Genomic DNA, 144,179 nt, shown 5'->3' with positions numbered 1-144,179 from the left:
TGGGAGTGATAGTATTAAAGCTTGCTTTAACTTTATTGGAGTAAGTGTGTTTAAAATTGATACAGGCTAAATACATCTATATAGAGTAGCTAAAGAACTGTATGATTATGTCAGTAGACATGTTAATTGATCAAAACAAATGATGATAGTTTCAACAAGATATTGCTCCTGTCTTCACAGTATGTACAAAACATACAGTAAGAGAAATAAGTATCCAAAGGAAACATTTTATTGTGAAAAATTAATTTGATTTTAAATAGCAAAAAATAAATTTATGTTCATTAATGGTTGCTAGAATTTAAAAACTTCCAAAGGAGTGTTAATGACTTCTTAAGGAGTGTTAACGACTTTCTAAAGAATGTTAAAACCTCAAAGAAATATTATCTGAACATGTTATTTTGTAAAAAACAACGTGTTCAGATAATTAATATTTCGAAATATTACTTATCTGAACATGTTGTTTTGAACACGTAGTTTTGAAGTTGATTATTAAAAGTTTTTAATCAATAGTTATAGAAATATTGTTTAATAATAAGAAACTTTTAATAATTGAGTGATATTTTTCAAATTCATTTTTAACATTGATATCATCAAGTATGGGAGTTCAAATCAAGGACTGGTTACAAGCTCAGCGCAATTTGGTTATTGACTTGTTAAAGCAAGGTAAAACACTAAGATGGATAAATAAAGCAATTGGATTGGCATTAGAAATAATCAGTGATCTGCAGGCTTGTTTAGCTGAAAGTTTTTTTTACGGCTTGGCTCAGGCTCTGAAGAAATGACTGGCTCTGGCTTGGCCGCCGTTTCCAAGGACTTTATGAACAAAAATTGCAAATTTTGGAATATTTTTTTTATCACATTTGCCTATCCAAACCCAGACCAATTACAGCAATTAATTTTTAATAATCTTTCATATTTACAAGGTGATTGTATTACTATCACTATTTTACCACCACATATTACATTTAAAAAGAAAAATATTTTTTGGTAAATATACATTTATTTCTATATATTATTAACCCAAAACTAAAGCTCAAACAAATCAATTGTATTCGTTGTTTGTCTTTGGAAATAACAAATCATCAATAAGATCCGATGTCATATGATTTCTGTGGCCTGTCATCAGAAATTTAAGTGCTGAAAATACTTGTTCTACACTAACTTGATGATTGAATAACAGAAGGGAAAAACTGTATTCCTTCCAGAGCTTTTTTACAGATAAAAGTATCTTTTTTATTCAAAAGGTTGTGCACTAATTTCAGAAGACTTTGAAGTCCGTCTTAAAATTTTTGTTCCTCTATCCCTATACTTTGAATAGCTTCTTGACTTGATTCCTGGATTTTTTGTTTTCTTGCCAGCTCAATCCTCATGAAAATTTTCTTGTTTGAAGCCAAATCTTCTACTTTGTCATCTGAGCTCTCTGTAGAAAAAGTTTCACCAGCTTCCTCTAAATAATCCAAACTTTTGCTTATATTTTTTTGAACATAGTGCATCCTCAGCTAACTAAATTATAAAGATTAGAAATAATACTTTTTTGTTTTTATTTAGCATTAAAAAAAACTCTGAAATAAAAATTATTAAAAGTATTTTTAACTTGTAATAAAAGAAATAAAATAAAAAATATGTTTATCTAAGACACTACTGAAAATATTGATGAGAATAAATACCAGGCTTTGTCAGGAAGCGGGTGCGATCAAACTCTAATCCTGACCACAAATATTATATTTAGTTGTGACAACATGACCTTGGTTTTTAGATAATTTGAGAACAATCAAATTTATGTATGTCTTCATGTAAGTTTTTTGAAGTTTATTTTATAATAAAATGTTTTGTTCAGATACTTATATATCTGACTGTAGATGAATGAAAACAAAGCAGACTTATTTCCCTAGCCATTTCAATCACATGATTGAATTCAATCAAATTTATTTCAAAATCTAAATCAAGTCATTAAATTTCATAAATATTTTTCTTATACTAGATCATTAATCAACCAACATGTTTAGAGCTTCTGGACATGATAAAATTAAGCTATTAAGCTGGAGTCCTCTTAGGACTCTGCATCCCTGTTTCTTAATATACTGTATATACTTATTTTTTTTTTGTTTGATCAATAAATTTAATATTATTAAATTAGCCAGAATGTGTTATAAACAAGATGTTGCTTTTTACCTCAGTAAAAGAGTTGTGCTTCAAATAAAACTTCCCATGCTTTTGTATGACAGCTGTTCTACTTTTCACTTCATGTGTTGCACTAAAATTGAAATAAAATTGCACTGAATTTATATGGAAATATCAAGATGTAACAATTTAAAAAAATGGACACTGGAAGACTCAACTATTTCAGATTTAGGTTTACATGATACTTATATATTCACTAACATAAATATTTAATATGATGATCTTATATAATAATGCTGAAATTAATAGGGCCCACTTGTATGTGTTTGACTCATGGAAACGCTAGGATGTTAACACTAAATACAGTACACTTAACCACTGAGAAACTGAAATATGTGTCACAACATAAAACAAACTTTTCTATAAACTTTTTATACCAATTGTGGTTAATCAAAAATTCTCAAGTGAGTACTTTACATAACACTTTACATAAGCATAAGTTTACTTTACATAACACTTTACATAAACATAACTACTGCTGTAGCAACTACTATAGCATATGTAATATACAAATGTAAAAATCAATATGTAGTATGCTAATGTAAAAAATTCCACTTATTAACATTATGTACAAACATCTGTAAATGTAAGTATCAGTAGATTAGGTTGAGTTTTCAGGTCGTACATGTAAAGATGGTGTACAATGTATGTATAATAAAAGATTATAACTTTTTTTTGCCTAAACTGTTTTTTTTTTGCATTAAAAAAGCAACAAGATAGAAGAAACTAAAAAAAGTTTTTATGCTTAACAGTAGACTTGAAGCCAATCCAATCCTATGTATCCAAGCAAAAAATAAACCATTTTATAAACTTTTTATACCAGTTATAACCACTTTCCAACCGGATACTCTAAATAAATTCAACTATATTACATAGCAGAATTGCATAACAATTTATAAAAAATTTCTTAAAAACCACAACATTTTCTCAACAAAATAAACTGCAAGTATAAAGATTACATTTAAATAAATTTCTATTAATAATAAAAAAATTTTATTATTAATAGAAATGTACTATGCAAATGTAAACAACAATGTGTAATATCTAAATATAAAAAACCACTTATAACTTTATGAAAAAACATCAGTAAGTGTAAACGCCAATACTGTCATTATACAATAATTGTTGTAGGTAAGTTGAGTATGAAACTAGGTATGTAATTATTTCTCAACTTAATTAAACAAAAAAAATTACTTGTTTGACTATATCTGGAATTATGACAACAAAAAACCAAACATACATCTAAACAAAGTTCACAAAAGAGTAAAGAAACAAATCAAAACAAAAACATAAAAAAAAAAAGCACAAACTGAAACAGGTGCTAATGGTTCTGAGTGTAAGAAAAAAAAAATCACTAAATAACTAACTAAAAAATTATTATTAAAAAATACTATTATATACTTACTAATAAAAAATTGTAATTTGCAAAACCATAAAAACAAATTAAGAAATCAAATTCAAATATCAGGATATTTTTATTCATTCAACTTGACATAAGAGTCAAATGCAGAGATAACAAAAACTGGAAACAAAAAAAATTTCCACGTAATAACATTTCTACCTTGTAAGTTAGTGTACAGAAAAAATATAAAGAAATATACAAAATATAAGTATACAGAAAAAAAAAGTAAAAAGAACTTTTTAATGTCGAAAATCCCATTACTCTTATGCTCTACACATTTTTTATTCATAACAAAGCCTGTTAACCGTTTTTTCAAAATCAACTTCAAGAAAAACTAGAAGTAATAGAAGATTTGAGTACCAATCCATTTGGATAACATACTTTTTTTAAACATGAAAATATAAAAAAAGATTTATGAAATTACATTAAATTAGCAAGTCATCAAAAAATTAAAAATATCTAGCTGTTACCTAGTAACTATAGCAATTATTACCTTGTAACTGAGCAACTGACTTGATGATTTTTGGTATCAAGTTCAACAATCATTCTATTTTTTGACAGCTGCTCCTGAATAAGAAGAACTTTTTCAGAGCCACGAACAACAAAATATCCACCTGTAAATAAAATGTTTTTGTTAACTAAATATCTTAGATTCACTTTATTTCTTAAAAACTTTTATTTTAAAAGCCAAATTTAAAGTAAAGAAACCAACCTGGATCAATAGGACATTCATTTAATTTGGCTAACTCTATTTCACTTTTGCCTGCAAGTACGCAGTTTGAGCTACGCAGCATGATTGGCATTCTAAAAAAGTCTTCTTTTGATAAAACAATTATATAAAGTATGAACTTCATAAATAATAGGTAAACACACCAAGTAAATTATTTTAATATAAATGCATAAAATATTGATACATGCGATACATTGTTAATATTAAAGGAGACAAAACATTGATAAAGAAATACAACTTTAGATGGTTCAAATTAGATGCCCTGTGAAAATTATGATCAACTTTATCTGAAAAGACCAAATCATTATATAGAGCTTCTGAGTACATTTAGAGGTTGTTTTTTTTTAAATTTAATTTTGTCTTGTGCAATTTAGAAACTCAATTTTTTTTTCTTTTAATTTAATTTAACCAACATCTCATTGCTCTAGAGGACAATACAGTCATTTTTATTATTTCCCAAAAATATAAAAAAAATAATATTAAAGAGTAAATTAAAAATTTTTTTTTAATTTGTTTACTACAGTATTATATTTTTGACACATTTTTTACATTGACATTTTTTACATTGATATTTTTTACAAAATTTTTTTAAAGTTTTTCAGATTATTAAGAGCGCTCACGTCTTAAAAGAGAAGCTTAGTACCCAGTACTAGTTCAATCACCATGCCCTTGGTCAAACTATAATTATGGTTCATAGTTTGAATATATAGTATATATTCAAACTATAAACTATAGATACAAAAATATACCACATACATAATATAATTTGCCTGTCACGCAAATATATTTGTCTGTCACAAAAATATATTATGTGGTGTCTAGTTTATAGTTCGAATGTCCTCTTGAATTGATAATGGTGTTTTGGAAGATTGTTTTAAATTTAATACATTTGGTGATATCAAAGGTTATGTAATCCATCAACTAATTTAGATATTCTTCTGAGTCTTTTTTCAAATTGTTGTTTGCCTGTAAGTAGACAAGAGACAAATCCATAGTATTCTGGTCTAACTGTGCCTAAAATAGTTTTTTAAAATAAAATTAATTTAGTTAAGAGAAATATCTTTTTGTTAGTCCTATCATTTGCACTGCTATATTGCATGAAGGTATTTTAAGAGAATAGTAAGTTATAAATGTACTGAAAACTCAGGGAAACCTGTGCATAAAGGAATTGTTTACTTTAATCAAAGAGGACAAGTTGATCTTGTTGATTTTCAATGTTTACCTGATAGTGATTTTAAAATTATCTTTCACTATCAAGAACATTTAACAAAATATAGTACTTTGCGTCTTCTAATGCTAAAGAAAGCATCTGAAGTTGCCATAGAACTATATGTTTTTCTAGACTTTATGGCACCAATATTTTACAACCAGATAATGGAAGGGAATTTACAAGCTTAGTTATTCGAAAATTAGGGATGTTGTGGGAAAAGTTACTATTAGTTAATGGCAGACCACGTGAATCCATGCAATCAATGCTTTTTCTAAAGTTGAATGAAGTAACTCAACTTTAAAAAAAGCATTGATTGCATCGATGAGAGACAATAAAACAACTAAATGGAGTTTTGGATTACGCATTGTTCAATGGGGAATTAATACTAAATATCACGAAGCTATTAAAATGATCCATAGAGTGTTTTGTTTGGTCAGAAACCTATAATGACATTATCTTCATTAATTCCTCAGGAATTTTTAATGAAAATTAACAACAGAGTTTTTGAAGAAGATATAGATTTTTTGTTAGAAGGGAAAGAACAAACTAATAAATCTGGACAAAATCAGGACATACCAGTATTTAACATTAGTAGTAAAGATGCTGTTTTACACGAGGAAATGACTTGTGAAAAAAATATATTGCAAGATGACATACCAATACTTATATACCACAAAGTATAAATAACAAACTAACTGTATTAAATTCAATTAAGATTTGGAAAGTCTTGGAAGTGAGATAAATAGTACGTGTATTATTAGTAACAATGTTGTTTATTCTGATAATACAGATCTTGAGAGCGACTCAATGCCAGTACTGCGGCTTTTATCCACCTAGCAATTAAAAAGAGAGAATTGGCAGCTCATAATTTGCGGATTCAGGCAAACAAAATGGTTGAAAGATCAAATAAAAAGTTAGATCCTCTGTAAATAGGTAATAATGTACTTATTGTCAATTGGCAGTTTGATTGTGGGCATGGAGATCCAGCTAATTTAATAGAGGTGATAATTGAAGAAAGAGGTGAAAAATACAAAGTTGGTACAAAACATGGAACATTAAATTCTTTTTTGGAACGTAATAGTATTTAATCCACCAAATATTATCAGTTAACTATCAATGATGTCCTCAAAGAAGAAAGGCTTTGCGAATGTGGCTGCATCAAAAAATGATGTAAATGTTTAAAAACAATTTGGTACGCAACTCATATTGTCACTTAGGAAGAATTTGCAAAAATACTTCTTTTTAAAATGTATATTGTAAATTTTTACCGATAAAAAAACTTGATATATGTACTGAGTCTCAATATCTTTGAAATGCAATATTTCATTTGTGATTTGTGTCCAAAAAATTAAATTAATTTTTTAACAATAAAAAAACCATTGAATTAAATCTTTCAGAGAAAAACTGAGAAATAGCTGTAATGCTTTATTAAGTTTAATACAAATTAAATTTTTTTTTGTGCAACTTTCTTTCAACCCTAAAATCTAAATAATGAACCTCGTCAACCAGATTAGTTTTTTTCATCAAACAAGACCGCTGTTCAGTTTCTGATTGAACTCAGTAGCTCCACAGATGGTAAAATAATCTTCCGGGTTCGCATGACTTTGCTAAGGTTCTGTGTATTTTGGGAATTCAACAACAACAATGCTGAATTCATGAAATACGCAAATTCAGAGCAACATATATAAATGGAAAAAATTGAAAACAAGACTTTTTTTGTTTTATTTTGCATTTTTAAAATAATTAACAAAGTTAATATTAAATATTTAATAACTTTCAAGCCAACACATAACACTAAAAAAAAAGTTTAATCACTTACCTTCCAATTGGTAAACTGTTTCTTACAACTCTCTATAGATAGATAGATATATATATATATATAAATATATATATATATATATATATATATATATATATATATATATATATATATATATATATATATATATATATATATATATATATATATATATATATATATATATATATATATATATATATATAGATAGATAGATAGATAGATAGATAGATAGATAGATAGATAGATAGATAGATAGATAGATAGATAGATAGATAAATAGATAGATATATCAAGCCTTCCTGGGAAGCATGTGCAGTTGCACGCCTCATTCATGATTAAAGTAATTTCTTTAGACAAACTGACCAGGGCAGTTTGTATCTTTTAACTTATAATGCATTTCAATAATTCGCGGTAAAAAGTTAAACTTGACTTCTAAGAAGAAAAACTTTAAAAACTTAAAAAAAAAAGGAAGCAAAATTGTAAAGAAATATCAACTTAAGTTAAATAAACTTGAAAATTTAATAATTTAATAAAGTAAATAAAAACTTTTTTTTCATAACACTACTATACAACTTTTGTATTCCTTTTTTTAAGCCATTTTTAAAAAAACATTATCTTTTATAGCAATTTAAAAACAATTGAAAGTTTTGATATGCAATTTATTCACAATTTTTATCAGTCCATATAATTAGAAAAAATAATTTGCTATGTACGCTAGAACTATAAGAAATTTTGTTAAATTTTTTTCTTACTTATTCATTTATTACGTTTATTCATTTATTCGTTATTACATCTTTTAAAAAAGTTATTTTATGTTTTTACGCTTTTAAAAAATGTTTGTTATATTTGAAGTTTTTTCTCAATACTTATATAAAAGGAAAATTAGAAAATAAATTGTTATTTATTGTAAAAAATAATATTTGATTAATAAATTTTGTTAATGACGGAATAAGTTAAATAAAAGAATAACATTTTTTAATAAATATTATTCTTTTATTTAACTTTATTTAATTAATAAATGTATTCACCGCATTTGATGCATGTCTGAAATTATTTATTTTATATTGCCCAATTTCCAATGTTAATACGAATTACTAGAGATAATGAATCTGTTTAATGCTCTGTTTAAAAAAATGTATTTAAAAACTTAAAAAAATTTTAAATAGTCTCCTAAAAATTTTGTTAACAAATTCAGTAAATTAACAATGCACTAGTCCACAAAATTTTGCAGCATCATTTAATTTTTTTACATAAAAAAAATTTGTTAAAAAAAATAATTTTTTTTACAAATAAATAGCAATTAGTTTTCTCACTTTGCATTGATAAAAATACTCTATAAATTGCGCTTCTAGCGCAATTTATAGAGTATTTCCTTTATATACTGACTAAAAAAAGTTGTGAAAAAATTGTATATAAAAAAAATCTTTTTATTTTTGTTATGTTTTTATCTAATTTTTTTCCTTGACTTGTATAAATTTTGGTAGTGGAAAAGAACAAGCGCCCTAAAAACAAGAAAACAAAACGAATAAAATATTTAGGTATATTTTTTTTTTGACAACAATTTTCTTTTTTATTTATTAAATTTATTTTAGCTTAGTTTATTTACATTTCTATTTTGTATAGTCTCTGGTTCTTTTCTTCAAGTATTGTTGTTTTATTCTCTAGTTTCTTATAGTTTTATTTTGCTGCAAATTCTTTAAACGCTTACTATATAAAAAACGTGGTCAAGTTGTCTAAAAAAATTACTTTAGGCTTAACAAACAAGGCATGCGACCACACGCGCTTACCGGAAGGCTTGATATATATATTATATATACATATATTATATATACATATATATATATTTATATATATATATATACACACATATATATACATATATGCATATATATAACAAACCTGATTTCCTCTTGTGTACTCTATATCAACAGTGATTGGAGCAGAATAAGTAAGATCACGCAATCGGCACTAGGAATAAATTAATATTAATGTTATTGATTTCACAGGCATAAAAACTGGACTAAATTTAATTACTTTTGAAACACAGATCTTGAGTATGAATTCAATCAAAATGTTTTCGCTTAATTTGACATGAATAATTACTATAATCTATGTAATATAAATAAATAAATACTATAATCTGTATATAAAAACATATAGTATTTATACAAATAGTTATGTATTTAAAGATCTACCCCTAAAACACAGTTTTTTCTTCACTGCTTGATTCTAAGGGTTTAGGTTGAATTTCAAAAGACATGAGGTTTTCTTTCAGATTCTATTAATATGTATATGTACAAGTTAAAATGTAATAAAAACTTTATTACTCTCTTCGTATTAGACCATCACAGGTGACACTAGTTTGAGACTATGTACACGAAGGATTCAGTTTTGATATAAATGCATTTCCAACTTGACTTTGCTGCCGTTGCAAAAATGTTTTCTATGCCAAAATTGTTATTATATTTTATAAATTTTTGTTAATTTATTAATTTTTCTCAGAATAAAAAAACAATTTAATATAGAGTCATGGAAGAAAACATGCTTCTTGCTACTGTACTAGTACAATTAGCTCATCAGATGAATTGAACACTTTTACCTTCTTAAGTTCAGATTACTATCAGTACCAAGATGCAGGATATCCTTATAAGACTATGAAATTAATTAAAGGGTAAGCAATAAAATAAATAAATAATAAATATATAAATATATAATAAAATATATAAATGAATAAGCAATAAAATAAATAAATAAAATATATAAATAATACAAAATATATAAATAAATAAGCAATAAAAAAAATAAATAAATAAATAAAAAAAAAAAAATATAAATATATATAAATAAATAAAATATATATAAATATATATATAAATAAAATAAAGAAAAAAATAAATTAAGGAGTAAACAGATTCTATCTGTTGACCAGCCTCGCACCCCCTTCTTCATCTATTACGCTGGCACAGATGTAATTTTAACACATTATTTTCAGTTTAGGATGTTAAATGCTGGATCTTCTTGACTTAATGCATGGGTTTTGCTTGTGTCTCTATTTTTATGACAAGGCAACTCATTCTATTATCTCCTAATGAGGGTACAGCTCTAATACTCAGTTTTATGGTTCTGTGACTGGCCGGTAGTCAAGTTTCCCAAACTCTGTGGTAGCTCTCAGAGAGGCTAATTCCATCAACTGCTGAAAAAATATCAAAGTATTAACAGTGCCATGTTGCGCATGGATGGTTTCCCTGATTTGACTTTTGGTGTGCATTGCTGAGGCCACATTCGGAGTCATTTCTTATGGCTTAGGGTTTATTAATAGTAATAGCAATTGCTTGGGCTATTAGACAGTGTTCTGAGTACTATCTATGTTTTGAGTCAAGTTCTTCATCAAATTTTAAAATGAATAAAGTACCAAACCCTATAAAACACAAAAAACCAGCACAATCACCAAGTTCTCTAAACCAATCATTCATTAATATTTGTGACCTTCGAAGTAACTTCTCTTCTGTTGAATCTAATCTCTTGCAAAGTTCACCAGACCTACTTGCTCAAAGAGCAAGACCTAATTAGAGCAAGACTCAAATTAGTCTCACAAGACCTACTTGCTCTGTGAGCAAGTAAGTTTTGTGAGACTAATTTGAGTTCAGCTGTCTCATCTTGCGATCTTAGTGTTGATGGTTATCTTTCTTTAATTCGTAAAGACTCCAATAATCACATGCTTGGCCAAGGCATTTACATTCGTAAGAACTCACCCATTTGTTGTGAAACTAGGTTTCAGACAAATGGGTAAATGGTTACAACTATTCTTTCATGTGCTTTTATTTAGCACCACTTCACTCTATCGACTTTCTCCTTATTCTATATCGCTCTCCTTCATCTCAAGACTGCACTCTTTTTGATGTTATTTCTGATCATACTGACCAAGCCCTCTCTCTTTATCGATCAGCCTTTATTGTTGTTGTCGGTGACTTTAATGCTCATTACACTGAATGGCTTGGCTCTAGTGAAAGTGATTCTGCAGGCATTAAAGCCCACAACTTTTGCCTTTCTCAATCCCTAACTCAAATAGTCAACTTTCCAACTCACTTTCCAGACAACCCGAATCTTTTACCTTCTCTACTCAACTTATGTCTTGTTTCTAATCCTAGTCAGTGCTCAGTTTCTCCATTCACCCTTTGGTGCTTCTGATCACGGTTAAACCTCTCTAAAACTATTTTTTCATTCTTCTTCATCATCAGAATCCCCCTATCATCATACCTCTTACAACTACCTTAAAGCTGACTAGGACTCTTTCCGTAATTTTCTTCATGATGGCTCTTGGGTAGAAAGATTTTGGCTTCCTGCTGACAAATGTGCTTCTTACATAACTTCATAGATTCAGGCTGGCATGGAATCTTTTGTTCCCTCTCGATGATTCCAGGTCAAGCCTCACTCTCCTCCATGGTTTTCCTCACACTGTGCTGCTGCGAATGCCAATCAAAACCATTACTTCCATATCTATCAGCAAAACAATTCTCTAGAAAACAGCAGTCTTCTTATTACTGCTACAAACCATTGTAAAAAGGTTTTGTCTAATCCCAAAGCCCGCTATTCTCAGGTCATGAAATCTCATATTTCATCATAGAAATTAGGCTGTCGTGATTTCTGGAAAATTTTCAATAGTATCAATAATAAGGACAAATCTTGAATTCCACCTTTTTTGTATGGTTCACCTTGTTACCTCACCTAAAGACAAAGCTGAATTGTTTACTAAAAACTTTTCATCAGTATCATCTCTTGATTCCACTAGTTACGTTCAACCTGATATAGCTGTTAAACAGGTTGATCCGTTGCTTGACATTCGTATCACTCCAACTTCTGTATCTAAAGTGATTTCCTGCTTAGACTCTTCTACAGCTTGTGGCCCAGACAACATACCTGTTATTGTCTTGCAGAAATGTTTTCCAGAGCTGTTGTCTATACTCTCAAAACTATTCAACAAGTGCTTATCAGAGTTTTGTTTTCCAGCCTGCTGGAAAGCGGCATCTGTTATCCCTATTTTCAAAAATTCTAAAGAGCGATCTGATTCGTATAATTACCATTCTATTAGTCTTCTTCCTATCATAAGCAAGGTCTTTGAATCTTCAATTAACAAACATTTAATTTCTTATCTTGAATCTAATAACTTACTTTCTGACAATCAATATGGATTTCGATCTTCTTGTTTTACAGCTGATTTGCTAACAGTAATAACCTATAGGTTTTATGGTGCATTAGATAAAGGTGGAGAGGTTAAGGCCATGGCTCTTGACATTTCAAAAGCTTTTGATAAAGTTTGGCATGCTGGTCTTCTCCATAAGCTTTCTTCTTGTGGTGTATCTGGCAACATCTTTAAGATTATTGAATCCATCCTTTCCAATCGTAGTATTAAAGTTGTCCTCGATGGACAGCACTTTTCCTCTTATCCTGTAACTTCAGGAGTTCCTCAGGGTTCTATCCTTGGCCCTATACTCTTTTTAATTTACATTAACAATCTACCAGATATTCTCACATCTTATGTGGCATTGCTAGCTGATGATACTACCATTTATTCTTGTCATGATAAGAAGCCAACACTCTCTGATTGCTTGGGGGGACATTTAAGCTTGAAAAGGATCTCATTTCTGCTACAGTTTGGGGTTCACAGTGGCTGGTGAACTTTAATACGAATAAAACTAAATTTTTTTCAGCCAATCATTATTGCAATAGTTTAGATCTTCCTATATTTATGAACAGTGATATACTCGATGAGTCATCCACTCTTCATCTTCTAGGATTAACTCTTATTTTTGATCTGTCTTGGAAACCATATATCAAATCTTTCTTACATACGCTTTCTTACTTCAGATTCTATTCTCAATCTCTATAAATCTCAAATCCGGCCTTGTATCGAATACTGTTGCTATATCTGAGACGGATCTTTTAATGAGGCCCTTTATTTTTTAGACAAGGTGCAAAAACGCATTGTAAACATAGTTGGACCTGCTCTTGCAGCCAACCTCCAACCATTATCACATCGTAATGTTGCTTCTTTTTCTCTTTTCTACAAATAATAATGGGCACTGCTCTAAAGAGCTAGCATACCCTGTGCCATCTACTTAAATTCATTCTCTTGTTACTCGCCATTCAATTAAGTCGCATCATTTTTATGTGACTGTTCTAAAGTGCTCCAAAAACTCTTATTCATCTAGTTTTTTTCCTTGAACATCAGTTCTTTAGAATTTGCTTCCTTCATCTTGCTTTTCTGAGTCATATTATTTGCAATCCTTTAAATCGCCTGTCAATCGTTATCTTGCTCTACAATCTTTATCTTTTCTCTTCCAGTAACTTCCAACTTTAATTAGTGGTTGCTTGCAGCCTTTTCGGAAGAGAAGTAAAAGAAAAAATATATATATATATTTAATAATATTATTAACCCATGTTTGCTTTAGGAAGATCCCAGAAAATTTATTTTTCACTATCCCTCCACCAGAACTTCACATGTATGAGCATGTTGTAACAAAAATTGTTGACACTCTTATTTTCAATGAGGGCCTGAAATCCTTTTTTATGGGTATAATGGTATAATGGTGGCAGATTGGATGGACCCAGCTGTGGTAACATTCTTAAATTATTGGATGAAATGATGCTGGTAACACCAATTCAGTTATATCCCTGCATCAAAACCCTGCAAAAGCTTAGTACAGGTAATCATGTAGATATATACAAACCTCTTCGAATTTTCTCATAGCAAACATGTGGGACTGTACATAAAAATTTAACACAAAAGATTGAAGCGCTATGCTGTCGAAGAGACTAAAAAACACCATGCATTGAAGCTTAAAAAAGTGGCTTTCGCTTACAGCTCTATGAGAATTTAAACTAATTAAACACATGCATGTTTTCACTAATTTATATAATATATATGATCTTACTGTTTAACTTAATATAATTGTTTTATACATAATTTATTTTGCTTTGAAACCTGTAATGTATAGAATAGACCCAAAACAATAATTCTAATAGCACATTAGCCACAAAGTTATCAAATCATTAAAGGTATTATATATTAAATTAACTACATTTTGAAGACAAAGACAACGGATGGTCAAGTGGGTTTTTATGATATTTGTAATAAGAGATAGCTAAAATAATAAAGATGTTATAGTTTTTAAATGCTATTTTCTGAGTTTCAAAAAATATAAATTTTGATTGAGATGGAACGTTTAGGATTTTATTTTCAACACATTCCAGCTCGTACCTATATATATTAATAGAATCTGAAGAAAAAACTCATGTCTTTTGAAGTTCAGCCTTATTATACTGTTTTATAATTGATAAAACAGTATAATAAGGTTGGTATATTTAGGTATACTTATTATACTGTTTTATAATTGATATTGCTTAATAAAATTGAGGTTTATTACATATTGTTTTCTGGCTTTCAAAATTTCATAGATAACTTGTTTGCACCATTCTTTGTATAATAATTTTAATATTTTGTCACTCCAGTTTAAAATACAATTTATGTATGTTAAAATTGTTTTATTTCTTTTATTACTAAATTATATTAAACAATATCAATAATAAAACAGTATAATAAATATAGAAAAATCTGTGTTTTGGAGGCAGATCTTTAAATACATAACATGTTTATTAATGAAATGTAATAAAATGGATATAAAGTTTTTGTTTAATGTTAGTTTTAACCTAAATCAATGAAAAAAATTCTTTCATACCAGAATTTTCATAATATAATATAATAGAAAGCTGAAAAAGTTTAAAAACTAGTGAAATTAATGGTAATTAATTTCACTTTGATAGCATATGTGTTATTAAGTTTTTCTAGGTAAATTATTCTTTCTGATGAATGCCTTCATCAGAAGAAATAAATATAAAAGCAATGGTTTTAATACCACACTGTTTTTTAGCACTTGTTATTTATACACTTAAATATGCAATGGCGTCATAAACAAAAAAATTGTGTTTTCCATTTTTTTTCTATAGTTCTCATTACTGTTGACTTTTATTTTTCTCCTTGTGTTGGTCTTCATTACTCCTAATTTAAAATATGTAGACAAACTTTAGTAATAAGATCTAAAGCGTGTCTATAGTTTCATTAACTCTAGATAATTTTTATTTCTTGTTGTTTAGGACAAACTCTTGAAGTAAGTGGAAAACATTTTTTTACTATTGTACATTGCATCTGCAATACTTTAATTCTGCAATATAGTCTCTGTAATCTGCTATGGTTTTATGATTTTAATGATTCGGGCAATTAATTTATTTAGCACTTTATATGTATCAGTGTGTGCATATGTGTGTGAGGAAGGGGGGGAGGGAGTCATGATAAGATATGAGGTATCTTTATTATGACATGTCAAATTTTGATTCATAATTACTTAACGGAATATTTTTTGACAGCAACTTTTAATAAATATGAGTTTGTATTGAACAATTTAAGAAGGAGTAATAAGTTATAATAAAATATGCATATTAAGTAATAAATATTATTACATACTTAAAATATATATATGAATGTTTTACCTCATGTGGTGCTACAGGACGAGAAACATTAAAAGATTCTTCTACATCTGGAGCACCAACATGAACATCTAAATACCTAAAGAAAATTAATCAATTTTGTTAGTGGTTGGAAATAAAATATCCAATTCAACTTCAAACTAAATTTAAAAAAAAAACAGTTCAAAACTTTAGAAGACCTTGACCCTCTTAGGTGTAAATAAAGATAAGACCCTCTCGGGTGTAAACAAAGCAGTTACAACATTTAAAAATAACATTAAAAAATCAAAAAATTAATACATTACTGTTGTTATTATTACTACTTACTTAAGGTACCAAACAGGATCAGCATCTGTTTGAACTCTTTCGTTAGCTTTTACTATGTCTTTTATCTTAAAATTTCCATTAACATTTTGTGCAAAATATTACATGTATAAAATCTTAAAAACATATTTGCATTCATACTATTGTTATTACAGTTATTATTTTTATTGTTGCACGTATAACTTTAACAATACTAACCTCTGTATTAATAAAGTAGTTAAAAGAATCTATGTGCTGTTTTACAAGTCCTTTCACCTATAAATAATATAATAAAAAAGAAATATAATAATAATAAAATAATATAACAAAAAATAATAAACAAGATGTATAAACTAAAATAACTAAAAAAGCGAGTTAATAAAATTATAATTTAAAAAAAACCTTCAAAAAAGCTGGAACCAACTTCCACTTGTCCTATAAAGTATGAAAGGTGTTGAAATTGTTACTAATTATTTGGCATAAAACTATATTAAAATCTACTAAGGTTTTGAAATGCTTTTATTTGTAAAAAAAATATAGGAAAGAACTTTTTCTTTTTTTAAAGTTTTTCTTTGAAACGCTTTGAACTTTTTTAACTTTTTAACATACGTACATATACAAATTAAAATTCTAAAAAAAAATTAAAAATTCATCAATAAACAATGCACTTTACTTTTTTTTTTTTTAATCAACCAAATATAATTACTGTAAAATCATACAGATTAAATAAAGGCTATCAAATGTGCAGATAATATCAATAATGGTGATCCTAAAAAATTCTACACAGTGTCTATAAAATAAGTAATAAAAAAGGCAAATAATTATGTTTCTAGTATTGGTGGAGTTACTGGTGACAAGGTTGCCACTATGTGGTAGATGCATTTTCAAATATTAATTATGTTTCAATTAATGATGATCAGCAAAGATTATATTTTGAACAAAAAAGTGCAATCTTCATTGCTAGACACACATAATGGAGTTATCATTTTAGATGTTACTAATGCCTCACAATAATGCTGATGATTTTCAGTTTGGTTTCAAGCAAAATCACTCCACAACATCTTGTACATATTTAAAAAAGACAGCTGATTGTTATATTTCTAGAGGAAGCCATTATTTCACATGCTTTATAGATTTCAACAAAGCTTTCGATAGCATTAATTATTGGAAGCTGTTTTCTAAATTAGTTAATCAAGATATAGCCAAGAATGTGGTCTTTCTACTTGCAATTTAGTACAAAAATCAAACTATGAGTGTCAGATGACAAAAAGCAAACTCTGATAGCTTTAATATAAGCAATATTGAACAGCAATGTGGAATTCTTTCACCTTTCTTGTTCCAATTTTATATACAATTTTATATACAAAATTATATAACTGATTTTTAATATTATGAATTTGCATATTTAATGTAACCTAGATGTCATTTTTTTTGAACCTTTTGGCATATGCGGTGTAGTGGTAGAGCGCTCACTTCATAAGAGGTTTTGAGTTTGATCCCTACCACATCCCTTGTAGTACTGCACTCAAATTTTTTCTCTGTGCAGCGACCTTGTTCGTCAAAGTTCGTGTTTCGGATTTATAGAGTTGTGAGAGGGTTATAACCACAATTGAGTAGCCTCCTTATCTGAAGTGACTTTCTCGGTTTTGGGGAGGTGAATTGTGAATTAGTTTTTGTGGATAAAATAAATTATCTAGATCATATAACTGAAAATAATTAAACTCAGTATGCTGATATAAATAGAGAGATTATATGTTTATAAACACATACAAATATTTTCAACTGACAATTTAAGAGATGCCCAGTTAGGCTATGACAAGTATTCAAGAGTTCAAGATGATTTAAGATATTCAAGAGTATTCAAGATGAGCTGATACTTTATTGCTAAACTGCAGACCCTTAAAATCAGCTTATTACCTGCACTAGTAACAATGCAGCTGTGCATGTATTAAACAGAACTATTAAATGATTTTGTTAATTTTAACTTTGAAATTTGTACTTCTACTTGTTGAATAAATTAATAAATCAAAATAAAATGAATTAAAAAATACATATATATATTTTTTTTATTTATTCACCTTATCAAGGCCAAGACGACCACTACAGTCGAGGAGGCTACTTTTTGTGGTTACAACCTTTTCTCAACTCTATAGCTCAGAAACACAAACCTTGACGAACAAGGTTGCCGCGCGGAGAAACAAGTTGAGCGCGGTATTACCAGGGAGGTGGCAGGAGTCGAACTCGGAACTTCTCCCTTATGAGGCAAGCGCTCTACCACTACACCACTACCGCGCTATGATATTTATGTATATATGTTATGATATATATGTTATGATATGCTATGATGTATACGCATTATGATATATATGATATATATGTTTTTATAAATACATACAAGATAAATTTTGAAAAAATAAAAAGTTTTTTCCTATAAGTTTTTTGCAAATAAAAGCATTTCAAAATCTTAGTAGATTTAAAAAATTTTATGCCAGATAAATGCCGTAGTGGTGATATCATGTGCAGTGTAGTGGTAGAGCCCTCGATTCTTAAAGGAGAAGTTCCAAGTTTGATCCCCACCACCTCCCTAATAGTACCGCGCTCAAATTGATTCTCTGTGCAGCATCCTTGTTCTTTAATGTTTGTGTTTTGGAGTTATAGTGTTAAGATAACCACAATTAAAGTAGCCTCCTCAACTGTAGTAGCCTACTCAGCCTTAGGGAGGTGAACTAACATTAAAAATATATATATATAATATATATATATATATATGCGCTAAATAAAGTATAAGGTAATAAAGAGAGAAATTGCTTTTAAAGATTGTATGCTATAAAAGACGTTTATTTAAATTATTGTAGATATTATATTGTTAAAAAGTGTATTTTTTTACAATGAATATAAATGTTTTCAAAATAATTTGTACAATTAATATTATAAACAACAACGAAAATGACTTTTTTAATTAACTTTTTGATGAATCCATAAATTTAATAGTCGAAAACATAACACAGTTTGTTGTTTTTTTAGCTATGCTATTTAAACTTTCTAATAAAATTTGTTTACACTAAGCTAAACGCTTTTAAATAAAGTTTTAAAACACCATTAAATAAATTATCATAGAATATTATAAAAAACTTTTATTTATTTCAAAAGTATTTTTTTATGATGAGTTCAATGTAATTTTTTTAAATTTTAATTAAATTATTTTTTTAATGCTTTAACATTTTTTTTAAACAATTTGTATTCTCAATTTTATAAACAACGACGACTACAAAAGCATTTCAATAAACTTTTTTTAAAAATAGTTTTTGAATAATTTAAAAAAAGTTAGTTTTTTATTAAAGGATAATTGGATGTAAGTTTTTTTTTTATTTTATGTAAGTTTTATTTTTATTTTAAAAGAATTTGCCTAATATTATAAAAACTTTAAAAAAGATCAAAGTCTTATAGTTCATCATGTTAGTTTGAAAAGGTCATTACAGTTACTACTGTATTAGGAGAATTTAAAAATAATCTTTTTTATTTTTTTGCAACCTTTAATTAGAATTTATATTATTATTTTTTTATTTGTTTATGTATTCTTTTTTTGATTGATATATAAAAATAAATAAATAAATAAAAAGTAATCATATAATTATATTTATTTAGATATTAAAAAACAGAAAAAATGATTTAATTGCTATTCTCCTAATATAATAAAAATCAGTTCAACCAACGCTAATATACATATATATATATATATATATATATATATATATATATATATATATATATATATATATATATATATATATATATATATATATATATATATATATATATATATATATATGTATATATAAAATATAATATAATATAAAAACAAGACTTATATCAGATCTTGCAGCTCTACAAGTTAAAAAAAAGGTGACTTCAATGTCTTCCATTGACTTATGTTTGATATTTTTCTCCATAATGCTATGATCTTTACTAAAACTGAAGAAGAAAATGGTTTCTGACAGACCAACATTCAGAAAAACAATATATCATTTGGCAAAACAAAGAAAATATAAAGAATCAATATCACTTTTAAACGTAGCATTTAAAATAAAAGAAAAAAAAAGAACACAAGATTAGATATCTAGAAAATTCTGAGTCTGACCTGGTCACATTAAGTTCTACATCAAGCAACAGTGATCATTTGGAATCTGAAGGAAAATTTATCTCAAAACAGAAACTTTGTAGATCACTACAAAGAAAGGATCTAGTCAACATTTAAGTAAGCCAAGGTTAGTGCTTTAGATATTATTCAATCAAGTCTTTCATTTATGTCTCTTTGTTGATCAACTACAAGATATCTTGGGAAAGCAAATTTTAAATAGAATTAAATAGTATATAAATCAGATGCACAACAATGCAGGATTTATACATGAAGATTTATAACAAATTATATATATATATATATATATATATATATATATATATATATATATATATATATATATATATACACATATATATATATATCTTTATTCATATATATATATATATAAATATATACATATATATACATATATATATATATATATATTGCATCTCTTTATCGAGCTCAACACTCTCTTCCTCCGGATTCAATTCTTTATCTCTATAAATCTCAAATCCGTCCTTGTATTGAATACTGTTGCCATATCTTAGGCGGATCTTTTAAAGAGCCCCTTTCTCTTTTAGACAAGGTGCAAAAATGCATTGTAAACATAGTTAGACCTGCTCTTGCTGTCATCCTCCAACCATTATCACATCTTCATAATGTTGCTTCTCTTACTTTTTTCTACAAATACTATAATAGGCACTGCTCTAAAGAGCTAGTCTCTCTTGTGCTATCTACTAAAAGTCCTTCTTGTGTTAATCGTCATTCAATTAACTCTCATTGTTTTTCTGTGGCTGTTCCTAAGTGCTCCAAAAACTCTTATTTGTCTGGTTTTTTCCTCAAACATCCGTTCTTTGGAATTTGCCTTCATCTTGCTTTCCTGATTTATATAATTTTTCAATCTTTGAAAAAAATTTGCTCTAGATTGTTTTATTAGAGAAACAGCATAAAAGAGGAAGGAATGCCTGATGATGATGATGATCATCATCATCAACATGAAACGATGATCATCATGTCATGATGATGATAATCATTATCACCATCAGATGTTAGCCTTCCTCTTTTATGCTGTATCTCGAATAAAAACAATCTAGATTAATTTTTTATCTTAACTAGAGCTCATTCATACAACAAGCAAGAAACTCTCTTCAAGTTTTCTTACTTCTACCACTACCATTTTCTACTGAAGCTGCTCTCTCTCTACATGCTGATACCGTTTCTCTTTTTTTCTTTTTTTTTTACTTTTTTGCTTCCAAGCAACCACTATAAGAGTTGGAAGTTACTGGAAGAGAAAAAATAAAGTTTGTAGAGCAATATAACAATTGACAGACGACCTAAATGATTGCAAACTATACAAATCAGGAAAGCAAGATGAAAACGAATTACAAAGAACTGATGATTGAGGAAAAAAACTAGACAAATAAGAGTTTTTAAAGCACTTAATAACAGCCACAGAAAAAGGATGAGACTTGATTGAATGACGAGTAACAAAAGAACGACTTTTAGTAGATGGCACAAGAGACGCTAGCTCTTTAGAGCAGTGCTCATTATAGTATTTGTAGAAAAGAAAAAGAGAAGCAATATTATGAAGATGTGATAATGGTTGGAGGATGACTGCAAGAGCAGGTCCAACTATGTTTACAATGCATTTTTGCACCTAGTCTAAAAGAGAAAGGGCATCATTAAAAGATCCGCCTCAGATATGGCAACAGTATTCAATACAAGGACGGATTTGAGATTTATAGAGATAAAAAATAGAATTTGGAGGAAGAAAGTGTCAAGCTCAATAAAGAGATGCAACCTTAGCAGATGCTAATTTTGCAATGGATTAGATAAACAGTTTCCAAGAAAGATCAGAAGCAAGAGTTAATCCTAAAAGATGAAGAGTAGATAACTCATCAAGGACATTACTGTTCATAAATATAAGAAGATCTAAATTATTGCGATAATGACTGGCTGAAAAAAATTGAGATTCATCTGAATTAAAGTTCACCAGCCACTGTGACCCCTATGCTATTACAGAAGTGAGATCCTTTTCAAGCTCAGATGCCCCCTCCAAGCAATCAGAGAGTGTTGGCTTCTTATCATGACAAGAATAGATGGTAGTATCATCAGCGAACAATGCCACCTTAGATGTGAGAATATCGTTAATGTAAATTAAAAAGAGTATAGGGCCAAGAATTGAACCTTGAGGAATCCGTGAAGTTACAGAATAAGAAGAAGAGTGCTGTCCATCAAGGACAACTTTTATAGTATAATTGGAAAGGAAGAACTCAATAATCTTAAATATGTTACCAGATACACTGTAAGAAGAAAGCTTATGGAGAAGACCAGCATGCCAAACTTTAACAAAAGCTTTTGAAATGTCAAGAGCCATAGCCTTAACCTCTCCACCTCTATCTAATGCACGATGAAACCTAACGGCTATTACTGTTAGCAAATCAGCTGTAGAACAAGAAGATTGAAATCCATATTGATGATAAGAAAGTAAGTAATTAGACTCAAGATAAGAGATTAAGTCTATGTTAATTAAAGATTCAAAAACCTTGCTTATAATAGGAAGACGGCTAATGGGACGGTAGTTAGACAAGTCCGATTGCTCTCCAGAACTTTTGAAAATAGGGATAACAGATGCCGCTTTCCAGCAGGCTGGTAAACAAGACTCTAATAAGCCCTTGTTGAATAGTTTTGAAAGTATGGATGACAGCTCGGGAGAACACCTCTGCAACACTACAACAGGTAGTTGACTGGACCACAAGCTGTAGAAAAGTCTAAGCAAGAAATCACTTTTGATGTAGAAGCTGGAGTGATACGAATGTCAAGCAATGGATCAACCCGCTTGATGGCTATATCAGGTAGAACACAACTAGTTGAATCAAGAGATATTGAATCAAGATGATATTGATAAAAAGTACTTAGCAAACAATTCAGCTTTGTCTATAGGTGAGGTGACAAAGTCTGAACCATACAAGAGAGGTGGAATAACAGATTTGCCCTTATTATTGATAGTGTTAAAGATTCTGCAGAAGTCACTAGAGCCTAATTTTTGTAATGAAATATGACCTGAGAATAGCGAGCTTTGGCGTTTTGACAAAACCTTTTTACAATGGTTTCTAGCAATAGTAAACAGATGTCTGTTTTCTGGAGAATTGTTTTGCTTATAGATATGGAAGTAATGGTTTCGATTGGAAATTGCAAAAGCACAATGCGAAGAAAACCATGGAGAAGAGTGAGGCTTGACCTGGAATTGTCGAGAGGGAATAAAAGATTCCATGCCAGCCTGAATCTATGAAGTTATGTAAGAAGCACATTTGTCAGCAGGAAGCCAAAATCTTTCTACCCAAGAGACATCATGAAGAAAATTACGGAAAGAGTCCTAGTCAGCTTTAAGGTAGTTGTAAGAGATATGATGATAGGGGGATTCTGGTGATGAAGAAGAATGAGAAAATAGTTTTAGAGAGATTTAACCGTGATCAGAATTACCTAAGGGTGAATGTGGAGAAACTAAGCACTGACTAGAATCAGAAACAAGACATAGGTTGAGTAGAGAACATAGATCATCCAGGTCATAAAAATCCAGTAAATTGTTTGGGTAAAATATGCAGGAAAAATCTGGAATATATTTTCCCTTATTTTACTCTTAATTTTGCTTTTAGCTGAGTTGTTCAAGTTGTTTCAAACTTTTTTTAATTGTTGTATGCGCGAAAAAGCCTTAAAAACAAATATATTACAAAAATATTTACCTAAACTTTTATGTATGGAAAGCATTTTGGATATGCAGAAAAACTAAAAGTCAAAGAAAAATCTGGATTTCCGGAATTATCCGGAAAAAGATATTCCCTGAGAGAAGGTAAATGATTCGAGTTGTCTGGAAAGCGAGTTGGAAAGTTGGCTATTTGAGTTATAAATTGAAAAAGCAAAAGTTAAAGGCCTTAACGCCAGCAGAGTCAATGACACTAGAGCCAAGCCATTCAGTGTGATGAGCATTTAAGTTACCAACAATAACAATATTGGCTGATGGATAAAGAGAGAGGGCTTGGTCAATTTAATCAGAAATAACATCAAAAAGAGTGCAGTCTTGAGATGAAGGAGAGCGATATAGAACAAAGAGAAAGACGATAGAGTGAGGTGGTGCTAAACGAAAGCACATGAAAGAATAGTCTGTGGATTCAAACCTAGTTTCACAACAAATGGGTGAATTCTTACAAATGTAAATGCCCAGGCCAAGCAAGTGACTATTGGAGTCTTTGCGAATTAAAGGAAGATAACCATCAACACTAAGATCCCAAGATGAGACAGCTGAACTCAAATTAGTTTCACAAAGAGCAAGTAGGTCTGGTAAACTTTGCAAGAGATAAGAATCAACAGCAGAAAAGTTTCTTCGAAGACCATGAACATCAGTGAATGATAGGTTTAGAAAACTTGGTGATGACAATGGTCTTATGCATTTTATAGTTTTTGGTACTTTGGTAATTTTAAATTTTTGAAAAAACTTAACTCAAAGCATAGATAGTACTCAGTACATTATTTTATATTCCAAGCAATTCCCTAATTACTATTAATAAACCCTAAGCTGTAACAAAGCGCTTCAAATGTGGCCTTAGCAGTGCACACCAAAAGTACAAACAAGGACACCATCCATGCGCAACATGGCACTGTTAGTACTCTGATATTTTTAGCTGCTGATGGAATCAGCCTCTCTGAGAGCTACCATAGAGTTCGGGAAACCTGACTACCAGCCAGCCTCAGAACCAAAAAAATGAGTTTTAGAGCTGTACCCTCATTAGGAGATAATAGAATAAGTTGCCTCGTCATAAAAACAGAGACACAAGCAAAACCTATGCATTGAGTCAAGAAGATCTAGCGTTTAACATCCTAAACTGGAAACAATGTATTAAAAATACATCTGCGCCAGCCTAATAGATGAAGATAGGATGCGAAACTGGTCAATAGATAGAATCTGTTTACCCCTTAAGTCTTTGCCTAGGAGGCCTTCTATAAGACAGTAGGCGGATATGTTTAACATCTAGTCAAGATGAGCATTTTTATCGAGACACCATCTCTAGCCTTTACTTAACCAAGAACTCCAAGGCGAGTGAGTTTTTAAGTCGGAGTTAACTTCTCCTTGCCTTTGCCTAAAAAACCTTATACTACAAAGCAGAAATTACCTTAAATTTTACCTATCAAAACCTAAATTACTTTAAGTTGTTCGATACAATATTTTTTCTGTCTAAGATCATGGCTCCTTTTCTTGTCTTGCTAGAGTCACACCACAAATCCATCTGATCATCTACTCTTTTGGCAAATACTACACCATATAAATACTAAAGTTTATATAACATTGAAAGGATATTGTATGCCAGCATCTAAATAAATAGCAAACATATATTTATATCCATAATATGTATGCATAAAGTGCATCTTGGAAGCTTTTATTCCTTCTGGAATAAAAGTTTAGTAGCTTTAAATACTTCTCTTCAATTTTAAGTCAAGCCTCATTCTACTCCACATTTTTCATTGTATGCCAGTATTTAATAAATGTTAAATGTAAGCATAAAATTATAATATGATTTTATGCTTATTTTTATTTATGTAAGCATAAAACTATTCTGAAGCATCTTTGAGAGGTTTTATAGGGAAAACAAAAAGAAATTAAAATAGCGCTTAATTCTTTTTATAAATACTTAACTTATCAAAGGTTAAAAACATAAATAATTGAAAAGTATCAAAAAGGGAAAATCTTTTTTATTGATAAAGTAAATAAAGAACTCAATCTGAAAAAAAAAAGTATTATTTTGTGAAATAAAAATAGCATTCAAAAAGCATGCTTTGATTAAATAATACTTAAAATTGTGTTTCTTAAATTTGTTGTGTTAATATGTAGCATTGTCAATTTTTTTTTGTAAATTTTAATTTTAATTTTTGTTATTTTTATGGCTTTTGTGGTACCTCAAGTTTTCTGATAATTTCAGAAGACTTTACTTCAAATATGAACGTTAGTGACTCATTTGGTCATTTGGTATATTATAATATTGGTTTTGTAAAATGCTATATATAAAGAGCAAGAAAGAAAGCTAAGTTTGTTTTGTACCAATAGTTGTATCCTAAAAATGTACTTATGGAATATCCTTTAACTATTTTGGAAATTTAATAAATATTTCAAAATTGCATAATTCCCATATAATTCTTAAATAGAATTAAATGATTTTGTGGCAATGTTTGCAAAATGTTATCTCTTGTTATGGAGTTTGATTTAGCCAGTTTCACCAATCTTTTGCTCTCTTTTACTTATATTCAAAAAAATAGATAGGTTTATTTAGCTAAAAGTATTCATTTATATTATAAACCTAAAATACGCAAACTTGCACTTTTTCTCTGATTCATATACTGAAACAAATGGCCACACTCTTCCTGTCACTTCAATAACACAAGTCAGCTCAAATTGGGGGGCAAATTTTTGCAAAGCATCCTTATTTGATATTTAATCATAATTTTATTTGATATTTGATATTTAAGTAAAAACATATAAATATTTGGAGTTTTCTTGGTGTCTAGAAGTTATCTCAAAGACCAAAAAATGCTGGATTCGCCCCTAATCTATACAGACTTTGATCCTATTGTTCTACTGCTGAATTTTTATAACAAACTGTTATAACAAAAGATTCTGTCATACATTAGATAAGATTTAACTTGTGTTAATCATTTTCTTACTACTGATTTTGTTCTCTACCTCTAATAATATCATATTCTTCCTGGTATTGAAAACTGTTGTCCAATTTGGTCCAATTTTTTAAGTTAATTTTCTGTTAACTCCCAACGTAATTAGTGTTTCCTTGCAGCCTTGTTAGATTTGAATTTTTTTTTTTTTAATAAAAACTTCAACAAGAAAAAATAATAATAACAACCTTGTGTTTGACATACATGCTTTGCTGATAACCACATAGCATATATGCCATTTGAATGTTAATCAGCTGTTACATTGTAGTTAGAACCTTGGACTAAATAGAAAGTAACACAAGCATGTTCAATTAAACCCAGTGTTTTTTGATTAAATTACTAAGTTTTAATAAAAATTAAGTACAAAAGTAAAAATTTTGGCTTTTGTAACACCTTTTAACTTATTTTTGTAAGTTAATATTTCAAAATATAAGATATATTATTTTTTAATTTACTTTATCTCAAAGGTTTTCCCTTTACCAAAACGGGTGGATACAAAGTTTTTCATTGGGTGCAAAGTTTTTTTTTTTGATTCTGCCTTCAAATTAAGCATTTTAATTTTTATAAGTTTGACTTTCTTAAGCGCGATCTTGAGATTTTTGGGTTTCATTTACGTATTTGCTCAAGCTTTTATTTTGAAGTCTATTTTGATAAAGTCAGACTTCAAAGTTCAAGTCGAACTTCACTTAAGTTCACTTGCATTCCACCTTAAACTCTACTCTAACAAAAATCAATTACCAGCATATTAACTATTTTATGTGTGTGTGTGTATATATAAACATATAAAACAGCTTATGTCTATATATATATATATATATATATATATATATATATATATATATATATATATATATATATATATATATATATATATATATATATATATATATATATATATATATATATATATATATATATTATATATATATATATATATATATAAATATATATATATATATATATATATATATATATATATACAAATGTCTGTTTAAATGAGCACTGTGTTATCACACTGAAATACTCTGCTGCCGGGGGCTTCAATATATATATCACTATCATATAGCCTGCTGCCTCAAAGGAGTGTCGCTACATCAACTGAGGAGTGTCGCTACATCAACTGAGGGTTTGGGATGGGGCTGGAACTTTTCATTACTCTTTATTTTTTTCTTATTTTTATAAAAAAGCTGTATTCTATGATGTAAAACTAGTAAGCATTTGCTGATCTATATATGGTATAGTAGATAAATATTTGTGTGTATGTGTGTTTGTGTGTGTGTGTGCTTTAGAGTGTAAAAATAAAAAAAGCTTTACAAACAAAAAGTCTTCCTAATTTGTAATAAACAACTCATACCTCAACTCTTTTGATGGGAGATGCATCTTCCATATGTGAACTTATGGTCATTTGTGATGAATATTCCTAAACTTAAAAAATAACAATGCAGAAAGTAACATTTAAAACGGTCATTATGATTTTAAATGGTCAATTTTTGTTTTAGAACTTTCAATACTTAATGTTTGATGTCTTGAAAATTGTAAATCAAAAACTGACAATATTTGTATATTATATTAAATTGACTGCTATTAAATTTTTTATTCGTATTTTCAAATTACTATTTTTTCAAAAATTTATAGATATCTTATCTATGCATTTAAAAAAAATTCAAGCGAAATTCATCTGCATTTAAAATGATAAATGATAGCACGTATAATGACTCGTTTATAGATAATGAAAACTAAAACAGATATTGGAGTAAACTCATGGCTTTATTTTGAAAGTAGTTGCATTTGTAAAGAAAATGCAATTGGTTATGGATATGCATAATGCATAATCATGTTCAGATTAGAAGCACACAGTACATTTAAGACAACAGATCACAAGCAGTAATCAAATCTTTTTGAAGAGTTTTTTTTCGGAAGGTTTTAATGATTAATTTTTTAAAAAAGAAATCAAATTTAGGATTTTATTTTTTACGACTTTAGTAATACTATAACTAAAGTCCTAAAAAATGAAATCCTAAATCTGATTTCTTTTTTTTTTAAATTCATAAAATCATAAAAATTCAAAAAATTATTTCGAAAAAGTTATATGAAATCATTAAAATTTCTAATGATTTAATTTTTGAAATTTTTTATATAACAATGATTTTATTTTCCTAATTATATCAACTATTTTTAAAATAGTATTTTAGAATTAACATTAAAAGATATCAGAATTTTAAACAGCAACTTTTGTATTTTTTTAAACTTTAAGACGGCCTTTTTAACGAAGCATGCTTTTTTAAAAATTTCAGTTTTATGAAAACAATTTCCACATATTATTAGTACTCACACAAGGGGAGGGGGAGGTAGAACGTTTATTAATTTTTTGAAAATTTTTTCACCTACCTTTAGCTTATTAAGTCCCCCCCCCCCTTCCCTCCCCTTCTTTATTATTTTTTATTTGTTATCAACAAAAAAATTCTCAAATCTAAATCTCATAACCAAAAATAAAAATTCAATGAAAAATCGGACTTTAAAAATCCTTAACCTTGTAAATCGAGATTAGTCGAAATTGAGCTTTTGGTTTATTTTTCACCAAAGTATAAAACTTATATCAGCATATTAAATCATATTGAAATTTTGATTAGACAGCTGTTAGAAAATGCGGCTGCAACATTGCTAAAATTAAATAGTTTTATGTGTGTTCTTTTTGTAGACAGGAATATAAAGTTGAGTCATCAGCAAAAAGAGCTACTTTAGATGTAAGGTTGTCGGGAAGATTGTTAATGTAGGTAAGAAGCAAAACAGGACCAAGGATAGAACCTTGAGGTACCCCAGAAGTTACCGGAAATAAAGAAGAGTGATGGCCTTCGATAATGACTTAAATATGGCCGTTAGAAAAATCGATTTGATAATCTCAAAAACTTTGCCAGATACGCAATATGAAACAAGCTTATGGGTAAGACCAGCATGCCAAATTTTGTCAAAAAGCCTTAGATATGTCAAGGGCAATAGCCCTTGTCTCTCCGTCTCCATTTAATTCACAATAAAATTTTTCAGTCACAGCAGTTAACAAGTCAGCCGTAGAGCAACAGGATCGAAAACCGTATTGATTGTCTGACAGTAAGTTATTTGATTCAAGATGGGATGTGAATTATTTGTTTATCAAAGACTCAAAGTCCTTGCTAATAACAGAAAAAAAACTGATCGCACGATAATTGGAGGAGTCAGAATGTTCACCAGAGTTTTTAAAAACTGGAAATACAGATACCATTTTCCAGCAAGCAGGAAAACAAGATTCAGTCAAGCACTTATTAAATACTTTAGAGAGAACTGAAGAGAGTTCTGAAGAACAATTGTAAGATTATAATAGGAAAGTTGTGTAAATTTGGTGTAAATTTAGTGTAAACTCGTTTAAGCACTTATTAAATAGTTTAGAGAGAACTGAATAGAATTTTGAAGAACAATTTTGTAAGACTATGACAGGAATGTTGTCTGGACTACAAGCCGTAGAAGAGTTTAAACGAGATATGACTTTAGCAACGGAAGCTGGAGTAATTTAAATGTTTAACAATAAGTTAACCTGTTTAATTGGAATGGAAGGAAGAGAAATTTTGTCAGATTTGAGAGCCAAATTAGAAGAAAAGTTCTTTACAAATAGTTCTGCTTTATCCTTGGGACAGGTAGTAAGATCAGTTCCATCAATGATATATGGAATTTAACCTACCTTTGTTAACAACGCTCTAAAGACTCTAGAGCTACTCTCTAGAGGCTAACCTTTGAAATAAAATAGGAGATTTAATGAACTGAAAAAAATGGAGTTTAGCTTCTGACAGCATCTTTTTACACCGATTTCTTGTCATAGACAGCCGTTAGTTCTCAAGAGAGTTGTTCTTTTGAAAAAGATGAAAAAAAGATTCCGGTTAGATATCGCAGCTCCACAAGAGGGTGAAGACCATAGAGTAGAATGAGGCTTGACTTGGAACCGACGAGAAGAAATTAAAGCTTCCCTTCATGCATGAATCCAGAAGGTTGCGTAGGAGGCACATTTTTCAACTGAGAGGAATCAGCCCAAGAACATCCACAAAAAAATCACATCCCCACATCAGCCCACAAAGAAACCACATACCCACATCAGCCCAAGGACATCCATAAAGAAAATCACTTAAAGAATCCCAGTCAGCTTTAGGGTAGTATACAACCCTAAAGCTGAATGGGTTTCTTTTAACTCTAGTATATAGTACTTATGTTATATATACTATACTTACTATAGTAAGTAGTGCGATGTTAAGGTTAAAAAAGAAGTACGAGATGAAAGATTTAAAGAGATCATTGCATGGTCAGAACAACCTAAAGGAGAAAAAGAAGAAACTGAACACAGGCTAGGATCAGAGACCAGACATAAAGCCAGGTAAATGATTAGGGTTGATTGGAAAACAAATTACAAAGTTAACTATCTTAGTAAAAGATTGAGAAATAAAGAAGTTATGGGCTTCAGTATTAGCAGAGTCAGTGGCGTTAGAACCAAGCCATTTGGTGTGATGAGCATTAACGTCACCAATAACAACAGTATTGGCAGAGGGGCAAAGAAAGAGGACATGGTCAATTTGATCAGAATTTACATCTAAAAAAGTTCAGTCTTGGGAAGAAGGAGAACAATAAAGAACAAAGAGAAAGGTGATAGAGTGAAGAGGTGCTAAGCAGAAGCACATAAAAGAATGGTCAAATGATTCGAACCTAATTTCACGACAAATAGGTGAATTGATACGTATGTGTACACCTAGCCAGGCATGTGACTATTGGAGTTTTTGCAAATCAAAGGATAGTACCCATCAACACCAAGAACAGAAGAAGGAATAGCAGAATTCAAATTAGTCTCACTATAAGGCTAGTGAATTTTGCAACAGGTAAAATTTAACTGATGGAAAGTTGCTTTGCAGACCCCAAATATTAGTAAAAAATATATTAAGGCAGTTAGGTGGTGGAGGTGGTTTTTATGTTTAATATTTTGGGTTATTTTGGCATGATTTAAGTTTAAAGAGAACTTGACTCATTCATAGAACGAGCATTGCCTTTTAAGCAATGAGCTATGCAGTTTTCTCAGTCCTATTAATTAACCCTAAGTTGTAACATATGACAATGCTTTGACAATGCGCACGAAAAGCATTAACAGACACACCTTCCATGCGCAACATAGCACTGTCATTACTCTAATATTTTGCAGCTGTTGATGGAATCATCTTCTCTAAGAACTGCCACAGAGTTCAGAAAACATTACTTTCAGCTGGCCTAAGAACCATCAAACTGAATTTTAGACTGTAACCTTATAAGGAGATAACAGGAAGAGTTGCATAATTGTTATCAATGAGGCAAAACCTAAAATCTTTGAGAAGAATCAAGAAGATCCAGCATTAATCATCTTAGGCAGGAAACAATGTAACACAGGTTTACATTTACCCCAGCCTAATAGATAAAGAAGGGATTTGTGGCTGGTCAACAAAATTATTCAGCTTACCCCAAAAGTCTTTGCGTTGGAGACCACCTACAAGAAATTAGCTGGATGCAGTTAACATTTACCTAAGATGAGTATTTTTATAGAGACACCATCTCTAGCCTTTACTCCACCAAGACCCCTAAGGATAGGGATTTTTAAGTTGATGCTTGTTTCTCCCAGCCTTTGCCTAAAAACCACACTCCACAAGGCAGCAGAGCATAGAGCAGATAGTACTAGGTTACATAATGCCAGTAGCAGGTTGATCTTGATTATCCTAAACCTTACCTGACCTGGAGTAATTAAAAGGAGTTACATCCTACAAAAAAGTACCTTAAAACATTGGGCATAATATTTTGGAAACGCATGAGGGAAAATATTACACCTAACAAAATACTAGAGATGAGCGTAAGTTTTATAGTTGGTGAGTCTAGTTAGTTAATGAGTTCACTTTGCATAAAAACAGATTTAAGCATTTAAACAGGGCATTCAAACGTTTAAACAAAACACATACATGCATAAAGTAACTTAGGAGTAAGCAAACACCGCGCCAAATGTTCAGGCAGAATACAAACATACATAAATAAAAAAACATACATATAAAAAATTGCTAATTTTTACTAATAGCTAAGAAAAAAAGAAATCGTAAACTAATGTTTTTTTTTTATTCAATTTTAAATTTATACTAATATGTATAGGTTTTGTTTGTTTTTTTATTATCTTTTTCATTTTAAGCTAATTTTTTTGGTTAAATATATCAAAAAATGTCTTTATTTATTAAAAGTTTCAGAATATAAAATAAAGGTTTGCTGATAAATTTTTGTTTAAAACTACTATATTGCTTGATATTCCATCAAAACCCGAAGTTGTTTTTTAAAAATGAGAAAGCATTCACAACTTTCTTTTACCTTTAACTCGTTGTCAAATAAACTATTATTAGAAAAATTTAAATAGGTGAATTAATTGGAGGTACAATTTTACTAACTAAATTTAGAGCAACATTAGTAAAGTAATTGTTAAACATTTTTTATTTGTGCAGAGCGGTGAATAATAATATCATTAATAGTAATATTCAGAGGGAGCTTTTATTACGACCCATTATGTTATCAATTACACTTCTTATTTTTTTAATACCAAATTTACATTTAGTTAATTTTTTACTATAAAATTTTTTTTATATATATATTTGAATAACATCGATAAAAGTATTTATAGTTTTTGTATAAAAAGTTTATGTTTTTGTTTCGAACATTTTGATAGAGTTTTGTTCATCAGGGATCCACAAATGTGTTCGTTCTTTATAATTTTTTTAGTTATTGGTATGTAACGTTGATAGATAACGTTTTTAAAAAATAATTATCTTAGGATTAGTAGTTAAAATTATTTCAAGGTTATTCATTTTAATGTAAATAGGTAAGTTTGCTATACGTCTATGGTTGTCTCTCATCCGCCAGGATTCAGGTCAGGTCCGCTAATGCTGTCTCTCTTTACCATGCTCTCCAATTTCTTACTCCTGGTTCCATTCTCTACCTCTAAAAATCTCTTTTGTTCCTGCATGGAATACTGTTGTCATATTTGGGCTGGTTCTTCTAATGATGCTCCTGCTCTTTTAGACAAGGTCCAAAAATGCATTGTAAACGTAGTTGGACCGCTTTAACTGCTAAGCTTGATCCTCCTTCCTATCGTTGTAAAGTTGCATCTCTTTCTCTTTTCTAAAAGTACTATCATGGTGGCTCAAAAGAGCTACCCTCTCTAGTTCCATAAACTAAAACTGTCCCTGCATGTTCTAAAAACCTTTATTTGTCTAGTTTTTTTTACCGCACTTCAACCCTATGGAACTCTCTCCCATCTTCATGTTTCCTGACTCATACAACCTACTTAAAAAACTTTTGAGTCTTCAGTCAGCCGTTTCCTTGCTCTACAACTCTATTCTTTTTTTTCCTAGTAACTACCAACTTAATAGTGGTTGCTTGCAGCCTTGTTGGGAGTGAATCAGAATAAAAAATAAAAATAAAAATAAAAAAGTTGTCACATATGCCTGTCTTAAAAAGTCCTATTTCAAATAATGTTTCTAGAAAGTGATTTAGAAGAATATTGTAAACCGCAACTGCTCAAATTACAGTTACCCAAGGTATCAATACATTTAGGGTAATTATAGTTACCCTAAATGTATTAATACCTTTTGAACATTATTTGTATTAACGTTTTTTGTTTTTGTTATCAACATCTTTGCTTCCAACAAGGCTGCAAGCAATCTCTATTAGAGTTGGAAGTTACTGGAAGAGAAAAGATGAAGTTTGTAGAGCAAGATAACTATTTATAGACGACTTAAAAGATTGCAAATTATATGAATCAGGAAAGCAAGATGAAGGAAGCGAATTCCAAAGAATCGATGTTTAAGGAAAAAAACTAGATAAGAGAATTTAAAAGATACTAGAATTTAACTAACACTCTATTTTCTGGATTTTTTAATAATTTTTGTCATTATTTTAGCAATTTTAAAAAACGTCATCTTAAAAATTGAAGAAAAAATACCAAGTTCAAAAGCACTTTTGAGTTCACCATTCTACCCCTGTGTTTTGCGACAGAGCATAGCACTGAACTAGACTTGGAACTGTGATTACATATTACTAAAATAAGTTTTATTTTAAAATTTTTAGATAACCTAATTTTTTTTATTTAAAGGTGTTCCTCCAATAAAAGATACCCGAATGTTGCGAAATCTGCCCAAAAAGACAAGAAGGAGAATCGTGTGGTGGATCAATCAAGGGTGTTTGTGATGATCATCTTTTTTGTAAAATAAGCAGCCAACGTTTAAAAGATGAGATATGCGGTAAATTTAAAAATTCTAATTTAAAACAGAAGTTATTGATATATTTGTGGGTTTAAAAAAAAGGAGGAAATTTAAATTTAGGATACGGTAGTAAATTTTGGATTATTATGCTAACACCTACAACATTTATATCCGCAATTATATTAATTTATATTTAGAATTTGATTTTTTTTATATTTATTTTGTTTTTGGTTTGTAATATTGTAATTACAGTTGCTCAGATTTTTAGCTGTAATATTACACTGGTTCATGCGAAGGGTACTTCTAAAAATGGTTTTTTAATTATGACGAAAAGATATGCTAACAATTTGTCTATGGCGGATGCCTTGGAAACAATAACAGATATGACACTAAAATGTCTTCTGAAAAGTCGTGTGCAAAAAAAAAGTGGCTAAAATATTTAATCACACGAACCTTGAGTCATTAACAGCAATTCGTCTGACTTTTCAATATACAAACAATTTGGAATTTTTGATATTATATGGGTTCATATAAACGAAGACAAAACATTTTTCATACAAAAAATAGTTTAATGTTTACATAAGCATATCTTTATTTATGTAAGCATATATTAGTTATTTATAAATTTTTTTTTTTTTTTTTTTTTGCAAACATACTTTTTAAGTATGCTTTGAATATATTTATGATTAAAGTAAAGCTAAAAACAATTTGATACAATACGCTATTTAAACAATAGATTATAGTGCAGTCAATTGGTGCAAACATTGTGCTATTTAGCGTAAAAGCATAAAACGTGGTGGACATGTGGATACGGTTGAAACATTCATTTTAAGACTCAGACCCACTTTTAAAATAATCACCATTGGTCTCCATGGAAACCAACGCTGTCCATAGCAACAAAACTTTAATTTTTCAAAATCGAATAATTTATATACCAATCAAAACTCAATAAAAATGAAGCAAAAAGTACAGACACTAAATGGAAAAAGTTAACTGATAACAAGTAACGTGGCTTTAAAACCTAATTAATCCAGAGTGTAAAAGTATTGCGTGCGTAAGTACGTAAAAAAGTATTGCGTACGTATTGCGTGCAAAAATAGATTACAAATATTTTAAATAAAAAAATTACAATGTAAAAAACTTTGTAAATGTTTTATTTATTTAAAGTATAAAATTAGTTTTTTTTATATAAAAAAAAAACTTTAATAACAATCAAGTCTAAAAAATTTACTGCCTTAAAATCATACATAATTGTGTAGCTCCTCAATTTAAACAGTTTGAAAGCCTGGGCGAGTCACTAATTACGATACTATTTGATTATATAGATAGAAATATTCTAATGCATAGTTTATTCAGCATGATGTAAAATTTCATAAGTTGTGCAATAATAAATTTAGAGATATAAAATTAGAAAGGGCTGAAAAACAAATACAAGGGGAGAAGGGTAAAAATGATCATACGTTAATTCTGACAAACAAATTGATGCCCAGGTTTTTGCTAAATTGAAATAGTATATTATACAAGAAATGAAGTATAATGATAATAGTGTCTTTAAATTGCATTTTAAAATATTTTTAAGTGTCTTTTAAATTAGTTGACTTTTCTTAATTATAAAAGGATCAGTGAATTTGATGGAAACATTTCTGAAAGGATCCATACCACAAAACTAAAGCAGAGGTTGTTAATACATATAGAAAATCTAAGGGAGTATGGTTTCAAGAAGTTTTCCTACTTTACATTTGACGAAAATGTTTTTAAGAAAATGTTGGAAATGCTTTCAATAAGAGATAAATCTTTCATATTGTCTGAACTAAAATCTTGCGGAAAGGTATTCTCGATAACAAAGAGAAAACAAGATAATCCCATAGCAATATATGTAGGCCTAATGGTTTATATGAAAACTCGTATAAACCATTATGCCAACATATATTGGTTTATACAAAAAAGACCCTTGTTAACAAGTGTCATTTTTGCGAGTTTAAGACATTAATATCCCAAGTTTATAAAGTTTATCAATTGATAAACTTTATAAACTTGGGATATCAAGTCTTATAACAGGTTTATGAAATTATCCACATAAATGGGTAATTAAGTTTTAAACTTCTTCCCAGTATAAAAAATGGTTTACTCAATGCTTTCGAATCTTAATGTTTTCACAACAGCTGCTTTGGATAATATAGACCACAATCTAAGTTCCACAACAGCTGAAGACTCCTTTCATGAAACAGAATATCATTATTCCAACATCAAGTATCAGAGAAAGTTGGATTAGATCTTGAAATTTCTATTTAAAGTTTTAAAAAAAAAAACAATCAAACCTTCCTGATTTATACACTGAGATTCTTCCAGTTTAATTTTAAAGAAAGAAGACCAGAAATGGAAACCTATTCCTACGCCAGTTTAAACAATTTCTTTTAGAAATTCACGCCCAAAAAACTTTGAAAAAACGTAAGACTATGTTTGGTAAGCATTCAATGCATCACAGATTAATGCCGTCAAAGAAATTGACCTTTCGGAGTTGCTCCCGTTATTCCGTGAATCTTCCAAATCTGCTGCCATGATCAAATAAAGAATAGATGCGAAAAGCAATTAGAGTATGGTCGATAAAAGTGGTAAATAAGGTTAATTTTATTAAGATTTTTAGGGCAAAAAATATTTCACCGTTTTTTCCGAACCAGAATAAAGGTGTGTATGGAGTCTATATTCAATCCAATAAGACAAAATAACCTACCTTTTTTAGTTACTTTAATACAAAAAGAAAATGAAAAGATAAATCATAAATATTGTTTTTACAACTGTAAGTTTTCTGCCAGATCCGAGATGGCAACTTTCAAGAGAATTTTTCTTATAAAAGCCACACCTTTTCACATTCTCTTTCAAAAGATGGACTGCTACGTAGTTTAGTCAAAACTTTTAACTTGTTTCAATGGTTTGCACAGTCCACTTAAAGATAAACCCATAGCTATATGTATGATTATTGATGGAGCTGTTATATAGCAGTTGCTGATTTGTATAGCAGTTATTTATTGCACTGAATACATTTTTCTATTTTTAGGTTTAAGACTTTATTTCACAGCACAATCTTGTAAATTGTTTCGGCCCAAAAAAACAATTTTTACTTCTATTTCGCGCAATGACAGGTTGTAATCGAGTTTCATTTTTTGCTGGAAAAAAAACTTTCCTGGAAAACTTAGGGAAAATTTCTCTTTTGCGCGTTGCAATCGATTTTCAATTGCCCCTCAAAAGATGATATCATCAGTATTTTCAACTAATTTAAAAAGTTTCTTTTGCTACTATATGACCCTACATTTTTTTACTGTAGTGTAAATAAGTGCAGAAAAGACTTAATTTAAAAAATAGGAAGTTTACCAGACGCCATCCCCTCTACAAAAGACGCAACACACCTGCACATCTCCAGAGCAGTTGACCAGGCTTCGTATTACTGGACACAATTATTATATAAAAGCCCTTTATTGCCTAACACATGTGAGTGGGGTTTGATAATGGAAGACAATATTAACGAAATTGTTTGGCCGACGATTCCGAAAGCTTCCAAAATGTGCAGTAAACCTACACGATATGGTTGTAAAATAAAGAAAGGCTGCAGAGGTCTTTTTAAATGTGTGAAAACATTACTTCTATATACTGCACTTTTCAAATGTTGTGGTGATTGTGAGTGTTGACTTCATATTTTACAAAATTTTTAAATAACGGGTTTAAAAAGTTTATCTAAGATTTCAGAAGGTAACTTTGATATATAACATTGTGTTTTTGATATTTATTAAAAATCAAAATTAAGTATTTAGGTATTTTTCAAAAAAATATTTATAACTTTTATTACTCGTTACCTATTTATTTTTAACATATAGTCTTTTAATATTTTTTTGCAGTATTTTTGATGAGCATAAATGTCAGTTTTTTTTCCAGTTTTCCATGGTAACTGGATTTAAAATCCAGTTACCATGGAGACAAGTTTCTATACTTCTCGTTTATACAAAGCTACTACATATTAGCAACCAGACAATCTCTAATGGCCTTATTATAAAAGGACAAAAATAGACTTCGACAAAGCACTAATTGCAACAATTTTAATTACAACTATCAAAAATGAATTGTCTATAAAAAATGTTTGTCTTTCTAGACAATCATTTTAAAAACGGACACTAAATGAACAATCTCGATTTTTTAATGAGGTATAGAAGATCTATTTAATGTATAATTTGGACTTATAACGAGTAATTAAATTTTTACTGCAGCATCGTTTCAAAAACTGAAAACGAGCACAAAATTAAAAATACAATTTTTCTAACAGAAGTTCATTTTTTAATTTTTTGTCCAGCGTGTGCTGTTGATTAAAAAGTTAATGTCTATTTAAAAACCTCAAAATGGACTATTTTGTGCTCAATTGAAGTTCATTAATTACTCAGTTCAGTTGTTTTTCAATTCTCAGTGAATGTGCGTGAAAATTTATTTTTAAAATGCTCTCTCCAGTTTGGGATTACTTCAAAAAAGTTGAAGGTAAGTTTATCATTTAAAAAATTTTCCTTAGTCACTAAAATCTTTATCACCTTCAATAAAATTATTTTAAAAATATGTGATCAAGGAGTTGTCCTTTATAAAATGTGGATTAGTAAGTAGAAGATTCCAATAGGTGTTAAAATTTATTTAGGTTTGTGAATAAAACAATAGTGAAAAAGAAAAATGTTTTTTACTTTCATTTTATTGAACGCAAGTTTTAAACAATAATTAATCATGGGCAATGATCGTCATTTGGAGTTTTGATGTCATTTCAATATTTTTTTAATATTATAAATTTACTACATAACAATCTTCAAATAATACGGTAATGAAAGATCAAAATGATATTTAGCTTATCAAAATGCCAAACGCAGGCATTATTATTGAAGAGTTTTATTTTTAAATTTGTCACCATAAAAGTCATTTTTACCATGAAATAAAATTCAAATATAATGTATCGTATATTTTCTTTTTTGTTTCTAAGGGATTTTTTGGGTAATTTAGATTTTATTGGCAAAAATCAATATTTCTGGTTTTATGAAATCAAGTAAATTTAGACAAAACCATAGACACCAAATAGACAAAAAATTATGCTTTGTAGACTTATGAAGTGAAAATTATTTTTTAACTGAGCAATCTTAGGACACCATCAAAAATTTGATAGACACAACAAGGACAAAAAATTAAACATTTGTTGTGTCCATTACAACATACAGAATTGTCTATGTCTGTGTTGTAAGTCTATCCATAGACTAGTCTGGTTACTAGTACATATACGTTAATGTTGCATGGGCGAGTACTCATAGATCCAAACTAACCACACTATATCGAAAACAAAAACATGCTGCAAGAATAGTTTTTAATAAGAATAGACTCTCGCATTATGAGCCACTTTTAAAAAATTTGAAAGCATTAAATGTATATCAAATCGATATATTCCAAAATTTGTTATTTATGCTCAAATATAAACTTAGACTTGTTCCTTCTTATTTTTCAAAGAATTTTTTCCAAAATAGCAAAAATAGATACCATACCAGACGAACGGGAAACTTCAACGTACCTTTTAAAAAAACTAATCTCTTGCACTTTTCCATTTCGTACCGTGGTCCTTATCTATATAACAAATTAATATCAAAAAATACTCAACTGGAAAAATCGAATAACTTAAATACTCTGAAAACGTTATTAAAAGATCTCATTTTAAACACTAACAACTTTATTAATTTTTATTAACCCCAAAACATTTAAAACTATGTATAAAACTGACTTTGTTCCGAAACCAATGTTAAACTCTAATAACTCAAAAAACTCTAAATAACTCAAAAACAACAGCAGTAACAAAAATACAAAAACAAATAATAGGCAAACAAATAATATTTATCAACACTTGAACGATTATATTTTATCTATTTAGCAAATCGTGTACCTATTTATATTTATGCGTATTGAAATAAAATTAAAAAATTAAAAACTTCTTTTTGTCTGCATTCTTTTTTTTTTTGCATTTTGGATTTTTATTCTCTTTCTGCCGAAAACCGATAACATTTTTTTTTTTTTTTTTAATATAAACTTATTTTAAATAAAAGTTTCCAAAAATATTAGTAACGCATAGCGGTTTCTTGATGACAAGACCGTCGGTCTTCTGCAAGTTTTCCGCGTTCTTTGAAGTAATTTCTAATACTTAACAATGTTTTAAAATACAAGATATAAAGTTTTGTTAATGAAAAACCATTGTTGAGTTATAAGATATTTAAATTCTCTAGAAATAAATTTGGAGTTCTCCAAGGTTTCATTCTTGCTCTTCTTTAATTTTTAATTTATATTATCAATCTTCCACAATTCCTAAAAAACTCAGTGCAATGTTTGCTGATAACTCAAATTCGATTATTCATTAGCATCATTCAAAGACCTCTTTACATTAATTTACAAACTAAATACATTAATTAGTTGTAACCGATTAATTTATGATTGCACATTCTAACATCTAGTACAAAATCTGTAAAAAAACACGCAACAAGATTAATTTATAAAAAAAATAAAATCACTAATGCCAATCCTTTACATAAAAACTTAAACACATTGGATATCTATCAAATTAAATCTACTAAAAAATTTTATTTTGCTCCAATATAAGCTTGGACTAGTTCCAACTTATTTTACTAATAACTTTTTCAAATTGATACCAACAGATATATCATATGAGGAACAGGTAACTAAGGTAAAAAAACAAGTTTTAGAGATTTTCAATTTTATACCGTGGCCCTTTTCCCGTAGCTTCTATTTGTATGACAAAACAACACTTCAGAAAATATAGAAGTTACTAAATTGGATAATTTTATTGCCCTGAAGAAAAAACTAAAAGATGTCATTGTTAACAAAACCAATTTTATCGATATGTATTAAATGTAAAAGATAAATAATACCGATAACAAATAAAATCAAAAAATCAAAACAAAAAATAAAATAATTATAAAAATTAATAAAGATAACAACTATTCATAGTAAAACATTAGTAAAACAGTAGACCTCAAATAAATAATGCTATTTTTATATATTTCCTTTTTAATTTTTTAGTTTATTTTGTATTTTAAAGGTTTTCGATGAAAAGACTTCTCTTAGTCTTCTGCAAGTTTCCTTACAACTGCATAATTTTATTTTAATTTTAAAAAATGTGAAGGCTCCAGGGGAAAAACGATGAGATTCCAAATTTGTCTGAAAAATTGTGCTAGTGCCATCTTGTAGCATTTTTTGTCGCCTTTCAGAATATCGTTTTGCGAAAGGGAAAACACAATGGCAATCCTACAAAAAACGTGTTTTAAATTTGCCCATCCCTTTACAGCGTGGCGACATTGTCTCTCTTTAGTTTTTTTTACTGTACATTATTGCTTAAATTATATTAATTAAACGTTAATAATCATTCAATCATTTATTATAGATAATTTTGCAATGGATAGTGATTACCACCGGACCAGCTCTGGTAAAGAAAGTCTTTATGACGTTAGCGAATGTAAGTTAACAAGAAAAAGGGTAAAACATGTACGTGTTACTAATGTTATGAAGAAACTACAAACGGCTTTGCATGAAAGTGGTGAAAATTTTGGCTGCAAATGCTTAAATTGTTTTTCCGTGGTATGTGAAGATGAAAGAAAGCGACTTCTACGTGAGTACAGTAGCTTAGACTCCTATGATCTGCAGAGTCCTATTTGTGTGGCTTAATTATCGTGAAAGAAGCGCAACGTCGCCGCTCAAAAAATCCGGATACTGCAACCAAATTCAACGCAAGTTATGAGTACAGAGTACGAATAAAAAAGTATGAAACTTTTGCAGATGTACATGTGTGTTACAAAGCTTTTCTTTCAATCCACGGAATTACAGCTCGCCGTGTTCAAACGCTGCAAAGTGCTCTTGTTACTACAGGTAAATACTCAACTGATGGTCGAGGAAAACATCCAAATCATCCTCATAAAATTAAGGAAGACACAGTAACTCTAATGTTCAACTTTAATAAATCTTTGCGTAGACGTAAGTCTCATTATTCGCCTAAAGATTTGGATCGTATTTGTTTGCCAGAAGACCTACATGTTTTGGATTTATCTACAGGGTTTAATGAAAAACATCCGGACAACAATGTGTCTTATGAAACATTTCGCGAACATTTCCAAACGAAGCACAACATTGCATTTGGCCATCCAAGGAAAGATACGTGCAGTACATGTGACAGTTTTATATCCGATGAAACAAGCTTACAAGCTAAAATCAAAAGTGCTAGTGACGCGGAGAAAACTAAATTCACAAAGGAAATGGAAAAAGCAAAAATAGAAAACACACTGCACAAGAAAAAAGCTAATAAGTAATAAGTTCATACACTGCTTACAAAATCAAAGCTGACTTTGTAAGCAGTGTATGAAATCAAGTAGTGTTGAAGCTATCACAATGGATTTTGAGAAGAACTTGCCAACTCCAAATGTTACAAGTAATGATGTCTACTATCGCCGGCAGTTAAATTTTATCTCATTTAACATTCATGTTTTCACAACTGATGAAGCTTATTCTACACATAAAATGAAAGTGTTGCCAAAAAAGGATCAGATGATGTGTGCTCATTCCTCGACCATTTTATCAACAACAATCTTGTTCCATCAGTTAAGACGCTTGTAATTTTTTTGACTCTTGTGCAGGGCAGAACAAAAACTATACCATTATGAGATACTTGCATTATATTGTTAACGACGTGAAAAGATTGGACTGTGTATTGGTTTTCTTTCCGATCCGTGGCCATTCATACTTGGAATGCGATAGAGATATGGTCTGTATCAATCAAAAAGCGCACGCTGAAGTACTTGAAGGTTGGAGGGATGAAATCCGCAGTGCTAGACTAAAGCCATCACCTTATGAAGTTATAAAGTGTGAGACGGAGTTTTTTAAAGCATGGGACGAGTTTTTAAAATCTTTGTACAAAACCAAGTGCCTATTTCCAACGCGTACTATTCGCACCTTGAAGATTTATAGCAAATCTCCTAATGAGCTGTTCTATCGTGCACCATTTAACGATTTATTTTCTTCCAGTAATATAAATTTGGAACCGCCAATGCCTGGCAAAAATAAGAACGTCCGTTCACCTCAACACAGTGCAGTTAAAAATCTGTACAATGGATCTCTCCCAATTCCTGAAGCAAAATATAAGGATCTCATATTTTTGAAGAAAATTAATTATTGATTCAGACGCTAAACGGTTTTATGATGGGGTAACCACAACTGCAGCAGTGAAAGATAGCGAAGATGATATCTATCTTGACTATTTAGAAGAAGACTAATCTTATTTTTCAAAAATCTAGTCAATCAAGAATGATAGAATCGGAATTCAAATTTTGTCTTATTATTAAGTAACTGTTATTTGATTATTATTATTATTATTTTTTTTTTTATGTTGACATCGAAGTAACATTAAAGCGCAATGTAACGATGAAATAAATTAATTGTGATTGATTTAATTATTAAATTTTAGTTCTTTCGTTTTTATTTCGTTAATCTTATATCGTTAATCTTATATCGTTAATTTTATATCGTTAATCTTATATCGTTAATCTTATATCGTTAATCTTATATCGTTAATCTTATATCGTTAATCTTATATCGTTAATCTTATATCGTTAATCTTATATCGTTAATCTTATATCGTTAATCTTATATCGTTAATCTTATATCGTTAATCTTATATCGTTAATCTTATATCGTTAATCTTATTTCGTTAATCTTTGCAAATTTTTTAGAAAGTTACAATAAGAACAATAATACTAAAGTCAAAAAAATTTTTGTGAAAATTATGACAACGATGCAAAAAATTGAGAAAATCCAGTGGAAAAACAATGAGACTCCACGCACAGCTTCAAACTTTATTGATTAAAAGAAATTTAAGAATGATAAATACATGTTATTAGCTTTTAAAACGTATTAGTGGACTTTAGTCTACAAAGTCTATATCTCGGAATAGTTATTATATACGCACTTAATATACGCTCACGTTTTTATCAGTTGTGAAAGTTTCTTTGGCTCATATTCCAAAATGAGATTTTTGGTTATCTTATCGTTTTTCCCCAGGACCCTTGATGTATTTTCAACGGCAATGACAAACGTATTTATATTTTTCGTATATTTAATAAATGCATGGGATAATAGCCAGTTATATATTTTATAAATCACCCACTGTTTATAATACAAAGTAAATTATTATAAAGTTACATTTTTGAGAGGAAATAAGTTTATCTTGAAATATTTACTTCAAGAATATCTTTGAAGATTTTCCTTCGATCCATTGAGTTCCAGCACTCAATTGCATAGTAAGCTTAAAAGATCCTTTTTAGGAATTGTACTTTTTTAAGACAATAATTTTTAGTCTTTTTCATTTTGCATTAAGTTCTTTAGATTAGCTCATTTCAATTGCATAAATACATGACATCATCTAAAAATGGTGCCCATCGGTTTGATTTTTGAACAGCGAATTTACAACATCTAAGGTTTGATTGCTCATTATGCAAATAAATAAGCTTAACTTGTTTTGCTGAACAATTGTTGATACATTTAGGATGAAAATCAAAGAATGAGTATAGTTTTTGCTGTGTTTGGAAACATTGAAGAGTTACTTAAGTGCTTTCTTTCCTACTAAATTAAGTATTTACATTAATACGTCTTTAAAATCAACTTCAAAACCATCGTAAGTGCCGGAACCACCAATGTTTTATAAACCTGGACAATAGAGCTTGGATGAGCAAAACGGATTCCAGACTGAATAAGAGTTTGGATTACTGCCTTGAACTTTGATATTCTATGATCAATATTTGAACAATTAAGTGAGACAAAAGAAGTGCTTTTAGTACCCAATATAAAACGTAGATGATTAAGTTAAAAATCCAGTTTTATTTGTTGGTGGTCGACTGTTATGGCGCAGTTTGTAATTTGTTTTTTTCCAGTGAATAAAAACTTGGTCTTGTCAGCATTCAACTTTAGACAGTTTACCTTTGAGTATATATTACAAGCTGCTATAAGCTTTTTAGCTTCAGACTGGGTAGAACTAAGAAGTATGATGTTATCAGCATATGCTGACAACACCTGTGTAGTTTCCATATATTGATGGCCAAATGATTATTACATCTGTCCACAATATCTGAGTTGTCCAAGATCATCTGTATTCTTACTCCAACAACATCTGCCCAATATTATCTTGAAATTCAATTACCCCTAGCAAATTCTTAAGGAAGATGTAAATACATCTTGTAATTTTCTCCAAGTTCAATAACATCAGGAAAAATTTTCTCCAGATGTAACTACATCTGAAAAAATACCATATATGAAACTAAAAAAATACCATATATGAAACAACATCTGGTTAAAATAATGCACTTATATAAATAAATATATATATATATATATATATATATCTTTTTTTTTTTTCCTTTCAGATGTAACTACATTTAAAAAAACCATTTATGAAACTACATCTGGTCAGTATTGTGCATTATAATTTAATGATTACATAAAATCCTGTATTCTTAACATAATTGAAAAGATATAACTAGCTCTATCTACAGTTGCACAGATGTTGTTATACTTAGATAATCGGAAAGATGTAGCTATATACTTTTTCCACAGATGTTATTAGAAATCAATAAAATTTTAGATGTTGTCGGACAGATGTAATTAAACCTCAGTGTATTTACAGATGTTGTTGGACAGATGTTAATAGACATAGCAAAAATTGATGTTGTTACCTTGACCCCAGAAGTACTGCTTTCATTGTACAATTATGATATAGGACCAATAATATAAAGCAGTAATTTTTTATTGTTGCATAATTTCTCAAATATCCCAGCTACAGCTGTCAAATGCTTTTTCAGCATCTAAGGAACAGAGATAGACAGGTGAGTTGTTGTAGTTGTAGTGTTTAATTATATCATTTATAACAAATTTGGCATGAAAGGTTGAGCTATTTTTTGTAAAACAGAATTGAAGAGGACGAGTTTCTTTTATCTCTGGACAGATTATTAAAAAAAGATATTCTATTAGCTTTGTAAAGATTGGAATGATGCTAATACCACGGTAGTTATTTGGATCAGTTTATGGTTTTTTATAAGGTTTAGCAAGAGGTAATAATGTGGTGTAGATATCGATTTGTAATAATGTGATGTAGACATCGAAAAATAAGTGATGTAGATATCGATTTTGGAACCTGAGCGTAATTAAAAATAAAGTTAAAAAATTTTTTCAGCTATTCTGTTAGGGCTTTGCTTTGCGCATGTTTTAAATGTTCTGCAGAGATTCTAAACGTATCTTTGGCCTCGTTTAATTTAAAGCCGTTTGAATATTTTTGTCTGATATTATTACTAAATTAAATTTAATACAAACATTAACTTGAAAATTCGATGCGGTATGCGTCGTTGCTTTGGTGTTTAAACGTTTTTTGAAACTATTGGCAAATTATCTAGTAATTGATTCCTTGTCCTTTTTATTATTTATAGTAAATAGTTTTGAGTTAGTATCAGACTTTATTTTTCTGAAGATATTCCAAAAATTTTTTGGGTTGGTAATTTTTAGCTTCTCGATTTTTATTTATTGTTTATAAAGGTTATAGTTTTGAGCTTTTTTGACAGCGTTGCGGAAATATTTTCGTGCCATTCGATATCGATTAAAAATGAGGAAGCTTAAACCTTTTTTGAAACCCTTCTCCCGCCATTTTTTAAAATGAAATGTTAGAACTTTTTTGCTCCTGCTAAACTCGGGAATCCACCCAGATTTTGAATATAAAAGTTTGTTTTTTCAAGAACAAATGTTGAATGAAATGAAATGAAACAAATGAGCCTCAGATTTACTTTCTGTAATAAAAGAATAGATTTCAATAAGTTCTCCGTCATAATTGTTATTCGTAAGGTAAAAACTTTTAAAATTGTTATTTAAACACTTATTATCTAATTGTATAAAAATTTGATTATTCCAGACAAAATTAATTAGGAATGTTATGATTGTCTATAATTTTGTTAATATTTTCTTGGAGAGATTGCCCGCTAAGTCCAATGGCAATTGATATTAGCAAATAATCACTTATATTATGAGATAAAAAAAGGGCTACAATACACTTGCAATACTGAAGAGAATTATTCCTTTAGAGAGCTATGGGATCAATGTAAAATACGTTTAATAGTGTATGATGTTGATATTTTGTTTAGGGTCAGAACCTTTAATTACGTCCACTAGTTCAAAATCGTTTTTATAAATTCTGATAAAGTCCTGACGTAGTTATTTTTTGTGAAGTTCGACCTTTCTAATAAACTATATATTCTGCGAGGAAATGATTGAAAATCACCAAGTACATTATTACTCTACTACCAAAATTACTTCGTTATTACTCTCATGGTTATTAATATAACCTTTAATTATATTTAATTGATTTGTGTATTCATCCAAAGATGTTCGATTATTTTGCGATGAAGGGAGATAAATACCAATAATCAGGGGCGGAAGCAGGTTATATACCTGCTTCCGCCCCTGATTATTTACTTCTTCAAAAAAAATTGCCATGCGCCGTGTTGTAAGTGACTTAACTATGCCCGCTGTGCAAACAAAACAAAAAAAAAGAGGGGGAAGGGAGGAGAGAGAGGGTAAGTAACAATTTTTACGATTGCAGAGAGAAACCCATATCTTAGTTTTACTTATCTTAATGCGAACACGCTTCAAAACTAAGTTAACTAGTTAAAAGGTTGTTTTAGCATTTTAACTAATACGATTAAATATGGTAAAAATTAAATATGGTAAAACATAAAAATCAAATAAGAAAATAGCCTCAGGGCTGCCGAGAGGAAAAGGCAAATGGGGCATATGTGCCCCGGACGCCAAGATATTAGGGGCGCCAGAAGATGAAAAACAAAAAAAATAATAATAAGATTTTAATTTTTAAAAAGTAAAAAAATTGTTTTTATTGATGGGGTATAAAATAACTTTACGTGGTGATGTGGATATTAACTTACTATGTTTATATTACCAAAAAATTATAGTTTTTAATAGTTTTTTTTTTTAATGATTTATTAAAGAAAAAAATTGTAAAAAAAAAAAAACTATAATATAACCATAAGGTTTTGTCTCAGAGAACCGCTGCATTGTGAGGCGAAAAGCTCAAAAAGTAGCTGTAAGTGGACTTTTTTAATGCACCATTCTCATCAATGTTTTTTTTATAATTTAGAAAACATATCAAATGATAAGAAAAAAATATTTATTTGGTTCTCTCATGTCTGGTGTCCTACTCAGAGAAGTATTTTTCCTATTTGGTAAAAGGTAAAAAAAGTTCGCTAAGATTCTTGCACTTTTTTACTTTTTAATTTTGCTTTTTTTTTTTTTTTACTAGTTTAGATTTGTTTAATTTTTTTTTAATCAAAAAGCCTTATTTAGGCATTCTTTTATCTTTTTCAAAAGCAAAAAGCTTAAAATTTTGAAGATTGCTTCGGCCTAATGAGTAATTAAAATATCAGGCGAAAATATAAATTTTCCGATAAATATTGTTTTTGAAATTATAATATCTCCAAAGTTCCGCAGAGTTCTACCCTAAAATAGATTTCTTAACCTATCCTTGGTACATTATGCCACCTACATTTCACAAGATTCTTGAGCATAGATTTTTTATTAGCTGAGCATTTGGATCTTCCTATTGGAGCCTATTCTGAAGCTCAGGAAGCACAAAATAAGGCCATAAGAAATGCAAGACTCAATCGCACATGCAAAATATCTAGAATTAATGTGATGCGGAACCAGTTCCATTATCTACTAATAAGCAGCGATCCTGTGATCTCTTTAATTGTTTTCAGATAACCCAAGACATTTGCAGGTCCTAACTTTGATCCTGATGTACAGAATCTCCTAAGAAGAGATGAATAGTTGTTTTTTTCTTCATAAATGTATTTTTAAAATATCTTTTTAAAAATATCTTTTTAAATTTTAACTTTTGTAAAAATTCACCTATCAGGATATAAAAATCAGCGGGATTACATACTAATGCATAAAAAATAAGGTAAATATTTTAACACTGAGCAAATATTTTTGCAATGATTTCTAGACTCTTAGATTTCCAGAAAAAGTGCACCAAAAAATTAAAAGAGGACGGAAGGGGACTATGGGGGATCCACAACTTGAAAATTTTGAAATTACCAATTTTTTATGTTTATTGCTGAAATAGGATAATTATTCGATAAAATTGTTCATTAATTTACAAAATATTAGTTTTTGCCGCTTTTTAGTCACTTCGCTTCTCTGTGTCCTGTTAAAGAAATTAGGTTGTTTAGAACCAAGTTTAAAAAAGTTGATATGTTTACACTTTCTTGCCAAACTCAGCATATAATTATTAAAAAATGACCTGTTTAAAACTACAACTGATCAAAGGTTACTCAGAACGTCTGCACTTTTTTAAAAACCGCGTTGCAAGCCGCTGGATTGCAAGCGCAGCATGTAATAAATGTAACTACACTAAACTCCTTTAAAATTAATTTTATGTTCCTGTTACGGCTGCAGCTAAGTCAATTGTCAGTATATGAAAACCTGGTGTTGTTTTTTTTTATCAATAATAAACTTTTTATAAGTTTCATTGATTACTGTTATAAAACTAATTGTGAAACGACCACGGGAAATTACTGCAGCTCTAAAGCCATTGCTTTAGCTTAAACCAAAATATCGTCCCATAATAAGCAGATGACTTGGCTTGGCAATGAAATATAATGTTTTGTAAAGCAAACGATGATAGCAAAATCACAATAAACTAGGATAAGCTGTTTTTTTTTCCATGAGTTTCCTAAACATAAGCTTGAAGTGAATATCTTTAATGTAGCGCGTTGTCATTTCATTAAACAAATTCAATTTAAAAGCAAGTTTGTAAAAACTGTTTCGTTAAGATTCTCATTCAATTCGTTAAAAGATCAAGAACCGGTAAAAGGTAAAACTTGAAGCAGAAAACGGCTTTATGGAAGATATTTCGCATCTTAATAGTTTGAAGTAGTCTTCATTTTTTACGCCAGTATCGGTCGCAGAAAGTAAACGACCTTTAAGTAAATTAAAATTGATTTTAAAAAAATGATTGTAGGGCCACTATAAAACTTTAGGTTTAGGAAAGTCTATCGGACATACATTTTAAAGGTTAATTGGTATTACTTGGTTGTAAAATGACATTATAATATTAATAATAAATTTTTGCTAGTAAAAATAAAAAAAATAAAAAAAGGGGAGTGTTTTCAATATGAATTTCAAAGAATTTGTTTTTTTTTGTAATCTTTTCAAAACATTTTCAATCAAATTTTAAGCCATGCTTTGGTGTTAAAATTAAAAGAGCGCTTTATGTTGTACTTATCATGATTTAACAATACTTTTTTGAGAATACTTAAATCCTGATACGACGGCGTACATTTGCAACTATTCAAATAACTTTATTTTTAAATGAATCAGATTACTACTTTTAGTAGTGAGAAACCAATTAACTTTTCGACTTTTCTCATTCCCTTCAAAGTACGATTTACATTAGGAAGTTTTGAACAATAATTTTTTCTCCTCTGAAAAACTTAGTTTTTACTGTAAACTTTTTTCAAAGTTACAATTGCTAACAAAAATAAAAAAAATTGGTAGTCTAATATTAGGCGGGTGATAAACGTCATAATGTCAATATTAATAACTATTTTTTTTACCCCGTTGCGTAACCTGACGCGGTTTAGAGCCGCCTCTGAATAATGATATTCTTAGTATTGAGCAGCCGTGGCGCAGTGGTAGTGCACTTGCCTCAGAAACAAAGAATCCGTGAATTCAACCCCACCTCTGAACAAGTTTATGATAGCGGTTAGGAAGCAGGCGTGAACTCGCAATTAAATGCTCATACGTGGTGCTCTGTGATATGACCATAAACTCTTCTTGGGGCACCTAAATAAAATAATAATAATGATAGATAATATAAAACAGTAATATATTCTTCGTAAAGAAAAATGAAATTTCGATACAAAAATGTTTCAAAATTTCATTTTTCTCTACAAAGATGATCATATTTTTTTAATAAACCTTATTAAAAATAATGCTTTTTATTATTATTATTATTATTATTATTATTATTATTATTATTATTGTTATTATTATTTTATCTAGGTGCCCAAGAAGAGATTACGGTCTTATCACAGTGCATCATGTATGAGCATTTAATTGGGAGTTCACGCCTGCTTCCTAACCGATGTTGCAAAACTTGCCCAGAGGTGGGGTTGGAACCACGGATTTTTTGTTTCTGAGGCAAGTGCGCTACCACTGCGCCACGGCTGCTCAATACTAACAATATCATTATTCAGAGGCGATTCTAAACCGCGTCAGGTGATGCATCGGGTAAAAAAATAGGTATTAATACTGATATTATATTGATTATACGGAAACATTAAAATGTTTCCGTACAAGAAACGCATTTCTACCAAATGGTCGACCATGCTTGTGTTTATTTGCAAGGTAGAAGTATGAAGAGTGAGTATTTTTACAAATATTTTTTATAATGGAATATTCTAATTTTTATGACCAATGTTCGCATATAAAAGTTATATTATGAGAAGTTATCAATGATTCAGTTCAATGTTTGACTTAAGTCCATTGCAGTTACATAACTTAAATGTTATAGGAAGTTTGTCTTTCATTAATGCGCTGTCTGAATCCATTCATATTTATGGAAAGCTTCCTGGTTTCCATTGGTTCAAGACTTAGGGCAATGTTTGAATATAAGCGCTTTTTTTGAAATATTTTCACTAATATATTGTTATTTCATAGAGCAGGGTTAAATTTTTTTTTTTTTTTGTCAGAAATGTTTATTGAAACTATATAATATCTGTTTTACTGAGTTTAAATTAACTGATATGGATGTGACGCCTATTTCTGTTTTTTATATTTATAACACCTCCAGCAAAAAGTTGAAACTAACGAATTATTTTTTTGCCAGCAGCTGTTTTTTTTTTGTAATTTTAGTAACGAAAACAGGCTGGGCAATTTTATGAATTTTTTTCTCATTGATTAAAAAAAAAACATTTAAAATACATTTTTTTCCCCTCCCTTTCTAAAGATAAAACAACTCGTCTTGCTCGTAGCTTATTACATTATAAATCAGAGTTTTTAAATTATTTAAACCCACTGTCAAGCGCGCATGCACATGACAGTGGGTTTAAATAATTTAAAAAGTACTGATGAAAAAAAACTTGAATATTTTTTGAATTAGAGAATAATTTCATGCAAAGCTGGTGAGTAACGTACTGTTGTTACAATTATACCTTTAATAAGTAATCTTTTATTTCCATTATTTTTATTATTTTATGAAAAATAAGTCATAGGCACTTCTAACTTTTAAATAATAAGTAATGTAGCATGTTAAACCCAATTAAATTTTGTAGTTTTTTGTATTTAATATAAATTTTTATTTACATATGCACATATGGAAAAGGTGGATTTCCGAGTCCGTGAAAAAGAGAGAAAGCGGAGGCTTTATTAAAATGGGGAATATGACATAGAGGGAAATTGGTGAACCTGTAGACTTGACTCAAAAGACAGTCTACTCAATAAAGCAGATGATAGATTTTAGTTTAACCTCATTTCCACAATGAGGTTAAACTGAAATCTAGCCTCTTGGGATCATCAGGGAGAAAGAAAATCATCACTCCACGTACCAAAAGAATCTTTATATCCAAATGCCAGAAAAATTGTAAATTAACCAGCAAACAGTTGCAGATATGAACAATATTACAAAAAGTTTCAGCAAGCTGCATTCGCCGCCACCTTATCAAGGCTGGCTTCACTTTCCACCGACCACGAAAGAAACCATTGCTTAATGAGAAGTTGAAGACTTACCGTTTACAGTGGGCAGTCCAGCACAAGGGTTGGAGTGAAAGAGACTAGAAACAGGTAACCAAATTAGTTTTTAATGGAGTAGAACTCCTTTAGATACAATTTTTGCTTATAGAGTTTAAACTAATAAATTTAGAATGATTAGACAATGAATATCTTGTTAAAGTAACCTTCTGCAATTGCTTATGGTGGAAATCACCATTCTACTACCATTTTACACAGCTTCTTGTTTCTTTTTCCTTTTGGGCAAGTTTCAAAACTTTTGTTTTCTTATTTTTTTATGTTTATGTTTTAGATTGTCTTCAGTCAACATTCTACTTGATAACAAGTGTCAGTACGCTCAACGTTGTTCAGGTGAGGAGTACTTTGCCGACTGTCTGATGAAAACTGTAATACATTATTGATAATGTGGTCTAAGGTCTCTCTCTATGATGATAATGTGGTCTAAGGTCTCTCTCTATGATGTTGAAAGGCTGTATATAGTGGAACACAAAATGAGACAGCTAAAGTATATCAAGGTGTTGGAAAAAAAACCTGCTACCTGAGCTATCAATTGCTTTCCAATAAGTGGAGCAATATTCAAATAAAACGGTGCACTTTGTCACACAGTCGATTCTATCAAGCAGTATCTGCAGCGCAACAATGTTACAGTGTTGGATTAGCCAATCTCATCACCTGAAATAAATTCTATTGAAAATTTATGAATGGTTGTTAAGTGCAGAATTTTTTTTTTTTCTGACATTGTCACCTCCAACAAGCCAACATCAAGTCAAATTTCCAAAAATGCGTCCTGTAATTTGTCGTTTACATTAATAAGCTAACGGGGGTGTGACAAAAGTTCTGGCCACTGTACCTATAAGCGAAGATATAAGGACTTCGATGCTAATTACGAGTTTCTATTTGTGTTTGTGTTTATCCCATTGAGATTGAGTGATGACTGTAATGTTATTATTCGGCTAAATTATCGGTCATTGTCAATGCTTTATTGGCAACCAATTAAATTCATTATTTCAAAAGAAACAGGAATTTATTAAAATATAAACTAACAAAGTTTTGAAAGTAATATCTGAACTTCTTTCAACACTGTGTACTGTTGGTGAATTTAAATTTATTGTGAAACACAATCTATTACTTAAGATGACTGACGGAATAGTATACAATGCTTTAACCGATGCGTGCTCTACACAAAAATGTTATGTATGTGGTGCTACTCTAAATATGATGAATGAAAAATTAAAACGTATGGTTAATAAAAAAGAAAATTACAATTTTTGTTTCTCCGCCTTGCATGCTTTAATAAGCACTTTTGAATGCTTGCTACACATTAGTTGCTGGACATAAAAAAGAAGCAAGTCAGAAGCAATGAGAATAAATATCGTATCAGACAAAAATCGGAGGAGTTTAAACAAAAGTAAAAAAACAAATGGGACTTATTGTAGACAGATCGAAACCTCGTTATGCCAATATAAATAATGGTAACATAGCTTGCAAGTTTTATCTAAATCCAGAAAAAAGTGGAGAGATTACAGGGTTAGACGTTAGGTTAATTAAAAATTTAGTGGAAAACTCACAAGAAACACAAAATAAAGATTGTAGGAGATTTTAAAAACATCATACTAGGAAAAAGTCACGTATTTCGACAAATATGGATTTGCTGAATATACCCGTAATAACATCTGACCCTGTTAACAATTCACTTAGAAAACTGCCTGCAAAATAAAGCAAAAAGTTGACAGTAGACGTTTTGAATTTGATTGTTCCAACTCTAAGAATAAAAATTTGTAGTTTATCCGAATGATTAATGTTTCAAATGATGAGTCTTCTGAAGATTTAAGTGATGAGTGTTTGGAGAATACAAATGATGAGTTTTCTGAGAACTAAAAATATAATTTATTATATAATATTATGTACCCTTGCTTCTTAAATATGTTTTTTATTGTTCCCTTTTTATTATTTTGTACATTTTTTCATTATAAGAGTGGTTTCTGCAATGAGGGAGGATGGGAGGAGGTTGTAGCCGAGGGGGGTTGGTATTCAGTCTTTTATCTATATTATTGTTAAATATATTACATTGGATCAAAGATGGATTTGCATATAAAAAAACAGTTGACGTTTGCGATGGTTTTACATACGTTAGCCCAATGTATGTGTGCTAGCTGGGTTAAAATATAAAATAGAAAAGATGGTGCAGCTTAAGGACAGAAAATCTTTCTTTCTTAGCTCCACCATTTAAAAAAACTTGTTTTCTTCACTTCAGCCTATTACACATAAAGCAAATTAGAGATTGTTTTGGATCAGTTCTTCTTATAATTAGGTTTTACTAATATTTCTTAAGTTGGAACATATTTATTTTCGGCGAAAATAAACACTTTTTTTGTGACGCATTTTCGAAGTTGCGTTACGATTATTTTGGTGTAGCTAAATTTTTTTTACTGTAAAGTTCTTGATAAGATTATTTATAAAAAAAAGTAATAAAATAGTGACAGCCCATATTTTTTTAATTGGTTATTTGAGATATATATGTCTCAAATAACCAATTAAATAAAATAATTATAAATCTTTTTCTTGATTATATATAATCAAGAAAAAGTATTCCCATTTCTATCTCATTTTCACATGTAATTATGAAAAAGTATTCCCACGTGACGCAGCGGTTGCATTATCTTTTATAATTTATATCTAGTAAAATTTAACTATTTATAATTTAATTTATATTTCATAATAACATAGACAAAATTATAATTCATTCGTTTTTGTACAACTATATATAACAATAATAATAATATATTTTCACAAATTTAGAATGCTAAAATCTGAAATAAGAACAATATCAATATCTGAAACAAGAACCATAAACAAATTTAAGTTGGAAAAAAAAATAAGAATAAAATAAGTATAAAAAAATAAGAAAAAGTACACAAAAAAAAAAAAAAATAGTCATAAAAAGTAAGAAAATATAGTTAGCAGTGTTTTAAAAAAAAGGCTTTTTACAACGATTAAAAAAAACATTTTAAAGTATTATATTGGCAGGGTTAAACAGTAATAAAGATACAGGGTTAAACAGTAATAAATAACTCTTAGTAAAAGAGTGCGCAGTCCTCAGAAAAGATAACTCTTAGGAAAAGAGTGAGTAGTCCTCAAAAAAGATAACTCTTAGTAAAAAAGTTCGTATTCCTCAGAAAAGATAAAACTTATAAATTGAATTTAAAAACATAAAAAGAAGAAGGTATATTAAAATTTTGCGAAAATATCTTTTTTTAAAAGATTTAGTACACGGTAATCAATATCGTTAATTTAATAATATTTAAATTTTTGAAGTAAAATTCAAAATACATCGAAGATTCAAAGTAAAATTTAAATTATCTCAAAATGCTGTATGAAATGCTTTTGATAGTTTAGTAAAAATACCCGGTGTGAATTGAGAATATTCAAAAGAATTTGAGGTTCTACGTGCAAAATTATAAAGATTGCATGTTGAATATAATTGAAGACCTAAGATCAAGAACGTCCTAAGTCCAAAATAATCGAAAATTGAGATAATGTGTAATAATGTTGATAGACATGTTACGCATTTTGCCTTATAATAATTTTTCATGAATAATAATTATCTAATTAGCACTAATATAATATAATTATTTATTGCCTAATAATTAATAATTATTATTAATGTTGGAAGCAGTGAAATTAGCACTTTAAGAACAATAACGTCCAATGTGCACGAAACACTAACATAAACAAAACATCTACAAAACGCATTCATTAGCTCAGATTAAAATATAACAAAGCGTTACACTTCTGTTGTTATATAAAGTAATGTGTTTTTATTAATTAAATTTATTGAATTTTAAGTAAATAAGTATCATAGTGGCTACAAAGCTACAGCACAATAGCTATCGTTTACACAAATCATTCAAAGCCAGTATGTAATGCAAATATTATTAACCAATCAGATTTTAGTAATAATTACTAAAACCTGATTGGTTAATAATATTTGCGTTACAAACAACAGGTTAAAATTATTATTAATTATTACAACAGCTTAAAATTAATTTTTATTTTTCTCATAGACTTTATAAACAACAGCTTTTTAATACCATTATTTTTTGCAGCGTCATTGTTTTTGGTTAATGAAAATGGATATTACAAGCAGTGATTCTGATAGTAGTGTGTCTGCTGTTACTGGAAAACGGACAAGGAATGAACCGTTGTGGACACGCAATATAATCAAACGTGCTAAAGCTGAAGGTAAGGAATTTATTTCTTGGAATAAAAGTTTGGTACCTATGAGGACTACAGGGGTTGACTACCGTTGCCGACATATATGCTTTTCTAAATTCAGCAATAAGGAGAAGAAAGCTATTTTAACATCTTTTAATACCATCGGTGAAAGAAATGGACAGGAAAATTATCTAATTGCGCTTATAAAACCTGCTGAAGTAAAGAGAAGGCGACCTAGAACAGGCAGTAGGAGTGTCAAGCGGGCTACAAGTTACAAGTATACTGTTAAATGTAGAAATAAGGAAGCAGATGTTTGTCGCTCTGCGTTTATTGCCTTCCATGGAGTAACAGAACGACGTGTTAAAAGAATTTCTAATTTGGCAAGTCACCTATTAGTTCCTAAAGATGGCAGGGGACGGCATGGAAATCAGCGAAAAGTGCCACCAAATTCTGTGGCAAATGTTCATTCCAACATATCTTTGTTTCCATATAAAGTAGTTCATTACAGTAACAAAAGTAAAAGACGTTATTTATCTTGCGAGCTAAACATCAGAAAGATGTACACCTTGTACCTCGAATCTTTTGAACCAGATGCTTATGTGCTAGTTAAAGATGGTAATGATGTTGAAAAGGTAAATGCGCGCATAAAATATCATTTTTACTGGCACTATGTTAAAAAACATTTTAATTACGGTTTTGGTAGAACAAAGACGGTTGTATGCAGTTGGTGTTCTTAGCTAAAAGTCAGCATTGCTAATGAAAAGAATGTGGCACTTTGTAACAATGCAAAAGTCTTCTTGTTCACAAGCGAAAAGCCAACCGGTTTTATTCACATGACCCAGTAGGCACGCAACGTTTTATTCACGTTTCAATCACGTGTATTTTAGGTGACTTCGTCCAGGTTACTATTTTACGTGAAAGTCACGTGAAAGTTACGTGCCAAAATATCTCGTCTTTCGGAACTTTTTTTATTTTAAAAAAAAACTGGCATAAGAAATGTGAAATAATATTTTTTATTATATTAATTATTTTTTTATAGTATAGTTTTTGTATTCATTATATTAGTTATAATTATTTACTTCTATGATAATATAATTAATTTTTATTGTAGTATTATCATAATTAAAAAAAAAAAATTGGTCTATATAATATCTTTTAACGCGATGCATTTAAGTTGTAATATCTAATATCTAAATTATATCAAATTAAGTTAAATAAATTAGTACCCTATTTGCCGTCCCTATTTGCCACACAAATAAGATTAAACTCAAATACAAGGTATGCTTTTTTTCTACTTTATGATATAATATTTTAGACTGGCGAATTTGTCCATTTTCCTTACTTAATTTAGTACGAAATAAGTTATGTTATAACGAATTTAATATCAAATTAAGTAAGCTACATGGAGAAATTATAAGTTCTAGCAGAACTTATTCTTGATTCTTGAGCAATAATAATGTCTCTAGAACTTCTGCATTATTACTCAAGAGTCTTTTAGATAAAAACCCAAAATAGATTTTCTTTCTTTATTTGGTTTTTATCAACAAGGTTAAAGAATTTATCCAAGATAATATCAATAAATAAATGTGTTATGTTATTTATTATTGATATATGTATATATTATTATTAAATACTTTATCTTTTTATAATATATGACATCTTGATCTCGTGCTTTACTTGTTAAAAAGGGTTAATACTTATTTATTTCTTTTTTTTATATTATTTGAATATTATATGATTATATATATTCGAGTTATATGAAATTATTATTATATATATTATATGACTTTTATTGTTATTATGTACAATATAAAACAGGTTATTAACGCGGATTTGTTCGATGTTTTCCCCACAAAAAGATAATTATGATGCTATTGTATTTGAAACTGCATTTTACTTATCTTTCAATGTTGACGACCTTCCAATATGTAAAGCAAGTTTCTCTCAAGTATAGCATTGCTTTTTTAAAAATTGTTTAATGATTTAGATCAAAGAAATAGCAACACCAGAAAATCTTGTTGCCAAAACAGTTGGTGACTCACCATGTAAGATTTGTCTTAAAAATTTGTGATTTAAGATGATTATTTAATATTAATATTATTATTTAAGTTTTTATTTGTTTCTTTTGAGCTAAATTTGGTGTTGTGAGCTATTATTGGAGAAAATATTGACTTATTCATTAGATAAAGTTTGATGCCTGCTCTTACCCCATTTCCTTCTTCATGTTTCAATCATGTATATTTTAGGTGACCTTGTCCAGGTGACAATTTTACTTGATTAAAACGTGAATGTTACGTTGCCAAAATATTGTGTATTTTGGAACTTTTTTTATTCATAATAAAAACCTGTGATTAGAAACTTGGAAAGATATTCTTTATTTACTATTTTTTTATAATTTAGTTTCAGGGATTATCTTATTCGGGATATTCCCGGAATACCAGATATTTTTCTGAAATTTATCTTTTTCCAAATATCCGAAAAGTTTTCTATACATACAACTTATATTACAAGTTCCATACATACAACTTATATTACAACATATAACAAGTATATATTATTCATCTATTTGTTTTTATGTTGTTTTAGTCATCATTCGTACAAAAATTAAGAAAATTTTTTAAAAAATTGAGAAACAACTTGGCTGAATGCAAAATTAAGGGGAAAATGAGGGGGGAAATATTCTGAATTTTTTCAGGATATTTTCCGTAAATTTTTTCCGGATATTTTAAATATAATGATTACATGAAATATGTAGTTTATATATTCATTATTGTAATTACTTTTTATTTTACTTTTACAATAATGTAATTATTTTGCATTGTAATTTTATAATAATTAGTTTAAAAAGTAGGGCGTAAGATATCTTATAACTTCGCAATGCATTTTTGACAAAAATAAAATGTCACATATATAATATTTTATCCAAACATATTATCTTATAACTAAGTTTTATCAATTTAGGTTTAATAAATATATTATAAAGCTTAGTTCAAAATTGTGTAATGTTATGGCAGATAATTATCATATTGCAATACGCAAAAGATCAAACCCTACTACGAGGTATACTTTTTTTTCTACCATATTGTATATTATTTTAGACTGTCAAATTTGTCAATGTAATTAATTTGATAATAAATAAGTTATTATAACTTATTTAATATTAAATTTATTAGGCTACATGACAAATGATAAGTTCTGCATAAAATATTATTGACTAGGAAGACCCAATGGTATTGTTATGTTATTGCCTAGGAATATCATTCTGTAGTAAGACCCAATAACCTTTTAACTTTTAAAGTTTGACTTTAAATTTCACTTTACCCTCTCTTTGTCTACTATTGTGATCGCACTCTGTAGTAAGAATTTGATTTAATTCATATCTTGTTGGAGAATGCAACTTGATTCTGAGTTGAATTTTCAGCACTCTGTATTTATTGGTGACCTAATTTGACAATACTTTATCATACATATTTTCAGTATTATACTTAATATATTATATATAATTAGGGGTAGATGAGGCTCCTTAGCCGTGGTGAATGTTTCCACAGCAAAAGGCGCCTCAAGGTGAAAATCTGACCATGGATAAGGAAAATCATGATATAAAATCCCCACTATAATGCTTTGTGGTTATGTGATAACTATTACATTTATATAAATTGTTTTAACTTTTGTGTGCATTCTAAAATGACATTTAATGCTGTTCAAAACTTTGTAGATTACTCATTTAAAGCAACTTTGTGGGCTGTCACCTTTGCATCTAGTGAGTTAATGTATGAACAAGTTAATGCAGAAACAGATGCAAATATAAGAAGATGGAAAACAAAGAAAACAAATTATCATGTTATCACAGTACACAGATGTTATCACATAAGGTGAGTACAGGTCTTTTTCTAATCACGCCTATCAGTTATTAACTTTATATAGATATAGATATAGATAAATCTATAGATAGATATTAGATATAGATATATATATAGATAAAAAAAAAATTTTTAAACTTGTATTTTTTATTATGTACTTCTTTTTTTTTAATCATCTGTCGACTTTTTTGTTACATCTTTTTTTATTAAATACTTATTTACTTTTTTAGCAATCAGAGTATAAAATTAGAAGGCAAATGACTTTTATTTTTTTACACTGTATGTAGTAATGTTTTCTTAAAATTATTTAATGATTTAGATAAAAGAAAACAAATAACACACTAGAAAATCTTGTTGCCAAAAGTAGTTAGCAACTCTCAAAGTAAGATTTGTTTTAAAAGTTTGTGATTTAAGATAATTATTAAATAATCATATTATTATTTAAGATTTTATTCGTTTCTTTTCAGCTAAATCTGATTCATTAGATGAAGTTTGATGCGTGCTCTTATAGAAGAAAATATCGACTGATTCGTTAGATTATGTTTGAAGCGTGCTTTTATGGGAGAATAGATATATAAGTTTGAAGCGTGCTCTTCGTAAGTTGCAGATCTACGACTTCGTACTTATTACTTATTGGATATAAGGAGGATATTTTAACAAAAGCTTTTATTACAAATTAAAAATTTTTATGTCAAGAACTAATATACTGACTAATAAAACCATGTATTTTAATACGTATTAAAGTATTTCCTCGACGATGAGTTTTTTTTCTTTACACGAATCCAAACACTTATAATTGTAATTATAAAGCATAGTTATTGCTTAAATATTACGTGCCAAAATTAACATAAAAAGCACGTCTTTTAGACAGTTTAAGGGGACCAAAAAGTCACCTAAATATCACGTGCCAAAAGTAACGTGAAAAACACGTCCATAAATCACGTGAATTGGTCATTTCATGAGGACCAAAAAGTCACCTAAATATCACGTGCCAAAAGTAACGTGAAAAACACGTCCATAAATCACGTGAATTGGTCATTTCATGGGGACCAAAAAGTCACCTAATTGTCACGTGCCAAAATAACGTGAAATTCACGTTTTTGTCACGTCGCTGTGCCTACTGGGATATTTAGAAATTATGTTTTTGGTTGTTTGTTTTTTTTTGTGATTAGAATGTTGCAATTAAAGTTGCATAGATTTTTGTTTGTAATAATTTAATTAAATTCAACTTTTCAAAACTATTTTTAAGCAACCAAAAATTTTTTTTAATCGATTGTTTAATAATTAATTTAGTGCATAATAATCCCGATTGCCTAAGTCAAGCATTCTAACTCATTTATATTTCTCTTTTATTCACAGCCATATTAACAATGCAAATATTGCATGGGCTAGTACCAACAAAAGCAAACTTGAATCTCTTCATCGTCATCATAAGCACATAACACGTTTAATAAACTCTAGTAAACGTTTTACCCATGCGAAACCTCTATTAAGAAAAATGAATGCGCTAAATTTATATATCAACTTAATGTTTATAAGGTACTAAGTTTTACTTTTTATGTAAAATAAATTCTTCCCCGGTTTCTTTTCATAATTTGTATTTGTCAAAAGATAAAAATAAATACATTCTACGCAATAATTTTATTAAGCAGCCACATTTTTAGACAAATTATAGTAAGTTTTGCATTGCTTTTCCAGACCATTTTTATGGAACAAAATACTTTAAAAAAATTTTTCTTAAGTTTAAATTGAACAATGTAACTACAACTCATCACAACGAAAACTTAAGGAACTAATTTTTACAATTGATGGTTTGGTAATATACTTTTAATATATATATATATATATATATATATATATATATATATATATATATATATATATATATATATATATATATATATATATATATATATATATATATATATATATATATATATATATATATATATATATATATATATATATATATATATATATATATATATATATATATATATATATATATATATACAGTGTCTCAAAAAATTATCCGACCAAATATTTTTTTAAATATTTTTCCTAAAAAAAGTGCTGTATTTTCATAAATTTAGATTTTTTTGGTAAACTCAAGATTAATAAAAATAAAACAACATGTTTTTAAATAGACTTTATTTATTTTAATGTAAAATATAAATCACAAAATTTTTAGTCTTAAAATAAAGGAACTTAGGTTGTTTTTTTATTGTCAAAAAAATATTCGACCAAACACATTATTTGATTCAAAATTAATTATTATATAACAAAACAACTATTTAATACTTTGTTGGGCCTCCCTTTGCTTGGATTACAGCTTCTAGACGTCTAGACATTGATTAGACTAAAAATTTTGTTTGTACCAATTGAATCTTTTTGCAGGCTTCTACAATTGCCATTTTGAGGTTATCTATTTTGGAGAATGACCAATCTCCAATATTTCGATCTAAAATTTCCCACAAATGTTAAATGGGAATAAGGTCCAGTATTGTGCGGACCATTCCAAGACCTCAACATTATTTTCAGCAAGCCACTCCTTGGTTTTAGTGGCAGTATGCATGGGATCATTATCTTGCTGAAATATAAATCCCAGATCCTAGCCGAAGTTTTCGAGCAGATGACTTCAAATTTTACTTTAATATGTTTCTGTATTGCACCTTATCCAATATAGTATCAATAAATTGGAGTGTTCCGTTACCCTTCCAAACCAATGAACCCCATACCATCACGTTACCGCCACCATAATTGAGAGTATCTCTCACACAGCCTAATTTGTAGGCTTCTCCGGCTTTACTGTAATAAAAATTTTCAAAAAACTATTTCGACTTGTGTGTAACAAACCATATTTGAGTAAGAAACACATGAAAAGAAGATTGGAGTTTGCTAACAAGTTCAAAAACCTGCCATTAATCTTCAGGAAAAAAATCCTGTGAGGCGACGAATCGAAATTTAAGTTAAAGTCATCTGATGGAGCCCAAAAAGTTTTTGGGCTCCATCAAATGAAAATCCGGAGATTCCATCAGAGAAAAGCCGGAGAGGACTACAAAATAGACTGTGCGAGAGGAACTCTCAATAATGGTGGCGGTAACGTGATGGTATGGGGTTCAATGGTTTGGAAGGGTATCAGGACACTCCAATTTATTGATACTATATTGGATAAGGTGCAATACAGAAACATATTAAAGTAAAATTTGAAGTCATCTGCTCGAAAACTTCGGCTAGGATCTGGGATTTATATTTCAGCAAGATAATGATCCCATGCATACTGCCACTAAAACCAAGGAGTGGCTTGCTGAAAATAATGTTGAGGTCTTGGAATGGTCCGCACAATACTGGACATTATTCCCATTTAACATTTGTGGGAAATTTTAGATCGAAATATTAGAGATCGGTTATTTTCCAAAAAAGATAACCTCAAAGTTGCAATTGTAGAAGCCTGCAAAAAGATTCAACTGGTACAAACAAAATTTTTAGTCTAATCAATGTCTAGACGTCTAGAAGCTGTAATCCAAGCAAAGGGAGGCCCAACAAAGTATTAAAATAGTTGTTTTGTTATAAAATAATTAATTTTGAATCAAATAATGTGTTTGGTCGAATATTTTTTTGACAATAAAAAAACAACCTAAGTTCCTTTATTTTAAGACTAAAAATTTTGTGATTTATATTTTACATTAAAATAAATAAAGTCTATTTAAAAACATGTTGTTTTATTTTTATTAATATTGAGTTTACCAAAAAAAATCTAAGTTTATGAAAATACAGCACTTTTTTTTGGAAAAATATTTAAAAAAACTGTTTGGTCGGATAATTTTTTGAGACACTGTATATATATATATATATATATATATATATATATATATATATATATATATATATATATATATATATATATATATATATATATATATATATATATATATATGATATATATATATATATATATATATATATATATATATATATATATATATATATATATATATATATATATATATATATATATAAAAGTTTGAACAATAAAATTTTCCGTACATTTTGTTAATTTTTAAATTAAAATTAGTTAAAATTAAATTAGCATCTTGCTGGACCACCATCAGCTTCAATAACTGCTCTACAACGATTTTTCATTTATGAGACGAGTTTAGACGTAATTTCTTGATTAATTGATGACCAAACATCTAAAACCAATTCTTTGAGCTCGTTTTTATTCTTTGGAGCTCGATCTTTCATTCTTTTTTCCACCACCGACCATAAATGTTCTATAGGGTTCAAATCGGGCGGTTGTGCAACCCAATCCAACACGTTAATGCCATTTGCAGCAAGATATCTGGTTACAGATCCAGCTTTGTGCTTTGGATCGTTGTCATGTTGGAATATAAATTCCGTTCCAAGTCCTAATTTTCCTGCCGAAGCCACCAAATTCCGTTCTAATATGGATCTATATAAGTGTTGATCCATTTTCTCATCAATAAATTCAATTTTGCCTACACCGGACGCACTTATGCAGCCCCAAACCATAACATTTCCACCACAATACTTAAATGCTGCCTTTAAACACTTCATATTATATTCTTCTCCGACTCTTCTATAAACTTTTGCACCACCATCAGCTTCATATAAATTAAATTTACTCTCGTCTGACCAAATTATCATATTCCAGAATGTATCATCCTTTAGAACATGTTCCTTTGCCCACTGCAACCGTTTTCTCTTGTTCACTATGCTGTTGAATGGTTTTCTCCAAAGCGTCCGTGCAAAAATATTCATGCAGTCTGTTCCTAATTGTTTGTGGCGATAATTTAATATTTAATTCATTTTCCAGCTCTTTTGATACTTTTACGGCATTTTTTCTTCTATTCTGCTCGATTTTCCCAGCTATGCACCTGTCAACTCTTGGCGTTTTTGATCTTTTTCTGCCTCGTACACCATTATTTGCCACTGATTTTGTTTTTAAATACTTTTCCAATATATATTGAACAGAGCTTGGTGGTATTTTCAACATTTTTGCAACTTTTCTAATTGATAATCCATTTTCCCTATCAAAAATTACTCGTTTACGTAAGTCAATACTATATTCTTTTCTTTTTCCTTCCATCATAGCCACGTAGTTAAGAAAAGGTTTATTTTTATTTATTATAGTATTATTTAACCTAAAAGTACAAGATATTAATATAAAAATCATTTATACACAAAATTTTACCTTTTAAATCAAATGTGCGGACAATTTTTTGGTTTTAAAACTTTTAAATAAGTTAATTATAATTTAAATTGTCGGGAGAAAATTAAAGATGGTGTATCGTTTTTATTTGTTTTCTTGCGCGCTATCTATTGGTTTAATTTATTTTTTTCTATCATTTAAAGTTTTAGAGCTTTTTTCAAAAAACTTATTTTTCATTAATGTACGGACAATTATTTTGCCCACTATATATATATATATATATATATATATATATATATATATATATATATATATATATATATATATATATATATATATATATATATATATATATATATATATATATATATACATATATTTATTAAAAATTTTTATATATACTAAGATTTTTATGTAATTTTTTTTTTTTTGGATATATAGTATATACATCAGATTTAAATAATTTCAACAAACTGTAAAAAAAAAAATTGTAATTATCTTGCTAATCTTTTACGAAAAATTATCACGTTTACGTAAGCGGTCCTCGATGACAAGACCTAATGGTCTTCTACGAGTCCCCGCGTTCTTTTATTTTTTATCGATCTAATTTTGTAAATTTTTTTATTGTCATTTACTTTTTATTCTTATCTTGTAATCTTGTAAACTTTATATTTTATAGCGTCATGTTTAAAATGTAATAAGGAACAAAAAAAAAAAAAAGAAAAAAAAAAAGTCCTGGTCTGTGCAAAAGGTACATCAAAAATGGTTTTTTAATTAATAAGAAAAGATTTATCAACAATATGTCTATGGAGGATGTCGTGGAAATAATAACAGATATGACACTAAAATGTCTTGCGAAAAGTCATGTGCAAATAAAAGTTACTAAAATATTTTATCACACTAATTTTGGCTCATTCACAGAAAGTCGTATGTGTTTTCGTGCTGTTGAAGCCGGATTGTTTTCTCGACGCCCTGCAAAGAAACCGCTGATTTCACTAAAAAACCAAAAGAAAAGACTCTTGTTTGCTACATCTCATATTGACTGGAATGTGCAGAAATGGCGAACTGTCCTGTTCAGTGACGAATCGAAGTTCAACATCATTGGGAGCGATGGCATTTGCCGTGTAAGTCGACCGGCCGGAAAACGCCTCGATTTACGTGACTGCCATAAGACCGTGAAGCATGGCGGAGGCAAAGTTTTGGTCTGGGGGTGTTTTTCTGCTAACGGCCTAAGTCTAATACATCGAAACGATGGAATAATGGACCGTTTCATGTATAAAAATATCCTGATGTTATGTTACCTCATGCTGAATGGAATATGCCAATAAAATGGGTTTTTCAGCAAGACAACGATCCGAAACACACTGCAAAAGTAGTCAAGCAGTGGTTTCAAGACAACCATCTATCGGTGATGGATTGGCCGCCTCAATCTCCGGATCTCAACCCTATCAAGAACCTGTGGGAGATCGTCAACCGCAGAATTAATCGTGAAGGTGTTCGAAATAAGGATCAACTGTTTGAACAAATCCAAAAGGCCTGGGCAGCGATTCCACAAAGTTTCAATGATCACCTGATCGAATCTATGCCTTGAAGATGCAAGGCTGTGATCGACAACAAAGGATTCGCCACGAAATATTGATAGCGAAATAAAGCTTGGTCAACATTTTTTCGAGTTGCACTTGTTTTGTCTAGAAGGAAATCAACTTTTTTTACTACTTTTGATTAATTTATTAATTTTCGTGTACAAATAATGACCTTTGTGATGAATAAAACTTGAAGAACTTTGTCTCTAAACAGTTACATAGTTATTTCTCTAAATTGAAAAAATGCAGCACTTTTATATAAAGAAACTAAATTAGCATTATTTGGTTGCACTCGTTTTGTCCGATACTGTATATATATATATTAAATGGTAACATCTTGTATGAGATTTGGAATAATTTAATGTATGAACATCATTAAATACGAGTTCTATCAATACTAATTTCTTACTAATTTAAGAAATTTAAAATCATATTTTTTAATTTAAATAATATTTGAACATATTTTATTGTGAATAATTCAATAATGCAAATAATGCGATTAGAACATTTATATTCATTATTATTATATTTATTATTGTATTTAAAAAGTTCTGTACAAGATAAACCTGCAGTTAGGCGGCGTTAAATAAATTTATTTTTGAATTATTTGCACTGTCGTCTGTGGAGCTTAAAAAACTTCCAGAATGTTTATGAAAAGCCAAGTAAGTAAATTTCAAAATAGTTTTTTTTATGTTGGAACTCGCGGAGGAAAAAAAATCAGTTATGCTGCTGACCTAGCTTAAAAATCTATACTATCTTCATTTACCAAAGGGTCTATTTCGCAATCTTTATCATCAAGTGAACAAATCAAAATTTTCAATCATAAATTTTAAGAAATTTGTTTTTACTTAGTGTATGTTTTATTAAATTCTAAGCATTTTATAAATAAATGTATATTTATAGCAGTGTAAATAAATTTGCATCGAAAAAATTCATCATTCAAGGTAGTAGTGATTGCGGTATTTAGAGCGAGTGGGAATCTGTTGGGGTTTCTGCTATTGGTGCGAGATAATTTAGTAGTTATCAGATGGTTTGTGTCAGCAAAGATCTTTTTAAGAATATTAATACAGGTTTTGTCTAGTAACTCTTCAATGTCAAAACAAATATTGAAACGGCTCGAGTTGGTTGTATCAACTCCGATGATGTGTAAGACATTTTTGTGGAAATGTTTTATCTCTTTTTTTGCTGCAAGACTAAAAGGAAAGTCTATGAAAATGATTGAAGAGGTTTGAAAAAGTGGAAGAGAGATACTTATAAAGATTGGAAGAGTTGCTCCAACTGACGATCAATGCTTATGGTCAACTTGTTGTACGGTATCAGACAAACGCAACCACAAGATTTTTAATTTAAGAGATTTATCAGTCAAATAGAAATTTCTGCATCAAAAGAATAATCTCATGCTCTAGAAAAGTTTTACAGTTACAAAAAAAATGTTTTTTTAAATGGAAAGGAAGATGAAATTAAAAATCAGTGTTGAAAGATGGATCAGTGTTGAGAGATTTTGCGTAATTTTATTAATTTTTCTCAGAATAAAAAAACAATTTGTGCGGCTGTGGCGCAGTGGTTAGAGCGCTTGCTTTATAAGCAAGAGATCCAGGTTCGAAACGAGCCTTGGACATATTTTCGCGTCATGGTAAGGAAGGAGGCGTGAACTTTCTGGTTAAATGCACATCCGCGGTGCTCTGTGACAAGACCGTTAGGTCTTCTTGGGGCACCTAAATAATAGTATAAAAAAAATAATTTATTATAGAGTCATGGAAGAAAACATGCTTCTTGCTACTGTACTGGTACAATTAGCTCATCAGGTGAATTGAACACTTTTACCTTCTTAAGTTCAGATTACTATCAGTACCAAGATGCAGGATATCCTTATAAGACTATGGAATTATTTAATAATTTTATGAACCCATGTTCGCTTGAGGAAGATTCCAGAAAATTTATTCTTGACACTCCCTCCACCGGAACTTCACATGTATGAGCATGTTGTAACAAAAATTGTTGATACTTATTGTCAATAAGGGTCTGAAATCCTTTTTTATGGGTATAATGTTATAATGGTGGGGGATTGGATAGACCCAGCTGTGGTAACGTTCTCAAATTATTGGATGAAATGATGCTGAAACACCAATTCTGTTATATCCCTGCATCAAAACCCTGCAAAAGTTTAGTACATGTAACAACCATGTATATATATATACAAACTTCTTTGACTTTTCTCCGAGCAAACATGCAGGGCTGTACATAAAAATTTACCATTCATGAGATTTGTTAGATTTAATTAAAATTGGTCAACTAGCCCCGCTCTTCCCTAATAAAGTTATCATCCTTGATTGCGATATAATTTAGCTTTTTAAATAAATTTTTTATTGGTGTGGAGGTATGGAAAGTTATTTAATAAGCTGTTCGATTTATTTTATTTGCAAATTTTTTATAAAAGATAGAAATTAGAAATTATTAACGGCAAATTAATTAATCTGCCAATTATATTAAAACAGCAAAAAGAAAAAAAAAACTTGATTCTTTTTTTCTTTTCTTGCATTGCGTTGCCATGCGACGAAAAGTGCAATTTTTTATATTAGGCAAAAGCGTGAAATCGTTTATTTAGAATTAGACGATAAGAAAAGGAGATAATTGGAAAAAGAAATTCAAGTAAAGAACATTTTTTTTGCAGAAATTTTCAGTTAGTTAGTAATTATTTTTGTTTTAATATTGTGTTTTTAATATTGTATTTTTTGTTTTAGTATTGTGTATAATGTTATGAAGGTGAAATGGCAATGTTTTATACTGTGCATTTAAATATTTGTTTTATTCTGAGCTATACAAACCTGCAGTGGCGGACAGGTCCAGGGTGTTGGAGTGCAATTGCATTCTGGGCTCCCTCCCTTATAACAAAGTGGACATCTTTGGTCTACAGATGCAATGACTTAAAAATTTAACAGTATGCTAGTTAATCATCTGTTTGTCTGTATATTTTAATTCATACTAATTTTGTTACTATTTATTTTTCTCATTATCTTATTTATTCATAGCTAACTGTATTCACTTTATTTAAAATTTATTAATTTATTAATAATATATTTTTTGTTTTTATTATTAAATATTTATTACTATATGTTTTTATAATTAACATATTTATTATTATATATATTTATGATTATCATTATATAGTTTTATTTGTTACTGTATAGATTTTTTAGGATAATATCATAATAAATATTATTTAATATTGATTTGTATTATTTTAGTTTAAATATTAGTATTTTATCATTCTGTCTTTCTAATTTAACAATATTATAAATTATTGTTTATTCATTGAAAGATAATCTACTATTATATTATTAACTAATATACTATTTAATCGTTGTTAAATGTATATATATAAATATAATCTATGTTAGTTAGTTGAATGTTGTTATATGTTATTTACCTATTTGTTATTATACCTAGTATTTTAATATTTACTATTAATAAATTATCGCTAAGTATAAAACTTTATTAAATTATTATAAACATTTATTATAACATTAACTTTAGTTTTTTTCTTATTAAAACATATATTTAAATTGATTAACCAAAATTACGTAAATATAATAGCAATATTTATTTATTAATATTATATTGACTTTGTCTTATTATCTTAATTGTTTAGCTTAATATTTATTAATTTATTTTGAATACTTTGTATTATAATTAGTTTAGTATTTGATTCTTTTATATAGTTACCTTTAAATCTTATACATAACAATACATTAACTTTACCACTTTACTCATTCAATAAACTCTATTATTGAAAGTTTTCCTTGCATTGTATGCCACAAAAATGTTGCTAAAAATCACAAATCTATTCAGTGTGACAAATGTAATTGCTGGGTACACATCAAATGCAATAACATTAGTAGCAAACAGTATTCTGATTTAATTTCTGATCCACAGACCTGGTTCTGTATTATTTGTGATCCTCAACCTAGTTCAATCAAAACACTTAATTTAAATGTTTCAACTAATTCCCCCTAATTTAAGTTATTTGTTTAAATGTCTAAACAAAGTAAACAATTGTGTCTTAGATTGTAAGTACTACAATGTTGATGATTTTAATGCCTTAGATCTTAACCTAAACCCATTAAATTTCTTACACTTAAATATTTCCTCACTTTCTTTTCATATAGATGAGTTCAAATCTTTAATTATTTCCTTTAAATTTCCTCCCTGTGTTATTGCTGTGTCTGAGACAAGGCTGAAACAACATGTATCACCCTTCGGTAATGTAGAAATTGAAAATTGTGTGATAGAACATACACCAACTGAGTCCAGTTGTGGCGGTGCCCTACTTTACATTAGTTCTACTTCTATATATAATAAGAGAGATGACCTTTTATTGTACAAAGCACATGAACTTGAATCAGTTTTTATAAAAATAATAGATCCTAAAGGAAAAAATACAATCGTTGGTTGTATCTACCGTCACCCTTGCATGTCAATTCATGATTTTAATAAAAAAAATTTTCTTAATTTTTTGGAAAAACTTACAAAAGAAAATAAAAATGTTATGCTTATGGGTGACTTCAACATTAATCTTTTTAATTATGAAAACTCGCCTGAAATATCATTTTTCATTAATAATATGTGTTCAAATGCTTTTTTTCCTTACATTTCATTGCCAACGAGAGTCAATGTAAATTCAAAAACTCTAATTGATAATATTTTCATTAATTTTCACTCTAACAACATTATATCAGGTAACCTAATAATTTCCATCTCAGACCATTTAGCACAATTTGTTCAAATCCCAAGTTTTCACTCCAAATATACAACAAAAAAGATATACAGAAGGTGTATACGAAGGTTCAACAATGATGCTTTTCTAGATAATGTTAAGAGTATTCCTTGGTCCCAATTAATAAAAGAAGAAGACGACCCTAATCAATCTGTTAATTATTCATGCAAAATTTTGAAAATATTCTTAATATACATGCGCCATTAAAATCTCTTACAAAAAAACAAATTAAATCTAAAAGTAAGCCGTGGATAACTCAAGGCATTTTGAAGTCAATTAAAATAAAAGAAAAACTGTACAGAAAATTTCTCAATCATTCGTCAACTATAATAAAAGAAAGAACATTTAATTTATTTAAAGCATACAGAAATAAAATCAGTAATTTATTAAAAATAAGTAAAAAAAAACTTTAGTTCAAATTTCTTTCAAAACAATTTACACAATATGAAAAATACATGGAAAGGAATTAGAGAAATAATTAATATTAACAACAGTTTCACAAAAAAACAGTCTATTAATCTTATGATCAACAACAACTTAATTATCGATAATAAAACTATTGCTAATTCATTTAATGATTATTTTTTAAATATATCAGTGAATATTTCTGAAAAAATTGAACCTTCAATTAATAAATTTAACGATTTTGTTAAAATCCCAAATTTTAACTCATTTTTCCTTTCACCTGTTACAAAAGAAGAAATTGAAACAATTATTTCCGTAATTAATGATAGGAAAAGTATTGGCCCTAATAGTCTTCCCACTTTAATTCTTAAACTATCTTCAAAAATTATATCTGAACCAATCTCTAAAATGGTTAATAACTCATTTAAAAAAGGAATTTTTCCTGACGTTTTTAAGATCGCTAACTTTATTCCAATTCACAAAAATGGGTCAAAGCTTGAACCATCTAATTACAGACCTATTTCTTTGTTATCCAACATCGGAAAAATATTTGAAAAAACTATGCACAAAAGACTGTACAGCTTTTTTGATACCTTTAATTGCTTCCATAAATTACAATACGGATTTAGACGTAATCATTCTACTACACATGCGCTAATTGATTTTACAGAAACTTTAAGAAACGCCCTTGATAAAAATAAGTTTGTTTGTGGTGTTTTCCTTGACCTGCAAAAAGCATTCGACACAGTAAGTCACGATGTTCTTCTTGCCAAATTACAATACTATGGTGTACGTGGAATTCCACTTAAATGATTAAAATCCTACTTAAATAACAGACTTCAATACGTTACAGTTAAGGAAACATCTTCAATAACTAAAACTATAATTTCGGGAGTCCCATAAGGGTCAATATTGGGGCCTCTGCTTTTCCTTGTATACATCAACGAACTAAACACCTGCATTAATAATGTTTTAACATACCATTTCGCCGATGACACTAACCTGTTAATTGTTGAAGATTCGCTTGAAAAAATGCAGTTAAAAACTAATGAGGCCATATTTTCTGTTATTAATTGGCTCAGAGCAAATAAAATTTCACTAAACGCTACAAAAACTAAAATAGTTGTCTTTTAAACCAAAACCCCAAAAAACAAGGAACAATGCACTTTTAACATTAATGGAAAAATATTAACTACGTCAAAAACTGTGAAGTATCTTGGAGTTTGGCTGGATGAGAGCCTTTCTTTTAAGTACCATCAAACTTACTTACAGACTAAGCTAAGCCGATCAGTTGGAATGTTAGCCAAGATCAGACATTTCGTAAATTTTGAAACACTTATGAGTATTTATCATGCTATATTTAGATCGCACCTTAGGTATGCGTGTCAGATTTGGGGTAAAAAAAAAGGTCCGTTAAACCAGCTAGTTTCACTTCAAAACAAAGCCCTTAAAATTATTCACTTTCAAAATTTCCTATTTGACAATGTTTCTCTACTGTATAAATTGTCTAAAATTCTTCGGCTTAACGAGAATATTACTTATTTAAATTGTTTATTTGTATGGGATTATCTTCATGATAATCTTCCAATTTCCTTCAAGAACTTTTTCCTTCAAATATGCAACAAACATTCTCACTTTCTAAGATCCTCTTCATGCAACAATATCTTTGTAGAACATACTAGGACAATAAAATTTGGCAGCGAATCAATTAAACATCAGTGCACCAATGCTTGGAACAATCTCCCTCATTCTTTTAAAACTGAAAACTCAATTTCTCGATATAATTTTCTCAATAAATTAAAAAAACACTATTTGGATAGGTACTAGAATAATAACTTCATTTGGATAGGTACTAGAATAATAACTTCATTAAAAGCAATATATCACTGTTAATAGTCTTATTAAAAATACTCTCTTGTATACTTTATTTATATATTTTTTTTTTTAGAATCTTTACATTTATGTACAGCTTTTTTGTCGTCCTAGTACAATGATTGAATGTGTATGTGCGTATGCCTGTGTGGGTATATGTATGGATGTGTGGGTATATGTATGTGTGCAAATGTGTGTATATGTGTATGTATGTGTGTTGTGTGTTAATATGTGTGTGAATGTGTATGTATATTTATGTATGTGCGTATGTAGATAAGTATAGACATATTTAAATATACCATTGTTATTATTATTATTACCTTTATTTTTATTAATATCATTATTTTTATTAATAACATTATTTTTATTGTTATTAATACCATTTTTATTATATTAGTTGTTATTAATGTTATTATTATTGTTAACGTTATGATTTTTAGAGTCGTTGTTATTTTATTCTTATGTTCTTTATTATTATATTCATTATTATTAAGTGTTTACGCATCATTAGTAATTATACTATTTGTAAACATCCTTGAATTGTAAAATCATGTAATTCAGAATATATTGATTGATTGATTGATAGTTATGTTTATTCTCAGTAATCTCACGCAATAAAATGAACAAAAGAGTATTAACTCAAAGTATTTAATTTTTAAGTTAACAATTTCTTTAATATGATTGTCACCGTGGGAGATATGTTACCTAAAAAACCAGTTATTTCAATAATTTGTTTTTATTTCAGCACAAAATTTAACAAAGAAATACATTTTGTATAATTATCAATGTTGATTTTGTGGGAATTCGAAACTTCATTTTGCAATAGCGCTATTAATATATTTTTTAATTAATAAGTATATACAATATATATATATATATATATATATATATATATATATATATATATATATATATATATATATATATATATATATATATATATATATATATACAAGAAAAAATATATACAATAAATAATTGTATATATTTTTTCTTGGAACTTACTATTACGCAATTGTAATTGTGAAGTGGAACGCCTTGTATATACGAAAAGTTGTAAAACTTTTGATTTTTTTTTACAGTGTTTACGTTTTTAAATAACTTAAAGTATTTTAATACATTATTAGACATGTCTAATAATTTCTATTATTATAGACATTATTAGAATTGTCTAATAGTGATAAGGCTAATAATGTCAAGATGTATGTCTAAATTGTATAATTATATATTATTATATAAATATTATAACCAGATATATTATAAATATGTTATATCTGGTTCACTGAAAAAAAAACAAGAGAAAACATAAACTGTTATCTACATGCCGGTCAACGAGCGTATCGTGTGATAATGAACTTGAAGAAGATGGTAAAACAACAGGTGAATTGAAAGACTATTTTATTTCGCCTTTTGTAAATGAATCAGTCATTACAAAACTAGATTTAATTAAAAAATATCTTGTTCAACCATCGCTAACTGATGGAACTATTCTTCCATTTAAATCAACCAAAACGTTTTACCGTACAAAGCCAAATGGTGACCTTGTTCAACAAAAATGGTTGTCATATAATATAAAAAATAAATGTCTCTATTGCTCTACTTGCATGACATTTTCGACCAACAGAGAAAGTTCATTTTAAATAGGTATCAGACTAAGGCTACTATATATTATATTATAACAAATATTAGTTTTATTTTATTCATTATTTACTTTATTTTATACATTTTACTCATTATAACAAAAATTAGTTTTATTTTTTATGTAAGTGTTATTGGTGTTATAATAATATAGTTGGTAGTTTGGTGCTAAACCCACCTTCAATCCTAGCATCTTCACTTAGATTTATTCTTATTGTTCATAATTATTTCAATTTTATTATGAATAATTTATGCCAGTTTTAACTATTAGAGGACAGCTCAGAAGTCTTTAGAAATTTTTCGAAGCGTTTTCTTGATTTATTTTCATTTTCATTGTTCTAGATTTCAATTTTAGCATTAAGACTCTATACAACAGGCTTATCAAACATGAAACTTCAATGAATCATGCAAATGCAGTTCAAGCGCTATTCCGTTGTTCAGTTGGTATAGACGTAGAAATATTAATATAAATAGTTAAGCTTGTTGCTAATTGTGATCCAGTGCTTTTCAATCATTTACTGCATTGTAAACAAGTTAAAATCGAAAAAAATACAAAAAGGGAAACAAAAGAAGCAGAAGTTATGGTCACGGTCATGGCCGAGGTAGTTTGGTAACAATGCTTTCAAAAACAATAATTAACAAAATAATAAGTATAATTGCTACATTAATACAAATCAAAAGATAACATTAAAAGAGCTAGAGTATTTTCGTTAGAAGTGGATTCCACACCAGATATTAGTATTTTATATCAGTTGTGTGTATGTGAACGATATGTTGTTGATGGTTGTGTTCAAGAAAGAATTTTATGCTTAATTTCATTGAGTTCCTCTACCGACGAAAGTTTATGGCCTGATACACAGTATCAGGCCATAAATACTGAGTTCACGAAATTAAGTTCGGATTTGAAGAACATCATAGGAGAGTCCAAAAAATTTAAAGGACCAAATCACCCACGTCAATTTTCACTCGCAATAATAAACTCCGTTGTCTTCAACAAGATGAAACAGTAAAAGTTAAGCACTAAAAGAAATCACTCATAAAGTTAAAAATTCTGATTATAGTAATCACCATCTTACACATTTAGTTAAAGTTCTTCATTTCTTTGGTTACAGCAAAGACATAGATCCTACAACTGCAACAACTGCATAAGATCTTATATCACAATGACAAAAATTTTAAAACAATTTTAACAGCTTTTATATTCTTAAGCATTTTTAGAATGACAACACCTCAAAATATATGCAAACTAAAATCTTGATTACGTTTCAGCATGGAATCAAATTATAAAACTAATTGTTGACACAAATTTGCCGAAATTATAAAGAGACTGGACAATTTACAGAAATAATTGATAATGAAACGGAAGATTTCGAACACTTTGTTATTGAATTAAAATTTCCTGAAAAACGAAAAAAGACTAAAAAAGGAATGCCTGAAGAACTAGCATCGGATGAAGTCCCAGATGATCAAATATTAGCATTTAGAGTTAATGTATTTAGAGTTGTATTCAACAATTTAAAAATGATATTAAAAAATAGATATGGAAAAAATGAAGAACTTTTTCAAACATTTTGATCCTAAGAAGTTTTAAGATATAAACAGTAGAGTTTTAACTATAATGGAAACAAAATTTATTTTTAAAATGAAACAAATCTAAAATTTATTTTTAAAATGGCTAAAATTGATGTGTTTACATTAAGAGAAAAACTTGATCATTTTGCATCTTCATATGATAATTTTTTGTCTGTAGAAGGTGAATTTTTGAAAATGGTGAACAGTTCTGAAACAATATTCTAGGATTCAATATTTTATTTATGAAAATAAAGATAAGGAAGTTGAAGAGGATGATAACAATAATACTGAACTAGAATACCAAAGTTTAGGTACAGAGTCGGAAGACAATGATTTTTTTAAATTGCATTCCATGTGCATTTAATTTGCTGCACAAATTTAACTTTCACACAAGTTCATATAGGAATCTATACTTGGCATATAAATACATCTTGATGCTAGCATGCACTCAATTTAACTGTGAAAGAGCATTTTCAAAATTAAAAATTGGTTAAGATCAGCCATACACCTACACTTGCTCGAGTCATTACTTCTGATAAGTACTAAAACAGAGATGCTTCCTTACTATAAAACTGTTATAGACACATTGGCAGTTTCATCTTAAGTACTTTGGAAATTGTTAACATAACTAATGATTGTTTGACACTTGACACTGTTTGTGTTTAATATATTACATATATATATATATATAAATATATATATATATATATATATATATATATATATATATATATATATATATATATATATATATATATATATATATATATATATATATATATTAGTAATTTAAACTGTTTGATTTTTATTTATTACTTAATATATCAGTTTTGGATCATATTTGTATACATTTATAACAGTTTGTATTTTTTATAAATAAAATTTAACTTGAATTTTATATTAATTTGTTAATTCCAGATGTTAAAAAAGTAAGGTTAGAAAAATAGAGAATAATATAGATAATATAAAATAATATAAAATAAATACAAAAATTATAGTTACATCAGGCGGTTACAAGCGGTCTCCCTGTACCCACAAGCATTCTCGGCTTCTTAACCCCTAGTCCGCCCCTGACAAGGATTTATAAAATTTATATATTTATCATTAACAGCGTTAATCAACTTACATATTTGATATAACGCATCTTGTATTTATAACGTTTTATTTTATTTATTTGTTTTTCGTTTATCTTCAAATATATACTCTTGAAGAAAGTTTCTTATTTTGTTAGATTATTATTATTATTATTATTATTATTATTATTATTGTCATTATTATTATTATATATTTAGATTATTATTATATATTTGTATTTTAAATATTGACACGAAATGCTCTTTTAAAATGTAATAAAAAAGGATAAAAAAAGAAACAGAAAAAAGCAAAACAACAATAACAAAATATCAACTTTAAAACGTTAATATTAATAATATAGTACAATATATAATAATAATAACAATAATACTAACAACAACAATAATAATGATCATAATAATAATGATAGTATTATGATTTTGCTTTGAAAGTTGAATTCTATATTTCTCTAAACTATATTTGATATTTCTCCATATCTCTAAGATAAACTTTCAAGTAAAGATGTTAAGATGTTTGCAAAAAGTTTAAAAACTAAATGCAAGAAAATTACTTTTGATTTAAAAGTATATAAAATATTAAATAATGGTTGAAAAATCTTTTTAACTTTGATTGATTCTGAAATTTAAGGATTAACAAAAAAAATTTGAATTTCTTTCTTTATAAAAACTTTTTAAAAGAGCTTTAAAAGATTAGAAAAAGATTATGTAAGAATTTTGCATATGATATAAAAGTACCTGAACAAATTTACTCAAAAAATTGAAATAACACTGTTTATAAGAATATATGTCTGTTTATAGGAACAACCTTAAACATTCTTTTGTATTAAAATGAATATCGACAATAAAGAAATACTTTCAATTTAGAAAGCATCCAGAACATTAAACCATACATTTATTAAATGGTGAGAAAATGAGTAAGTTACCAAAGACAAAGCGATAAGTTCTTTCAATAACTTTTTGATCTTAGAAAAAAATAAGAAAAAAGGTTTCAAATTAAAAAAGTATTTTGTTAAATTAAGTGCAAGTTGTATTACATCAAAAATTTTAACAACTAAGAATCGATATCTAGAGAAAATACAAACAAATTAATTGCTTTCTTAATATAGTATAAATTTAATTTAAAATGTTAGATTCAAAGCAGGTCTTTTTTTTTAAATTATTCGAATTTTTTTTTTTAATGTTTTTGTTAATTGTATTAAAGATAATATCTAGTTATTGTAATATTTAATAACAACTGTTAAAAAAAAAAAGAAGCGGTGTTTCACAGATGTTCTAACAAAAAAGCTAAACAAAAATAATATTCTGAATGAATGGGCTTAACGATCAAATATTTTAAGCGAATGATTGATAAACGATTTAGGCGCTTATTTAAGACAAACGCGAGAGGAAAAGCCACAAAAAAAATTTCGAAGTGAGTTATTTATGTTAAAACCATTTTTAAAATAGAAATTTAAAATAAAAGTTGTCTTTTGGGGAAAATTTATTTGTTTTTTTTAAGTAATTAAGTATAACTTAGCAAATTGTAGAAACTAATATTAACTTTTAAGAAATTAAATATTTACTTCTTTTTTTTTAATATTTTATAATTAATTTTAAAATAAGATTTAAAATTAATAATATAGATGTGTATAAAGCTAAAGTTACCTTTGATTTTATAATATTTGTTTTTTACAATATCACATTTTATAATAATATAATAATTAAAACTAAATAAAAGTCAGTCATCAAAACAAACGCATATCTAATTTAGATGCTTAAATTAAATGCCTTTGATACAATCAAATGCTTTAGTAAAGCATTTGATTGTATCAAAGCATTTAATTGGTAAAATTTCTAAATTTATAATTATGTTTAGATTTCAACGATTTTAAAAATGTTCTTGGAATGGTTAGTTGTATGCTGTCCTGTGTTTTTTCTATTGTCTATCATTGTTTATAAAGTTTTCAAGCTACCAAAACAAGATCTTGGACGTGTGAAAAAGTTGTTGTTTCCTAATAACACGCCTGTAATTATTGCACATAGAGCTGGTAAAGACCAGGCTCCAGAGAATACTCTTCTTGCAATTGAAACGGCTTATAAAAATGGGGCTACGGCAATTGAAGTTGACTTATGTTTTACAAAAGATAAAGTACCGGTGTTGCTTCACGACGACACTCTTGATCGGACGACTAACGGCACGGGTTTAATTTGCAAAACATCGTATAAAGATGTGTTACAACTCAACGCTGCTGCTAAATTTGGTCGTTCTGTTAAAAATGTGGTTAAAGTTCCAACTCTAAGTGAAGCAGTACAGTTTTGTGTAGAAAAAAACATAATCATTGATTTGGATGTAAAATCAAATTCTATGGAAACTGTTGAAACCCTTAAATTTCTGCAAAAAACAGTTCCTGGTGTGACTGACATAATTTTTGTAACATCATTCCATGCTCATATACTTTACGCTGTGCGACGTCATTGCCCTGACTTCTTAATAGGAATTATTTGGGATCCAACATATATTGTGTATACATTTACCGGTGACGAAAACTATAAAGGATGGTTTGCTCCTTTATATTGGTGTCTCGATATTATATATGGATTTTTAGTGCATTCTTTTATACCAGATTTTCTTGGAGTCTCTTTAGTATCAATTGAAAAAGATATGCTATCAAAAAATTACGTTGAGAAATGGAGAGCTAAGGGAATTGAAGTTGCTGCTTGGACTGTAAATAAGTTAATTGAGAAAAACTTTTTGCTTCATCTTGGTGTTCCTATTATTACTGATTCTATTGAAAAGTTTCAATGACCAACTTATTTTTTATAAAATTGAGTTTGTGTTTTATCAAAAAAATTTGATTACATGTAAAAAATTATATATAAAAGTATTAATACTACAAAATAAAAAATTAGATAAAGCACCTGAAAAAAAATGTTATTCAAAATTATTATTTCCAGTGTAGGTAAAACTATGCTTAGTGCGAAAAATATACTACTAGTGTACTAATCATATCACGATAACTATTACTCCCTCTGTTCCAAAATACTGCTTCGATTTGCATTCAATGTAAAAAATTGTTCAAAATAAATTATATTTTTAATTAAAAACATTTTTTATATAATTTTTAGATCCTTTTCTATAATATTATGAACAATTCATGGCAATAATATTATCTTTTACCACCGCACCATTAATTTCTAAAAAGGATGATTTTCTACGAAATATTTTGATCCGAAATACTGTTCCGATTTGTTAAAAATGAATTATAAACTTAAAAATTTAAAAAGATTGTAACATTTTTAGTGGAAAAATATATATAGTATTAGCTTTTGAAAAATTCTTATTTTGTATTAAATTATTTAATAGTGGTTAAAGCCAACAAAAAAATCAAGATAAATTGCCAGCACTCTAATTGCATTTACTGCAATAACAATAAACTTAGAAACAGATAACATTTTGGTTTAAAATGATTTCAAACGTGTTTTGAATATTTTTAAATGAATAAAAGAGAACAAATAATCTGGATTTTTTCTTTTTTATTATATTATTATATGTAAGCATGTGTAAGCAAAGAGATTTTCAAAAGTAAGATAGATTATTATTCGGTATGTGCATATACTACTTGCTGCATATGCTGCTGCAAAAAATCCTAAACTAATATATAAAGTACGACAAAAAACGTAATTTGTAAAAAAAAAAAATCTTTTTGCAAAAATCTAGAGGAGGTGCAAGGCCCCCTCGGAACTCCCATCATCGTGGCCCCTAATAAACATTTTCAAATAATTTTTTTCTTTTCTAAATAAGTCATTTTATTAAAGATATTTGATTTTTTTCTCATCAAAATTAGGAATAAAATCAAATCGGAATAGTAATTTGGAACAAAAAAAAAACGTGAAATCGGAACAGTATTTCGGAATGGAGGGAGTATTAGATTAAGTCAAAACAATATCCACCAATTAAAAAGTAATCTTAGAGTTATTATAAAACCTTGACTCTGAAGTGTTCGAAGGTATTCACCGAAAGTGTTCAAAGGTGTTCATAGAGGTGTTCATAGTAAATAAAAAACAAAAAGTAGAAATAATGGTTTCTATTTTTTAAAGTTGCTTAAGTAACTATTTTAAATTATACTTTTATAATTAATTTATAAAATTATTTAAATTATACATAGAAATTGTTCGAAGGTGTTCATAGAAAGTGTTCGAAGGTGTTCATAGAGGTGTTGATAGAAAATAAAAAACAAAAAGTAGAAATCATGGTTACTATTTTTTTAAGTTGTTTAAATACAGAGTGTGGAAAAAGTTCCCGTACAAAAGTATAAATTCCTTCGTATTCTTTTAGTATTTTTTAGTATTATTTTGTTTTAAATTAAATTTAAAGGGTAATTTATTTTTTGTCTTGTACAGGAACTTTTGCTGTTTTTGCTGTTTATTTATTTATAAAATTATTTAAATTATACTTATAAAAAACCACAGTGTTTTTTATAAGTTATCGTGTGAATTTCATAAATATTATTTTATTTTATTTTTATTTCAGCTAAAAAATAAATAATTTTCAACGAATTCATTTCAAAAATAATAAAATATAGCAAAAACATTTGCTAAAAATTACAATCTTTTTTGTACTAAAAAGCAGAAAATAAACTTTTTAATTTAAATTTTCATAGCTCAGTAAATTAAAGATTGACAGGTTTGTTTCGAAATGAACCTTGTGCAAACCTGTCAATCTTTAGTTTACTGAACTATTAAATTTAAATTAAAAAGTTTATTTTCTGCTTTTAAATACAAAAAAGATTATATATTGGTGCAACATTTATCTCAATGTTGGCTATATGTTGCTAACAATATTGCGCCAAATGTCCACCTTTTGATTTGCGCCCTAATTTTAAACGCCTATTATATCCACTAGACTATTATATCAGTGGAGAAAATTAAAGAACTTAAACGTTTTTTGCGCAGGGAAGAGTGGGGCACCATGAAACATTATAATTGTGGAGGCATGTTAGGAGTTATGACAGCTTTCTAAATCTCCTCTATCAGCACAATATTTTACCACTAATTAATAAACCAATTCGCATAACTCGTCAAACTGAAACTCTCATAGACAATATTTTTACTAATAACTTCTCGAAATATCACACTCAAAGCAGAATCATAAGAACTGATATAAGTGATCATTTCCCAATATTTTTCAAATCATATTCAATATACAAAGAAAAATCAATCAAGGAATCAAACAAATTAATAAGCGTTACAAAAAGAAAGATAGATAAAAATACCATTTCGTAACTATCTATCACTAATAGATTGGGATCAACTCATCAACTACAAAGATGCAAATAACGCTTATGAATATTTTAACTTAGAGTTCAGTGATGCGTATGAAAAAGCGTTACCAAAGCAAGAAAAAATAATTAAACTTAAAAGCTTACAAAGTCCATGGATTTCCAAAGGTCTTATTAAATCTTCTAAAAAAAAACAAAGACTCTAAGAAAAATACTTAAAAAAAAAAACTTACAAAAATGAAAACAAATACAAAAATTATAAAAACCTCTTTGAAAAAATAAAAAAACAAGCAAAAAAAAATTATTATTCTAATTTATTGCAAAACAATATTGGAATCATCTGGAAAACATTTCGAACGAATTCTTTTCTATCCTAGTATTCCAATTTTTGATCTTTTTAATAAAAATTTCAATTTTACCATATGATGTAAATATATAGCAATTTTTTCCTTGAAGAGAGAAGTTCAGATCGTTTAATTTTTCAAATATATCTGACAAATAACAAAGCTTGGATAGCCATAAGTCATTTTGAAAAAAAGCAACAAGTTCACATTTTCGTTTGGTTAAAAATATTTCAATTTCGTTCTTTGACCTCTTGACCACCATCTTTCTTCTGTATATAATAATAAAGTTGTGTACTTGTGTAAATCTGTATCCTTGCTGAGATTTGAAAATAAACAGCTGTTAAGGGCATGGCTCTTAATAAAATTTATATTCTTAACAGAATACTGAAGCACATTGTTCAATTCGGATGCTATTTTTTTTGCTGCAAGAGCTTCTCGGTGAAGAAGACAGTGAGTAAAAGTTATATGATCATAATGAGCAGCTTGAAAATAAGATTTAAAACCAATATTTTTGTCCATCAACGCTCTTGCACCACCTCTGCATATTCCACGGCAATATTATTATTCTAAACGTTCAGTTTTCATAGGACGACAAAATGACAATTCTTCCTTCACATTTTCTTTATAAACGTACCTGATATATATTAACAACTAAGCCAAATTAGTAATATCCACCCAACATTTTTCTTTGATTTTTGTAATAAGTTGCACTAATTGGTCTTTGTTAATACCAGAAATTCTATTCGCGACAGTGTCGTTCGACAAAGGAATTTTTTGAGCAATATTGCCATATTTACTTTCATGTAGTACTTCTACCATTTTAATAGCAGCAGTTAATAAAAGATCTTCTCCGATGGTCAACGGCTTTTGATTTTTAGCAATTCAGTACGAAACTTCATATGACGCTAGTAAATATTTTTCATTAACAGTGTTAAATTTTTCAAAAGACTTTTTTTTTTTTTTAAAGATTTATACAGTCTCTTTATTCTTTTGGTTTATTGACATACGAAGCATGCTATGGCTCAAGATGTCTTTTTAATTTTTATGGTTTCATAGTCTCTGCAGCCAATAATTCATTGTAGATCATACGAAGCGGTTGTTTATTACCCTTACAATTTTGAAATGTAAAGCCAAAATGAAGGAAAGACTCATCTTTTTTTTTTCCCGCACATTAGATGCCTGTTTTTCAATACTTCGTCCGGCCTGAGGAGGGTTTGTAGCGTTATCATCTGCGTCATTACCATTCTTGTTTAAGTTTAGCCATTTATTCATGGCCAAAAATTATTTTGATCTTAAACTCCGAAAAATGCATAAAAATAACATATTGCATATAATATTTGAGTAATTAATTACTGAATAAATTTAAATTTAAACTATGTTTTTATTTACCTCGTATATTTTGAACTTTATATTTATGATTTAAATTTGTATATCTTTACTGCCAATCAGTGATTGGTAACTTGTAATTACTTTGTAGTTGTAAAATAAAACATGTATAAAAATAAATAAATAAAAATAAAATAAAATCTGGTTTCGGTTGAACGTTGACGATATTGAGACGCCAAAACCAATAGCAAATATGAACATATCACAGTTTTTAATTTTATTACAATTTTGTTTTTTTTCGTATTAAATAAACTTTGTTTATAAACATAATTTGTGTTCGTAAATAAAACTCAAGTCGCACGAACTTAAGTTCGTGTTAATTAACACGTTTTTGAAATGAGAAAAAAAAAGAATTCCATTGCTGAAAAAAAAGTTCCTTTTAAACAAAAATTTTATGTATTATGTATGTATTTCGCCATAAAGAATTTTTTTACAAAATTAGACTTTTACAAAATGTATATACTGGGGCAAGAAGAAGATATGGCAAGGGTAATGTAGATACTGGGGCAAGAAGAAGACAAATTCAGTCTTATGGCCGAGCCCCTTCAAAACAAGAATAAATAAATAACAAAAAAAAAGTATTACCGTTATCACAAAGTAATATATGCATAATAATAAATACATATATAAATGCAAATATAAAAAATACTTTTTATATATACATAATTTTATTTTTTTTAAACTTTTATCTATTAAGATTTCGAATTTAAAAATAAATAAAAATGAGATAAAACATGAACATCAAAGAAAGGTAAAGATTCAGATTAAAGTCAAAAATAAATATGATCAAAAATAAAAATGATCAAATATAAATATGAAAATATTTTTTTTATCGTTTGATCAATTTAAAAATAAAAAGATAAATAAAGTTTTTTTTTTATTTTATTTTTAAATTGATCAAGGGAAGGAATTTTTTTTAACTCATTATCCAGTAACGTGTTCCATAATTTAGGTCCTCTGATTGCAATCGAGAACTTAGTAGCAGAATAATATGCTTTTGGTTGAATATAATTATTATTTGAAAATCTTGTTGGGTATAAATGATTTATTTTTTCAAAAGATGAGTTAAATAAAATGGGTGCCATTTTATTATCTACTTTGAACATAAATAGAAGAATATGATATAAAGCTTTTTAATTTTAGATATATTACTGCAACATTTGTGTAATTTAGATAGCAATGAATAAAAGAAAAATAAATAAATTTCAAACAAGTTTGATTTAACAACTGTTTGGCTTTATACAAGAGGCCTATATTTTTTGAGATTTTATTATGGATTATACGTATGTGCTCTTTCCACGTTACATTTTCATCTAAAACTATACCTAGAAACAACAAAGAACGCTCTCATTTGACACAAGAGTTATTAATAAAAAGCTCAGGAAGTTTTAAGGGAACGTTGTCTTTATCATGAAGATGATGGAAGAAAGTATATTTTGTTTTTTTAATATTTATGGACAATTTATTTGATATAAACTTTCTTAAAACAAAAAAAAAAATGATGTCTTCTATTTATTTCGTCATTTTACACATTTTACAATGTTATCTATAAATTTAAACAAATATATATATAATTACAAGCTGACTGGGGCAAGTAGAAGTCAAAATGACTTATCATCAAGCCCCTTTGTGAAATACAAAAAAAAATACAATTAAATTTTACATCTTCCAATATTACATAGAAGAGTGAAGTTAATAAGTTAAAAAAAAAAAAAGAATTGGTTAGAAATTTTAGAAGGTTAAAAAAGAACTTAAAGTTAAAAAAAGAACTTAAAGTTAAAGTCTTATGGTTGCTTTTACAGATTTAAATCTATAATAAAGGCTTTTCTAAAATGTTAACGTTTTTGAGTAATGCAGTAGTTTGCAAATATATATATAAAAGAAATAATTCTAAAAAAGTGAAAAACCATTTTACATTCTTTCAATTCAAACTTTAATTTTTAAAACCATCATCCAACACCATAATTTTGCAACGCAACCCCATTTTGGGTTGAGACCCATAGTTTAAAAAGACCTGTTATATATGTATATAAATATACATATATAATAAATATTACATATCTTACCCTACATTACATATCTTACCCTTAGGAAAAAATTACACCGTTACGTTAAAATAAAACAGCATTAGGTGAAACTTCTGTTGATATTTTGCTTATAGCTAAACTCAAGGCTGAAACTGAATATGGTAAAAAAATAATAATAATAATAAAACTTCAGTTGATAACTTCAGTTGATATCTTACTTATAGGTAAACTCCAGACTAAAACTGAATACTGGTAAAAAAAATCTTGATCATATTTTTAATAAATATTATTTTTATTTGAACATGGTTTAGCTTTTTCTGGTTCAAATTAAAATATTGGTGATTTTTCAAATGATAATTTTTAGGCATAATCACAAATTTAAAATGAATTTATCGATCTATCTTGCTCATTGTATAGAAAAAAATTTCTTCATGAGAATCAAAAAAAAATATATATTTTTTTCGATAATAGCTTTTCAATAATAGTGCCATTCCAGATTGTTCTCACAAGGAACAAACTACTTTAGCAAAAAATTATATTAAAATATTAGACAAAAAAAAACAATTTTATTTGAAGAAAGATTCATCGTACACTATCATAAGCAAAAAGAAAATCTGCTCCTCAAACATTTTAAAACAACACCTTCCTTTTTCCTCGAATGGAATGTCTAAAACCAGGTAGTCAGCTCGAATTGAAGGTGTCAATCAGATTAAATGTCAATGATTAAGGCGAATGCTTGTTGCACAGCATTTAAAATCACTGAGAAATACCTGAATAAACTTGCGTCACTTAATTTAATAACACAAACTAAAACATTACTGTATACAATTCAAAAATACATTTGAAAATTTGAATTTATTGTGATATACTTTTTGGATGACGCAGCCTTAATTAATTCATGATTTTGATTGAAGCACACCATGCTACTCTAGAAATTGAGATAACATTGAAATTCTATTAACAACATGCAGCATGCGTGAGATATGGAATCAGGTTGTGGCAGCGTGAGAAATGAAACCAGGTTGTGGCAGAGACAAAACTAGCAGAAGCAAATATTGGCAATTCAGGTAAATTTTTCAAAGTTGTCTTTCAAAATCAAAACACTTTTTGTTATTACTGACTCCGTTCAACCAGGGCTCACACTTAGATTCCAATAATTACAAGAAATTTAAAGACTTTTCTTAAAATTTTTAAACTTCCAAAGAAATTTGTGTTTCAAAAAATTTAAGAGATAAAAATTAGTTTCAGCTGCAAAACATTGTACAAAAACTTGAATGTTTAAAAAATAATTGCAATTTTTTTTGAACAAAAGTAAAAAGAGCATTTGGTAAATAAATCAATTTAAAATAAGTTCATTTTTGATATGACAAAGTTTTAACATTATTCATCGTATGATTTATTTAATCAGTTTTTTTTTATCATATTCATGTCTGCATATTAATTATTTGAATTCATTTGGATTAAAACCGCTTTACTGATTGTATTATTATTTTTCCAAAAAGAATGACCGAGGCCCAATATTGAAAAGCAGTTGTGGGGCATTGGTTAGAGCACTTTCTTTAGAAGCAAGAGATCCAGAGTTTGAAGCAAACTCTGGATCTCTTGCATATTTTGCACCATTGGTTGGGAAGAAGGCGTGAACTTCATAGTTAAATGTTCAACCGCGGTGCTCTGTGATAAGACCGTTAGGTCTTCTTGGCGCACCTAAAATAAAATTAAAAAATAGAAAAAAAAAGAAGAAAATGTAGGCTATTGACTATCACTGTAGAATTTGTTTTTGACGAAGAAGATTCAGTGATTCAATAATGATTCCAGTGTGAGTTGATGCAAAACATTAGTATTGCACATCAAAACACTAAAGTTGTTGGAGTTTAGCAGTTTTCATCTTCTTTGGGTTTTCGCGTTCTTTTTTCTGTATTTTTTTATTCTCTATTTGTAATCATATCTTAATTTGTAATTTTTCTCTTGTATAATTGTATAAAGATTATAATAAAGAACAAAAAAAATACACAAACACATATAAAACACACAAATACACATAAAACACACAAAATACACATAAAACACATGAATACACATAAACACACAAATACACATAAAATACACAAAATACACATAAAACACGCAAAATACACACACAAAAAAAAGTATTCATAAAACACACAAATACACATAAAACACACAAAATACACATAAAACACACAAAATACACATAAAACACACAAATACACATAAAACACACAAAATACACATAAAACACACAAAATACACATAAAACACACAAATACACATAAAACACACAAAATACACATAAAACACACAAAATACACATAAAACACACAAAATACACATAAAACACACGCACAAAAGATTTATTTTATTATTACAATTCATTCAATTGCTTTAAAAAAATTTTGTTGCAACTTTTTCTAATCTTTATAACAGCAGTGGTTAGAGCGTTTGCTTAAGAATCAATGACGCAGCGCAACGCATAGTACGGACGTGTATTTTTAGAAAGAAGCTTTTCAACTGAAAAAATAAAAATTAAGAAAAACGTGGCAAAAAATAATGGACATTTATGAAAATACAATCATAAAATTGTTTAACGATAAAGTAGAAAAATAGGAAATAAGATTATCATTTTTAACAGAAGAAAATAAAATTCTTAGAAGTGAAGTAGAAGACTTAAAAAAGTCCATGGAGTTCGTCAGTGAAAAGTAGGAATATTTATTAGAGGAAATAACGGTCTCTGGAAAAACATCAACTACAAAAACTATCGAAAAAAAAGTATGGCAAATTCATTTGAAAAATCATAATATACTCTAGACATCTTCATAGACTTATCAAAAGTTTTTGACACTATTGATCACGAAATTCTTTTTAAAAAACTACAACTCTTTGGAATCACAGAGAATGTATTATTATTATTAAAAAACTATTTAAAAAATTGGAAACAATTTCTTAAAATAGATTCAACCTCACCATCAAATTTATTAATTGTATCATGCGGAGTTCCACAAGGATCCGTACTAGAACCTTTGCTTTTTTTAATTTATGTTAATGATCTCTATAAAGCAAAAAATTTGACAACAATTATGTTTGCCGATGACACAAATCTTTTTTACCTGACAATAATTTACCAACATTATTCAACAAAATGAATAGTGAAACCATCAAAATTTCGAACTGGTTTAAGTCAAACAAACTATCAATAAATATCAAAAAAACTAAATGTATCCTCTTAAAGGCAGCTTCAAAAAAAAAAATCTTCTTTCGAATATACCTTCCTTGTATATTGATAATACTGAAATAAAGAGAGCTAAAGTTACTAATTTCTTGGGTGTTTACATTGATGAAAATCTCACATGGAAAAATCGTGTTATTAACCTAAACAATAAAATTGCTAGAAGTATAGGAATGTTATACAAATCAAGACCTTTTTTAAATAAATATACTTTAATTCAGTTATATTACTCATTTATTCATTGCCATACTAATTATGCTAATCCTGCATGGGGTGGTGTAAATAAAATTACACTAGAACTTCTTTATCGTCAACAGAAGCATATTGCACGTCTTATAAACTTTAAAGACCGTTTTACTCATGCGAGGCCTCTTTTACTTAAGATGAATATTCTTAATGCATATCAACTTACTGTATATACTCTTTGCTCTATGTATAAATGTAAAACTAACACTTCCCCTTAACCTTTTTATACTTTATACTCACATAAAAAAAAAAAAATCTTTGAAATAAAAACTTTATCCAACAACCTTTTTTCGCATACAAATTTTGGTAGATCTTGTATCACTTTTTGAGGAGCTTTTTTATGGAACAAAATAGTTTTGCAATATTTTGATTTAACTCAAGAGTTTACAACACATTCAAAAGAAAGCTTAAACAGATTATTTTATCTAACGATAACATACTCTTATATTTTAAATTTTTATGAAGTAAAATTTTTAAAAACCAATTCTCAGTATTTACATATATGAATGTTATACATCTTTTACGTTTATTTATTTTTACTTTCGACAAAAATATATATTTAACACAATAAATGTAACGATGCATTTGAAAAACAAAGTGGTTCTTGACGACAAGACCTTAAGGTCTTCTACGAGATCCCGCGTTCTTCCTCTTACAAACTTAATTAATCTTGTAATCATTCTATTATATTATTGAAATTATTATAATTGTAAAACGACTAATACTGTAAAACTTTTAAAGAAAGAACAAAAAATTAATAATATATAAAAATAAAAAAAAAGAAGCAAGAGATCCAGATTCAAATGCGAGTTCTGAGCATATTTTGTATCGGTAATAAAGAGGTGTGAACTTTGTATTTGAACGGGTCATTTTAGAAACACCTTGAATTATTTTTGGACAAAAAGCGCGAAACCGTGTTATCTGAAGGTAACCACAATTTTAGTACATCTTTTTTCAGTTTCAAGTATATTTGATAATTTTTTAGTATCAAGAATATTTGATAATTTTTTGGAAATCATTGTTTGCAAATTTGATACTTTTTTAGTATCAACTTGAAACTATCAAGAATATTTAATAATTTTTTGAAAATAATTATTTTTTGTTTGCAAAATTCAAATATTTTTCTTATTTCTCAAAAGTTGATTGTTTTGATTTATCTGGTTTTGAAATGACCCATTTATTCAAATGCTCATCCACGGTGCCAACTCAATGCTATTAAAGACTAAAAAATGAAGGGATTATTATAAATTGGATTATTATAAATTGGATTATTATAAATTGGATTATTATAAATTGGATTATTATAAATTGGATTATTATAATAAGGATTATTATAAATTGCACAAAATGCAATTTATTATCCCTTCATTTTTTAGTCTTTTAGTAATTAGTAATAAATTGCATTTTGTGCAATTTATAATAATTCTTTTATTTATATTAAATCTTTTTTATTTTTTAATGTTTAGTTGCATAGATATCTGGTACCAATAATATTGTTACAGTTTTCAAAATGATTATAAATAAATTTATTTTGTTAAGAATTTATTGTAGATTATTTTGTTTATTATTTGGATATGTTCCTCTTTGTTTTTTTTGTTAACATAGAATGCTATAACAAGAAAAGTCTAATTGACAGAGTTAACAAATTTATAATACCTTGCTCCAACGACCAGTTTTACAGATCTTGTTATTTGGTTTGACTATCTCTTTTTCTCTCCTAAAATAAAAGCATGGCATTTCTTGAGTTAAAAAATCAGTACAACGCTATGTAAGAAAGAAATCTCGAATTAACTAAAAGATTTTTAAATGTTTTGAATGTTTTTTACAACGCTATGTAAGAAAGAAATCTCGAATTAACTAAAAGATTTTTAAATGTTTTGAAAAATTATGCGTTAGAAAAGAGTTGATTTAGTAAAAAATATTGCGTACGTGGGCAGAGAAAAGGAGGAGGTACTAAATTAATGGTTTTACTGCAAATTAAAGTTTTAATGTAAGAATTCAATTATCTTAGACTTGAACATTTTATTACAAAGTCCTATTTCTTAAATAGATTTTTTTATTATAAACAAATTTTTACAATGGTTGTTAAACAATAATGAATTGAAAAAACCGATTTTTAATAACTTACATAAGTTCTTTCAGAAAAGATTTCAGATGAAAATCTAACATTTTCAGTTAAACTCAAAGGAGTTTACTGAATGCATCATATATTATTACATAAGATGTAAATTATAACTATGAATGACTAAGAATACAAATAATTTGTGAAAGAAATAAAACATTGTCAAGAATACATCTATTTTCTCCAAGTTGTTCAATCAAACCGTTTTCAGATTTTATTAGAAATATAGTTGTTAGAGTAATATTTACGCATTTTGGAGAAGTAAATGTGAATTGACTCACGGCAAACTTCCATAAACAAAGTCTTTTTATACTATGCTTTTTAAATATATTATTCTGCCAGTCAATAACAAATCTACTAAAGTTGCTGAAAATTCAGTATATAATAATTTTAAAAACAATTATTTAGAAACATCTTCTGAGACAGTATGAGAATTATTAAGGACAAACGTAATGACCACTTTCTATTTACATCAAAATAAATATTATTATTTATTTTAATGTAAATAGGAAAGCGTAATCGATGTAATATCAAAAATTTATTTTAATAAATAAAAAGTTTGTTAAAATAAGGTGTTTTAAAATAACTCAATTACTTTATTTTTAAATCAACTTAATTTATTATTATTAATTTAGTTTGTTATTTTTATTAATTTGAGAAGACTTTGTCTATCAAAATTAAATACTAATAAATGATATTTTGCACAAATTAAACAAAGAGAAATGAAACCAGGGTCGAATATATTCTAGTAGGGGTCATGTGCCGTATGGATGTGAAGTGCCCTTCCGCCCTCTTCCATAACATGCGTAATGATATGTGACCCCAGGGAAGTTTTTTTCTCAAAAAGTTTCTTTTTCTTTTTTTCAAAGACAAAAACCTTTTTCCAATGTTATTAAAGACAAAATACTTGCTCATGCTGGCGAAGAACTTGAAAGTTTTACAAGTTCTAAAATTTGCCGTTTGCTGAACAAATTATTCTGTCCTTTTCTGTAAAAGATGTTAGATTATGGTCTAACAAGATTGTCGACAATAAAAAGTATTCCTGGTATGTCAATTTTCGTTTTTTTAATTTAAAGTTCAGACGTTGATTTCAAATTATATCAACAATATATGCATGTTAACATATTTTTAGTGAAAATAAAACTTCTATGAGAGTGACGACCTACAACTTCATTTCCAGACTAAAATTACTGGAAAGAAGTATTGAAACGTCTTTTACTAGTTACTATAACGTTATCGGAATATGGTTTATCTTCTCGCAGAACAAAGGACCATTTCTGTGTTTCAGATTACAAGAATCATTAAAAACTGTGATGCAGTTTAACCCGTTTTTGAAAAATCACTATTAATTTTGCAGATATGGCAAATAGGATGCTCCTATGGTAGTAATAATTCAGCCGTAAATTTACTAGTAAATACATTAAGTTATCCTTTACCAGTTTTACAGAACTCAACCCTTGTGTAAATCTATAAAACTACAAAGTTAAAGCTTTGTGGTTTTATAAACTTAAATAAAAATGCGTAAACAAAGCTTATAATTTTAGGAGTATCTCAAGGTAATTTGTTAACCTAAAAACATATGGCTTAGGTTTTATAACACTCTTCTTGGAATTGCTTTGCTGTAAATGATTAAAAAAATTTTTTAATATTAAACAGACTTTGTTTGAATAAAAATCACGCAGAGATATTTCCCTTAAAATCCTAAAGTCTCTAATAATTGGAGAAAAAAGCCGTTTTAAAGTTTTTAAATAATTTTTAAACTAATTGTTTTTGTTTTATTTTAAACTTTAAAAATATTTATTAAATCCCGTTTCTTTCTTTTCAACGAGTTACAAGTTTATTTGGCGTTTTTTCTGTTTTAATATGCCTTGTGTTAAAACAAGCCCTCTCTGCTCATAATTTTGTAAGTGTTCTTGAAGCGTTCTAGTTTTTGATCAATAATTTATAAAGACAACGTGACTAAAATATTTGACTAAATCTTTCTTGCTAAGTCTGCATTTAATTCATTGCTAACTAAATTTAACACTTTCCAAAACTAAAAAATCTACATTTTTAATATTAAATCTTTATTTTTAATTTAATTTCAATTTTTTAAGTATTGTTTGATACTTTGGGTAAAAATATCAGGTATATTACTTCCAACGTAAATAACGTCAGCTATATTACCCATGAGGTAAATACCATCAGGAATATTTCCTATGCGCTAAATAATATCAGATATATTACCTCAGCTAATATGCATCTTTTCAAGGAATGCGAGTTCATTTATTCAATGCTTTTAGCATAAAATGCTTTCTTGCAACATGTCGTTTTAGTTTCAAAATGGCGTGTAGTAAGTCAAGGTTTAACCTCTCAAATAAAAATGATATTTAAAAAGTTATGATTTAGGTAAAGGAGAAAATTGTTTTGGTGTTGAAATTAAACAATGATAAACAATGTTTAAGATAGTTATAATTAACTGTCTGTTTGAAGAAATAATAAGTGAAATATCTTTGCTGCAGCTTAAATTTGTTTGTTTTAGAACGCTTCAAACTAACTTAAGCGTGAAAGCAAACGGCGCAGCACATTAAAGAAGTGCACTCAACCATTTGATTGGTCAATGACCACATTTAATCATTCAAAAAGTAACAACTTTCTGCATTAACTTGCAATTTGGAGCTAACTTAATCGAAAAAAAAAATTAATAGAAATTTATAGGCCGCAATAAATTTTAGGTAAACAATCAATTATCGTAAGAGTTTTTTGTAATTTGTTTAATTGTAAAATAAATAATTAAAAAAAAAATTGAAAACTGCACAAATTATAATTAACGTGATGCATTTTTTTTTTTTTTTTTTTGTTAAATTTTTTAACTTTGTTTTAGGAGGAATGAGGCTTATATGGTTTGTCGCCTTGTGCCTACTGACAGGTAAATTTACAAAGCAATTTTATTTCTGGGAAAATTTAACATGTTCATACGGTTAAATTATTTTGACTAGAAAGATAGCAGAGAGTATATTTATTCAGTTTAAAAGAAATGTTTATTGTAGACAGTTTTTTTTAAAAAAAAGTGCGCGGTGTTCTTTTTCTCATCGTATTTTCACGTCTAAACACCCGGCGCATTGAAATGTGAGGTCAAACAAATCAGTTTTAAAGATATATAAGGGAGTTTATTCGTGTAAATACGCAAGGTGGATGGATAAATACGTTCAGAAGATATAAAGAAATGGTTCTCTTCAGTTATCGGTGAGTGGATCGTTAATCGGCTTTTAAAAGATTTTCGAACGTATTTTCACGAATAAACATCCTGCGACTTCGATCCTGTTTTTGGTGATATTGAACATTAAAATGCGCGGTACGTTTATTCGTGGAAATATGTTCCGTGATTTATTCATTCTTATTAGAGTAATTTATTCAGGTGTTTATTAGTTATTTTAATTAATAAAGTATATATATAAAACAATTAGCTAATTAACTTATACTTGGTTTTATCAAGTAGATTTGTATGAGTCAAAAAAAGATACAAATGCTGAGAAGAGAAACAGAATTGAAGACATTCCTGAGCTTGTAGCTGTTGCATCTGATGATAAGGAGGATGAGTTTGATGTGGAAGATGAACCAAGTAAGAATCTTTTTCCTATCATTAACTTAACGAAAATTAAAAATGACCAAAAAGACATTAAGAAACCATAGGCGTAACAAGTTGCTGCGTTTGAGCTATGACTGATTCCCGGGTACTAAAAGTAGACTAAATAATAAAAAAAATCCTAAAAGAGATTAATAGGACCAATCGATAGAGACTAAATAAGTACCTACATAGAACATCAAGGAGGGGTAACTTTCTGGTTAAATGCTCTTCTGCGGAGCTTTGTGATAAGACCGTTAAGACTTTTTGAAGCACCTAAGTAACTAAGAAAAAAAATATATTTATATTTCAATTTTCCGAGGACCTAGCGGAGAATTAAGTTAAAAGATATAATTTAATAAAATAGATAATTAATTTTTCAAAATATAAATTAACTTTATGTTTTTATTTATATCAATTATATTATTAAATCATAGGCTATAGATTATTCTGGAAGTTATTCAATTTTAAGCTCCTTGATTATCTGGGACCTATAAGTCCTTAATATAGCCCTGATTGTACATTTTTCTTTTATTGTTAGAAACTAACAAAGTTGTTATTGATTACCTAATTAATGGGTTCGTTTAAAATTAAAATTTTGGATTCTACAAATCTTTGTAAAGCTACCAAAAAACTTTAATCAATAAAATTTTATTTTTATATTTCTATTCAACAATATTGAGCATTTGCAACATAGTTGTATGATGATTTACTTAACAATATGTTCGTATTAACTTAACAATATGTTCGTATTAACTTAACAATATTTTCGTATTAACTTATAATTACACAAAGTGTAACTTTGATCTCTGAACATATTTAAACATTTATGCATTAGCTAGGGTATCTCTATTTTTAAAGATAAACATCAAAGCAGTGGCGTAACTTAATTATCTGGGCCTCTATTAGATTTTAAAAACGTGTAGTTATGTTTTTCCCAACAGAACAACTACCCAGCGACGACCAACGGACATCCCCCGGACAATGCATGCCCACTGGGTAGACAGATAATAAATAAAAGAGTATCCAATAAAATCCAATGTATATATAATCGTAACAATTTTTAACAAACGTTTTTATACTATTTGCATTTACTGTTATTTATGAATAAGAACAAAATTTCCTTTTAATAAGTGTTTTTTTTTTTTCATTATAATGTCTACCAAACGTAAAACTGGGTACAAATTATGACAAATCGTTTAAGGTATACTTATTAATTAAATAAGTGGTCTAAGTAGCAACTCAAATTGGGCCTCACGCCTGGCCTGGTCTGGATCTGGCCCGGTATATACAATAATCATATGATTACTAATAATAATTAGAGTTATTCTCTAATTCTCTGGGTCAATAATTATAATTAGAGTTTAACTCTAATTCTCTGGGTCAAGTTTAACTCTAAATAATTACATTTCCTCATAACAGGCTTTTATATTAAAATAGCTTAAAGCCTCATCGCTCATAACTACTTCACCGGAACTAATTGTTGTACATAAGATTAATACTTTATTATTAACAAATTCAACATCCATAAAATATACATATTATGGATTTGTTAAGACTTAAATAAAAAATCAGCAACTTTCCATACTTCCTGGAGTAAAGTGGATTTATCATAACCTATGATGAAGATTTAAGTATACAGCAAAAATAAATACATAGTTTAAAGAAAAATGATTATAGTGTTACATTGTTTAAAAAATTAAAAAACTCTACTTTCTTATAGTCATCAAGTTAATGTAAGAGTTGAAACAGCAATTTTGTTGTCACTATTTCAAGAATAAAAATAAGAGGTAGGCGGGTAAATGTTAACATGCTAAACATTTTAAAGTCTCAAATGGCCAGAAAAAACCATATAACTGTAGGTAATAAAGCACTTATAGTAGGAGAGCAGAATTTGGATTAGAGATTTGAAACTTGTTTTTCACTTTGACTCAAAGCTGGTCAAACAGTACAGGATGGAGGTAAAGATCTCTTGAAACAAAAAAACGTTGGCTTTTTTTGTTTCATAAAAATTTTTAATCTAAGATTAAAAATGGTGTAAATACACTAAGTAACATTTAAAATTTGGATTTGAACTGATCTGAGTTTGCTCCTGGAACCCTTTTTTATAATCTTACAACCAAAACAAGGAAGTTCTGCAAAATATCTCTTGAAACAAATATTTTTGACACAAGTATTTACAAGTATTTTTGTCAACAAGTTGCTTTTTACCAGATTTGCCAAACTTCAGGTTTCTAGAACCTGGTGCACAACATAAAGTAAAGTTAATGGCTCACACTTATTGTATTTGTTAGCAACGCAAATGGCTAGAAATTAAAACAAGCACCTCAATGTCATTGAGTTTAGATACTACAAGATGCATCAAATTATAAGTAATCTTTTACTTTTTTTTTTCTTCCTAAAAAGTCCACTTTCTTAGGTTCCAGCCAATTATCTTAGAGCATTTAAGATATCATCACAGTTCATGATAGATCTACGTCTTAATAAACTATAACTATGTAAAAATTGGTCCAATTTTATTATTCTCAAACACACTTTTAATTCCACCATTTTTTTTCATTCCACAGTTATCTTTGTTTTCTGCTTTGCTTTCATGTTATCTTTGCTTTGGGTGACCAAAGTATGGAGGAGTAAATGAGGATGGAAATGTCTTGTACAACTGGTGAAGTACAATATTCTAGAGATGATTTCTTTTGAAAAAGAACAACCAGAGTCATCTTGAAAAATCAGAATTATCTGAGTTTGTCTTTCAGGAGTCTTTCCTGAGGAGTTTGTTGTTCAGGAGTCTCTTTTTTTATCATGATAATCATAGATAACTTTCTCTCTTGAAAGAAAAAAATCTCCTAAACTTTATCTCCTGTAAAACTTGGAAAAAATATTAAAAACAGTTATTTTAAGAAATTCTTGTCCAGTGAGGATCAAATAGCAACTATTAATGACAGGGCTGAAAAACACCATCAAATAAGTGTAGGATTTCATAGGCAGGACACTTTCGGAAAACTGTCTACAAAACACAATGATAGTGGTTTAAGACAACTTGTGGAAGGTGTCTAAACATGTCAATAAACAAAATTTGAACAAGGTTCAAACTAAAATGTATTTTTCTCAATATTTCTTTATTTTAAAATGCATTTATTCCAACATTTACCAAGTAAACCTTGCTTTAATTATAATCCATTACATTTTTAAAAACATTTGAAAACAATGTAGTTGTAATAAAAAATGTAAAACTCGTAAAATTTTATCAAAATTACAGCAAATAAGCAACCATTTTGTCAGATTTAGGACAATGCACTTTAATTTAATTTGATCGTTTAATAAAAATATTGAACAATAGCCTATATTTTTTAGAAAATAATCAAAAGTTTAAAAATTTTTTCCGGGACACCCTACATACCATGTCAAGATAACATTCCATAAAAGAATGATATCGTATAGAAAATGACACGCCATTTGCATCTAAAATGTTTTTGAAATCGGAACATACAATGCAAGAAACACAGTGTAATTTTTGTTTTGACCTGCACATCCATCTCAATAGAGCTGTAATTCAGAAACTGAGTCAAAAAGTTGGTTAAAAGTAAATTAGTAAAGCATAGAGAAAACAACGCAGACTCAGAGCCGTCCCGAGAAAGGGCGGCGTGGAGGAGTGTTTAGCCCTCCTTCGAATTTTATTAGTCGGCAAATTGGTTACTGGAGTCGACAAAATTGGATCTATAGTTGGCAGTCGGCAAATGTCGGCCAACGAGGACCTTATTTTTTTTTTTTCGGTTAAAGTTAGTTGGCAAAAAATTTTTTTGGGCTTTAGTCGGCAAAAAACAGAGACGTCACCCCCATTAAAATCTATACCGGACGGCCCTGCGCCGTATTGTATCATTTGGCCCTGATACGGATCGATTTTTGTCTTTTAAAATCTTAAAATCTTCCTTTTTAATAGTTTTTTGATAAAAATAAAGAGAATCTTTTCTAATTGTGTTTTAATTAATTTTTTGGTTTATTATGATAAATCAGGTTATGATAATAATGGTGATTTTTCCAATTTTTTGGTTTAAAATTTTTGCTTTATTATTTTTTTTCTTTTCTTTTGCTTTATTTAAAATTTTTACTTTATTTAACTAATCTGCGGGGTTTAGTAATCACGTGGTTACGCCTAAAACTACAGACTAAGTTCATTCAATCAAAACAAATGCCACTTTGAAAAAAAGCATAAATAGTGTAAAGTTCCATTAAAACAGATTCAACATATTTATCTATCTTGAATATATAAATATTTTATATGTATAATTCTATTTTATTAAAATAAGTTATTAAATCATTAAGAAATACTTTAATTCGATTTCTTCATCAAGGTACTATAAGGTGCTTCACCTAGCTTTCTATTATATTTTAAACGCAGGTTCTTTAATATAACAAGCACCTTTTTTTTATACTATAAGAAATAAAAGCGTTTGTTATGTTGTTTTAAAATACAGCAATTTCAGTTGTTACTTTTGAGTTATACATCAATTGTAATTTTTGATCCAATCTTTTGACTGTCTTAGATATTATATATCCTTTCTGAGTGTACTTCTTTTTTTAAACTCCTAGTAGTTTTAAAATGGAAAAGCAGATTGTTTGTATAAAGACATGTTTTAAAACGTTTTAGTCTATGACATAGACTCACTATTACATAGATCATTATACATTAGTAAATAGATTATTAGTACATAGACATTAGTACATAGATCATTAATACATAGACTATTAATAGAGTATTAATGGTCTTCTCATCCAGTTGTGTGAAAATCTTTTCTTAACTCCTCAACAAATCAGTTGCATATAATTGTGATTAAACTGATGTTTTTTTTGTCTCTCTACCAAAAAGTGCATCTTTTTAATTTCCTGAGTTCATGCAAGCATATATTTCTTCTTGTCAGTTTTAACTCAAACCTTACTCTTACCAACTAACTAAGTTTTCAAACTAACAGTTTTTACTTCATACATTTTTCGCAACTGGTATTTCTATTCATATTTGTCTTTTTCAAAAGAACACAAGAACGTCTCTGAAGAAAAAGCATCTTTTTATCATTGTAAGAAATTCATGCATCAATTTATTGACTGTTGATACGATCCATTATTCTCAAGTAACTAAACCTTAGAATCTTAGAAGTTATGTTCTAATGATGTTTGGAAAGTTTTCAACAATGTCATTAATAATAGCATGACCGCACTTTTCCTTTATCTATTTCTTCCACAATCTAATGACCACACTTCCTGTCATCGAAGTGAAATTAGTTTGTCCACTGTTAGACATCTAAATCACTGCTGCTTCCATCACTGTTATTTCTCACTTTAACTCCTCTACAACTTGTGGTCTAAACATTGTGACTGAGAGTCATACCATGACTCACAGTCACACATAATACATCAATATACACATAAAGATGGAAAATAAACTTTATGCTAATTTAAAAAATATTTTATTTCTTCAATAATTTCTTGAAGGCAGCAAGAAATTTTGTTATGCTTAGATTCACATCATAGCAACCAAAAATGTTGAAATTTTACTAAATTTGATCAAATTTAGTCAAAATTGTTTGCATTGACTTGAATATGCCCTTACACCATACACCTTACACTATACACCTTACACCATCTATATTAATTGTCAAACTCTAAAGTTTTCTGTATACTGTTTTTAATCAAGTAAATACTGTAATTAAAGCTCTTAGATTTGAAATCACCAACAGCTTTTTAAATAATATTCACTAAACATGTTTTTTTTTTCTATAATCTCTTGGTAAACATCTAAGTAAAATAAAAGCTTATTTAATGGAGCTGTTTTAATGTTACAATTGAAGGACTACTAGAAAAAGTTGTTACATCTTGATTATCAAAAGTTATATCTATGTTTTTATTCATTTGTTTTTCTATGGTTTAAATTTTCTTTATTGAAGGAATCTTTATCAAAGGGTACACTTTCATCTTCATTTAATAAAAAAAAATTTAAATAAAGATTATTTATGCTGTCTAAGTCAGAGAAATACTTTATCAAATTTGGCTTAGACGATATAATTGTTTTAGATAATTATTTTAAATTATGCTATTTTATTCTGAATGATTTTTTAAGTGTAATCTTTTTAACCGACAAACTTATATCCCCTATCATTGATGGATTTAATGATTGTCAGGTTTAATTAGTTTAATTAAAATTAACATTCTTAATAATATATATAATATACCTAATATATATATATAACTACTATAACAACTACTATATTATGCTAATAATTTATTTACTTTTTTAGAGAGGCTAGTTTGCTATCTCAACTTTGAAACCAAGCCAGATGCAAAGGATAAAAGAGGAACCATCAAGATAATAAATGATAAATCAGGTTATGACAATAATGGTGATTTTTCCACTGGAGGAGAAATTTTAAAGTTTAGTGAGAAAGATTTTACATGTAATCAAGTAGCAAGGTTATGGCAAAGTGATATATTATTTAAGGGAGATTTGTTCCAGGCTAAACCAAGAAAAGCAATTACAATTGCAGCTTGGATAAAATTAGAAGAAAAACCTGGGCAACATTCTATTTTTGATACAATTGGAACAAAACATCAGCAAGGTCTGTTTCATTTTGAAGTTAATGATGGTGTTTTGAGATGGTTTCACAGAAATGATTGCAAAAATACAGTCTTTGAAACAATGGCACATTCTGTACCTAAAGGTATGGAAAACCTTGTTAGTGTTTTTTATTTATATATAAATGCATTTATATATATATAACATATATATAATATATATATATATAATATATATATATATATATATATATATATATATATATATATATATATATATATATATATATATATATATATATATATATATATATATATATATATATAATATATATATATATATATATATATATATATATATATATATATATATATATATATATATATATAATATATATATAATATATATATATATATATATATATATGTAATATATATATATATATATTTATATATATATATAATATATATATATATATATATATATATATATATATATATATATATATATATATATATATATATATATATATATGTATATATATATATATATATATGTACCATGGCTGTTTCAAGGTAGACATACGCATTCTTGTTATTTTTTCAAATTATTAGCTTAAGGAGTGTTACTAAAACTTTAATAACTTTTTAAATATTATAGATAACTTTGTTTTGTAAAAAGAATCTAAACACCAATAAAATAATTTATTTTTTAACATTTAATAATATATCAAAACTTTCTTTGATTTTTAATTAAATGCGCAGAAATAATGAACTTAGCTGATTTTGAAAATCTGTTACTTTTTAGCAAAAATAATCAAAAAAAAAAATTTCTGTTGATTAATATGTATTATGATTATTCTTAGAACATTTTTAAAGCAGAAAAACTTTACTTAAATCTAATGTGAACCGATACAAGGATTATTAAAGTCAGACAACAAAATCGCAAACTATTACATACAATTTTTTTTTAAAAAAATAAGGAGGAGGGGGAAGGGTTAAGTGGAAATTAAATGCATTATCAAAGTTAAAGATATATTTAACAAATATTGAAAGTTCACGAAGAGAATTTCACAAAACTAATAAGGTTGATTACATACAAAAATAAGGCTAAAGTGTGATTTGGAAACGCATTTAAAATTACGTAACTTACATCATAGCTTCAAAATAATAACAAAAAGTTTAAAAAAAATATTTGATAACATAGCAGAAGGTACAGAGAATAATTTTTTGATTTTTAGATGCGTAAAAGATTGAAGTTTTAATAACTTAAGTTACTCATCAAAAATTTTGTGTTTTTCATTTATAAATGATAAAACTGAATATATAAATGCCTTAAAAAGTAACTTTTTGTAATAAAATCAGTAACTTAAGATTATGATATAACAGACAATTGATATGTGTTGGCCCAAGACATGCATATATATACAGTGGCGGATCCAGCATTTTTTAATCTTTAAGATAGCTAACTTCCATACATGGAGTTAACTCCAAACATTTTTATGTTTATACTTATATCAAATAATGAGGGTTTGCAAAAAATTGCGGTGATTAGAGGCTGGGAACAAAAAAGCCCCAAAATTTTTGCTACACCTGCCCCAAACGTGAGAGCAACAAGTTGATGAAATATATTTTGTATTATTCTCAACTAGACTTATATTCATCGATAGTTTTTAAGTTTCATAGTATTATCTCTCAGCGTACAAAAATTATGACCATATAAAAATTACAACCCCCTCAAATTGAGGGGGGTTTGAACTTTATATGGTCATAATTTTTGAACGCTTAGAGATAATACTATGAAACTTAAAAATTATCGATGAATATAAGTCTAGTTGAAAATAATACAAAAAATATTTCATCAGCTTGGGGCAGGTGTTGCAAAAATTTTGGGGCTTTTTTGTTCCCAGCCTCCAATCATCGCAATTTTTTGCAAACCCTCATTATTTGACATAAGTATAAACATGTAAATGTTTGGAGTTAGCTTCATGTCTGGAAGTTACCTATCTCAAAGATCAAAAGATGCTGGATCCGCCACTGATATATATATATATATATATATATATATATGTATGTATATATATATATATATATATATATATATATATATATATATATATATATATATATATATATATATGTATGTATATATATATATTATATATATATATGTATGTGTATATATATATTATATATATATATATATATATATATATATATATATATATATGCATGTAAAATAATTATTATTTTTGAAATTTTTCTTTAATTTTACTTTATTTAAGACTAATGTTAACCTAATTTTGAAGAAAATTTTTTTTTAAGATGTTTGGCTTTTTGTTAATTTTGATATTAGCTCATTTCTTTAGTAGTTTTAAAGATAGTGTAATTATTTTTCAGTCAATTAATACATCTGCAATTTTAGAACACCACACAATAACATATCTAAAACTATTAAATAAGATGAATGATCTAATATGGAAAAAAAATTTGTAATTTGCAACTTTAAATTTATCTGAGAAAACACAGCATAGTGATTTTTTATATGCAATATTTTTTGTAGCTACCATTGTTTTGTATAGTCTAAAAAAAACAACAACTGATAAATAAAATAATAAATGATAAAAAAATAAATAAATAAGTGCATAAAAATGTTTCAATTTAATTGTATGCATGTGTATTTTATGTTTAATTAGTACAATATAATTTTTATAGATAAATGGACACATGTTGCAGGAACATATGATTCCAAGACAAAACAAGCTAAGGCATATATTAATGGAAATTTGAGAAATATGTCCATTGGTGATGGTGAGCTATCTAGAGATTGGGCATGTAGAGCTGGTATTGGAAATCACATGAAACACCGTCCTTTAAGGGGGTCTATCGATGAATTTAGAATATACAATTATGCACTCCGCATGGATGAAATCAAAGCACTAGTAGGAGCATGCAGAGGTGCAGATTCACCCGATGTTAGATCTGAAACTACTGAACCAGATGGTGATAATAAACAGCCAGATAACATCAAGAAAGGTAAGTCTTTTTCATACAACTATCAATAACCATATTTTTATAAATTAAATTTAAAAAAATGTTTAACCATTCTATTTTGTAGTTGATGAGAAAAAAAGAAAGAAGCGTGCTGCAAAGAAAAGTGAGAACAGCAAAAAAAGACAAGAAGTGACAACAAAATTATCTTGCATCAAGAAAAGAAGCATTTTCCTAAACTTTTAGTTCAAAACTCAAACTTAATACTTGATCAAAGTTGTTGAGAGTTCATGTAAAAACATGCAGTTAAAGAAGACATCTCTTAATTATCACTCATTTAAACATGATCGATTAATAGCTACCATTTTAAAATGATTTCAAGACATTCTTTTAGTTTTTTAAAGAATTAAAAAAGCATAAAATATTTTTTTAAAAGAATGTGTATTCATGTATTATAATACTATATAAAAATACATTAAAATCTTATTGAGCAATACAGATTTTTAAGTTTTGCCTTTTTTTTTTTTTGATTTTTGTGTTTTAATAAAAGTTTAATTTGAACATCTGGAAATCTTTTGTTGTGGAATTTTTTCCTAAAAAAAATTTCAAAAATTTTTTAATTTTATTTTATTTACGTATTTTTTATTAAAGTTCCGTTAACTTTTCACAATTCTAAAAAACTTATGTAAATCTTCCACTTCTAAATGTATATACAAGATTACAAATAACTTTTTTTGTATTTTCAATTTCATTGTTACTGTTTTTATTTTCTGTTTGCTATTTTTATGGTTTTAATTTTTTAGAAGTTAAATTTATTTAGTTTATTTAATAGTCAGCCAATTTAGTAATGTTTTTTTTTTTTTTAATGAAATGAGTATTAGCTTTGTTAGTTGTTTGAAATTAAATTGAATGTAGTTTTGGCTGTTGGTTGTAAAGTGTAGTATCAGGGAATTATGGGATATTTTTGTTTTAGATATTTTATGATACAAAAGTTTAGTTATATAAGGGAATAAACATTTACATTTTGAAATAGATTTTCAAAATAAATGAATTTTGAAATAAATGAATAAATAATGAGGATGTTGTACATTTAATAGGTTGCTTTTTTTTAGTTTTTTTACTAATTTTAGGTATCTGTCAATTTTTTCTTTGAGGTTAAAAAATATAGCTAAAAATAAATTCATTTTAAATATATATAAAATATATATATCAGGGATGCGTAGTCCCAGAAGGACTCCGACTTTATAACTTTATTTTTTTTTATGGTCTCTGGTGTCTAGAAGCTCTAAACATGTTGGTTGATTAATGATCTACTATAAGAAAAAAAGTTATGATATTTAATGACTAGGAACTTATTGTTTTTAATCCCAAAGTCTTGGAGTCCTGGAGACCTTGCCGTTATTATACCTAAGGAAAGGGTTCAAAAATTGATTGTTCTTCTGACCTATAAGTCTTGATTTTTTCCCCATTAGTAGCCCATACGCTTTTTATATTTTTAAAGCTCCTGAATACCAAAAACTTAAAAGAACTAATCTTTTTGTGGCTTGCAAATCTGGAGTCCATTTTGGGACTCCACATCCCTGATATATATGTATATATTATATATATACATATATATATATATATATATATATATATATATATATATATATATATATATATATATATATATATATATATATATATATATATATATATTATATACTCAAAATTTAAAAGTTTGAAGAATTATGAGTAAATTAATTTTATTATCTTAAAGTTTTATTTTTTTATAAAATTTGTGTGATCCAGGTCCTATATCCACCAAATCTAAGAAGCAAAATTTGGAAAAAAGAGATCAAACTGGTTGTGTAGCTAACTGTGATGAACCACCTCAAGATGACGATGAAGAAGATGAACCTAGTAAGATAAATAGTTCAATTTTAAACTTATACTTTCTGAATCAAATTACTAAGTATGCCTTATAGTTAGGTTTGACACATAGTTAGATATGTTTTATATATCTTCTGCACTTAACTGTGTCTAATTTAAATTTTAGAAAGGTTAGTTGTCTACTTTAATTTCGAAAAAGTGATGAAACATGGGCGAATTGCAGATAAATCTGGTTATGAAAATAGTGGTACAATGGGTCAAGGTGGTGAAATACTCAAGTTTAGTGACAAAGAGTACACATGTAACCAAGCTGCTCGATTGTACGATCATGACATATACTTAAGGGGTGATACTTTTCAGGCAAAACCAAAATCAGCTATTACTATAGCTGCCTGGATTAAATTGGAGGAAAAAAATGGCCAGCATTCAATATTTGATACAGTTGGAGCTTCACATGCCCAAGGGCAGTTTCACTTTGAAGTGAATGATGGAGTTGTACGTTGGTTTCATCGTAACGAATGCCAAGAAGTTGTATTTGAGACTATGGCACACTTTGTACCTAAAGGTTGGTTTCTTGGTTATTATTGTTTACTTAATTTTTGTTCTCTTTGTTACTTATGATCATTATCACTTTTTATATTTCAGTAAATATATACCAGTTTTAGAAATTATCCAAGAAATAAATTTAAGTTTTGAATTTTTAAAAAAATTTTAAAGTTTTTACGAATTGTTGAACTTTAAATAAAATTTTAGTTTTTTAAATTTTATTTTTAATTCATTATTCTGTTTTAGAAGTTGGTTTACTTTTCGATTTCTTTTTATTTATTTACTTAATAGTCATATTCATTTTCTGACTTAGTATTGAAAAGGTTTTTGTTTTTTTTCTGTTTTCAAAGTTTTAAACACAAAATATGCTAAAACATTATTTTTAAAAACATATTTCTTTCTGAATTTTCAGGATACTCAAGCAACAACAAACAATGCATCTTTTCATTTTCTAACAGACCAAAACTTGAATCAACTTTGGATATGATTTTTTAATCGTTCAGATTGGACTCCAACAAAACATTCTGTTTTATGTTATCTTCATTTTGAAGATAAATATATAATTAGAGGTGATAAATGCGCCCTGAATTGGCTTTAAAAACCTATTCCTTTTAAGTATTCTTGTGAACTTATTTAAAAATAAAAATCATCTTTACCAGTTTTAAAAACTTCTTGAAGGCTTCTTAAATTGAGAATATTCCAAAAAGATCAGTTAAGAATATTTAAGGAAAATGATACAATTACAAAACAATTACAATTACAAAACAATTACAATTACAAATTTACATAATTTGAATGAAGCAGTAGCACCACCAGGGTTTCAATTTAAATGATTTGAAAAAGGTGTTGTATTTTATAATATAGTATTTAATGAACAGACATATTTTTCAACTATATTAGAATCAATAACAGTTGATGCAGAGGAGAATATGTTGATGTACTTGAGGAGAGTATGTTGGTGCTGAAGGTAACTTGTACAAAAGAATTGTTGCATTCATGATAATAGGACTAAAAAAATCTATTTCTTTTATTGTTCAAGCGATTCCAGAATTCATATTCTCTGGATAGTGGCTATCACAAAAAATAGCTGACAACCTTAAAAATCTAGTAGGTGCTGGGTTCACTGTGCATGGTATAGTGACAGACAATCATTCCACTAATGTTAATGCATTTCATCATTAGTTACAATGTTTAAGTCTGAATCAAATTTTATTATTCACCCACAGAATCATGAAAAGAAGACATATTTGTTTTATGATTGTGTGCATTTAGTCAAAAACCTTAGAAATAATTTATTTAATGGTAAAAATTTGTTTTTTCAGACTTAAAATACCATAATGCATATATCAATATTGATTTTTCATCAGGATTTATTAGTTGGGATGATTTATTCAAGATTTACCATAATGATAATGATCTGAAAGGTAAACTTAGAAAAGCTCCAAAGCTTAGATATGAGGTATCCTGGAAATAATAAACAAAGTGTGCCACTTTCATTAGCAATTATACATGAAACTACAATTGCAGCTTCAAAAAGCTATTATCCAAATCCAAAAGGTGTTTCAAATTTTTTAACTATTTTTAAACTTGGTGGACAATTGCTAATTTTAAACAAAGGTTTTCACCAAATATTATTGGCAGTGCTATTTTATTAGGAGACTAAAATGATATTTTACAAACCTCTGGCTGATTAGATCAGTCAGTGGTCTCATTCATTGATCTTGAAAATACATTGATCTTGAAAATAATTCTTATCTATCTCTTTTTAATCAGGTGGTGGTCTATTTGTTCCATCCAAACAGCCTGCAGAGTTTGTTTCTAGTGTATTTGCTATTTTGGATTTAATTGAGAATGAAATTTCATCTCTATAAATTCCAGTCATTAAATCATCAACACATCTGTTACATAAATATGCAACAAAAAGCAAATTTGTTGTGAAAATCATGAAAGTTGGGGAATCATGTTTTCAACAAAAATTGTTGTTAATGTGTTTTTTAATAACAAGCAAAAACTATCGAAAGATTTGTTTTCCAATACTAACTTAAAAACATTTAAAAAGAGGCAAAGAAAAAAGTGAAATCAAAATTGCTAATGTCAGTTGCATAGAATTTGTTCATATAGTTTAATAAAGTTTACCTATTATTTCTTTGAGCTACTTCTTCACATTTTTTCCAAAGCGTTAAAATATACATGAATACAGATATATATTATAAATAAATATAATATACATAGATATAAATGTATATTGATTTGAATAATTTCTGTGACAATTCTCCAACAAATATTACACAAATGTCTTTAAATCTTTGATACCTATTTTATCTTTAAAAATGTATACTAAAAACTACTTTTACATTAAAGAACTTTATGTTAAAAATGAAGATTTGAGTTGCTTTTTAAAAATATAATTTTATGCACAGCCATTTTATCAGTAAAAATCTGCCTCTTAATTTCCCCCTCAAAAATGTAAGATATGCGGTCGTGAATATTGTAGGCCATGATTGGACATTAACAAAAAGCAAAAAAAAAAAAAAGTAGATAACAAAGATAAAGAAGCAAGGAAATGTTCGACAGAAGACATTAAAAAAGTTTTAAAGACTTAGTAAATTCTTCTGTCAATTATAATTATTTGCAGTTAAATAACTGAGATTTGTTTGAGTTAAAAATGGATTAACATTTTTCTTTTGGATGACAGCAAAAGTATGGTTATTAGATTCAAGTGATGATGCAAAAAAAGTTCTTTGAGTTTTACCTCATCCTTTGTATAGGTAAGTAGATCAGGTCCATGTATGAAAGATGAAATCTTAGACTTGCCTTTGTTAATGATGTTGTTGAAGATTTTCTGAAAGTCTTTATTTACTTTAAAAAAAACTTTAACAAAACTTTTTAGATAAAAAATATGATTTAATAATCTGAAAATAATGGATCTTAGTTTCAGACAAGCTGTGGCACAAATTAAATTTCTGGCTCAGAACCAGGAGATTAAATGATGGATCTTCAGAAGTTTCAGACAGTACCAGAAAATATTTTGCATTAATTTCTTGCAATGATAAAATGGCGTTTTTTCTCCAAAGAGTTTTTCTCGTGGCAAAGAAATAGTTACAAGTAGAGTTATTGGGTAAAGTGAGGTGTGACCAAGTGAGGTGTGACCAAGTGAGGTGTGACTTTAAACCAACAAGAAGGAGTGGCTGCTTACATCCCTGCCTGAATCCATGAGAGTATAAAGGAGGTGCAATTTTTAGCAGGCAGACAAATGATATCAGCAGAACCCAAGAAGTATCATAATTAAATCATGAAGTAAATTACAAAAAGTAATTCACAAAGACTTTTATGGTAGTAGCAGTCATTAGGTAGTATCAGTTGCCTCATTCCTGTTAATCAGCACAAAGTTGTAAAACAGTTGGAAAGTTAAAATTTGAGTCTACTTCTAATGTGGCCTTCTTATTTTACCCTTACCTTATTTTACTCTTATTTTACCCTCAGTTGATTTTTATGCATTTTTTTTTTTTTTACTAAAAATGTTAAGATGTTAAGTGTTATTTTGAATTATTTTGAATTATTTTGAAAAATGTTAAGTGTTATTTTAAGATTGTGTTATTTTAAGATTGTGTTATTTTGTTATGTGTAAGTTGTCTTAAATGGTTGTCTTAAATCTTTTTCAAATTATGCAAAAATTATTTTTCTTTTTTTAGTGTTTCTTACTTCATTTCTCATCCAGTTTTTTTATTTCTATTTGTTATTATTTCAATCATTTTTATTTGTTATTATTTGTTATGTATTGTTGAGTATTGACGTATTGTTTCAACAATACGTTAATACTCAACAATACATAACAAATAATAACAAATAAAAACAATAACATTTCTTTTCTTTTTTAATAGTTGTTGTGTTGAAAAAATAATAATAAAATAAAATAAACCTTGCATTTATTTTTTTGTTTATATTTTCAATATATATTTATTTAAATTAAAATGATATAAAAGTGTAATTTTTAACATTTAATTTTATAACTTAATGCTATGTTTTAGGCAGATGGACTCATGTTGCTGGCACCTATGATTACAAAACAAAGCAAGCTAAAATATTTATCAATGGTGAGATAAGAAACCAATCAATCGGTGATGGTCAATTGTCACGTGATTGGGGAGTAAGAGCAGGAATAGGAAATCACGAAAAAAATCGAGCACTACGTGGATCAATTGACGAGTTTAGAATATACAATTACGCTCTGAAATCTGATGAAATCAAAGCTTTAGTTAGCGCTTGCAAGGCTAATGGAGGCGACGAAGCAGCAGCAGCGCAACCTCAAAGTCCAGACATCACTACGGACGCCTCTCTGCAAGGTATTCAGTTTTCAAGGGGGAAAAATATCTAAAATCAATTTTTTATGTTAATTTTAAAATAAAAATAAGTTGTTGCTTTTTTTCGTAAGAAAATTATTTATTTTAACTATATTTTTATAATTAAACAACAAAGAACAAGCCGCGAGTAGAACTTCCGACGATAAGCCAAAGGTTGTTGCAACATCAACTGGACCAGCTAGTTCCGATTCGTCATCAAAACGTAATACACTTTAAAAATGACATACTTTTAATGAATTTTTAAAATTTTTTTAATAATTTTTATAAATTTAATGTTTGCAGGTGATGAAAAAGGGGATTCAAAAGAAGTAAATGCCGTTTTGCGCAAGAGGAGAGAAGCTGTGAAAAGGAGTTGTGTCCGAAAAATTCAACAACGTCGAAGTGCTATACTTCATTTTTAATCAAGAAGTACGAAAAGTAGAAGTTATATGACAGAAAGAGGAAAACCTTAAATTTGTAAATACTTTTTTGAATATTCAAAATGCTCGATTATTCAAAATACTCGATTATTCTGTACAGAACAAAATATATTTGGCTCAATGGAATTGTTAAACCGAATGTTTACATTGTTGCCCTAAAGAATATTTATGATTGTATAAATTTTGTTTTTATTATTTGTTGACATTAATGACTAAACTGAAATACAAAGTTTTCTCTACACCATAGGAACTTAAGGAGTGTTCACATGGATTAAAGACATTACCCCTAACCGGGATAAAAAAAATACGGAAATCTCACTGTAGTTAATCATAAATTATTTAACATATTTATTTCGTAAAACGCGCAATATTATAAAACTTTTAATATGCATATAGTAAAAGTTAAAAGTTATCAAATAATTTTTTGTAAATTGAAATTTTTAATTTAAAAATTGACGTGAATGATTGTGTAAACAATCATCACATGACCTTAAAAACGTCCCGTTTTTTAGCGTCCCGCATTTTAAATAATTATTTGACAAGTTGATCGGTATAGATAGTAACATTCAAGGCCTCACTTTAACTGATAATAGCAACCAAGTTGACATTCTTCATTTTCCGTCGTAAGGTGACATCGAAGATGAACATAATATTTTCCGTCGTAAGGTGACATCGAAGATGAACATAATATTTTGAAATATCGGTTTGGTTGTGAAAACAGCTCTAATTTCTCATTTACACAACAAAAAAAGAAAAAATATAAAAAAGGAAACTATAAAGAGTTAGATTTTTATTTGAGATAATTTGAAAAAAAAAGATTAATTGGGTACTGGAGATGAATTCGGTACTGGAGTTTGAAGGACTTTACGTAAACGAATGTTACGAAAATGGCTAATAAAATAGGGTGTGAAAGTTTTATTTCAACGTTAATTTAAATAAAATTACTTCTCGATACAAAAACAACTCACCGTAGTTGAGAAGTGAACTTCAAAATATGTATAAAGAAAAAAAAAGAATTGTTGGCTAAGAAACTTAAGCTCAGGCGTCAATATTCTTGTAGAAGTAAAATTAATATAAAAAATGTATATAAATAAGAAAACAAAGATTAAAAATTCAATCAAAGCCATTAATCTATTTAACCGTTTAATAACTACTAATAATCAAAAATTGCAATCTCTTGATTATCAGTAAATATAACACCAATATGTTATGTTATGCGATACACCTGAATACTAATGAACATTATGTTATTCACTTTTATTGAATTTTTTGCTTCGATTTTTATACAAGATGGTTCATCAGAAACTGATATTGAATCAAATAATTTCGTCAATTCTCAGACACGAGAATCGATTTTTGAGAGGGAAGTTGTATAAAGAAAGATTAAAAATATTAAAATTGCCAACTTTGAAAAATAGAGGAAGAAGTTTCTGATTCAAATGTATAAGATTTTAAAAGATAAAAGACAAAGTTTTCACTATTCTTAAGAACGATTTGAGCATGAACAAACTAGCAAAAGAACCTAGCAGAACAAACAAGCTGAAGTAAAAATTGTAAAATATGCAGACAATTTACAGTTTCAAAAACTCGTCACCATTTCTTCACAAGCAGAGTTACAAAGGATTGAAATTGTCTTCTCAAGGAATAATAGATAAATAAAACATTAACCTTTTTAAAAACAGCATCAATAAATATTTCAATTTCTAACCCTATTTTTGTTATAGGCTGTAATAGCCTTAATTTTACGTAGACAAATATCAACACACCTCGAGTGTGTACAAAGAATTCTATAATTCTTTTTTTATATTACTATATTACTTTAAAGTTTTTGCAACTTCAATGTTGAATGTAATATTTTATACCATGTTTCTTATTTTATTAAAATCACCTAAACTTGTTTGGATTCTTTTGTGAACAAGCAACCAGAATTCTGCATTCAATGTTTAAGGTACACTTAAAAAGATACAAAATAAACCAAATAAACTCAGATTAATCAAATCCTACTTTTCGAAATACGACACAAAAATCTAAACCTTAAACTACAACACAACTTAAAATAAATATTTAATCTAAAGTTTTTTCAACTTTTATACTAATGAATAATGGTTTTAAAAGTTGTATGATAAAAAAATAATAATAACAAAAAAAAACTCAAGTTTTATACTTTTTAAATAAATAAAAAATTTAAGTTTTCAAAAATTGCATTTATTCAAAGAAATTATTAGGCAATTCAAAATTTAAAAAAAAATTTATTAATTTTATATGCGATTTGAATTGATTTTTAAATTGCTTATTTTGGATTCCAATTGTCATTTACAATCACCCATTAAAAGGTTTTTCATAGAATGTTATGTTGGTATTAAAGGCTAGGTTTATAGATTAGCAAACTGTGTGATGCCGACGTTAGGAAAATCATAGGGGAGAAGGAGGCCGTTTAGGACAAGGGTAGCTTAGGACAATGCAAAAATTTAAAAAGATTTACGAAGGAACTTACTTCTCCAAGAAATTTATTTTTTCATTTTTAGTGAAATGGATGTTCTACGATATTTATAACACAAGCTCAATTATAATTATAGTTCAATTATAACACATAAAAATCTCATAAAAATTTCAGAGAATATATTTTGAAATCAAGGTTGAGACAGCATTGAATAAAAAAAGACTTAAAAAGTTGCAATAAAAACATGTTTTTAATGAAACTAAGAGAAGCTGCAGGATGCAAGCTGCAGCTTTTGCAGGTTGCAAGCTGCAGGTGTATTTAGGTTCTCTAAAAGAATATTGCTTCACAGAATAAAATGCTTCGAAAAAATAAAAAGTTATGAAAGTGGTAACTTTTCCACCAAGTATTCTATTTCCACATTTATTATTAAGCTCATAGCATTCTAACTTGGTTAAATGTTATGAACTCAATTGGGTTAAAAGAAAACTTTTATTCATGTTTATCTCAATCTATTTTACATTGATACTCTTTACTTTGTTGTTTTTTTTAAGTTAATATTTTTGTTAGTTTCATGTGATTGATGGGTGATGGAATAGTATTTATGTGATTGATGTTAATTGAATAGTATTTACGTGATTGATGGTGATTGAATAGTATTTATGTGATTGATGGTAATTGAATTTTCATTTTAGTTCGTTTTAACATATATTATACAATAAAGTTATCTAATTGTTTGAGACTTTTTTTAAGAATAATTCTGTTATTGTTAATAATTCTCTTAACTCTGCTATTGTTTTTAATTACTGCTCAGTCAAAAAATAATATTTTAAGAAACATTTCTCCTCCTATTATTATATTTCCTAAACTTCCCAAATGTCGTTCAAAACTACCCCACCTTGTGGGGTAGTTTTGGACAATGAGTAGCTTCGTTTTTAAGATAAAAAAGCATTTATAACTTATTTGAACTAGCTGGGCTTTGCTTTTAACTTATTTGAACTAGCTGGGCTTTGCTTTTAACTTATTTGAACTAGCTGGGCTTTGCTTTTTTTTTAAGAAGTAGTAACTAAAGTATCTTTTTCTGCAAAAATTTTAATTTTTTCTTAAACAATACAATAGCTATGGTATCTTTTTTAAAAAGCGTCCTGATGTGCCCCCTTCTCCCCTAAATAAATAAATTCATAATAAAAATTAGTTAGATATCTTTAACCAATATCTCTCAAGAAAAGCAATTTTATAAAAACACCCAACGTGTTTTTAACAACGTGTTTTCATAAAATTTTCTTGAGAGTATTGGTTAAAGATACTATGACAAATAGAGTTATGTAAACGGTTAGTTGGTAAAAAATATAAAAAATAAAAAAATAAAACAGCATAAAAACGGTTTTCATCATCAAGCTTGTGATTAGCGCATGATCATGAATGACTGTTATTAATCGTTATTGTCGTTATAAAAGTTTAACTGTCGTTGTAAAGATTTAACTGTCATCGACATTTAACATGGTTGTTGTGGTCATAACATTATTTAGACGTCATCATGAAGCTTATTCATTTTTGGTTGTCATCATCATCATAAATGTCATCGGTCATTATCATTGACGTCAACCATCGTAATTATTTTACTTTAGTTACTTTTTAAGTAATTAAAAAGATTTATGTTTTGTTTGTCATATTGTAATGCAATAAAGTATATAAACAAAGTAAGATTGTTGATAATAAAGTATCAAAATGTTGGTATTGTTAGTTTTTTTTTTTTTATCATTTATAACTTGTGGGGAAGCAAAAGTGTCTTGTAGTTTAGTGCAATGTCATAAACCGTTATGCAAATCAGGTAGGTTATATATATATATATATATATATATATATATATATATATATATATATATATATATATATATATATATATATATATATTACATTATATAAATTTATATGTTATTATTGTTGCACAAAAATTGCGCAACAATTTTATTATTTAGATTCGAACTATGTGGTTGCAACAATCAATTTCTTATTAGTATTGATACCGTAGAATAATCTGTCTTGAAATCTTTTTTTAAAAGTATTTCTTTGCATTCTTATTTCAAAATAGATTCTGCGTCGACCATTCTTTTTCGCAACAAATGAAACTCATTTATCAGGCTACTAATATCATAAGTTACTCAATTATACAGACTCAGCGTTTGACACATTTCAGTCGGGTGCTTTTTCGCTTTGAGGACCTATTTTTTTTAAAGAAAATACTCGATATTTTTTAATGATTTGCCCCCTTCCCCCATTTCATTCCTAGAATCGTCCCTGGCCGTGTATAAATAGTCAAAGATCATTTCTATTATTTAGGAGTAAATATGTTCCAATTTATGATCAAATGTTAATAAATTTAGGATTGTGCGCCCTAAGAAAGTATTGGATGTCAAGGTTGCAAATTTAAAGGAACAAAGATTGATATTTAGAACTTTCATGAAGAAGAATGTTTCAAAAACAATTGAAGTACATACTTAGCAGTTTTTTTTTTATTCATTTTACTTATTTTTTATGCAGCTATTGGTCGATTAAAAAATATATATATTTTCCCAGTGGGCACAGAACGTCCGCTGGACAATTAAGTATGTATTTTAGACTTGTGACGTCCATAAGATGTCACAAAGACGTCGCACAGACTTTTGTGCCCGCAAAGCTTTGAAATGAATAGACGTGTTTTGCAGCGTGGATAAAAAAATTTTGTGTAATTTTTTAAAATAAAAGGATAATTATGGCAGTTAGAGTTGATCAAATTAAATTTACGGCAGTTAGAGTTGATCAAATTAGATAAAAACATATTAAATAAAAACAATGAAAAAAGTCTTATACAAGCGACTGGGCAAAGATGAAACAAATATAAATGAAAATAGTAACCAGATAAAATCAATTAAAAAAGTAGTTATAGATATTAAAGTGAGACTAAATTTTTATAAACATTTTATACATTAAGACAAATTAAGACCGTCATTAATTCACAAGAGAAAAGTATACCAACAATCGTAATCCAAAACAACGAATCTGAATTTGTTAAAATAAATAAAAAATAAGAGAGATGGAGGATCGATCTAAGCGGATCTAAAAATTGATGGAGTTAAAAAAGTTGAGGTGAAAAAGAAAACAAAGGATGACAGCAAAGAAAAGATAAATAACGTTTTTTAAACTTATTTAGGTCTTAAAGGTATAAAATAGAAAGAGCACATAGAACTGGACATAGAGATTTACATAAACCAAAAACAATGATTATTAAACAGTTAGATTCTGAAGATAAAGTAAATATTTTAAAAAGATCTTTAACCTGCAGTAAGCAAATACATAAATAAAGATTTTTGCGCTGAGATAGTTCAGAACGTTTTTAACATCAGCCAATAGTTTTGTGTAAATAAATAATGTAAAAACTTTGTTTTTAATATTGGTGCAATTTGTGGTGTTGAGCTGACAACAATTTCAACCTTGTGAAAAGAGAATCTTAACGTATCGAAGATGTCGGTTAAACTATTTACAAAAGGTTTGATATTTGAATATTCTTGCACTGTTACGTAGCACGTTTCCATTAAAAGTCTTTTTCTGCTCAATTTTTTTTCTTACTTTATCTTTAACAACATATATTTGAAATCTAACTATGTTTGAAAATTAAATAATAAAAAATTTCTAGTAAAAAAAATCAAAAATCGACCTACTACTAATAAAGAAAAATCAACTTTTTTTTAGTTGATTTGATAACCTTAAAAAAACAATGTATTGTTAAGTCAAAAAAGCTTTCAATTTTTGAATTTCGTATGCTGTTTAGCCTTACAAGTAATTTTTAGGGGCATTGAAATTTTTTTTTTGGTAAATTTAATATTTTTACAATTTGGAAGAAATGCGAATATTTTTACATTGATATCTAAAATCCCCGTTTTAAAATATTCCTTAACGACCAATCAGATTAAATTACTTTTGAGGTGTACGTAGAGTGATTTATTAATTTGTGCTAGGGAACGTTTGAAAATTTTTAACAAAAAGCATAAATTTTAAAAACAAAAACTGAGCATGCGAAAGAACTTGAAAGACGAAAGCAATAGCCGCTCAAGACGAATAAACTTGAGCCCCTATCTGCTTTAACTTTATTTTATTGTAAGTCCAGTATATAACTTTTTATTTTGTTTTATTTTATTTTTATGTTGGTGTGGGTTATAAAATATTATTTATACTATGTTAAACAGAAAAATATATAAATATATATAAATATATTTGCCTCAGATATCAACCGCTTTTTAAATATAAGATATAAACAATTTGACTATGTTTAACACTTTGGTTTGAATTTCTTTGCAGTAGGTTTGCGTTTGTGCGGAGCATTTGCCATGTGACACTAAAATATTTAAACCTAAATAGGAAATTCTAAGGAACGTAGTGGAATAAAGAATTTAAAAATTTAAACATTATTTAAATCTATTTTTCTATCTTTACTTTTTCGGATAATTGTAATTAGTTCATTTTATGGCAACTAATGCTTACGGCCATGTACAGGAAATTTTTTGTGTAAATCCAAAACGAAAAAATCTCCCCCCCCCTTTTTTTTTATTTTTTATATTCTTTAGTTTTTGCATCCAAAGCATCACTTATGACATCGCTAAAACATTCGTCAGTAAAACTGAAATATGATTTTTGCAAATTAAAAAGTCTTGAAAATATTAAGCTGACGCAGAGTAAAATATAGACGGGTTACAATTTTAAATACGGGTTTTCTGCAGAAAAAATTAAAGTTTATTAAATTGCCATATTACATTATAGTTCAAGTTATAAGATACTTCAACGACAAAGTCAACATCTTTCAATCTTAACAATTTAGAGAAAAACCAGTTCATTTATTCACAGACTAATAATGACTGGATGAAGTCATGCATGACTGGATAAAGTCATGCATGCATATCAGAGTTGGTAGAGTACAGCAATACTTGATGACTTCTGCTATATGCTTTAGTGTCACATGGCAAATGCTCCGCACAAACGCAAACCTACTGCAAAGAAATTCAAACCAAAGTGTTAAACATAGTCAAATTGTTTGTATCTTACATTTGAAAAGCGGTTGATATCTGAGGCAAATATATTTATATATTTTTCTGTTTACAAAGTATAAATATTATTTTCACAACCCACTCCTACATAATGATAGAATAGAAAGAAAAAAAAAAGGTATATACTGGACTTACAATAAAATAAAGTTAAAGCAGATAGGGGCTCAAAGACAAAGGATAAAATTACGTTATCACAATCTTTTCATAGAACTCCTTTGCACAAGTTAATATATCGTAATGGTAAAAATCTCGTATGAAAAAAATAACAAAGTTACCGTTAAAATATTCAAAACAAAAGTTAATAAATTAAAATAAAACAAAAAGGAAAACTTTTCTTATGATCAAATTTTTAAAAGTTTCATTTTTTTGTTCAAAACTTAAATGAATTTAAGGACTTCACCATAAATTTATATTCCTTTTGACAGTCATTCCATAATTTAGTTCCTGGATAAGATAAACAAAATTCTGATAATTTATTACATTTCCGAGGCAATTTATAGTTGCTGTTTCCATTTGAGAGTGAGTTAGTCCAAAATATATTAGTTTGAGACTTAACATATTGAAGTATGATCGAACTCGATACATTATGCCAATAGTTTTGGTAAATTTTGACTGTATATAATTTATGTGGGAAAATTACAAAAACTTTTAATCGATAAGAACTCCTAAGAACTTTTCACATGCTTTCTTTATTTTTATTTATAATTTAAATAAAGTTTGCGCAACTTAAGAGGAAAGTTTAATTTATTATGATTCGTTTTCTTAACATTAAGTGAGAGTTTGTTTGCCCTTAACCAAATACTTACTTTATTTAATTCAATATTCATATCCGTAAATAGATGTTTGATATCATTATTGGTAAGGCATAAATTTGTATCGTCTGCAAACATTATTGAGATTAGTTTTAATGTACATTACGAATATATTTAATATATATTAAGAATAGGAGCGGACCAAGGATTGATCCCTGTGGAACTCCGCATACGACATTTAACTTTCCGGATTGTACATAATCTATATCTCTTTATCTCAGTGAGGTAACTTTTAATCCAGAAATTTTGGTTAAAATAGGTTGAAATAGGTTGAAATAGGTTGATAGAAATAGGTTGTATTGTTTACACTATGATTTTTAATTTTTTCTAAGATTTATGTTTTCAGAATCATCAAGTTGAAGTTGTGTTTGTATTGTAAACAAAAATAAATTAAAATTTTTTTTATTGTCCATCAAAAAAGTTTGATTGATTGTTAATCATCTTTAATATTTCCTGGTATTTCAATTTCGGTTTTATTATATAATGATTAAGTTTATTTTATCTCTATGATATTAATATGAAATGACATCCATATAAAAAATCTTTGATATTCAAAGGTGTTTTGATAAAAGATCCGAGTGGTTGTTGCAAAATCTGTGAAAAAATACAAGAAGGAGAGGTGTGTGGAGGATCAAACAAGCGTGTTTGTGATGACCATCTGTTTTGTATGATGAGCAATACCTATTTAAAACAAGGAGTATGTGGTAGGCTTCTAATTTTTATTACTTTTTTGTTTTTCTCACATGCAATAAAAACTTTATTTTTAAATAATTTCTTGAAAATACTTTTATATTATAATCAAACATTTTAAAATATATAAACTTTGTAAAAAAAATCTATAAAATTGTAAACCAAAATATTTTTTTAGAACCTAATAAAATTGACTGCAAAAGTAAGTTGGATCCTGGACCATGCTTTGCTTATTTAAAAAAATGGTTTTACAATCATGCCACAAAAAAGTGTCAACAGTTTGTTTACGGTGGATGTCGTGGAAACAACAATAGATATGACAGTAAAGATGCTTGTGATAAGTCATGTGTCAAGTCCACCTAGACAAGTTTCAAGTACTTTTTGTCACAAAAAATATTTTTACAATTCTTCATTTAAAAAGTTTCTATTAAAACAATATGCAATTTGTAATTAATTTAAAAATTGAACAAGATTCTGCAGTTTTTTCTCTTCAGTGGCGGACAGGAAGCGTAATGAGAGCCTGGAAAATTTTAAACAAGAGAGGCACACGCTAGAAGGCAAAGTTCGTTGGGAAGAGGTTGGAATCCTTTCCCACTAGCTAGGGTCTAGGGTGCGCTATAATTTCTTTAGTCCACTAAAGAAATTAAAGCGCACCCCAGACCCTAGCTTGGTCGTAGCCCAAGTTGCCATGAATTTAATAAGAAATGACATTTTCTTTGCGTACGAGATTAACTTGGTTTATTTATTACATAACATAAATAACTAGCATAACAGTATTGAGATGTACACTTGGTAAGTACTGTACACTTGGTAAGTACTGTACACTTGGTTAGTACTGTACACTTGGTAATTACTGTACACTTGATAAGTACTGTACACTTGGTAAGTACTGTACACTTGATAAGTACTGTACACTTGATAAGTTCCGTAATAACCATTTTATTTTCAAGACTATTCAAAGTATCAAACTCACATGCGATCAACATATATGCCTCAAATTTTTCATTGGATATAGTGCTCCTGGTTTTAATTTAATAAGTTTCTGCTCGGAGCAAGTGTTCTCACAAGCAACCTGGGTATACTTATAACTAATATAAGCTTCTATGCTAAAAATAATAAATCATATGTTGATGTATACAAAATAATAAGTCGTATGCTGATGTATACAAAATAATAAGTCATATGTTGATGTATACAGAATAATAAGTCATATGTTGATGTATACAAAATAATAAGTCATATGTTGATGTATACAAAATAATAAGTCATATGTTGATGTATACAAAATAATAAGTCATATGTTGATGTATACAAAATAATAAGTCATATGTTGATGTATACAAAATAATAAGTCATATGTTGATGTATACAAAATAATAAGTCATATGTTGATGTATACAAAATAATAAGTCATATGTTGATGTATACAAAATAATAAGTCATATGTTGATGTATACAAAATAATAAGTCATATGTTGATGTATACAAAATAATAAGTCATATGTTGATGTATACAAAATAATAAGTCATATGTTGATGTATACAAAATAATAAATCATATGTTGATGTATACAAAATAATAAGTCATATGTTGACGTATACAAAATAAACTTTTGCATAAGCGTAAAAGCACAGTGAATGAAATTTTTATCTCTGTGCCGGGTTTTATATCTTGTATTCACATCTTCAAGATCTTTTTTTTTTCTACTTCCCCTTTCGTTTCTTTGTGCCCTTCAGCATTGTCTTTTCGTTTCACCAGTGAGTGAATGATATGTGTCTGATAGAGTGACTACTACTAGTCCGGTCACTTTTTAAAAAGCTAATAAATGTAATTTTAAACTGTGATGAACCATATTCTCAGTTGTGTTGCCTTCATTTTTTTAATTATACAATGAGTGTAAAGAACCAAGTTATATGAGTATAAAGTTTGTTCGTAAAGTGGCTCCGACAAAGATGTCGGAGCCACTTTACGAACAAAATTTAACGTTTGATTCACTTCAAAGAGTTTAGTTTTTTTAATGTATACCAGAAATGGATTCGGCCACCGCACTTGTTACTGCAATCCAACTGTTTAGATGCTCAACCCCTGTCAGTTTATTTGGTCTGCTGCAAACTTATGATAACGTGTCACTTATTAATACTTTATTCCTTTCTACCTATCGTAGGACGAATTTCTGAAAACATACACTTTAATTTCTCATTACAAATTTGATTGTCCCAACCATTGAACAAATTAAAAACTCTTCTTTCTAAAAGAATACAAACTACTTGTAACCAACTACAAACTGGTCAATGATCTAACTCTAACTAATAATTTAACTATGTTCACAACTAAAATCACTACACTTCTGGCCACCTTTTACAGAACTACATTTACTCGATTACCTCAATTGACTCGATTGACTGCATCAATTTGTCTCCAATTTCTTTTACACACGCTAAGAAAAATTTTCTTAATATGCTAACAATGTCATCTTTATTTTTTTCATCTTCTTTACTCTCCAAACCATTTTTTTTTTGGCATAATTAATACCACATTCTCATTGGCTTAAATTTATCAGTTAAAACTAGAAAAATAAAGCACGATAAAGTACAATATAATTATTAAAAAACAACTGCTAATCACAACAGTTAAACTGTTAGAAATTTAGCGCTGATTAAATATTTTAAATAAAAATTATTGTGAAATAATCTTATTTAAATCCTATTCAATATTTTTTTCTAAATTAAATGCTCGTAACTCTTTTGCAGATATGTATATAAAATTAAAGACAGTTTTAAAATTAAAGTTTTGGTTATTTTAGTAGGGCGGTTGATTAAAGGAAGAGCTCCAGCATAAATATTTCATCATAAAAACTTTTTACTTTTTTGTCTTTACTATAAATTAAACAGTTCATGTTGAATTGTCACGTAAATGGATTTTTTACTCTTCGCTATTCACAATGATAATTATGAAGAAATAAAAAATGATAATGGCGTTTACAACGAAATTTGTAATCATTGGCTTAACCCACTTAACTTAACACTTAACCCAAAACTAAGTTTTATCAGATAATCTCATTAGCTCTAAAACGCATGCGTAGTAGCACATTTTAACTTTGGCAATGACACCTGTGAACATTTTGGTGACTCACGAAGGATCTTCGAAGGTTTTTTGTTAGTGAACAGTTTTTTGGAATGTGGTTTAAATCTTTGCAGTTGTAATGCACTAACTGAACTTTTTTAGTATGATACTAAAGATAACGCCAATTGAACCATTGTCATGTTTAAACATGAACAATTACTCTTATTGAAATTTTTATTATTATAAGTTGGTAAAAAGAATTAGTAGTTACCTTTCTCACTGTATTTTGTTCTTTTTTCAAATTCAAATAAATAAAATGAACAAATATATCAGTTGGGTTAATTGCAGTTCAATATCTTGAAAATAAAAGGGCTATCCTTTGAAATCTTAAAAATTAAAGGCTATCTTTTGAGATCTTGAAAATTAAAGGCTATCTTTTAAAAAACGTTAAATGCAATGGCTCTTCTGTCAATTTAGCAACATAAGTCAATCGTTTCCATTCAGTTAAAATTAAATCAGGTTCATCTCCGTTATTTAACTTTTGTCTAGAAAAAAGTTCATATGTATTTTTGCGTATTGAACACCGAAGTGAACAGACGTGTTTCTGCAGCGTGGTTGTTTTGAAGTAAAAAAAAAAACAAAAAAAAAAACCTGTATAAAAACACTTTAAATAATAAAATAAGATAATGGATAAATTATTATCAATCGAAAATATTGAGAAAATAGTAGCTGGTATGCTAGAAAAGCAAAGTAAAATTATTTTGGAGAAAACAGAGCAACTTTTAAAAGATCAAGAAAAAAACTTTGCTATTATTACTTCTACAAACATGAAAACTTTAACTGAGAGACTTGATAAACTTGAAAAAGATACAATCAAAAATATAAATCAAAAACCAACGGCATTGCGTATGATTTGAACGCAACACGCACAAAGGTTGCATTTTTAGAAACCGAATTCAATGAGATTAAGAAATTTATTTCTGCGCGAGATGAAATAATTTCATCAAAGTTTGAAACAGTAAAACAGAAAACGAAAAAAATTAACATGGAACTTGAAGATAAAAGTGAAATATTAAAAATCAGGAACAAACTAAGGGTGATGGAAGATCGTTCACGTAGGAACAACTTGAGAATAGACGGGATAAAAGAAAGCGAAAATGAATCATGGGTAGAATCTGAATGTAAGGTGCATAAACTATTTGAGGAATGCCTTGACATTAAAAATATAAAAATTGAAAGAGCTCATCGATCTGGGCCGAGAGATGTTAATAAACACAGACCGATAGTCCTAAAGTTATTAAATTATAAAGACAAAACTGAAATACTTAAAAAATCGTTTAAACTCAAAGGAAAAAACATCTATATAAATGAAGATTTTAATGCGGAGACTACAGAAATAAGGAAGGGTTTAAGAGAACGAATGAAGAAAGAAAGGGAATCCGGCAAATTTGCGGTTATATCATACGACAAACTAGTCATTCGTGATTGGACTGCGAAGAAATGAGATTCTGTTTCCACTGAATCTATATAAGTATTCATTTATTTTTTATTTTTTTTATTAATTTTTCCCTATTCTTAATTTTATATTTTAAAATGGATGATAATTTATTAATTAAACTTTGTGATGAAAATGTCACACTTTGTGATAATGATGTCACTAATTATTTTAACCCTAAAATCGTTAGAAAGCAAATACTATTCAATTTCTGAATCTAATTTCTATCTTCAACAAAATAAAAACACTTTTTCAATCTTAAACATTAATACTCGAAGCCTAAACAAAAATTTTGATGATTTTAAACTTCTAATGCATGAATTAAATCACGATTTTAAAATAACCTGTCTTACTGAGACCTGGTGTAAGTATGACGAGCATAATTTTCAATATGAATTGGCAAATTACGCGTCAATTCATCAACCACGAAACTTCTGTACCGGTGGAGGTGTATGCATTTTTATTCATAACTCAATTAATTTTATACCACGTAATGACCTCAGTGTAAATGAAAAAGATTGCGAGTCATTGTGCATTGAAATAGTTAACCAAAATTCTAAAAACGTAATTGTTAATGTTATTTATAGACAACCAGCGGGTAATTTAAAAAATTTTAAAGTATCTTTACGTACTTTTTTAACAAAAGTTAATAAAAAAACAAAAGCATGTTAACTTAGTCGGTGACCTGAATATTAATCTTTTGAATCATGCGTCAAATAATAGTGTTAAAAATTTTGTAAATACTCTTCTACAAAATAACCTCATTCCAACAATAACTAAGTCAACAAGAATCACAAAAAGATCCTCTACCCTAATAGATAACATAATTACTAATAATTTTTGTAATAGCTGCTTTAGTACCGGTATAATAATGACTGAGTTGACAGACCATTTTCCCACATTTCTTATAACAAAAAACATAGCCCATGATAATATTTCCACAAAACACATTATTTACAAGCGACAGATCAATGAAAACTCCATACAACAATTTCGTAACCTTCTAATTAATTTCGTTGATTGGAAGCTTGTTCTCCAAATACGTGATGCTAACAATGCTTATGAACTTTTTCTAGCGCAATTTTGTAAACAATACGATAAAGCGTTTCCTGTAAAAAAGTTTTATGTGAATTCAAAATCACTTCTATCGCCTTGGATGACAAAAGGCTTACTAAAATCGTCAAGGAAAAAACAAAAACTTTATGAAAAATTTCTTAAAAAAAAAACATATTCAAACGAAGCAAAATATAAAAACTATAAAAATATATTTGAAAAAATCAAAAATTACTCTAAAAAAGTATATTATTCGAAATTACTAGAAAATGCAAATGGAAATACTAAACAAACTTGGAATGCTATTAAAGAAAGAATTGGACAAAACAAATATAAAAATAATGTTCTGCCAAAAAAACTTTTAATTGACGGTGAAACAATATACGATAAAGCACTCATAGCTGAAGAACTAAACAGTTTCTTCATAAATGTTAGTTCTAATTTAGCGCAAAGTATTCCTTTAACTTCTTTAACATTTGATTCTTATCTAACAAATTCTAATAAAAAAATGAATGAGTCAAAGCTAGATATACGCGAGTTGCGGACTGCATTACTAAGCTTAAAAAGTAATAAAAGTGCAGGATTGGATAAAGTTAGCGTTAATATATTAAAATTAGTCTATGATATAATTGAACCATCTTTGTTTCATATATTCAATCAGTCACTTAAATCAGGTAAAGTTCCGGATAAATTGCTAGAGTAACTCCAGTATTTAAGTCTGGAGATGAGTCAGAACCCTCTAATTACAGGCCTATATCTGTTTTATCTTGTTTCTCGAAATTGCTTGAACGTATAGTGTATAATAGGCTGTATAATCATTTAACTGAAAACAACATGCTATACAGTAAGCAATTTGGTTTCAAAAAGCAACACTCAACAGATCATGCAATAGTAGAGTTAGTTAATCACTTATCTAATGCTTTTAAAGAAGACTATTATACGTTAGGAGTTTTCATTGATCTGTCGAAAGCTTTTGATACGGTGAATCATTCCATTCTAACAAAAAAACTGGAATATTACGAAATAAAGGAGACAAACTTACTCTGGTTTGAAAGTTACCTTTCAAACAGAAAACAAATTGTACAATTTGAAAATTTAAAAACGACCAAAAAAACTGTAAATTGCGGAATCCCACAGGGTTCTATACTTGGACCCTTACTTTTTTTACTATGTATAAATGATTTGTCTTCAACATCAAACCTATTAAATTTTATTTTATTCGCAGATGACAAATCTTTTTTATTCTCACAAAAATATTGAAACACTTTTTACAGTAGTAAATGAAGAAATAAAAAAAGTAAATGAATGGTTTATATGCAACATATGTCTTTGAATGTTCAAAAAACTAAATTTTCTCTTTTCCACAAACCAAGCAAAACAAAGGAAACACCATTTATTCTTCCCAATCTTTTGATGAATAAAACTAACATCAAAAGGCAAATATCTGTAAATTTTTTAGGTGTGAACTTTGATGAAAAGATATCTTGGAAAGTGCATATAAATTCTATAGAAAAAAAAATTTCAAAAAGCATTGGCATCATCTATAGAGTTAAGCCAATTTTAAATTTTAAGTCCTTAAAAAATTTATATTTTTCCTTTATACATAGTTACTTAACTTACGGCAACATCATGTGGGCAAGTACTAATTACACTAAGCTAAAAAAACTTTATAGCAAGCAAAAACATGCTGTTAGAATCATATTTGGATCTGGTAGAGCGGTTCCTTGTGAACCTCTTTTACGTGTAATTGGTGCCCTGAATATTTTCAAACTTAATATCCATCTTGTTCTACTGTTCATGTATAAAACAAAATATGGACTGTCCCCCAAAATATTTGAAACTTATTTTAAAGTAATACACCATAAATATGCTACAAGATTTTCCGCTAACAACTTTGTTATACCAAAATCTTATTCTAAACAAGTTTCTTATTCAATTCAGAATCGCGGACCACTTTTGTGGAAAAGATTTTCAAACATTGTTTCCGGAAAAAAAAAATCTCTTCATCAGTATAAAACTGATTCAAAACAGTTTTTTTTTAAACGCAGATTTTGATTTATATTATTATAAGTCTTTCTTTTAAAAATAGATCAGATATATAATCTAAAAACTGAAAAACAAGTTAATTACTCGTATTTTCGTAATTATTCGAAAAAAAAAAAAAAAAAAAAAAGGTTAACATTTTTTGACAATAATCATTATCAAAAATCACATTTTCTCGCTTTTTATTTTATTTTTTGTGCGTATTTATATATATAAAGTTATTATATATTCACTTTTACTTTTACCTAATCTAGTTATGATATTTTACTTTATCTTTTATATATTTTACTTAAAATATATATAAAGTTTTATATATTAACTCTTACTTTTACTCAATCTATTTATGATATTATGTATTAAACGATATTTTACTTTATTTATTATATATCTTTTGTAAACATTCATTTAATTTTTCTTTTATGTTATATATTCTTGAAGCAACTTTGTAAAAATTATAAATTGTAACACGGTGCTTGGCGATAAGGCAAATTATGCCTTCTTCTTGCTCCGGCCATTAACTTAATTGTAAATTTATGGAAACTGTCAAATTTGTTAAACGGCAAAATAAAATAAAATAATAAAAAAATAAAATAATAATAATATGTATAACCATCCACAGAAAATGGTAATAATAACACGCGCTCGAATTGTTTGTTTTCAACAGCTTCTTTGTTTTTAGCAAGTCAACGTAGACTAAACTTTTTTTTTGCAGTTTTTTTTTAGGAAAAAAAAATCAGAAAAAGTAGTTCTAATTTTATATTCTACATTTTAGCACTTTTGTTCTTTGTACCTAGATAGCAGCATTTAAAGTACCGTCATTCGTAAAAAACATATTGAATAATTTGAAAACTTTGGGAAGAAGTTAAAAATCTTCGCAACCAAGGTTTACCTTGTACGTAATAGTTAAATATAATAAAGTTTTGCATTAATAAATTTATTGCATTTAATAAATTTTTGCGTATAATTAGGAAAAAGTTTTACATAAGTTTCACCAATCGAAGTAAAGTTTTATCTCTTAACTTAAGGCTAAACAAACAATAGATTACGAAGCGCAACACTTAAATGATTTCAAATCGGCTAATAACTATTTACTTCATAACTCTTACGATGCAGATTTGCATGTCTTTAAAGAGAATAATTTTAACTTGCGGTTTTTTGAATTAGGAGCTTTTAAAAATGAATTAAAACCATTAAATAATAACTTTATGGTGATACGCATGAATATAAGAAGTATAATTAACAATATTGACAAATTAAAACATTTTCTTATTGAATGCAATTATTTGTTCAGTATGGTTTGCTTAAAAGAAACTTGGTGTTCTGACGAATCATCCAGAATAAGTTCAAACCTATTAATTCTGAACCACAAGCTAATCTTATGAGCGAAAAGTTCAAAAACGAGGAGGTGGAATTATGACATATTCAAAATGATCAAAAGTTAGAGACGATCTTTCGGTTTCTGATGCCGATGGTGAGGTCATTACAATTGAAATAATAAACAAAAAATTAAAAAATATACTGGTACCCACCTGTTATAGACCACCTAAAGGTGATAATAAATACTTTTCAAATCATCTAAAACAAAGATTTCTAAAAAATAACAAAGAGCACAAAATATTATTCTGTATTGTACAAAATATTATTCGCCAACTAAAGCCAAAAAAAATTTTTTGCCGACCGACTCTTCTTGAAAAACAAAAAAGGTCCTCGTTAGCCGACATTTGCTGACTGCCAACTCTAGATCCAACCTTGCCGATTCTTGTGTCCAATTTGCCGACTAATAAAATTTGTAGGGGGGCTAAACTGGTTTCTAAAAAAAAAAGGTCCTCAAAATTTAAAATTTACTCGACTGAATAGTGTCAATTACCCGACTAACCGACTAAATTCGTAAAAAACCCGACTAAATCACCCACCCACCCCCGTAAATTGCCTCTGTTGGTGACATTAAAAAAACATGGAATACTATAAAAGAAATTATTGGAAACAAAAAAACTAAATCAAATAGTTTACCTGCTCGAATCGTCATAGACAATATTGAGTACAGTGACAAAAATACAATTGCTGAAAAACGAACTTTTTGCTAACATTAAACGAACTTTTTGTTAACTAATCTTACCTCAAAAAGTAAGCCTCCTAATAACTCATTTAAATCATACATAAGTGATACCCAGAGCGAACAAAAATACAAAGAACTAAACTACCAAGAACGTAATGTTGCTCTAAATTACTTTTAATTAAATAAAACTTCAGGTATAGATGATATCTGTAGTAGGGTAGTGACAAATGTCTTTACAACGATAAATAAACCTATATTTAAAATTTTTAAGTCTTCGATTAAAACAGGAGTTGTACGGGATAAGTTAAAAGCAGCTAAAGTAGTACCAATATTTAAAACAGGTGAATCATACTTAATTAATAACTATAGGCCTATCTCAGTACTTCCTACCTTCTTTAAACTTCTCGAACAAGTAATCTATAACAGGTTGTGCAAATATTTAATCCAAAATAAAATCCTTAATTAAAAGCAATTTGGTTTCAAAAACAATATTCAACTGAACACGCAATCCCAGATCTAGTTAACAATATAAGTGATTCTTTTGATAAAAAACAGTATGTTCAGGCATCTTTATTGACCCATCAAAAGTGTTTGACACTGTAAATCATATTATCTTACTTAAAAAGATGGAAAGCTATAGGATAATAAACATTCTAAACTAGTAAGAGTTGAGAGCGGTGTCCCCCAAAGTTCCATTCTTGGACCTTTCATTCTTGGACCTCTTCTGTTTCTTATATATATTAACGATCTTACAAAAGCCTCGAAAAAACTTGATGTAATTATGTTTACCGATGACACAAACTTATTTTATTCATCAAACTCAATCAAAGACCTTTATGAATGTATGAACAAAGAGCTTAAAATATTAAATATATAGTTGAAATTAAATAAGTTATCAGTAAATATAGAAATTTCAATTTCATTCCAAATTAAATAAGTTATCAGTAAATATAGAAATTTCAATTTCATTCCAAAAATCAAAAAAATAACTATACTTCCCCCACCAAAAATAGATAAGGTAAATATTGAAAAAACAGAAACAACTAAATTTCTTGGAATACTTATTGACGAAAATATATCTTGGAGAGCCCATATAGGTACAATAAACGCAAAAATTTCAAAAAATATTGGGGTACTCTTGGGGTACTACAAAGTTAAACCTATGTTGTCCCAACATAATCTTAAATTTATTTTTCTTACACCCAAAGACATCTTACGTACATTAATATTACATGGGTAAAAAGTCAAAAACATGCATCAAGATTAGTTTATAATAAAGATAAACTCACCAATGCTGAACCCTTACTAAAAACCTTGCACTAAATGTTTACCAAATCAAAAAACGGTAATAATCGATAGGTTTTATCGTACATTAGATAAAGATGGAGATGTTAAGGTCACCACTCTTGACATTTCTAAAGCTTTTGATAAAGATTGGCATGCTGGTCTTCTCCATAAGCTTTCTTCTTACGGTGTATCTGGTAATATCTTTAAAATTATTGAATCCTTCCTTTCCAATCGTAGTATAAAAGTTGTCCTCGATGGACCGCACTATTCTTCATATTCTGTAACTTCAGGGGTTCCTCAAGGTTCAATCCTCGGCCCTATACTCTTTTTAATTTACATTAACGATCTTCCGGATATTCTCACATCTAAAGTGGCATTGTTCGCTGATGATACTACCATTTATTCTTGTCATGATAAGAAGCCAACACTCTCTGATTGGAGGGAGCATTTAAGCTTGTAAAGGATCTCACTTCTGCTACAGCATGGGGCTCACAGTGACTGGTGAACTTTAATTCAGATAAAACTCAATTTTTGCAGCCAATTGTTATCGCAATAATTTAGATCTTCCTATATTTATGAACGATTATGTACTCGGTGAGTCATCTACCCTTCATTTTCTAGGATTAACTTTTACTTCTGATCTTTCTTGAAAACCGTGTATCCGTTGCAAAATTAGCATCAGCTAAGGTTGCATTTTTTATCGAGCTTAACACTTTCTTACTCTGGATGCTATTTTCTATCTCTATAAATCTCAAATCCGGCCTTGTATGGAGTACTGTTGCCATATCTGGGGCGGATCTTCTAATGACGCGCTTTCTCTTTTAGACTAAGTGCAAAAACGCATTGTAAACATAGTTGGACCTGCTCTAGCAGCCAACCTCCAACCATTATCACATCGTCATAATGTTGCTTCTCTTTCTCTTTTCTAAAAATACTATAATGGGCACTGCTCTAAAGAGCTAGAGTCTCTTGTCCTATTTATTAAAATTCTTTCTCGTGTTACTCGTCTAGTTTTTTTCCTCGAACACCAGTTTTTTTGAATTCGCTTCCTTCATCTTGCTTTCCTGATTCATATAATTTGCAACCTTTTAAGTCGTCTATTAATTGTTATCTTGCTCTACAAACTTCATCTTTTCTCTTCCAGTAACTTCCAACTCTAACAGTTGTTGCTTGCAGCCTTGTTGGAAGCTAAGATGTTAAAAAAAATCAACATCTACCAAAGTGTACTATTCATGCTTAAATACATACTTGGACTAGTCCCATCGCATTTTTTAGATAAATTTTTTCAATTTAACTTTAATAGATATATAACAAGAGCAACAGGCAGCTTCACATTGCCTAAAAGAACAACAAAGTTCTCACGATTTTCTATTTCCTACCGGGGTCCGTACCTATACAACAAAATTATATACAAAAATATAGAACTAAAATATGTAATAAATAAATTAAAACACCTCATACTTAATATCAACAATTATATCGACATGTACACACTAAAAAGTAAAGGTAGAAATTTTTAGTTAAGGTAGGATATGTGATATACCCTTAGTAAGGTATAATTTTCTACCTTATAAGGTATAAAATTATACCTTTAAGTTAGAAAATTGCATGACAAATAATTGTTTTTAATTTAATTTTCTACCCTAAAAGGTAGAAAATTATACCTTACTAAGGGTATATCACATATCCTACCTTTAGGTAGAAAGTTCTACCTTTTTTTTTTAGTGTGTATTAAACTTAAAAACAAAATTTATACTAAAATATTTATGTGTATCACTGATTGTATATTGTTTAACCACTTTTGACTATATATAAAAATGAAATAGACTTTGTTTAACCATTTAAAAAGGTACTCGATGATAAGTCTTCAAAGTCTTCTACGAGTTTTCCTTTACAACATCATGTATATATCTGAAGTAACAAAAAATTTCATGTCTTTTTTTTTTCTTATTTTTATTCTTTTTTTTTTAAAAAGTATCGGTAGCTTTTATGTTATACTTGTTAAATCACTTTTTTTTATGTTACGTTGTACATGGTATTATTATATTATATTTTTTACGTTGAATTATATTATGTCATGTAGTTGTAACGTAACGATGAGAAAATTTATTGAATTTGTAAAAAAAATTATTTTTTTCATAGTTGAGGAGCAATTCTGCCAAACGCGTTAAGTCACAAAAGTAAAAAAATTGAATTAATTCCATTTCCTTATTCTATTAACTGAAATTTAATATCTATTGAAACATTAGACCAAATAAAATTTTTGTTCTAAAAATAGACAAAAAAAGAATTAATTTATATTGATGAAAAAAAAAAGAAAATATTAATTCCTGTTGATGCAAAATGGAAAAATTTCAATATCTGTTGATGCGCAAAGATGAGTAGTTCAGTATTTTTGTCGTTTTCTGATTATCATTTTTTTCGGAATTAGCGCGTTCTCTTATTTATTTATTTTTAATATTATTTAGGTGCCCCAAGAAGTCCTAAGGTCTTATCACAGAGCACCGCGGATGAGCATTTAATTGGAAGTTCACGCCTCCTTCCTAACCGATGTCGCAAAACTTGCCTAGAGGTGGGGGGTTTGAACCATGGATCATTTGTTTCTGAGGCAAGTGCGCTACCACTGCACCACGGCTGCTCTTTGCCACGGCCTTGATTGCTTTTTGGGAATGGGTTTCTCATTTGGTTCCAAGTTTTAGTTTTAAGTTTTATTTAGCAACTAGGTACGTCAAAATAACTGACTGATTAAGTTTACCACAACTGATAAGCTAAAATAAGACTTATCAAAAAAAGAGTTATTTTTTCTAAAACTAGTAAATTGATAAAGAAAAATTGGCAGATATATTATGCTAAGAATGATAGTGTTTAAGTGAAGGTAGCAGCTGGAGTTATTATAAGACCATTAATGAGTATGAACAATTTGCGGAGCATAATAATATATCTATGTTTGTTAATCAAATTTAATCCAAAAATTTGATTTTACAGAAAAAAAAAATTTCTTGCTTTTGAGCTTAAAACTGCAAATTATCATCCATTATTTAACCTTAGGCGTCTTGCTTGTAGATCTGTCCCTTATTTTTTGGCATAAACAGATATATCATGAGCAATTGTATGATAATGACAGAAATAATCCTTGAACTTTTACTAGATTACAAATCCGTGCCAAGGAGCTTAATCCACTAGCTAGGCATTTTCCGTGATACTTTAAATCTTGTCACAACTAAGTTTTGAGACAGCTGTAATTTTCTTTAGCTATTTTCAAAACTTATACAATTATTTTCTGCTTCAATGCATTGCTGGCAAAAAATAAGCAGTGCCATTCTCAAAGTATACAAAGACATTGAATTGGTTGCAGAAGCAGCCGTATTTGGAGAAATGAGAAAAGACAGATATATTAGTGCAAAACCTTTAAATAGAAAGCACACTCCACATTTTGCTTCAAAAATTTTCAGTAAATTGAAATCCACATACACTACAACATTTATAACACTTTGTCATAAGAAATATCATACAAAAAATTGAGCTCTCAAGCATTGAGTCAAAACAGTTTTAATTTTTAGTTAAAAAATGTTTACTATGTACAAAAATATAAAAATAATATATATATATATATATATGGGTGGAGCAAGAAGAAGGCATAAATTAGCTTTATCACCGAACTAATGGTGTTGCTAATGAACGCTTTTGATGAAAGTCCATAAATAATTAGTTTTTACTTTAAAAAAACTCAACAAAAACAGATTTAGAATAATGACTGTTAAATTGCTTTTTTTGCTGTTTAAATATTTATGACCAATCAATAAGCAGATAATTAAGAAAATGTAATTAATGATTTAGGAAAATTCAAGGAACAATATACAAAATTTTCACTAAACAAAAACCAAACTGATTTACAAAAGTATATTTACAAGATTTTAGCAAAATATTTATATAGATTACGAATAAAATATAATGAAGATTACAAATTTAAATTTTATTTTAAAAACTCCAATATACGCGATTCAATCAAGAGCAAAGGCAGAACAAATTCGACGTTTAGAAGATCGTAGATCTTTTGTAATTGCCTAAGTTAGAGCTTTAATATTTGCCTAATGGAAATATTATAACATGAACCCCCGTAATTATAATTTTCATCCATTTTATCCGTTCATTTATAATTTTTGTACTTTGTAAATAAAGTGTATAAAACTCGAAGAGTTGACTTCAAATCGCCATCAACAATATCTGAAAATGGAAAATAAAAAAATCTCAATACAAACTTATATATATAAAATGGAACTGAAAACTACAAGCATTTTGTTTGATGTACTGAAATGCTTATTTAACAAACATGATGGCATATCAAAAAGATTCATTCTTTTTTTGAAACTGAATACAAATTTTAATCAAGAAATAGATTTATCTATCAAGAACAAGGTTTAAAAAAGCGCCGCCTCGAGGCGGTGAGGCGTGCGCTTTTAGCAAGGTTTTTAAAAATTAACTATAGTCAAGGTTTTTAAACCTTGATCAAGATCAAGCAAATGGATTTTAATAGCAATTTGAGAAAAAAACCTTTGTGACAACTTTTAAGGAAAGTTTGAGCTGTTAATAATCAAATAAAATACTTCTAAAAAATTCTACGAGTTATCGATAAGTATTAAAATTGTTAATTATACTGCTAGTCTTAAAAAAATGTTTTTTTGAATTATTAAAAAACTAATACTATAAACTGTTGAATATGTCTAAAGCTGAATTCCTTAATTACCTATTTATTCATAAATTATGACATGAAAGTAATCAAGTTAAAATAAACTTACCATTAGGCAAAACACGGGGTTTCTGTAAACCAGCATCCTCAATTAACTGCAAAGAAAACTGGACATTGTGAACCTTAAAAAAAAAAATTTAATTAATGTAGTACAACATTCAAAAAATCACAAAAATTTAATATGTTTGCATTTGTTATAAGTTTAAATTGTAAGAGGTTTAGGGACATCACGTCTATCATGCTAATAAGGTAGATTAGGGTAATATGAGCACCTTAGGCGAAAATTGAATATTTTCAAAAATAGTTATGCTGGATCCATAATTTTTGCGAATAAATAGTTTTTAGGGATCCCTACTCATGATCCACTTAGATATTTGGGCAGCCGAATTTTTTTCCTTAAAAACACAGAGGTTTTAAAAAAGTAGCAAAAGTGCTCATATTACCAAGACCACTTGGTAATATGAGCCCTTTAAATTAGCTCAAAAAATAACATTAATTAAGTAAAAAAATATCAATCTGACAACTAGAACTAATTTTAAGAATATAATGATTCGTTATAATTAAAACTCATCATTAAAAGATCAAATTTTAAACCACTTTTTGTTGAAACAATACTACTATGTTTTCCGCAACAACAACAACAACAACAAAAATTTATTCGTTATTTTTTCAATTTTATTAACTCAAACCTTAGAAAGATAAAAATTAAAATTTTTTGAATTTAAATTACAGAAAAATATTTAGTATTGATAAAATATTAAAATACTTTTACTGTTTTGTTTTTATTTAAAAAGCAATTAAAACCACTGCTCTTTGAGTAATTTAAACTAGGTAATTTCGATGAAAAACACTGGGTAATTTGAGCATATTCAAATTACGAACAAATGCTCAAATTACACATAAATGCTTAAATTACACAAAAATGGCATCTTTAAATAAAGTCAAACCTAAATGTTTCTATGCATTGTTTTTCAAACAAAAATGGAATGGATATTTAGCTAACATATTTTTTTTTATAAAAAAATTAATTTCATTATTTTAGCACCAACATTTCGCGCCACAGATTTATTCATGCGTGATAATATTATTTTAACAACGTGAAAAATTCAACAGCGTTTTAATTAGATAATAGCCGCTAATTACTGCATATAAATTTACGCTAATTGAACTGATTCCTGTTATCACCACATAAAGTTGATTCAAAAAATACAAAGCAACTTTAACTTCACTGCTTACATCTAAGAAATCTTTAAGTATGCTTATATTACCAAGATGTTCATATTACCCTAATCTACCCTATATAATCCAGTACAGACTGCCCCATATCCCACCGCCTTGTAGAATTGTCTTTTCTAAGCAAAGTCTAAGTGAAGTTAATTCTGAATTAAAATACCCCTGCCTTAATAGTAAGTGACCAGGGTTGATGACCGGGGCCGGGTTTGTGACCAGGCTGCATAAACATTTATGCATCCTAAAGCATATTTTTTTAATTCAAAATTCATGTTATATTTTGTATATATATGCATATATAAACATCATTATGATCAACATGACCATCATAATCATCATTACCATATGATCATGATGATGATGATCATTATCATCATCATCATCAACAGCATAAAAGAGGAAGGCTAAAGCCTGATGATGATGATCATCATCAGGCCTTCCTCTTTTATGCTGTTTCTATAATATAAAGTTTCCTCACTTCTAACACTATCATTTTCTACTGAAAATGCTACCTCTCTGCATGCTGATATCTAAATTACTTGAATCTTTTCTGAAAAACGTTGTTTAATACAACGTTTTTTCTAACCTGTTTAAGATTGTCTCCTTTTCTTGTCTTGCTAGAGTCACACCACACATCTTCACTCAATCATCTTCACTTTATCATCCTCACTCAATCATCTTTACTCAACCATCTTCACTTCGAATCACTTAAAAACAAATTCTCTTGGGAACAAGCATCTTTTAATCATTGTAAGAAATCAATGCAAAAAAGTGCTATAAGCTCCATTTTTTTTCACTTTTCAAATTTTGTATCTTATTTCAGAAGTTCGGTTCTAGAGACATTTAGAAAAATTTTAACAGTGTCATTACCAAAAGCAACCTCTCATATATATGTTTGATTGTATTACCTAAGGATGAGGCAGAACTATTTGCAAAGAACTTGTACTCAAATTCTACTCTTAATTCTAATGACCATACTCTTCCTGTCATCCCAGAGAAGCAGTTTATACCCTTGTTAGACATTGAAACCACTCCTCAAAAAAATGACTACTCTGCACACCTCTGTATCTAATTTGGGTATTCTTCAATTTCCTCAAAAGCTGATTTCACTTTTAAACGTACAATCTCTTTCACAACTCTAGAGCCATCCATGAAAATTGTATTAAAAATATTTTAATTTAAAAAATTTATCAAGCTTTTTTTCAAACTTTTCTTCTAACAGTATTCTACATCTAGCATCAATACAAACAGCAGCTTGAAATACATTGTTTTTTATCCTGTAAAGCTTTATCTCCATAATTTTCATCACCTGAATTTTCATTTAAAAGTGTGATTTCCCCTATTGTTTTAAAAAATCATATGCAGCAATATAAACCACATGACTTATTACAAAAAATAATTTTAATGCTGTTGATATTCTTATATTGATGAATGGCAACACTCTTACTGAATATTCTACTTTACTTCTTAATTTATCATTCACTACTGTCCTCTCATGGAAACCATATATACAATCCATTTCAAAGTTAGCAGCTACTCATCATGCTTGCTATTTCCTTACTCTCAATTCCACTACCTCAACAAATCTCTAATTCTTCACTATATGGAAGTATATTTGGTCTGGTTCTTTTTACTGTATCTATACTTAAATAGTGGTTGCTTCTATTTTGGTTGAAAGTAAATTAGTTAAAAAATAAATAGGAAATACCTTCTGATGACTACTTTGTGGTGTCATATGAAATTGATATAAAGGAACAAAATATCCTTCAAGCAAGCCAATCAACAAGATAAAATTAACTCCATCATTAAACTAAAAAAAAAAAACTTTTAAAGAGATTTTTCAAAGGGATAATTTTTTTTTTAAAGAGTTTTTTTTTTTCAAAGAGATTTTTTTAAAAAATAAACCTGAAGAGTCTCAACAATATACTCTTAAATATTTTTTATAAAAAATGAAATTAAATAGAAAATTGTGTAAAATTTCAAAAATTGAACATATGAAACCTATCAAAATACAATCATTTAATAACATTACTCGTCAAAAAAATAATAGATTTAAATAAATAAAAGATGTCAAGAAACCAGACAAAGGAAAAACTTTTATTTTAATGGACTTAACTTATTATAACAACAAACTTGTTCATCAAGACCTGGTTATGAAAAGACAAATCCTGAATCAGACAAAATAGTTTTTAGAGATTTAATAAATATGATTAACAAATATAAGATTCTAACAAAAAATGAAAAAAGTTACATCAAATTTTAAATGGAAAGTCAGCAATTTCTATATAAATCCACTAATGTCAAGAAATTATTGACAAAGTAAATGTCAAAATTTACTGTCAAAATGAATCCACCAAAAGATCTTAAAAACCAATTTTACCAAAAGATCTTAAAAATTATTGTTGGAGTCAACTCACTGACATCACATCTATGTCAGCTCTTACATATAATTTTATCTTCAATTATTTAATTTCAACAAAAAAATTTCATAAAAGATGATTGGGTTTTCTTAAAAAAAAATACCAAGAGGGTTAGATTCGGAAAATTATATTTTGACATTTAACATTGTTAATCTATTACTAGTATGCAACACAATCTAAGTTTAGAGGCATTAAAGCTCTGGATTGTAAAACTTACAAATTTAATAAAGGAAAGATTTACTTCTAAATTTATTATGGAACCAGCATCTTTTATTCTAAAAAATAGCAACTTTTTATTTAATAATCAAATGTTTCAACTATAACAGCCATGGGTACTGATTGCCAAGGGTATTAACAGCCATGGGTACTAATAGGAGAAGCTGTACTAAAAGCTTTATATTATGTTTGTTTCGCAATCAGGTTTTTAGAAGAAACAAGACTTTTTCCTA

The 144,179-nt window shown here is 28.1% G+C and overlaps 5 protein-coding genes and 1 long non-coding RNA gene across 13 annotated transcripts in view; 4 read left to right on the top strand and 2 right to left on the bottom strand.

Moving 5' to 3' along the window:
• Positions 1-28,436, bottom strand: part of LOC100208496 (DNA-directed RNA polymerase III subunit RPC2) — a 114,736-nt gene extending 86,300 nt beyond the window's left edge. For both annotated transcript variants that reach the window (XR_010642780.1, XM_065814764.1), the window contains exons 1-10: positions 28,342-28,436; positions 16,550-16,582; positions 16,367-16,423; positions 16,172-16,236; positions 15,869-15,944; positions 9,224-9,292; positions 7,343-7,374; positions 4,296-4,387; positions 4,077-4,197; positions 2,173-2,254 (exon numbers count right to left, since the gene is read on the bottom strand). Coding sequence is in view for 1 of the 2 variants with exons in the window: in XM_065814764.1 (XP_065670836.1) it covers positions 2,173-2,254; positions 4,077-4,197; positions 4,296-4,387; positions 7,343-7,374; positions 9,224-9,292; positions 15,869-15,944; positions 16,172-16,236; positions 16,367-16,423; positions 16,550-16,582; positions 28,342-28,392 (678 nt within the window). In the remaining variant the exon portion in view is untranslated. The remainder of the gene's footprint in view (positions 1-2,172; positions 2,255-4,076; positions 4,198-4,295; positions 4,388-7,342; positions 7,375-9,223; positions 9,293-15,868; positions 15,945-16,171; positions 16,237-16,366; positions 16,424-16,549; positions 16,583-28,341) is intronic.
• Positions 28,437-59,474: 31,038 nt separating this feature from the next.
• Positions 59,475-62,981, top strand: LOC136089079 (uncharacterized). The gene is made up of 6 exons (XR_010642779.1): positions 59,475-59,644; positions 60,354-60,411; positions 61,328-61,426; positions 62,082-62,238; positions 62,546-62,608; positions 62,694-62,981. It is a non-coding gene; the product is annotated as an uncharacterized LOC136089079 (long non-coding RNA).
• An 8,547-nt stretch (positions 62,982-71,528) lies between these two features.
• LOC105849368 (glycerophosphodiester phosphodiesterase 1) lies at positions 71,529-83,142 on the top strand. 7 transcript variants are annotated; one of them, XM_065814762.1, is made up of 3 exons: positions 71,580-71,631; positions 71,724-71,920; positions 82,193-83,142. In XM_065814762.1, the coding sequence occupies exon 3, from the start codon at positions 82,211-82,213 to the stop codon at positions 83,120-83,122; it is 912 nt and encodes a 303-aa protein (XP_065670834.1). In that variant the 5' UTR covers positions 71,580-71,631; positions 71,724-71,920; positions 82,193-82,210; the 3' UTR covers positions 83,123-83,142. The 7 variants fall into 7 exon arrangements, with proteins under 7 accessions (XP_065670835.1, XP_065670832.1, XP_065670833.1 ...); XM_065814763.1 differs by lacking the exon at positions 71,724-71,920 and having other exon boundaries at positions 71,529-71,631; XM_065814760.1 differs by lacking the exon at positions 71,724-71,920 and having other exon boundaries at positions 71,530-71,662.
• Positions 83,143-97,500: 14,358 nt separating this feature from the next.
• On the top strand, positions 97,501-115,398 carry nb012 (nematoblast-specific protein nb012a). Its single transcript, NM_001280957.1, is given in 7 exon segments — positions 97,501-97,678; positions 97,828-97,872; positions 109,912-110,022; positions 110,159-110,557; positions 114,567-114,881; positions 115,015-115,101; positions 115,182-115,398. Coding segments are annotated over 6 exon segments (1,071 nt in total). The 5' UTR covers positions 97,501-97,678; positions 97,828-97,832; the 3' UTR covers positions 115,301-115,398.
• Positions 115,399-119,429: 4,031 nt separating this feature from the next.
• Positions 119,430-124,814, top strand: LOC124808079 (blackelin-4). Its single transcript, XM_065814756.1, has 3 exons — positions 119,430-119,586; positions 124,203-124,349; positions 124,514-124,814. The coding sequence occupies exons 1-3, from the start codon at positions 119,484-119,486 to the stop codon at positions 124,696-124,698; spliced, it is 435 nt and encodes a 144-aa protein (XP_065670828.1). The 5' UTR covers positions 119,430-119,483; the 3' UTR covers positions 124,699-124,814.
• A 14,330-nt stretch (positions 124,815-139,144) lies between these two features.
• The window catches only part of LOC100197972 (alpha-parvin), a 26,011-nt gene continuing 20,976 nt past the window's right edge, over positions 139,145-144,179 (bottom strand). Inside the window, exons 10-12 of the mRNA XM_065814755.1 lie at positions 143,019-143,120; positions 140,130-140,202; positions 139,145-139,557 (exon numbers count right to left, since the gene is read on the bottom strand). Coding sequence (XP_065670827.1) covers positions 139,481-139,557; positions 140,130-140,202; positions 143,019-143,120 — 252 coding nt within the window. The 3' untranslated portion in view covers positions 139,145-139,480. The remainder of the gene's footprint in view (positions 139,558-140,129; positions 140,203-143,018; positions 143,121-144,179) is intronic.

Source organism: Hydra vulgaris, chromosome 12 (genome assembly GCF_038396675.1).
Source record: "Hydra vulgaris chromosome 12, alternate assembly HydraT2T_AEP".
Taxonomy (NCBI): domain Eukaryota; kingdom Metazoa; phylum Cnidaria; class Hydrozoa; order Anthoathecata; family Hydridae; genus Hydra; species Hydra vulgaris.
Note: the sequence above shows the minus strand (reverse complement) of the source record. Positions and strands in the feature narration are given on the sequence as shown.

What these genes read in the sequence shown, in the direction of transcription:
- LOC105849368 (XM_065814757.1), top strand. Translation starts at nt 77,384, where the DNA reads ATGAACTTGAAGAAGATGGTAAAACAACAG. An exon ending in AGAAGATGGTAAAACAACAG is followed by an intron (nt 77,414 to 82,192) that starts GTGAATTGAAAG and finishes AATTATGTTTAG; the next exon opens with ATTTCAACGATTTTAAAAAT.
- LOC124808079 (XM_065814756.1), top strand. Translation starts at nt 119,484, where the DNA reads ATGTTGGTATTGTTAGTTTTTTTTTTTTTATCATTTATAACTTGTGGG. An exon ending in TAAACCGTTATGCAAATCAG is followed by an intron (nt 119,587 to 124,202) that starts GTAGGTTATATA and finishes TGATATTCAAAG; the next exon opens with GTGTTTTGATAAAAGATCCG. An exon ending in TTTAAAACAAGGAGTATGTG is followed by an intron (nt 124,350 to 124,513) that starts GTAGGCTTCTAA and finishes ATATTTTTTTAG; the next exon opens with AACCTAATAAAATTGACTGC.